Below are 121896 nucleotides of genomic sequence, written 5' to 3' on the forward strand. Positions count from 1 at the left end.
TGCAGCACGGCCGCGTGCAGGCAGTCCACAGCGCTGCAGGCAGCTGGCTGTGATCGTACCCAGCGTTCAGCACCACAGCGCCGGACAGCGCCAAGCGCGGGGGCGTGGCGGCGCGCGGGGACGGAGCTCCTCGGTGAACCCCACCCAGTGAGATGGTCAGGAGGGTCTCCGCCTCAAACCTATCCACGGCCGGCTGATTGAGCCTGTGCGCACGCAGCAAGAGGCTCTGACACCGTCTGCTACAAATCCGCTCTCAGCGTGAAGAAGTGTTGACGGTGAGGAAGTCACTCATCCTTCTGTCCAGAGAAATAACACATGTGCTCCTGTGCCCATCTGTCAGGAGTCAAACACGCCTGTCTCCCGCTGCTGAGAAGCAGACAAGGCTGCCTTGCTCAAGAACATCTTCTCCCTGCTGATTCAACAACCTCCTTTCTGCTCACAGTCCTCTGGAAACTTCAGTTTACAGTTCCTATATTGCTCTGCATCCCCGAAGCCTCGTGCCCACACAATCATTCTGTCATATGTAGCTTGACGAAAGTACAAAACAGTGGAAAATGGTTCAATATAAATGCAAATGATAGGATCTGGGCTGTTAAACTGTGTAAACATGATGATGTAAGACAGCCCGCTCTGCACAGCTCCATACGTCTTTGCAGCAGTTGATATATGCACAGCAGAGTTCAAATTAACATTGTCACCCTGATTGCTCCTCCTTTCTCTTTTCTCTCTGCCAGCATCCTGAGCACCCAGAGTACTTTAAACCTAATCTGTAGGTGGCTTTTGCTAATTCCCACAGCCTGCACACTTCCCATTTCCCTCACCTCTGCCTACGTGTGGAGTCAGGAGACTAAATATTACACAGGCGGACGGCTGTGAACTGTCACAGAGATAAGGAAATAATGGACTGGAGAGCAGGGCTGCACGCTCCATTGAGTTTGTCTCTCATGTCATGTCAACCTTTCCTTTGCATGTGCATGGATCAATATTCATATGCATCGGTTGTGATGTTCTGCCGGACCAGTAATTCAATGCCATGGGATGTTCCTCCGCTCATACATAGGATACATCTGCAGGCTATTCAGTTTGAAAATTCATCAAAGCTCCCTCTGAAAGATCCTTATCAATTTGAAACTACAATCCATCACCGCAATTTTAGCCGAACCCACTCTCTGCAGCAAACTGTTCTTTTTCAGGCAATAACTCTGGTAACTGGCAGTGAGCCCCGAGACAATTTTAAATCACAGCCTGCCTGCAGCTGTAGCACACAGCTCATATTGGCTGATCTCTGTGGTCTTTAACGTAGCAAAAACTGTGGGAGGTGTCACCAGGACACACGAGCAATCCCACTCTCACTGGTGTTCCTACAATTTCTGACCTGAGGAGGGAAAGCCACTTAAAAAACACACAAGCAAGCATGCACCAAAACAACCTCAAACAAGAATGTGTCAGGGAGCCAATGATGGGGACTTGACCTCACATAGCACCACAGGTATTGTCGTTTAAGGTGAAATATCTAAAATAGAAACTGTCTGAGGACCCTGAGAACTCAATCTGCTCTGTAACTTCTCCTCTTTGAACTTCCTAAGTGCCTCATGAATGCAAATCAAATTCTGTCCTTTATCATGTTGTCTCACATGCTGAAATTCACTGTGACTGCCAGCACAGGAGATAGCTGCAGCAAAGGCTAATTCAATCACAGGGCCAGGCCAGAGTGTGCAGAGAGTTTACTTGAGGGTTGCAGCAGTTATCTACTGAGATGAAACGGCAACTTGCACCACATAAAAACAACAAAGCTGTAATGAATAAAAAAAAAATCATGAAACCGTCTCATCATCCCTCTTTTCCAGCAGATAACTGAGAGCTGCAGGGCATTATAGGAAAAAGTATCTGACTGAAGAGAGCAGTCGACCAACATTAGAAAGCTTCATGCTTACTTAATGAATAATTGACTGAATCCATTCCCTTTACTCAAACACGGGCAGACGTAGCTTCTGAAGGCAAAGGTTATAGCCTTGTAGCATAAAAAACATCTACCTTTGCTTCTGTGCTCCTCAGAGACAAGGCATGATGGGATGTGAGGGGGCAGGAGGTCCCATAATGTAACCTGTTCTGTAAGTTGCCTGTTGTCTGTTGTTCTTCCTGGAATGGTGGAGTAAAGAGAAACAGTCAGCGGTTACCTGACTTTGCAACCCACAGAGTTCATTTTAAACTGCAATAATAACGAACATATTTTGTGTTTTGTGCTGTTATTCTACACCAAAATAACTACACAAAGTTTATCAGGAGGCTTCAGTTTTTAAAAGAAGATGAATAAAAGAGAGTACTATGAAAGCCCATTTACATCAATAAAGCAATAAAAGAGGAGACTTAACCATCATGGAATCAAATCCCAAAGTTACATCATTATTATAGAACAAGAAGTTGAAATACTAAGATAACATATCATGATTATGAGATTTAAAGTCAGGGTTATAAAATAGAATTATCTCATAATTTTGACATGAAATGCCTACATTTGACTTTTTATCTCATCATTATGATTTTTTCATACAAGTTTGACTTTTCTCTAATCTATATGACTCTATCTCATTACCATGATGTTTTATCTCATAATTATGAAATCTCATCATTTCAACTTTTAAACCAAATAATGATTTTGTGTATCTTAAGTATGACCCCTATCTCATGATGACTTTTTATGTCACTTGTATGACTTATTATTCCATCTTTTTATCCAACCATCAGAACTTTTTCTCATCAAAATGACTTTTTTTCATCTTTATGACTTCTTTTCTCATCTCATCATATTTTATCTCATCAAAATGCATTTTGATCTCATGACCTTTTAACTCATCTTTATGAATTTGTATCTCATCATATTGACTTCTTACCTCATCTTTATAACTATTCATCTCATCATATTTTTATCTCATGACATTTTATCTCAACATTTTGACATTATCTCATGATAATTACTTTTTTCTCATCTTCATGAATTCAGCTCATCATTATAACTTTTATTCTAATTCAAAATACTTTTTTCATCTCATTCTATTTACTTTCATTTAATCAAAATTACTATTTTTTTGTCATTAGGATGACCTTTGATCTCAATACTATTACTTCTCATCTCATCATGATGACTTTTTGACTTATCTCATAATCATGACCAACTTTCTTATAACCAAGATTTTATCGCATCAGTCAGACCATCTCATAATTATGACATTATAATCCCATAATTGTACCTTTTGATGTAATAATTAAAGCTAACATTCTCAAAATTCCTCAAAATTATGTCTACAGTTACCGGTTATCAGTCAGCTGATCGATCCGGCCAATTAATGGCATACTGAAACAAGTGGCAGCCATACCTACAATGTCACGTTTGAAAAAAAATCAGAAGAGGACCTAAGTACAGATAACAAGTTTCAATTAACAAAAGTAATAAACAAAAACGTATTTGTTTTCAAACAAATCCAAAGGGAAACACTGAGAACACGCGGAACACACAGACATACTCATGCTGGGAAAGACAAAGAACAGACACAGCAGAGGGGACACAGAGAAACTAAATACACAGAGAGATAAGCAACAGGTGTGGAACACAGAACACAGGTGAAACAAATGAGTGCAATCAAAAATGGAGGGAAAAACACAAGGGCAGGAAGTAAAGCTAAACCAGACAGGCAGGGATCTGGAATGACAAAATAAAACAGGAAATAAGATAGACTACAAAACACATGATGATACAACACAAGACAAGCTACCACAAGACACAAAGAGGACCAAAGAAACTTACAAAATAAACTAGAACTCTAAGAAGGATAACAACAAAGGAAGACAACACAAAAACAAAGGCAACTCATTACATATACTAAAGAGGTGTCACCTTTGTGTTTTCTAAATGATAACAGGTTGATTCATCCTCAATGACCGAATACAAAATCTACAACAGTTACTGGCTGGTGTTTAACATGTATTCTGTTATGATGAATGGAATAATATTTTTTAATATTGTTACTGTTAAAATTTGTAATATCTACAGCTTAACACATTTTTATTTTCTGTTTTATAAATTATTCAAAAAACAATCTAAAACACGTGACTGGCTAAGATGACCATGTTTATTAGATTGTTAATGGAATAGTGGAATTATACATTTTTTTCACTTCAACTAAAAGGTATGACTTAATCTTTTTAATCTAATACTTAATGGTCTATTAGCTCATAATTTTGACTTCTTCATTCTAATGTATGACTGATTTATCTCATAAGTTCGACTCTGATTTTAATATTGTAATCTTTTATTCCATCATTTTGACTCACTATATCTCAAAAGTTCAACTTCTATCAAGTCAATTCAACTGTTTATCTTTAATGATAAAGACCGACTATCATCTATCAATGACTCAACATTTAGATATTTACTTTCATCCAGATTAATCCACACTTACTTGATTTCTATTTCAGGCCTAAATGGGCTTCCATATGTTCATGTGTTGCAGGTAGTGCTGAGAGGATTGTGAGAATGAGGTCAGAGCGCACTCAGCTGGACAAACCTTGTGATGACACCATGACTAAATCACCATATGCACTGTTTACTTCATTGCATGTTCTACAAACGCAGGTTACATGTAGGCACAAATGAAAACCTGAGATGATATATCTCTGTTATTTGTCTATATCAGGTGACACTACTGGTGAAAGTGTTTACATATTATAATAAGGCTCTATTAAAATGTCTAGTTAGCAGAAGCAACTGACTTAATTAGCTGACACATTTTTGTTTATGAATGGACAGCACAATTAAAACTGAGCCCCCAAGCTTTGTTCTCTTTTTCTTCTCTGTGCATGTTTATAGACATCGATTGTGTATTCTGTACTCGTCCAAAGGTTATCACAACACATCCACTTCAAGCAACAAGCAAAGAAATGAAAGGATTTTAAGACTGTAGCAGTTCTAGTAAACACCAGAGGCTACTAGGTTGTGATGCCCAGCTTTATGTGTTGCAGACAGTGCTGAGAGGATCAAAACTAAGGAGACAGAGCAAACTCTGCTGGACTAACTTTGTAATGACACCTTAATCACCACATGCATTGTTTTTCTAAACACTATGCTTTGCAAATATCAGTAAACCTATACCCGATGGTTATATAACTGATATCATCTTGTAAAGTCTGTCAAACAACATCATACATTTCAGACGGGGTCTTTTAAAGTCGATGACTTAATTAGCTGATGGGAAAAGTTTCTTAATGAAAGGCAGGGAAAGCCATCTCTCTGCATACAGCATTCACCTGTGCATGTTTGTAGTGAACATTTTTAGCAGCCCAACATGTTCCCCTGGCAGAGCAGCACAGATCCATTTCTGGAAACACTGTGACACCGACAGCAGCAGCCGCTCTGTAGTGCTGTTCTTGTACTGTTCCTGTGTAGATGGCCCCTTTAGGACATTTTCCCTCATCACAACCTGAAGGTGAAAAGCAGTTAGAGGAGCTGGATAAACATAAAGGCATTTCCCTCATGTATTAGGTACAGCTAATTAGATTTGATCTGTGATCCCCTTAAGGCTCCTACCACCTACTGTAGTATTTAAGCTGTGCCGTAGAAAGTATTAATAGAGGTATTAATTATGAAGCAACGTGCGCAAACAGGTTCAGAATTTACACTCAAGAATAATTATGCAGCGGAGGTAACTTCACATCACAATCAGGTCTTGGAAATGTCAGTTGTGCAGCAAAACAGCAACAAAACCAAACCATCTCATTACCCAGCGTCTCTTTAGCCTTTCACTGAGAATGCCACAGCTCATAAAAGCTGACTGAAGACTCAGGAAGTCAGATAAAATGAGAACAACAAATTCCACTTTGAAGGGAAAGCCAAAAATAATTTAATGAGTAATGCATGGCCTGTTTTGTTAGAAACAAACTGCACATCTTCAGGGCCACAGCTCGTTGTGGGAGCACTTTCATTATATCTACATTGTGATTAGCAGAGCCCGGGGTTTCTTCACTGATTAGCACACTTAGAAATGATCACTGATTTGAACAGTATCTCGTTTTAGCCTCCAACAATCACGACTTTGCATTAACACATTAAAAGATTTCTTACATCATCACAAAGACGCGGGAGACAGGCAGTCGAAAAATAAAAGAAATGAAATTAGCACAGCGCGCTCTGCCTGACGGAGAAGTGAGCTTTGAGAGACAGGCAGGGAGGATGTTCTTCTGGAACACGGCAAAGAGTGTGAGCATTACCTCACACACAATCAGACTCCCTCATTCTGTTCTCAGTTAATTATCCCAGCAGCCCCAGACATTAGGCAGGTTTCCATTACTCGACCAGTTCAAGGCTGCGAACTAATAGAGTCAATTCAATAATGTGCTATTTATGAGGCTGCCTGGATTATGAGAGACCTGTTTGGGGAGAATATGAACAATCCTTAAGCCGAGAGGGCCAATCATTTCGAACACGTGGTGGTCCTATATGATTTACTCATGGGGCCTGAATAAAAACCCCAACCCCCCATCCTACCCTCCTCCTACCCCACTCATCATCCATTTATATACACTGAACCAACCAGATTAAAGCACCTGTTCTCCATTGTAAGGTGCTGTTCTATGGAAGCCCTCAGCAGACTTTCATCTATACCGTATTTCAGGACATTTCATGGACCAAGTTGTTCCTTTTCTGAACCTTTTTATGAGAATGATCTGCTCTTTGTCTTCTTTTGTGTCTCCTTTTCAAACATTAATCCTGTACCTTATCAGATCCATGTTACATGCATTCATTTCCATACATGTAAAACAGGTGGAGATAAATAGTTCTTGTGTTTCTGCTCTATTCTAGCCCTGTACAGTTTCCAACACCGTGGTAGTGAAGATGCAGCCTATGTATAGTTTGCAGGTCTATTTGACATTAATAAACTCACTTTAGGTTTGTTTACACAAGTATCACACTGGAAGATTGATGGTACTACAGTGAAGGTGGTGACCTATACTTTTATACTGGAATCTTGATTTTGATTGGCAGAGAGGTCTAAGCAAAGCTGTAATGACACAATTGTCAACACAACCATGGAAACTTGCTTGCAGCCGGGTTATACTGTACAGTAATGCTGGTTATTTATTCTCCTGTTTCTGTCTGCGTATGTGCATCTGCTCCTCTGACGGTCATCATCAGCACTATGTTTTATAGAAAACTAAGAAGCAGCAGAGTGAAATCTGCAGCAACAAGCTGAAGAAAACAATTAAAACAACATCATTAGGCGTTCATAATTAACATGACGTCACACTGTAATCTAGAGAATCGAATCATCTACAGAGCATACAGACGAGAGTCATGCACATGAGGGTTAACAGAGCCAGTGTAGATCAAACACTATTTATTGATTTTAGATGCCGATCTTATTAGGATTAAAAATAGATGAATGTGTCAATGGTCAGGTATCATTTATGTGTGGGAAACACTACATATATTTCATTGAATTTTCACTTGATAAGTTAATTAGGTTTGATTTTTCAAGTATTTTCCTTCATTGTAAGATGACACCACTGGTTCTCCTGTGATGAACAAGCGGCAGCCTCCAGTCTCAAACTATGAAGCCCATGAGAAAGTGTTATAAACTGCAATTCATCGAGAATCCCCTTGAGGCTGGCTGCAGAAACACCGGAAACCACATAGACACCAATTCCAAAAAGACGATTTTTGCAGCTTTAATAAACATGTTTACAGCCTGGTTCAAGAAACGGCTTGGCTCTACTTAGCTTTCTTATATCGGCACACACTGTTCGGGGGGTGACTTTTTGTCTAACGCGACGGTTCAGAAGATATTAAGATTACGAGCTTTTGCCCAAATAAGGACATGACTGACTTGACTCCTGGATGGGAACACATAGCTGTTGGCTAGGAGGATCAAACTCCCCCTCTTTACATCACACTGTGCCTGGTTGAGTTTCACATTTCCAATATGGCTGCCGCCATCGATTGGCTTCAAAACAGTGCTCAGGAGCAGATAGGATGATGTCACGGATCCTACGTCCATTATTTATACAGTCTATGGTGATGACTAGTTATTTCAGTCGACTCATCTCATGCTGTCAGCATGTCCTGCTGGTTTTTCCACTACAACAGATTCATGTATCGTGTTATCCTGAGGTAATGGGTCATGTTTTTCAGAGACAACAGGAGATAGTTTCAGTTGTTTCCTCAGCATCTTGACTGATTTATCTTGTTATCTCCAGATAACAGATCTTGTTTGCTCAGGACAATCAGAGTCCATTTGACTTCTCAATATAACAGTGCTAAATGAAGACAGTGCAGAGGTACTTAAAACTGCAGTTCTTAGAGTGTCCACTTGAGGCTTGCTGCAAAAGCCCTCACATCCACATACACACCCATTAAACAAAGCCGATCTTTACAGCAGAAATAAACACGTTTACAGCCAGGCTCAAAAATGTCTTTGGTCTGAAGGGCTAATTTCTCTATCGGCACACACTGTTAGCGAGGAGGCTAAAAGCCCGTCTTAACTCAATCTCATTGCCTCTTGTTCGGTCACTGTAAAGATAGCTTGAGTCAGCATTTTTAATATGGTGACTGCCGAGGATGGGCTTCAAAACTCTGCTTCAGAAACCAATGGGTGACATCACAGAGACTATGTCCATGTTTATACAGTCTGTGAATTGTCCATCATAACTAGTTATCCTTCCGTATCTAGCTCAGAATAACAAAGATGTTTCTTCCAATACTAAAGACTCACTAATCTCTATCTCAAGATAACAAACCTTGCTTTTTGTGATGCTGATGGGATTCTGTTTACACAAGAAAACAAGCTTTGATTTCCGAATACTAAGAAAAATCAGTCTAGATCTTGATAAAATGTTAAAAACGACTCGTTATCATAAAACCATTAGCGCCGTTATCTCTGATATCAAGATAAATAAGCTGAGATCTGGAGAATTATCCAGAAATTGCTTGTTATGAAACAAATTTGAAACATTATGACCTGTGTTGTCATCTCAAGATAACGAGATAAATAAGTCCAGATCCAAGAAAAGTGAGTTCAAGAAATGTATTTATAAAGCACCTTTCAAGAGCGGATGTCACAAAGTGCTTCACAGTAAAGATTAAAAGAGAAAAACACATTAAATACAGACAAACACAAAAAAAAGACAAAGATTAAACAAAGGAGCGCCTAAACAAATGCCTCTTTAACACGTTTTATAAATGTTCTCAGTGGGACTCAGTTCCAGAGGGAGACATTTCCAAAGTTTAGGAGCAACAATCCTAAACACACAGTCTCTTTTAGTTCTGAGTCCAGTCCAAAGAAAACCATAACACAGATCAGTTTCCACTGCAGGAGTTATACAGCTTCAGCAGCTCTTCTTGACAATGCAACACTCTACACACAATAACAAGGGTCCAATATTGGATTCAGAAACTGATCATAAGCCAAGACATGAGGATGGGTGTTACGTGAGGCCCTTTAGTGGACCAGCATTTTGGACCATGGTTCAGGGCTACATCACTCAGACATGAAAACAGAGTTACAGTTTTTTTTAGCAGAGACAAAAAAAACATGAACAATCATCTCCAGCTCAGCCCTGGACACAACAGATCAGTCTTGCTTTGTTTCCGAAATGTTAAAAAGAAGAACTAAGTGAACCATTAATATGCAGGTCCAGGCTCACAGCCTGGTCCACTTGGACACCAAGATTACACAGGGCAGGTTTGACAGGAGAGGAAAGCAACTGGAAACAACTCGTTATCACGGGAGAACCAGCTCTGTTACCTCGAGTTAAACATATGTCAGGATCGCCAGAAAACAGTGGAAAATACTTAAAATTGTTATAAAAAAAGCTTTGTTTTTGCAAGGTGATGCAGTTAATTATCTGAAATTTCAAGAGTAGAGAAATATGATGAGATAACAATAAGGGCTGTGAGTGTTAATACATTCATTTTGGACTCTAACAACAATACGTGTACATTCTTTAAAATCATGTACTGTTGTATTTTCTTTTCAACATACTGTAGTTAAGCTGCTGCAGCTTCTCCCTGCTCTTGCAGCAGCTGTGATGGAACATAAAGACACCACTGTGCTTGTGATCGGCACATTTCACTTTAAACACTCTCTGTCGGTTCAGCTGGCAGGTCAAAGTAATTGCACTTTGTGTCAAACTGAATTAAAACATCATGGAGTACTTTTAGTTTGAGCTACCACCTACGAGCTAAGCATAAAGGTGCAGCTAATCAGACTGATGTCAGCGGGCGACCACATCACAGAAGCTGACAGAGCGCTATTAAGAGAGAGAGAATCACCATAGACCTGAGGAAAAGACTCAATCAACGAAGTTTAACAACAACACTGATAAATGGAGACTGACTGCAGGTCATTCAGCACTGAGAAGGACTCTGGTCTGAGAGACAGCTTCAGGTTGACATGTTGTGAATGATGTGCCTTAACATTTTGAGGGACATTAGTTTCACACATACAGGACCTGTATGAAACAGAGCAAGCAAACTGGAACACCTGAACAGTGTAAATGCTGTCACATTATCCAGGGATCACTGGACATCAGCAAGTAATTAGAATTATCTCAGAATAACTGAACACCATATTGACGCCGACTGGACATTTTGTACATGTACTCCTGTATATTTCTTAATATGTAACAGTCTTATCTTTAAAATAATACACTCTGTATCTGACAGAATAAACTCTCTGAAGCTGTCTCTTCCTTCTGAGTCATGGTTCCAGACCACGCATTCATTTGATCTCTAAATCATCACACCGGAAAAAATAGCTTTACATTGTTAATATAGACTTGAAATGCAAAATAATGGCATTTTAAAAGTGCAATTAATTGCAGTTGACAGTTGAAATTCTGAGATTAATCACAATTTTAAAAACGTTGACAGTCCTGACAATAACCATAAACTGCTTTACAATGAGAAAACTGAGTTGATGAAATGTAAGGATGCTTGTCCACTTCAGGCTTCCGTACGATTCAGACCTCCTAAACCTCTTTTTTTGTGCAGATCAGTGAGAGCTGTCGGTGATGAGTCAGTGTCAGAGATTAAAATAGATCCGTTTTATTCCTCAGTCTCAGAAACACACTCAGCCCTGCCTCAGTCCTCCATTTCTTCTCTTTCTCTGGACTCCACTGTTCATTTTCTCCACCCTGCCCTGTTAAGTGGCCTCTTAATAATAAGAGCAGCTCCAAATGGACGTTATGCTCATATATCATGAGTGGTACCCTCTAGTAGAGGTCCCTTATCCAGGCGCAGAGCTGTGGTTCATCATCTCTGCTGAGGAAAAGCTTTAAACAGCCAGTTTACAGGCAGGACCATTTATTTAAAGAATAATGAGGAGGGGTTAACAAGCTCCCTGGAACATCAATTTCACACAGCCTGCTGCAAAATCTGAGTTTGTTTTGCCAAAATAATACTCAAGACACATTTCTACACCCTCAGTGAGTGCAACATCTATAACATTAGTATATTTAATTGGAAATGTAATTTCACCAGTTATGTAAGCTACATCTTTTCTTTTGTATCCTTTTTGTCATTTAACATGAAGCAAACGAATCCAGTTTAGACCTCTTATGTTTCTTTATACATGTGAGTAATGTTCTTTTTTCACCTTCTCAGGCAGTGAAACGTCCTTACCTCCCTCTCTTTGTCTTCATCCCACTTATCATTCATGTCTCCAGCCTGTCAAAATATCTTTACAGCAGCAGTAATGTCGATAAATGTCCCCCATTACAGCTCACTTTGGAGCCTGAGTGTGAGAAGGCTCTCTGGCGCCCTCACCTGTCTGTTCATGGTACTGCAGTGATTCACAAAGAACAACTGAGGGCAGAGATACTGACGACCGAAGCTTAAAGGTTCCAGGAAGAAAAGACATAAAGATAAAAGTTTGAAATTAGGTTTGGGATAAAATCACAGAGCCCAGACTGCTGAATAATTAAGTTGACTGTACCAAACGATTTATAAAATATGAAATGGTTTAACTGTGGTGTACAATCTGAAGAGGGGAAATAAAGCGAGGGAATGAAACTACAGTTTCAGAATTCTTCAGTGGAGAGGGTTATGAAGATATAAAACTTCATAAAATCTCATTTCAGATGTAGTGAATATATAAAAACTATCTGTGCATGCAGAAACACGCTCTGCAGTCTCCTCCCAACCAACACTGATACCAAACTTTATATTTTCAATGAAGACACGACATTATTTGACAAAGACAGTCACAGCGTTTAACAGTAAAAAGCCTGTTTAATTGCAGAATATATTGACAGTACAGTACAGCAATAAAAACACTGCCATATTGCTCCTATTTTACATGACTTACACAGCTGCTTTCCAGCTCATGAAACAAAACAGTAATACAGTAAAGATGAGAACAACACACAGACAGGCTCACAGAGCACCGCACCCATCACTCTGCACCCACAGGAGGCCGTGCTAACTGGGAAACACACAATATTTTTATAATCATAAGAGCAAGAACAAAGATATGGAGCATTCAAACCTGATGGCAGTGACGACACCAGGGCTAACGGGACAAACTGGGCTGAAGCGACAGGTCACAGTGGGAGCAGAGATAAAGAGACAAAAACTAAACAGAAGAATCAAAACCAAAAATATGGATTACTTAATACGTACGCAATACATACATGACATGACATGATTCAACATTGTCCATGGTCACTCTGTGAACTGGCCTTCATTCATCACGTTACGCCCTCTTTGTACCTCAGTTCATGAGTGCTGCTGTATTTCACTACAAAGCTTCAGTCTGTCAATAAGGGCATAACAGCTTCCTCACAGCCCTCCTCTCCCTCAGCTACCGCAGGATCCTGGGAGCAGACCTGTCGTCAGTCACCGTCTTGCGGAGCTTCACCCCGAGGCGTATCCTCACTAGCATATCCAAGTCCTCCTGAGTCTCAGAGGACGTCTCCTGGGGGGCACACTGAGCCGCCTCCCCCAGCAGAGAGCTGCTGAAGGGGAAATGACCCTCACCCAGGGCATGGGCGCTGGCTGCCAGCTCCCCTATCTTCTCCACCAGGCTGTGGCGGTTTGCAGCGAGCAGAGGGTCCTCCTCAGCACAGAGGGGGCCCATGCCGGGGACCTGCTGGGCGTAACCAGTCCTGTCAGGCCCCCCTCCTCCACACCCCCATGAGGTATCAGGCAGGCTCATCCTCTTTGGAGACGCCCTCATGTAATCTCCAGCTGCAGGGTCGTCACTGTAGAGAAACTCTTCGCTGCCTGCACGCTGCTGGGACGGGCTGCCGTACCCTGGAGAATCTGGCACAGTGGGGGTCTTCACCGGTACAATGGGGGGCCGGATTGGGATGGGTCCAGACGTAGATGGCGTGCGTCTCACTCCAGTTTTGGAGGAAGGTGTGCGGCGGATGGTGGCGGTCCCTGAGGTGATGGCTCCAGAGCTGCTCCCCCCTGAGCCATTAGGGGTTCCCTGAGGATTCTTTCCTGCGGGCAGACCTGCTGTGCTGGCGGGCCTCTTGGTTTGGATCATGCGGCGGTAGCTTTGAGCGATGTTACTGTGCCGTGGGATGGTGGAGGACTTGTCAAAGTCTGCCTGTCCTTCACTGTCAGCGTCCCCGTTGAGAGAGTAGCACTCGTAGTCAGAACCTAGAGGAGACAGCGGCTTGTGAGAAGATTTTTCCGCTACATAAAGTACTTAAACTATCCTTTGAGTGTTTATTTTTCAGCTAATAAGCTTTCTTGCATAATAAATTATGGTCATCACACAAGCACTGAAGGCTGATATTGCTATGCTCTCCCAATTACAGTTTGGAGGAGCAGAGATTTCTATCAAAATTAAATGAAACAACAGCTGAGAGAATGAGAAGTAATGTGTCTGAGCTGTATCGTGTGTGTGTGTGTGTGTGTGTGTGTGTGTGTGTGTGTGTGTGTGTGTGTGTGTGTGTGTGTGTCTGAGCTGTATCATGTGTGTGTGAGAGTTTTTAAGAATGAGGGTTACCCTGAGAGGGGATGGTGTCCTCTGAGCAGGATGGGGTGTTGGTCTGGGTGCTGTAACCACTGGAGTACTGCAGGGAGTCTCTGCTGCTCTTCTGCTGCTCCATACTCAAACCTCGGGTCAGAACCATCGCAAGAGTGCTGGCTGCTGGAGAGAGTGGCTCGCCGTGCTGAGAACACACACACACACACACACACACACACACACACACACACACACACACACACACACACACACACACACACACACACACACACACACACAGGTAGGAAATATAAATAAAGATACATAAATATCAGCATACATTTACATATGCAATTCATGCACTACAACTCCCCAGGCACAGAAATGTTTACACTGACATTTACATTTTTACTCATACCTTGGCTGCAATAGTTCCTGCGCCAATCCTCCCTCGGTGTAGATCATCTGGATGCATCCCAGAATACCCCAGTGGACTGGGCGGAGCTTCAAGTTCTCTCATCTTTTCCATCGACTCTCTCCTGCGATGCAGAGTGCTCACCAAAGACGGCTCACAAGAACTCGATTTGGCCCAGTCCTGCAGTGACAGACAGAACAATGAGACCCTCCTCACAGCGTGCATCTCCAGTGTTTGCCATCCAACAGTCATGCAGTGGACTAAACACAGAAGCTGCTCATTTGGCTCATGGACTGGTTAGATGCAGAGGTAGATATGGGCGGAAATCATTATCTCAGGGTTATTAAATGATAAAGCAGTCTCAGTTTGTCTTTGTGAGCAGACTGAGCGTGATGAGCAACAGAAAACAGTGACTGTTAGGTCAATCTTTTACGCGAAGCAAAGAAGCAACAGGGTTTCAGAAGAGAGAGAGAGATAGAAAGCCAAAGTAAAATTGCAAATGAAAAAACAAACCTTCCAGCTAGGAACCTTTGATGTGGGTGAGGGGGTGTTGGATCCAGGGGAGTGGTTAAATGTGGGGGACGCAGGAAGTATGACAGAGAGAGGCCTGATGGTGCCAGTGTGAGAGAAAGCAGGGCGAAAGGTACCGAAGGATGAGCATGAGCCAAACTGCGGAACGGACAGACAAGTCTGAGTCAGAGTGCTCAACATCATTGAAGAGCTCACGTCACAGCGAGCTGAGGCTGTCGAGTGGAGCCCACAGGCCTCTTTAGGCTATAGATAACAATGAGGACAATGCACAGCTCTCTGTATGTGTGTGTGAGAGTGTGAGAGTGTGTGTGAGTGTGTGTGTGTCCATTACAGCAGGTAGATTGTTAAGATGCATGCAGTACTAACCGCTGTGGGAGAGCTGCACTCGCTGACAGACTGGCAGGTTTCTGAAGCCTCAGAGGAGGCAGAGCTTGTTGATTTCTGGGAGAGGGAAGATGGAGCAAAAAACACAGGGTTGGAGGAGGAAATGGAAAGTGAGAGAGAGAGAGAGGGAGAGAGAGAGAGAGAGAGAGAGAGAGAGAGGGAGGGAGAGAGAGAGAGAGAGAGAGAGAGGTGTGTGTATGTGTGAGAGAGAGATGCAGAGGTGATAGAGATGTAGCGGGTGAGAGTTGGAGAGAAGTGTTGATGAGCTTATGGAGGAGGGGGTTATTTTCAGCTCTGAGGGGATCTATATACCATAGCCCGGATCGAAAATAAAGTAGCCAGTAAGATCTTTTATTCAGAGAGGAACATTGCATCAGTTGGTGTGCTGTGGTGTGCACAGTGTGTTCTGTACGCTGCAATATGTTCAGACCGTGAGAGCCTGAATAACTTTATCAGCCCAGCGGGATCAAAAAATCCAACATTCGCAACTGGTAAAGCTTATTGCAGTAAAAATACAGAGCTCTGTCTGGTTATTGTGAACAAGTTTTATGACTGAAATGCAAATGAGGAAATATTAAAAGTGCCAGATGGAGAGGTGTTGTTGTTAAACAGAGAGATTTATGTGTTTTCTTTTCTGTGATAAGTTGTCTCGTTTCCTCCAGACTGCTGAATAGACTCTGTGTGGTCGTGGCTCATACCTGGCTGGTGATGTCAGAGGGCATGGGTGACGGGGGCTTGGAGTGGGTGTTGGCGTCTTGGGACACAAAGCCTGAGTCGTGGGAGGAGACGCTGCTGAGCCGATGGGCTCCTGCTGAGGGCATCTGAAGGAGACTAAAAACAGAAAATCTCATCAGTCCTACACTCTGTGTATTTCAAAAAAGCCTCAATAAAACATACGACATGAGAAAATAATGTAACCCGAGGTTTTTAGTATCTTTTTATGTGACTATTTATTTTCTTTACAGCTCCTATGAGGAGCTTTTAACTGGATATGAAACAGACCAAAATTCATACAGATGTCTCATAATGAGCTATGAATGCAAACGGGACCATCAGCATAAAGATTGATTATCTTTACAAGGTAGATGTCAGACGAGGAGACTGCTGTAACAGCTTTTTATCTCCATCTTTAATCCACAAGAAGTGATTTAATAACCATTTAAAGAAACAGGAGATTTATTTGTCTGGAGAAAAACAAGATCAGATACGAGAAGCTCAGCTTTGTCCACAGGGGGCGCCAAAGTCGACATATGGTCAAAAGTTCCTCATGAGAGCTTTAACCTAAAAGATAACTATGATGCATTGTTTCATGCTTTGCGTCAGGGTCTTGACTCACCCTGACAGGATTCTAATTGCATAAGCACCTAATCCCTTTCGTATTTCAACCGTCCACTTTCATGTGCAAAAGCAATCTGCCATACGTGGCAACAAAGTCATCTGCAAAAAGACACCTGGGATACAGTAAACTTTTAAGTAACAAAATCTGGTTGTACTGAACAAAGGCATTGTCTCTGATAAAGGTTTCTGCCTATTAAAGGAAGTTTGTCCTTGCCACTGTAACTTGCTAAATGCTGCAAAGTGCTCTGCTCATGGTGGATTAAGATGAGATCAGACTGAGTCCTGTCTGTAAAATGGGACTGGATCTTATCCTGTCTTGATGTTGGGTCTTTGTTAATAATATAACATAGAGTACGGTCTAAACCTGCTACATTTGTGAAGAGTCTTGAGATAACATCTTTTGCTCTATATAAATAAAGATTGAGTGATTGATGTATCTCCCAGTTGTAATAAACACATAAATAAAATAAATAAATGAAATAGATAAAGACTCTTAAATTCAAGTTAAAAATGGAGCAGTGGAGGAGGGCAGCACCACTTTAGGCTAATTGTCAGTGAGCACACTGTTTGACTGAACATGGGACCAACTCTGACCTGAGACCTGAGTTAATAATCTCTTTAACAAGAGTGTCCTGGCCAAGATCAACAGCTGCACGTTCCAACAAAGTTACAGTTAAACAACACATGATTAAAAGACATGTCAACATATCCTGATCACAGAACAAGAAGTCATCAGTCAAAGCATCTACAAGCTGATGCATCTTCCTCTCAAGCCTTCCCTCTGCTTTTAGAGAGACCAGCTCACTCAAAGCCAAATCCTCCAGCAGCAGAGTCCAGGCTGCAGGAGCAGAGGATCTAAAACTCTTTATCCCCTGTTCAAGAAAATGTCCTTTGTTTGACTGATAAATATTGGGATGATATCATTACCATGAATTATTTTGGCCTTGATAATCATGAAGTAAAAATCTGAAAGTGTGACAGCCCTATTCAGAGGCTTTCTTGCAGTTGGCTGCCCGCAGTGAAAGGCTAGGTGTCATGGCTGCCATCAGTCTGTGTTTACAGCAGTGATGTCAGTCCATTATTTCTCCAGGTTAGGATTAATTTGTCCTTTGCATTTCATTCTCATGGTGCATCTTCTAAATACCCGCATAGCTATTCATAAAACAGCTAATACCAGTGTTTAGCCTTCCTTCATTGACTCCACTCCAGCTAAATTTGCAGTTTGCATGTCAAACATGATCGTGATCTAGATTCTCTCCCTCTGTTTTGTTCTGAAACTTGTTTTGGGGGGATTTAAGTGAAGGCCATGGCGAAAACAGAAAAACAGAATGAAAAATAGATCACAGATGCTGAAAACATGAGGGCTTTGTGTGTGAAGATTGTAAATGATGCCATTCTTCTAAATTTGGTGTTTCAAAGAGCATTAAGAAGTTATCCCTTCTTTGATTATTCTTTCCCTCTGAACAGCTGTCTCTGGGCTTTTTGTCATTCTTACTCAGCACCGCTTCTCTTTGTCACCCACGCACTGAATACGAGTTTCTCACCCCCTCCATCCTCTCTCCCTCTTGAGTATATATCTGAAGTTATCGTCCCTCCTTAATCTCCGTCCTCTGGGGCCAGGCTTAAGGAGGATTTCCAAATTAAATATGACAAATTAAATAACCTTAAATCATTCATAAGCAGACACTGTTCTCATGTCCTCTGTGTCTCTCCTCTGTGCATGTAAGAAACTCTCAGTCCTCTTGTTTTTCTCCATCGCGCTGCTGAATCTTTGTCTCTCCATCACAGCTTCTTATTATTTTGGAACAGAGTGCTGTTGTACGAGAAAAATCCTGTAATCTTTTGGTTTTATTTTTTATTTTCACTCACAACAGACTCTCTCTGCATGCTCTCTGTAAGTAGAGATATGTCTATGAACTTCAGCTTATTAAAAACTTTTTCAGGCTTGGTGGATAAACTGAAGAATGTACAACGGTCCGCCGAAACCAAGGACGACAGGGAGAAATAAGCCTCACTGATTTTACATCTTAAAAGCATCATTTTGCTGTGATTTACAGCTGTAATGAGCTTTAAAATGAGAACGTGTCAGTGTCTACACTGTGAATGAACTATTTTAGCAAACCTCTAATATAGGCTGCAGTGTTAATTGGTCTATACATGAACTGTTTTCACACTTAAACGAAGCAATGAGCTGTTATCACATGGTTTGATATGCCCTCACCACATCACTAAAAAGGTTAATTTCTACAGAAAAGCTTCTTTCATGTCCTTGAACGCACCTTTAATACAGGCCTATAAATAAATAAATAAATAGTTGAACCACCATTATCAGACTATAAATACGTTCATTCTTGTTCTTGTGCAAGCTCACGGCTGTCTGGCTGTGATGTTTCACAGCTTTGGACCTAATCTGGTCGTAAGAAGCTTGAGAACTGCAAATCTGCCAGGAGCTAGAGCCGAGACGCTGGCAAGATACAAGGAGCGCCACACAATGACAGCACCTGATAATGTGTTTGTGTGTGTATGCTGAGCGACAGGAGTTGATCTTGCCTTCATAACAACATGTTATACTTGAATCTGTTTCCATCTTGTGAATAACACAGCTTTGAATCAACACTTTGCAAAGATTCTTAAACTCAAATTATGGATTAATTAAACCATAACCAAACAAAACATGTTATAGCAAAGTGTGCAAACAACACATTACAAAAACACTGCACAAGAAATAACATAATGCATGTATACAGGCATGAGTGTGTGCCAGTGGATCTGCATTTTTTTTGTGTGTGCAACTAACGACTATTTTGAAAGTCAATAAGTCATTGGTTATTGGAACAATAAACAGCTCTTATTACCAGGCTTTCTCACTGATCTTCCGGCTGTGTAACATGCTTGATTCTAATTGGTCAAACCCCTTTGACAACCCCTTGATAACTGTTATTAACTCTCACTAACATGAGCAAGACTAGAGGCAAACTTATCACACGTCATGTCAAATCAATCAAGAGTTCTGGCACATTTTGCTTCTGTTCGTTGACACCATAGACCATAAGGTGAGGTGAAACCATTAGCTTCCGTTCATCATACATTATACCATACATTAACCCTGACACATTACTTTAATAAACTCAAAATTGCCATTTGAAGCCACATTCTCATTGGGTTTTTTTAAGTAGAGAGTGTGGCGTGACATGGGGTCTGCCCACTTTGAAGACTATAGCCGCTGTACATGGGACGTATGACTTAACCACAAGGCCAAACAGGCAACACTTTTTTTCTAGGTGAGAAGAAAAGATGAGGTGTTTCATGGGAAAGGTTTTAGGGTGATTAGCTGAATTTCACAGTTTGGGCGTCCAACGTGCCTTCAGACGCTCGCACTTTACTATTATTCTCCTGCAATCAGCAAGGTCCGCTTTGCAATCCTTCTTTTAACAACTTAAAAAGTTAAAGGCTCTCTGACTTTACACGTATCAGGCCGTGATGGTGCTAGATCGGCTGCATATGTTTTGTTTGCCTGTGTATGTCACTTCCTGGTCACTGTTTTGCATGCACAACTCTCTGCAGAGAAAAAAAGGATGCAAGATGGCTCACTCCTCAACAACTGATCAAAATTTAAAAAAATGTGATGCCTGCTGACTGCATTAAAAATGTGCGTAATAACTGACTTGTTACTGATAATTGAATTTGTGCACAAAAATCTTTGTCATCAATCTGTTGTCAACAACATTGACTGAAATTTAGTTTGAACATACCTGCACATGCTGCTCTTCCTGGAGCCGGTGCTGCTGGGGGAGGATGGGGGGGTCTGGTAGGACCAATTGAAGTCAGAGCCCTTCAGGTCCCGGATCACCTGCAGGCAAAAACAACACACATGGACGCGTTTGATTGTTAAAACAGACAATCATTAAGATGTATTCAAATAAATTAAGCCATATTAAAGTTATTGATCAAGCTGTGATGTCGGGACACAGCCTGATCAATACTTTAGTATTTAATCACTCAGGTATTGAGCATGTAATCACTTTGTGGTGAAACTGTGTGATGAAAGAGTCTGAGGGGACACGACTCAGAGGTAGAATGAGTGTTAGCCTCTTTCACACATGCACTTCTGGAAAATGTCTCTGCCCCCCTAAAATCTGATGTCTTCCCTGTGGCAGGATGCTGCAAAAGTCACATTGTAATGTTTTCAAAATGGTTAAAAGCAAAAGCAGCAGAGGCCGATGCTGTGATGACAGTTTTATACTACATTAATGATAAATGGAAATAGACGGATTTGCAGACATCTTCCCAGTTCTCATCTCGACAATGATTCTCCTTCTTCAACCTCTGAGGATTTTATTCATCCTGACACATATCGCTCACATCAGATCACCCTGACTTCACAGAAACTTTACCAGGAGCGCTGGCAGAAAATATCCAGATGAAGTCAGGGTGAAATTTTGGATCGTGCAGCTCAGTCTGAAAATTCCCAGAAGATTCAGCGGTTTGGTTTAAGTGTTGCATAGCACTTAATTAGTGTCTGAGAGTGTGTTTGTAGTAGTGTGGAGAGCCTTGACTGATACAAGGACAAGTAAGGTGCTACAGAAGTTCTGTCGTTACCACTCCAGAGATGTTATAAGAAGTCATCTTATTGTATCAAACCTTTTAAAATTTGCTTTCGAGTATCAGACAAATTCCGTTGGCAGTGATATATTTGCACACCGACCTCTAACTTTCATGATAAGGTTTGTATTGTTCATCGAATTTAAATCAAAGTTTCATTCCATTTTCCTTCTGTCAACTTTTGCCATAAAACGCAACATGTATAAACTCCCCCAGGCCATCTGTTGCTTTAAGTCCTGTAAACTTTAAGGTAAGTCAGTTATGTGTAGTTCTATTTTTAGAAATTGGTCTCTTCCTTCTTTAAACAGAGACTCTGTGTGAAAAATCATTACTCAAACAGGAGTAAATGGTGCGTATGTTTAGGAGTATTTGAAGCAGATGGTGTGGATTCAAGTTAAAATGAAGAACTGTGGAAATCCTTGGTAATAGTTTCAGGATAGGACTTTAGGTTTTGCAGAGAGAATTGTATCAGACTCTAAAAGAGCAGAAAATACTTGCTGGAAAATCAAATAATTGCCTGTCAGTGAGAAGATACACAGAGAAAATCCCCCAGACCGAGCATTTAGCAGCCGAGGACAGATAGAAGTATTTGCCTGTAATGCTAAAACATGATCAATATAAGTTAAACCAGTAGTGTTACAGGTGTGTTACCTGCTCACTGGCTGGCGGTAGCTTGTGCGGGTCTTCAGTCAGCACAGTGAGGTCATCAACGATCGCCTGTAAGTGTGTGATCTCCCCCAGCATGGCGATCTCTACGTTCTGGAAGAAAACACAGACAGACTGAGTTTAATATTTTCCACATCAACAGAAACATGGGCTGTTTTCGAAAACCACCTACTATACTAGCAGTACGTACTGATTTGGCTAAAATTCAGTATGTAGTATGTAGGATGTGAAAAAGAGCAAAATCTTCAGTATGCCAAAACTCCCCAGATGTCTACTGATTCGGGAAAATTTCACAGTATGCATCGGACCAGTCTGCCTCGCGTACTGTTTCCCACAATGCACAGAGCACTATCCTTTTTTTCTTTTTTCTTCTTTTTTGACGGGGGGAACTCCGTTTTTATGTGCTGTGAAAATTATTAAATTCCGTATAAACCACTTCTTAACTTTTTAAATCATAAGTGATGCTAAAGAAGCAGTTTATCTATCGGCTCGGCCATTGTTTACTTCTGCTTTCCGAAACTGGAAATCCAGTGACGTCTGGCCCAGCATACTGCAACACAGATCGAACAGAACAGTCACACTACATACTAAATTCAAATGCAGTATGTAGTAGGCAGTAGGTACGGTAGGTACTGCCTACTACATTCGTAGATAGTATGTAGCAGGCCGTTTCAAAAACAGCCAAAGGGTTTTTTCTCAGGTGCTCAAAGGTATAAAAAAACACTCACCACCACAGGCTGCAGCAGGTTGATGAATGAACAGTAGCGCCCCCTCTCTTCTAGGAGAGCTCTGCGCACCGACTGCTTCTCCGTCTCCTCCATCAGCAGGTACAAGTCAGTCACATCCTGCATGGCACTGTCCAGCTGGGGGCGCAAGTTACCCCGGCCTGTGGGAGGAAGGCAAGGGGGAGAGAGAGGAGGAGAGAGACGGAGGTCAGAGGGGAGACAGACAAGAGAGGAGGAGGAATGAAGGAGATGATTAGAGAAGAGAAGTGTGCAGAGAGCAGGGAGGATTGGAGAGAATGAAGAATGAGAGATGATTAGGACACATCACGATAAACTGTTTGTGTACTAGAGGTCACTGACAAACACGACACTGATTCATGAGCGTGGGAATGAAAAGATGCTGAAACATTTAACTCATTATGAGCTGATGGAGAACAACTGGTGGAGACTCGGAGGTCCTGAAACTAAAATGATAAGACTCACGACAAATAAACAAAATGTTATTATATTCACGACAGCACACCAACAGGAGGTTAAATTATACACTGTGAATATGAACACAATGAAAATGATCATGGAGATGGAGAATTCTTCTTCTCTGTGAATGCATGACCCAACCTGCCAGTTCAAAGTCCTGACCCTGCAGAATATCTTCACATTTAGGGTTATTTACTCACCGCAACTACCTTTAACATCTGCAGAAATAAGTTCAGAGTTTGGTTTTTCGTGATAAATTATTTTTGTGTTGATGATTTTTTCAGCTGCCTGAATGATGATCACTTCAACTCCAATTAATTAATTAATCAACCCTGTAGCTCAGACAGCTAATCTAGGATCGACAGCACAACGCAGCACTATGCACAGGAAGAGACGAGAAACTTTTAGGATTGAGAAGAAAATAGAAACAAAAGAGAGGGCTCAAAAGAAAACCCACTCCCGCCTAATAATCCTGAAACAACTCAGACCTTTTAACTTCCACACATGTAACTTTTAACTAACTCTTTGGGAAATACACTTTTTTTAGATATCATAGAGACCATCATATAGCCAAGATTGTGTGAGTTGTTGTGAAGTGTGTAAAGCTGAGTGTGATCTACTATTAAACAAGACTCATACCATCAAGCCAGACTCTGTTTGTTTGAGAATATGATTCAACAGAGAAAACCAGCCCAACTTAAACATTATGTGTCTTTCTGAGTCAAGGGTCTGTTATTATTCTTATTCTTATTATTGTTCTTATTCTTATTCTTATTATTATCATTAATATCAGTATTACTATTAGTAGTATTATTTTTTCCTTTTTTTTCCCTCTGTGTTTTAAGGGAGGGTTTGACATCTTTGTCTAAAATCTTTTTTGTACACACTGTGAGTCTGCATTTTGTTTTGTTTTGTTCTGAAAATGATAAAATAAAATAATATACATAAATAAATAAATAAATAAATAAAAACGTATATTTTTTAAAGAACACCGGTCCAGCTCTCCATGAAGCTCCCAGACGCAGCCAGTTAGCTTAGCTTAGAATAAAGAGTGGAAGTATGACAAAACAAAGTGCCAAAATAGCCGTGTTCCTTTTTCGACATAATTTTTTCATGCTGATAACAAACCAGATGCATCACTTTATTTAGTGAATAATACAGAGGAGCTGTTAGCATGAGCTGCAATCTTTTGACAGAGCTAGGCTAGCTGAGCCCTCCAGTTTCCAGCTTGCGCAAAGTTAAGCTAACTGGCAACTGATTGTAGCTTCATATGACACTTCCTCTTTTAACCAGAAATGCTGGGACAACCCTGGGTTTTCTTTGACTGGCAGATTGATTTGAGATGGTTATGATGTTTTTAAAAACTATCTCATGAGGCTCTCATACGGGCTGAAGTACGGCAAACATACCTAGCAGCTCTACAGCCATGAGGAACAGGCAGATATGAACAGAGGAGGGGGAGAGACAGAGGGACAGGCAGAGTTAGCTGCATTCAAATTAGGGCACATTGTATGTTAATAACCAACCCGTACCTCTACTTTACAATAAAATAATAGAACAATATGAGTTTGATTTCAAACAGCAGTAGAGAAAAAAAGCAAGCACAGCCAGGAAGGAAAATCATTAGTTTGATTTATGAGAGAGGCTGATAAATCATCAGAGCTGGAGCCAAGCCTCTGAAACTGTGCCAGGCTCTTTGATTCACTGGAGCGGTTCTGACTCTTTCCTCTAGATGGCACCAGTTCAATCTGAACCACGGGTACAAGAAGCCAAGGAGGCTTCATTAATGTTCACCCTACGATCTCAATAAAGTCAGGAGAGGGTCTTTTATCACAGGTTTTAAAGATCTGTCAGGATTTCTCACCTTTTCTTGCTTTTTTCTGGAGTTTTATCGTATCCAAAGACTTCCTTTTGATTTCCTGACGAGACCGCTTGTATTCTGTGGAGAGCACAACAATATAATTACCTCTCCGTCCAACATACAATTCTTTTAAAGGATTATTTACTGTTTGCGTTTCATGGTTGGTCACCTTTGGCATGGTCTTTGTCCAGCTGGTTGGCTGTCTTCTTCCACTCCTCAATGCGGTCCTGGAGCGGCGTCACCAGGCCTTCCATGAGAACACTGAAGCAACACAGAGACAAAACATGATGACACTGAGTCAGAAAATGAGAGGGAAGACATGTAACTTTATTTCCACACCACAAAAACACTCAGTGGAGATTGTAGGATGAGAGGAAAGTCAGCTGAGAGGAGATAGGACGTGGGAACACAAATAATCCCCTCCAGGCAGGAGAGTAGAGGAAATTGCAGTGGAGGGGTAAAACATGGAGGCACAGGCGGCACGTACTTGGTGAAGTGGCGTAATTTTGCCTCAATGCTTCGGTGGCGCATGCACATCCTCGTCAGAGCTGAGCCGACGTCCCTGGTGGCACCTTGGAGGAGATAAGAGGAACAAATTGTCACCTTTGATACGAGAGGTTGACACTGCAAACACAAGATGAGCCTCTCTGCATCGAAATATCTCATATTTAGAGGAGAGTGTTTTCAAAAGTCTAATTCTCTCCTGACACGTGGAGTTATTCTAAGAGGTGTTTCCAGCTGCTGCCACAAGGGGGAAGAGGAGCTGATGGTAAAAGCAGAGAGCTGAAACTTCACGTTTGTTTGGGGGAGAGCAATGTGACAGGGCCTGAAATTAAAAACCCTAAACCCCCTCCTCCCCTTCACTAAAACATGCATTTTTCCTTTACCACTTGAATATAGCGTGCATGTTCCCAGCAGTGTAAACAACAGCTTGTGTGAATTGGTACTGTACTTTTCCTCTCTGCTCAAGTGTAATTAAAAATGTGGATTTCAGCCCCTAAAGCCCAGACAGTCCCACCGCCTCACTGATGGCTGTAATATGTGGCAGCACTGATCCTGCTGTAATCTGGGCCACATAAGGCTAATCTGAGGGTCTCTGGACACACACACACACACACACACACACACACACACACACACACACACAGGGACGCAGACACAACGGTAAAAGCGAGAACGTCTCTCAGCAGCAGACAGGCCTCATAGCGACAGTATTTGTGTTCATGAATAGTTATAAAAGCATGCACATCAGTTCATCTGTGTGTGTTTTGCTGTGTGTGTGGACAGGTGGTGTGATTTACCAACCCCCCACCCTTTCCGAGGTTCTCACCCCCTCTATCCTGGAGGAAAAAGGAGGGAACACTGAAAGGGGATATCCCTCTATTCTTCCCTGCCTGCTCTGCCTTTCCTGTTCTCTCTGTTTCCTAAACACCGTGCATGCAGGGCCGACCGGCTGACTGACATACAGACAGACAGACGGCCAGACAGAGAAACCGGCTCTGACCTGCTCGGCAAAAACAGGCCCAAAAAGAGGGATACACAGGCTGAAACATAAAAAAACAGACTCATACAGCAGGAAGCAGAAACTAAGAGAGGAATGCTCCAGATGTTTGTCCGCTGAGATCTGTGCTCCATTTGTCAGATAAAGAAACTAGGTTAGCCTCTCCAGTCAACATCACATCACTCTGTGAGTTAAAGAAACTCACTTCACTCCACAACTCTGCTGTCAGCTTCAGTGATTGTTACACGAGTTCAAACAGAGCAGCAGACCTGGACTCAATCACACAGGGACTCTCCGGTCGGGCAGATGTGGAACAATTTGAGAGGGTTTGTGTGCTGGGGGTGAGGAGGGGAGCGTTGTTCTGTCACTCCTCTGGATGACAGAAAGCAAGGGGAGGGTGAGGGGTTAAAGGTCATCCAGCTGTATCACATGAAGGCCTTACACACACATCAGGAAGTGATGGAGCGAACATGTGGAATCTATACACTGAGCTCTGGATAAAAATAGAAGAGAGGTATCCTTCCTTCAAGGAGACTGTGGCCTCTTTCACTCGTGAACTCCTGACTTTCCCCTGATCATTCTCAGGACCTGAGATATCCAAGAACGTGTTGCTCACACATGCTACTATCACGAAAAGGTTTCCTCTGCCTGATGCACTCTCACATCCACTCACCCGACTTCTGACAGAGGTCTCTCACAGGGGCTGGCAGGAAAAAATATGAGTGAGTCAGGATGAAAAACAGTCTGTTTGTGCTCCCACATGCAGCCCAACACAGCTAAAGTCATGAAATATCCAGGAGTGCAGAGCAGGTATTGATAGGAGAGAGGCAAACAGAGGACACTCATGTTCAGCTTCGGCATCTCTCCTCTTAAAAGCATTACACGCAGCATCCACAGCTGCTAATCAGCTCATGCAGGATGGAGCGAGACAGAAGCAGAGAAGCAGGGAATGAGGGGAGGGGTGATGTCCGTGACCCTTTTATCTCTTTAACAGACCTTCCCAATGTCAGAGCCCCCCAACCCCCACCACTCTCCTGTCCTGTCCCATCCACACCTGCCAATTTCACTTCCTCTCTCCTCCTGTCTCCTCCTCTTCCCAGAGGGGGGATCAGCTGACAGCTACTTCCTGGGGAGGTCCAGAGGCTTCCTGCCCACGTCAAAAAGCGCTGCTGGCCTCTGGCCTCCACCGGACGAACGGGGACGGGTTGATTCACTTCCACTTCACACTGCATGCACACGCCACGCAGACATGTGACAAACACACAGCTGAGAGGAGGGCTTCATGGAGCGCACTTACAAGATTCCTCTTTATTTAAGATTTACTTTTTTATGCCTCTACTTGACAGCTGAAGAGGAACAGGAAACGAGGGAGCAGGGAGCGGGGGCAGACGTGCATCAAAGGGTCCTGGCCCAGATTCGAACCAGTGTCTGCTGCATCAAGGAGTACAGCCTCTGTATACAGGACGCCCACACTGACTGGCTGAGCCAAACCAGCAGCCCACAGGTTTTCTGCAAGTTTGTAGTTTGGAAACTGAAATAAAGAACGTCTATCAATCCAGAATAGATCCATCCACGCATGAAGAGGAACTCCCCTCTGATTCTCTCCAGAGGTTTCTTTTTACCCAAATTTACAGTTTTTGTTCTTTGTTAAAAGGATGTTTCCTCTGATTTGAGTACTTTATGTGTTTGGATCATAAAAATAAATTGTACTGGAATCTTCTCGATCTAGATTGGTGCTCAACTTTGTATCAGCTTGAAACCTGGCTAAAAGTGCGTAGGAGCTGGGAAAGTGATCATTTAGCAGACGTGGACCCCTGGGGCTTTAGGGGGAGAAGTGTTGGCCTCATAGCAGACACCCACACGTGCATGAATGAAGCAAAACACAGACAACGACAGAGCAGAGCAGTTATGCAACGCAGCAATATATCTTAAGATATGAAGCAACAACTGTGGGTTCAGAGAAGTTCTGTTGATTGCAGGCTGAGGGCGCCTGGTTTATTACATCTCTCCTGAAACAGTCACAGATCTGTGTGCATGCCGAGCACTACATGTGACTTTACGTGGGAAGGTCAAGCCCCCTCGGTTGGGTTAAACTGGGAATCTTAAGCTCCAGTATCCAGGATCATCTGGCTGTGGTCTGGGCGTTTAGAGAGCGGTTCTATCCAGAGCTCTGGTTCTGATTAACTCCCCTGACTCTTCGGGGAAGGAGCGGTGGTTTAATAGCCTGCTTTATGAGGGCTCTCCTGCCAGGAGCCGGGAGCCGGGAGCTAAACATCCACGGGCCTCGTTCCCTGATGTCTTCAACATGGGAGTAAGCTTAACTATCCCCTTCTTTCAGCATCTGAACCCCGCTGTTCAGCTCACGTTTCATTTGCACTCAAGACTACCGAGCTGGACTGAGTATCTGCTGCGGCGTACGTACTCGGTGCTGTACGACCGGTTGCTCCCTCTCTCTCTTCTTCCTGTGTCAATAAAGCATGTTTATGTGGGCTGTAGGGCCTGACGGTACAGAACATCCTCACAGTAACACTTCCAGAAATACGAAGTCTCTTTTTTTCCTCAGTGATTGAAATACCATCGTCTGTGAGACAACAGTGATTCGTCACGTTGGCACCTTGGCAGCAGAGCTGACTGCGGCTGGCACTGGCAGTTCAGACTTTCGCCTTTACCCTCCTCCCTCCTTTAAGTGCTGCAGAATGTGAACTGCCAGGTACACAGCAAAGGCCAGTGATGGATGAAAAGGGGCAGAGGGAAGAAGGGTGTAGAAGAAAGGATGAAAGAAGGTACACAGTGTGGAGGTGCCTGTTGGGTCGGTCAGTTATGGGGCAGAGGAAGCGTCTGCACGCTGCTGCAGGTGCAACATGCGCTGCCAGCGAAACCTCTCCCGTAAACAGCTCTAACGGAAAGTAGACGAACTTTTTAACATGAAGTTTTCTGATATTTAATGTTTTTCTTGTTTAGCAAAGAAAACATCATGCAAATATTATTTTTCAATAAAGAAAAAGGAAAAAAAGAGGATGCGCTGCTTTGATTTTAACAGCTTGACTGCTCTCGTTTAATAACCAGTTGAGCAAATACACATCAGAGAATTCAGAATTCAAACCCTGACGAAACATCACACATTCAGATCATCAAACATTCACTTCAAAGCACAGCTGGAGCTCTGCTGCTGTGTCTCAGAGGGAGCAGTCAGCATTAAAAAATAAAGCAGCATCCTTTGTGTCTGCTGTTAGGGAGAAACATCTTCTGACGGAGGGAAGAGGGGAGGATGAAGCTGCTGTTAATAGACATCGGTTATAGATGGAGAGTTCAAGTCTGCAGACCTGCTGCATTAAAGTTAAAGATCTGACCAGAGGACTTTCAACTGTGGATCACAGGTGCAGTGTGCGGCCCTGCAGATGCTCTCCTATTTAAGATGGAGCTCATGAGAGTCTGAAAACACGACATTCAAAAGATTCTTTGGTCTTGATTAACAAAGCTGCAGTCTGTTTCATTCAGCATTCATCTGTGCTTCATCAGCGTGACACACATTGAAAAAGACAGACGGGGGTGAAAGTGTATTTGATTTAGTAAACAGTCTGATATACGCTGACAGTGTTTGAGACGTTTCATGTTGGTGTTACTTTGTTGGGAAAAACTAGGCCAGGGTAGTTTGTGTTCCTTCTCTTCAATGAGACTTTAAACCAAAGCAGAGATTCTGTTAAATACATTTAGTGGCTCTCTGCAAGTTTCATAGAGTAACACATTTCTAAATCTCCTCTCTATAATAAAAAAACTAAAATATTAAAAAGTGTCCAACTTCTAGTCAGAATATCTACTGCTCCCAAGAAAATAATGCTGTACCTGTGGAGGTGGTGAGAGGAGGGAATAATTGGAAACACTGACTCAAACCTTTAGTCAACCTAGCAAGAAGAGACGTAGAGTTGAGGCGGGCCTTATGCCTCCTCGCTAACAGCTACAGTCTGCCCGCCTGTCAGTGAAATCAGCCATGCCCTAAATTAAGTAAACACGTAACCTTAATATCTTAAAAAATAAGTTAAGTTATAGATAAATCCACTCCCAGTACAGTGTGTGCGGATAGAGAAATTAGCTATTCAGACCAAAACTCATTTTTTAAAACAGGTTGTAAACATGTATATTACTGCTGTTAAGTTCAGCTTTTTTGAATTGGTGTGTGTGTGGTTTTTGGTGCTTCCGCAGCCAGCCTCAAGTGGATGCTTGAGGAACTGCAGTTTGTAACAATTCTACATTTGCTTTGTGGACGAGGCTTGATGTAGTGTTTCGTAACTTTCTAAAACCAAGAGTGCAAAATGACACTGGCACCAGTTAGCAGCCCATAAGTTCAGAAACAGAGGTTCATATTGAACATGAGCTGTCAAACCTTAGCCCATGCATCAACAGGAGGGATGTACTGAAGGAGCTCTCTCTCTGGTGTCCTGCAGAGTAAGTGTCAGTCACCACACACTATGCATGTAAGGGTACAGAGCGAGGGGAGATTATCTACTAGTTCAGTGATCACAGATTGAACCTTGTACAGATGAAAAAAGGAAAATGTAAAATTGGTCGGGAAAACCTTGGCGGTAAATTTCACTGTTAGAGCTCCTGTGAGGAGTTTTTAACCAGCTGTGAAACATCTTGAATTTGATGCCTTTTCATGATCTGAACAGCGACCTCCCTGGTAATGTGTAATCAAATCACTGTGAGGGGGGAGGTGTCAGACCAGATGATTGAGCACCCTGAGGAAACAGCCTTTCTTTACATTTTCCACAACATGTATTCACAGCGAGGGACACGTATGACTGTTAGAGGGAAACAGGATGAGGTTTTCTTCGTCTGAAAATCAGTAATTGTAAGATGTTCCTGTTTTCCCACAAGAGGTTCCATCAACAACACAAACTGAGAGTCCCTCACGGCAGCTTTAAGTGTTTAAAAATGAGATGTAGTTTCTTATTTTGTAAAACTAACCAGTACATTTAACGATCTGCACTGGCAGCCATTGCTCAGTGGCGGTTCTAGACCAATTTTACTGGGGGGGCAGGCTGGGGCCAAGGGTGTTGTCCGAGGGACTCATTCAACCCTGACAAAAAAGACTGAGAAGGGCGAGGACCGGCTGAGAACAAAATGCATCCCATCATGAGTGCATCCCTATATACTAGACATATAGACTACTGTGTACTATATCAAAATGCAGACTGACAGCAGCTGTTTGGCTGTTTACACTCAACATGAGTCTCTTAGCGCTCTAAGGGACTGGAACCAAGTGCCACACGCATGTGTTCCGCCTGTAACATCAGCACAATACCGAAGCTTTTTTTATTGTATAATATTCGTTTGGTGTGGAGGGGGGGCCACAGGGGGGGTCCAGGTTCAGTTTTACAGGGGCACTTGCTCTTCCCCAGAACCACCACTGCCATTGCTTCAATTATTCAGTCCAAGTTTTCTACTTTTTGCCAATCAATCAATCCAAAAACAATAAATATGTTTAAAACAGAATAACAGCGCGTCCTCATATGTTCAGCTCTTAAAATCATAAAAAAAACCTCAAACTTCAAAAAATGTGAGTGTAATTTTTGAGGGAACGTTTGTGCTCCATGTTCTGTGTGTCTGCCTTTGAGTCACTTCCAACAGTTCTAATAAAAGACAGAGGAAACAGCCTCAAGATCAATTGTTTTGGTCAAACACACAGAGAGAGAGAGAGAGAGAGAGAGAGAGAGAGAGAGAGAGACACACACACACACACACTCAGTCCATTGTTGTCTGGCCGGTGCACACAGTAAGTTTTACCTCAGAGCCAGAAACACACAGACAGACACATACACACACACACACACACACACACACACACACACACACACACACACACACACACACACACACACACACACACACACACAGACGGGCCTCGGTGTGTCCTGATGTGGTGTAAACATGATCTGGAGAGCATTAGGACGAGACTGAGGAGGAGGAGGAAGGAGAGGAGGAGGAGAACAAGAGGAGGTGGTGTTTTCTGTTGGAGCAGCTTCCTGTTCAGAGACATAAACGCTGCTAAAAATAAACGTCCAGATGTGCTTTTTATCTGAGTTGAGAACATGAGAAAATGTTCTGTACAAGAGAGAAAAGTACTTCACTGTGTCTGAAAACTAAAGAACAAAATGTAACCCTTCTCTTAAGCTGGAGGGGACACCGGAGGAGCCATATGTGCAGCACAAAGGTGCAAATAATCAAAAGTCAGCTATAAACAGAGACAGACGGTGAGACAGCAGTCTGTGAATGACTCATGAGTAATAGAGCAAACCCTGAAGCCAGACCAATCAGATGACTCAAGCTGTGCAGCTTTACACCCTCTGCAGTCAGGATGTCTTTATCTCTGCCCACATCACCCTGCCCACCGCTTTGCTCTGCCAACGTGGCTTCACTGCTGCTCGTTTGGAAAACAATCCTCCAAACAATGCTGACGACATCACCAACACCACCGCCGCTGCTGCTGCTCACGTTTCCTCCACTCCACCTCCCACCTGTAGCCTCCGAGCCTGAAGCTGCCCTGAGGGGAAGTCTTACTGTGACATCCTGCTCTCCTCTGGTTTCTGCTCACACCAGCAGACTCCAGCACAGCATGAGCCCAAGCAGCAACCCCCAAGTGTTTAGAAATGAAACCATTAAAGGAGGGCTAAAATCTGAAGTTCCTCTAGTGGGCTGACTTTAACGTTGAACAGCTTATAGATAGACAGATTACGCAAAACTGTCATGCTGTCTCCTGTCTCCTGCTTATTTCAACATTGAACTACTATTTTTAACTAGCAGGACTTGCTACTACGTTTGGTAGTGATCTCCACGACTGCTTTGAGTGTAGGAGGAGGACTCTCCTTAAGCAGCAGCTGGAGTTAACTGAGTTGTGAAAGGAAGGTGCTGCATTTTGATTTAATCTGATGCACAGAGCTGATGTGCCTGTCTATGAAGGGTTTGCAAGAAATGATTTTGTAACATACACTACAATTCTCTTCCTCCATATCTTTTGCATTTTTGGTCAAATTTAGCCAAACTCCAGACCTCTTGACACGTGCCCTCATAAGTTCTTCTTCTTGTAGTTTAATACCTGTTGGCTGAAAATTCAAGTGTATTCAGAAACTGTCAGGCAATCGATGCCTGTTTGTGCACAAGTGATTGGATTTCAATGGCGTGACTTGACTTAAGTTATGACGGCACATTATAGGACCTATGAGACTAAATAGCAGAATTGATAATCTCAAATGTTATCTATTCAAAAGGTTTTTGAAAATGGGAAACCAGGTCTTTGATAGAACCAGGTTTGATCCTTATAGGTTCATGAAAAAGTCTTCCCTGCAAAATATCAGATACCTTTAAAATCATATTCAAGAACAAGTTCAACACAAGCGATCCATCTTGCAGGGTTATACGTAGTGTTGGTGATAAACACAGTTTGACTGATATCACAGGCTCTGCTGGCACCAGGCTGCCGTTGCTTGTTATAATAACATGAAAACGGACTTAGCTAACTTTATTTAAAGTTACTTTTGTGAGCTTTTTGCCATTATTGAGAGGAAAGGCAAAGAGAAACAGCACAAGTGAGGAGTCAAGAGTGAAGGAAGGCTCTCAGCCAGCAGTGGAACCACTGGGCCAACCAGCACCTCAAAACTGTTGATGAGCTAACTAGCTACTGCACCACATTTCAGGCTGGTTGGATCCACAGATATATCAGTTTCAGAATAACTCTACCAACTTTTACTGCAACCATCCAATCTTTGTTAAAAAATCTCCTAAACTATATGAATACCATCCTCATGATGGTTCCACGAGAGAGGGCACATTCACCAGAGTCCAGAGATACATCCTCTTGGGATTATGACCCTCTGTCAGCTGACCAGCGACTCTTTATTCTCAGTAAAGTCCCCCGCCTATCTTCAATCAGCCACCTCAGCTGATCAAACCGTGCACGAATCCCTTTCATTCCCTCTTTTCAGTCCTCCCTCACATTCCTCTGTCATGCTCCCTCTCTCCGGTGTTTTCCCTCCCCTCTCTGGCTCCCTTCCTCTCAGGGTTCATGTTCAGGATAGAACTGAACACAGTGTTCCCCCCAAAGTCTCATGTTTGTCTTCTTAGCTTGGTATTCAGCCTCAGAAATGAAAGTTATGCAGAGTAGAAGATTTGTTTTCCTTAACATTATTATTATTCCCCCTTTTCTCGTCTGTTCTTCACATCATCGTTCCAGCCACATCAACATCCAGTATCTGCGTGTAGCTGGAAAACATTCATTTTTTCAGCCTGAGTTTGAGGTTTGAGCCCCTAATCTCCAGGGTGAGCAAAGCAGAACTGTGCTGGGATTGTTCTTTGTGGAAAGGTAGACGGCTAAAGGATCAAATGAGAGATGTGATTTTACGACTGGTGAGGATTCACACAGAGAAAAGGCACAGCAAGGACGTTCTGTGACTGTGTGTACATGTACACTCAATCTAAAAACTCAAAATCCATAAGCTCCTGTTACTAAGTCAAGCCCACATAACGTGCAGATCAAAACCTTGTCCTTGCACACTAAGTACAATACACATCACGCTCAAACATGAAATGCCAGGCTTGATGGATGTCAGCGCCGGTCACATGGACACACTCTCATTATTTGACATGTCCGTAAAAATAGCTGTGCTGCCGGGGAAGCAGCAGAGGACAGTAATCCCCTGATCTCGCCCTGCACTAGGCCAGAGCTGCATCTCGTCCATGCCAGGCCGTCCAGATGGCGGGTAGGGATATCCGTCCCATCTGCCAACCCCGAGAAGCGCAGGGGCCAAGCAGATTACTGCCTCGCTGAGACACTGATCTACTAACACAACTCCATTCCTGCACAAAGCGAGAGAAAGAGCGGCGGACAGAGAGAGCACGCACTGACCGACAGGGACATTTGTCCGCTTGTGTGTGTGTATGTGTGATGTTGTGTGCCGCCTGCAGCCTCCAGCACACACTCAAGACAGAGAGGTTGAAAACAAACTTCAGTGTATCTCAGTCTGATCCCAAAGTGTGACTTTTTAAATCTGGGGAGGCTGATCAGGAGGAGAGGAGAAGGCAGTCTGTGTCTGTGTGTTACAGAGTGGGGCTAAGAGGATTAGCTAAACGCCTCTGCCTAGCCTGGATACCCAGAGCTGTGGAAATCCCACTGCAACCACATCCCCCACCCAGGCCAACCCACCGCCCACTACACTCACCTCACCCTCCCAAAATACAGAGCCTGTATCTCATACCCTGATGGACCATTAGCCCTGAACTCTCCCGTACTCTTTAACCTCAATCTAATCCCAGCATGTCCAAAAAAGGAAAAAATGAAGTCCGCTAAAACACATGTCATCCAGCCTAGCAACAACAAAAAACCAAACACGGGGCCCACCAAAGTCCGGTCCTCTTAAATCCACAGAAAACAATTTAATATGAAGGAAAAAAACGGTCCAGACAACACACCAGAACTATAAAGCTGACCAATCTGACAGTAAAGCTGCAGAGAGCCGCGTGTTGAAAAGTTAAACATTTACCTCTAAAATCTCAAAATCCTCCACATACATTCATCCAACATAGATTTTGTGGTTGGCGGGACTTTATTAAACCCAGATGCAAGCTGCTGGTTCACAGAGACGGCCATGCCTTTGGACATAGATCTATTAACAGAGCTTAGAGAAACAGCGCTGTCAGACACGCTGCCAAAACGCCTGGCAGCCGACTCCTCCAGCTGCTTCATAAAACACAGACACTGACGCCATGACCGTGACCATAAAGTCTAAAAAAGGACAACGAGGCGAGAGGAAACCCGAACGTGAAGAGGACAGCAGTTTGACACACCAACATGCACGGACAGAGAGGAGAGCAGGAACATAACACAGCTGTTAGAAGCAGAAATAAAAATAACCTCACATATGAAAGAGTACAAAACAAAACATTAGAAGAAGTCATAAACTCCTCCTTCAATCATCCCTCTCTGTGGATCCATTAAGAAACCCTGATGAGATGATGTGTTGCTCTCCTTGGCAGTGAAACGAGTTTGTTCTGTGTGTCAAGGTTAAAAGACAAGACGGGTGAGTGTGTCAAAGGTAGATTAAAGGAAGCAGAAGAAGAAACCTCCAGCTGTGTCGGCAGCTGCAGCCGGTCCCCCGACACCAGAGGGGAATCCGGGTGACAGGGCCAAGGGTCTGCCCCCTGTGGTGCAATCAGCTCTGTGTGGCGGTGCAGACACTGAGGCCGACTGCAGACACACATGCACTGAGGAGGCTGAGAGACTTATGAAAACTTGTGAAATAGTGATCAGGAAGCAAGTAAGCGAGTGATGAGTCATTTTTCAGCAGTCTCCTGATCAGTCCTGAGTTTTAAAAAGACATGAACAGAGTGGGGAATCTGGTCATTAGTGCTTTATAGGATAACAAACAACACCGCAGCTGCTACAAGGGCACATTTGCTCAAACTATGTCAATGGAGCCTGCAGCCAGGAGTTCAAAGGTTATCCCAGTCCTCCATGAGCCAGCTCAGTAAATATCGACATTCCTCTCCTCTAATTAATTGCTGAGGTTCAGAGCATGCAAAGACGAGCAGCTCTCACAGGAGAGCAAGGACTGAAATACAGCCCTGCTGGTTAACATCAAACTGCAGCGTCTCTTTCAGATCGGTTATAATCACTGAGTTACAAATGTGTTTAACAATATTCACCCGACAAAGACCTAAGTGGTACTGAAACATTGTGCTGATTAAATATTTTTGTGGCATGGAGTTGGTGTGCAGGTTGATGCTGTAGTTCTGATTTCTCCGAACTTACACATTGTTATGAAGAATATAACCCTCAGTGTATACTATCAAAAGCAACAGAGATCAAAATGTTAAGCTTACAACCTGCGATAAGTTTAATGCACAGTTGACAATGAGGCATCATTGTGATGCTGCAGGAGTGGTACAAAATATCAACACAGCAATATATCAATATCCCTGGTGTAATGTATCAATATCTTAATTAACTTCCTGCTTAACCCACCACATCACTACTTCAATTCAAGGTGACACCAATGACATCATCCTACCTTACTCTTTAAGGGCATTTTGTATCCCTCAGTTAATCAGATATCGTGACCTATCGTTACATGATTGACCTGCAATGTATCACTTACAGCAGACTCCCTGTACCATGATATTAACATTATCATGGACGATGTATCAAGTATAGTACGAGCAGCCACTGCCGGTGTTGAAAACTGAAGCCACTATAGAAGTGCTAAAAACTGCAGACCCTTGAGTGTCCACTTGAGGCTGACTTTAAAAACCTGCTAATTTTTGCAGCAGAGTAAACATGTTTACAGCCTTGTCTAAATAGCTTATTTCCTCATTCATACGCAGTACACACAGGGGGAATTTTTTGCAAATGGGTTTCTGGTCCTGCTTCATTCTCTGCTTGTTCATGCCCAGGAAACTGAACAGACTGAATGTGATCATGTTATGTTGGAGTTGGAGCTGATAAATGTTGAGCATCAGTTGATCATACTTCAAACCTTGCAAACAAGCAAAGAAAGGAGACTTTGGAGGAGAGGGAGAGTACAGCCGATTTATGGCGATACTGGATATCCAATGCTACATTAGGGTCTGTTGTTTAGACGCCTAGTTAAATCTTTGAGTAGGTGCATATCAGGCGACACATAGGCTTCTGAGAAAGTCTACATGAACCTGCAATGTATGCTACAGTGTTAATTTGATGCATAGGTATTAGGCCAAAGGCGTTGTTAGGGGCGCGGCTGACTTGACTGACAAGCTGTCACATTGTAGCTGTTAGCAAGGACGCTAAAAGCCTGCTTATACTCCACATCCATTTCCAATAGGGGGACTGCTGCAGGCTTGAAAATACCTCTTGGATGATCACAATATGTGACATCACAGAATATACATTCATGTTTGATACAGTCTTCATATAATAACACAAGTTATTCTCACCTTAATGTTGTTGCTACTGCTACTATTGTTTTTTGTCAGACGTCCTGACTTGCATAAATATTAGAAATGATTAAATTCCGCACCCACTTTCTTTTTACATACTGCTCCTTTAAAATCTAGTATTTCAGTTCAGTATTAACTAGCCTTCAAAACTTCCCATTGCATTCACAGTTAAGCCTCAACTTCTCCTCAAGCTTTAATCTAACCACTACACACCGTACATCCAAAATTATTACTTTAAAAAACAAATGTTGTATCACCAACATTCAAACAAGGCAAACTAGGAGGACAGTGATGGCTTTAATTCCAACACTAGAACAGGAAGCTCATGTGAATCGTGTTTGTTTTGCAGAATTGTCTTTTAGCTGTGCTGCCATCCTTGGATCCTACCCAGCGTGTCTGAAAGCAGACACATTTGGCTTCACATCATGAAAAATACATACATTTTAAAAAAAAAAAAACTCTCCACATTTGAGAAGCTGAATCCATCAAATATTGGAAGATTTTATGTGACACCAGTAAGAAGTGTAAAGTTTCCTCAGTAAGCTCATGGGCTGCGGTCTAAACCCTGCTTCATTAGTTTCTCATCAGTTGTGACGAACTCTCATCAGCACATGGCGTCCCAGCGTCCCTCTCTCAGCTTGTCCTGAGAAGGATGACACTAATCCTGAAGTTAATGTGGCTGCAGAGCCCTGAAGAGTGAGTGGGCGTATGAGTGACACACTTACAGGGATTTTATGCATGTATAGCTGTAAAACTCAATACGGCCTCCTCTCTCTCTCTCTCTCTCTCTCTCTCTCTCTCTCTCTCTCTCTCTCTCTCTCTCTCTCTCTCTCTCTCTTTTCTTTGAAGTCCTCCCTGTCAGAGTCGGTGCCTCTGTTTTACTGCGGCAGGCTGCCAACAGCAAGCACGCTGACCCTAGTCTACCTCGCCTCATCTTAAAGAACTTGTGTGCACTCACATCAGGAATCACTCAAGGTAAACCTGAAGTATCGCCATGGTGATAAGCTCCACGGTTACAGAGCAGCCTATAGGAGTGAAGCAGGTGAGAATGTGTGAACACTGCTGAACAAACGCCTCCTCTGATATTTTCTCCAGCAGCAAGTGGTCAGTGAAGGGCTGTACGAGTTCAAACTGTTTAAAGCATGTTGGCATGTGACCCACAGAGTCAGGTGACCGGCTACCAGCTGTCACTCTCTGAATATCTGAGTGTGTGTGTGTGTGAGGGGAGGTGTATAGTGTGTGTCTCAGGAGTCTTTGCGCTCTGCTCCGGGCTCAAAGAGATTTTTTGACCTACATTCTGCTCTCGACGATCGACTCCAAAGAAATCTGTTAATCAGCCGCCTCGCTGGTCGGCCTGTCTGCTGCTACTCGCAGGGTGACAAAGCAGATCAGCAGACCTCATTAAGACCCGAGAAACAATAAGATCAGATTTTCACTTCTCTGAGCCACCTCCCCCCCCCCGAGAGCTGCCCCCTTTTTTGCCTTCTTAAAATAGGTCTTATTGGAGGCGTGCTGTGCAGGAAATATATTTCTTAAAGCCAAGAATCCACTAGTGATAATATTTTCTCCCTGCGTTATAATTGACATCTGATCTAGAAAGACTTTGGATGTGAAAAATACATATTTCTAATAAAGAAATTGAAACGTTCGAGGAATTTAATTCAGATACAGATGCTGCGAGGAACTAAAACATAAAAAGAGAGAAAATGATCAGCCAAAGTGAAGCTTTTTCTGTGAAGGTAAACAAAGGAGCTTTAATTCTATGTGCAAAACATCCCTTCATTTCACTTGGACAAAGTGGCGGAGGATTACGGCCTTAAAAACAACCAAACATGAACACTCTTGATCCCGATGGTCTTGATTGTTTTTGTACAACGTACAGCGGTATCTGGATTAGTTTAAGTTTGTTTCATCTTCACAGAACATCTCACTCTTCCAACTCCACACAAACTGCGAGGGCAGGCAACACTGTGTTACTTAAAGCCTCTGGGATGCCCTCAGGAAAATTCAGGAAAATATCAGCTTCCAAAGTGTGAACTTTTCCTTTACAGACGAGAGGGGGTGTTGGGCATAAAGGGAGATGAGTCTTTAGAGGCAAAGCATGACTTCAAAATCAGTCTGGTAAAGCCAGAGTGTAATGTTTACAGCATGATGGAGGACAAAGCAACAGAGACCAACACTATGTTGACAGTTTTTAGATTTTTTATAAAAGAGACAGATGTGAAAACACACCTTCTCCATTCTCTTATGGAGGATGATTCTCCTTCCTCAACCTCAGATGTTTTTATTCACCCTTTTACGCACCCCTCTTTGCAGTTGGACCGGTCATGTGATATAAACATCACCATCACATCTCTTATGGTGAATTCTCCTGAACTTTTCCTGCTTTTGGTCTCACACCAGCTCACCCTGACTTATCATACATTTTACCAGAGGGCTTGTAGAGAAAAGTCAGAGTAAAATCAACATATGCAGCTCATCCTGAAAATGTCAACAACACGACGACCATACACAACTTTTGTGTATGGTCACAGCTTCACTTCAGTCACTTCAATGCACATTCACAGCGTATAAGCAAACTAATAATGAGTGCAAAAGTCCTCACGACAGCAGTTAATGTGTCAAAGCAGTTTTGGATGGTGCATTTTTTTTGTTTTTGTCATTATCTTTTAACCCCTCTATCGTGTGAGTGAACTTGAACACAACAAAGAGAAACTTCATCTCACCTCTCGAGTTGGTCGCCATGTCCGCCACCTTCTGAAAGGCGTCTAAAAAGGCCACAGATGCCAGAATGGTGGTCCTGTAAAAGCATCGACACGTTGACTGTGACTGCGTAAAGACTATAAATACAATGTTTTTTTTCCGTTGAGTTTCTCCGTGGCTGGATCGACTCTTACCTGAGCTGAGAGTGCAGCTTTGTGGCCTTGGCACTGAAGTCTTCCCACACAGGGTAAGAGCTCTGGAAAGAGAAGGGGAAAGAATCAGTCATATAAACATCTTGGCAAGGACATTTAATGTGCACACACTTAGTTTAAGAAGACAAAACGTTCTCTGCAACAGGACTGGATCTGCTACAGCTTAATAAAGTTGTAATGTCGGCTTTATGAAGTCTTTGAAGTCTTAGAATGCTTTATTTCTTTTAATACACGATGATGACAGGTCACAACCGCTCATAGAGAGCTTGGCCTCTCCCCCTGGGTTACAAATGGGGATGGTGTATCATCTCTCTGCTCTGACTTGTCTCTCTAAAGGTCAGCTGGATTTTTCAGCACACACTTATGTTATTATTGTCCTCGATCAGCCTCAGCTTCCTCCTCTCTCGGTCTTTGCCCTCAGCCGGTATGTGTGTCTACATGTCTGCTGCACATGCATGATCCTTATAAGCGCTCATATGAGGAGTGTTTGTGTGCGGTGGGGGGCAGGTAGCGTGGCCGATGTTTGAATGATCTGGATTAGATTTAGCCCGGGATCATCACACGCTGCCTTGAGCTATGAGAGCAGAAGCCAAACATAAAACACATTCAAGGCCAGATCCCATTAGAGCCGGAGTCTGAGCCCCGCAGAGAGGAGAGGGAGGCCATAACCCCTGTGTGCCTCAGTGAGCGAGAGCAGGCCACACATCCTGCCCAAGTATATAGTCAGTTTGCTCTTCATCATTTCTGCAGCAACCTCCAAAGGTGGCAATGACAGCGTTTAAATCCCAGCCTCTCTTGGACGAAGCCTGGAGCCCTAAAAGTGATTTAGGAGCCATCATTCCTTACAAAAATGTTCCTCCCTGCTTCGCTGTCTGCACTTGACTCCAACAGGTGTCTAATTAGCTTGTGTGGCGTGTGACTCCCAGAGCCTGCAGGAGTACGCTGCCAAGACAGCTGAGGGAGGAGGGTGAAGGAGCGGGCAAACAGGGCGACATGCAGAGGCTCACACCCAGACGCTCCCAGGGAGGAGAGAGGAGACAAACAGAGGGGGGGGAGGAAGGAAAGGAGGATCTTCCTGCCATGTTTTGTCACTCACAGGAGGGCGAGGTCGAGACTATCATCCTCGAGCAAGTAGACAGACTGGGACGTTCAAGGACATTTGTAAAGGTGGCTGTTTTCCTACAAACACTTGTGCACACTCTTTAAGCTAAGGTCATCAAATGTAAGGAAACTTATAATAACACAAGCTAAGAACAACACTCTCAGTTAAGTCTGCATATTGAATGCAGTGAAAGGTTCCAAAGTAATCAGCCATAACACCAAAATTCCCCCCATCATTCCTTCATTTCCTATCAACAGTAGGCCAGATGTTTTATAATGTTTTCAGCAACCTTCTCTGTATCAGCAAGGTGTGATTATTGATCACTAAAAAAACATACAACAAGTTTATAACGCCCATGGGCTTATTTTTGTTTACAAAGAATCCAAAGAAGAATCAATATATTATTTGACTAGCACCAAATTAAAGTTTAATCTATGGTTTGGTTTGAAGCTCTACTTAAAAACACACAGACTATTTTTAATTCCAACCCGAACCCCCCAAACGTATCTATTTCTTTCAGAGACTTCCAAAACGAATACAATTAAGAGTTAGGATTGGCGTCCAGCACTGCCTAAAATGTGGTATTGGGTATCAGTGAGTATGCCAGACAATGCAGAGAGGGGCCTTGAGTCATGACGGAGGGGCTGACCTCGATAACAACAATGCACACAGTTCTCTACTGCAACCAAAGCATGCACAGTTTTGTAAAGGACTGCAGGTCAATATAAGACTGACAATGAATCTGCACCAAACATCACAACTACATTCAGATACAGGTCAAAAGGGGGACAGTTTATTATGTTTGATGCAACCTGCATGGAACAAAAATAAAGTGACACCTGTGGTTCAATAGCTTCATGCACCAAGTTTATCAAGCAATGTGGAGGCTATGTTGCAATATCTGAACTTTGGCAGAGGGACCAAGCAGCAAAGTTTTGTAAGGTGGCAGTGTGGGAGCATTTCAGGTACACCAAGAACGAACGAGGAGTTATTCAAGTAGATGGATCACCTGTCTGCAAACACTGCTGCAAGAAAGTTGCAGGTGAAGGGGTCAAACATCAACATGTATTCAGCATCTTTGGGATTACCTCGCAGCACTACACACCCAGGTAAAGGTGATGCATACAAACTGAGTGATGATGAGTTACTTAATGAAACACTGAGTGAGCTAGTAGGGAATTAGATATATAAACAAGTCAGTTATAATCAATGGTGCAGCGGGAAAGTGGAGCTTTCACTGCCAAGTAAACAACACAGCAGCAAAGAGGATTCAAGTTTATGGAGCAGAAAATAACTCAATGACTTTTACACTTCCAGTATGATACCATGGGGTTTAATTAACTGTGGTTAAAATGTGATTTTACTCATCAGTAGTGTTGTGAAATAAATTAATGCATAATAAATCGAGATAACCATGATTATTAATCAGGCTATAATTGTATCATTAAAATCTCTGATCGATGCATCCCCAGCCAGCTTTACGGAAACAAAGACAACAGATTATGAAGAGTCACACTTCGTCTTCGACTCCTCCACAAACATGGCGACCGCCCAGAGGTTAAACATTCAGAAGTGGCATGATGCTTAATCACTTTTACTTACTTCCTTCATAAAGATGCTTCTTGATTTTCTAGTCTGATGTTGCAATTTTTTACAATGTTCCAAATAATTAAACTTTACAGGAATTTGTCAGCAAAGGACACTTCTGATGGTGTGTGTTTTTATCAGTGGATGGAGAGGGTGAGGGAGGGGTGAAAATATTTGCATCTACTTAAGGAGAACCTTACAGAGAAGAAGTTTGGGAACACCAGCTATAACTGGTAATAACAGAATGTCAGTAATCAGTGTTTTTTATACAAATTGTGTACATTTTTAATTGCAAAAGTATCCAAAAAGTGGTTAACATCCATGAACACTTCATCCCAGTCATCAGATTTCCAATTTAAGCACAGAGTGGCTATAGTCTGACTTTGGCACAGCCTCTGGGAATGTTGGATAACCTTTTGGGGCATCTGGTAGTCAGAATGAAGGACCAGTGATGACTTTCTTTCCTTTTCACTGCATTTGTTTACAGAGCAAGTTGAAAAGCGAGAACAGAGTTGGTTTTATGAGAAACTATACGTCCAAGAGATGATCGTTAGCTGCATCTGTATAGATCTGTTTCTAGACATTCACAAAAGTAAAATCACCTTAAAATGACCCTGATGGGTTCCTGGATTACATTATGTCATTTGTTTCTCTCTAAAAGCCAAAGCCTGATGATTCACTGGTGCATGACACTGCTTCCACTTAAAATAGGAGACTTGAGATACCTACATCCCCTCTTGCACCTACAAAATTTGACCCTGAATCCGTAAACTGAGATTATTGGAATCTGTTTCAGAAAAGAAAGCTGATATCAAAAGTTCTCTAACTAACTCTCCATCACCTGCTGAAGCTTCATCAGTCAACACTGTATTATTACAGGTGTCTGCTCAGTCTATAAACTGCTGTTTAAGTTCACTGAGCTGCCAGTGTGTGCATCATGTCGGTAATTGTACACTGTACTGTAACATTGTTCACAATCAGCGTGATCAGCACAGGAAGGCCAGCCTGAGGGGAGGAGGGGGGGTAAAGCTGCTCTGACGGGCCAGCGAGGCGGCAGGAATGAGGTCAGATCTCAGACAGTGGACACGGACACTGTGCTGACTCAGGGCTTCAGTCTCATTCATCAGTGCTGCTTATCAATACATGGCTGCCTCTCTCTGACACCACCTCTCTGTCTCTGTCTCTGTCTCTGTCTGAGCGCAGCACAGAAAGAAAAGAACACAAATCAAAGCAGCAAATATGGTAGAAAGCTGATCTCACTCAGGGATCCATGAATCTCTGAGAGAGGCAGCGATCAATAAGGAATCAGCTGCTGCCTGATGCTCGACTTGTTCTCTCTTATTAACACTTTGCAGCATGATCGAGCTCCACGCTGAGGAGGAGGGAGCTGATGAATAGGTTCACACTTTCCATCTGTTGTCGTGAACAACAACAGACCACCCTGATTCAACTTCCTTCACTTGACCCCTCCCCCAACACACACACACACACACACACACACACACACACACACACACTTTTTCATGTGTGTTAAAGATAATGAGAGACTTCCAGTTCCTGCAGGAGAAATCATTTTTCACCAAGCGGAGGAGAAAAACTTGTATTTCTAAATAAATAAAGTGTAATCTCTTGAGTTAGGTCTAAATGTAAATGTGGCTTTAACTACATTTAACTGAAGTAGAGATTTCAGCATGGGGCAAAACATCAGGGAGCATAATCTGTGACCTTTCATGCTTTCTGTTGAGGAGGATGAGATGGTTTTTATCTTACATTTAATCTGGAAAATAAAAAAAACATGCTCTCTGGGAGGAGGGAAGAACAGTTGTTTGGGGTCAAAGAGCACCTCACAACATTTGTGCTGAAATAACAGCAGCAAATTCACACCATCCTCCAGCTTTGACAGCTTGTTCCTCCTCTTTGCCTCAATGTTTCTCTCTGTAAGATACAATTTCTGCCTGCTTCAGTTCTTATAAAGAGGTCCGAGTTTGACCCTTGAATCAAACACATGAAACAACAGCTCAGAGACTAAATAAACCATGCCCTGCTATTAAAAGCGGTCCCTGTGTGGTGCTGAGATTGACACAGTAAAGTATTGTGAAATGAAAGCTGGCTGACAGACCTGCTGCACATTATGCAAATAACACAAAGGGAAACATGTTTCATCCCTCAGTTTGTCCCGCAGCGGTGTTTCCAGTGGGGGAGGACCCGGTGAAAGAGACAAAGGCAGTAAAAATATGCGTCTGATCAGCTACAGAGCTACACAAAGGTCACATATGACTGTTTTCCACTTTGATTCAAATGTGTGTTACCTTCATGTCATTCACGATGGCCTGGAATAATCCACCCAGCGCTCCACACTCCTTCTCCACCGACTCCATGGTGTCCAAAACAAACACAAAGCTCACAAAAAGAGAAAATCAGAGTAGAAATCCGGTTATGGAAGCGTTCTCAAACATCGGACTTGGAGATCTTTGTGTTCCGTCCTTCCTCTCCAGTAACACCGTCAGGTAAGCAGCGGACAGGATGCGAAGGTTCAGCCCGCAGCCTGCAGCCCGCGGAGCGCACAGACAAAAAGAAGTGTGCCGCTCGGTGGCACCGGGAGCCGCTGCTCGCTCGCTCCGCCGCCGCTACTCGCCGCTCGGACGCACGGGACGGATGAAGCAGACGCGCGCTTCTGCCGGGTCAACTACAGCCGGAAAACGTGGAGGGCACATGCACCGTGGCTCCTCATGATCACTGAGTTAGCACGAATAACGGAGAGAGCACAACTGTGGGTTAGAGGGCAGCAGGAGGAGGAGGACGAGGAGGAGGAGGGGGCACCAAGGGAGTATGGATCGGTCGCAGGTCTGGGACGCGGGGACGCGCTCCGTTGTTAGCGGAGCAGATGTCTCGGGACTGGAGTCTCCCGTAACACGATCCATGGGAATGGAAAAGGGGCTGGTCAAGTTTTTTTTCTTCACATAAAGAGGGTGAGGAGGAGGGGACAAGGAGGAACACCCCCTCCGCTCACCCCCTCACCCCTGCTTCCTCCCCCCATGCAAACAAAAGTGAATCCCGTGTTTCACTGAACAATGAGGGAGACGTAAAGGAGGATTTCCTCAGGCTCTGATGTGTATTCACACACGCGTCCCTTAAAGATCATTTGTCCCTCTCTGAGTGGCTGTTAGCTGTTTTCAACCATCATCATCATCTTCACCACACTTTGCATCAGTTAATCTGTTAAATCAACATCACAAAAGACAGACTGTCAATCCAGTTTAAAATAACGCCCTGTGGTTTGAAGGAGATGGTTTAACAGTTCAGGAAGCATTTACTTTATTGTCCAAAGTTATACAACACAATGCTACTACCACACTGAAATTTGTAGGCTTGTAAGTAGACTAAGACTTCCGCTAAAAGGTTAGCTTAGCCTAGCATAAATGATTGGAACTGCAAACATTTAGCCTAACCCAGTCGAATAAAATAAAAGCTATTCTACATGCAAACACACACAATCCTATTTCCAATAAAAAAAAGTGAAGAGTAAGGGAGAACATTTAAAGTGTGCTTAAATGTGCTCCTAACTATTTCCTGTAGCTATGTTTTTTTGGGTTGCAGAGCATTTAACCCATTACACCAAAAATGTGTAATGTCTGGTACAAAAAAGTAGTGAAAAAGTGATATTATCTTGCATTTGTGGTCTCGACTTCTAAATTCCTTTTCTGTTTACTACGGTAGATGATGCCACTTATCTGTGAGGAGAGTTTGTCCCTCATGACCAAAGAGGCACCCTTTGGTCCCATAATATGAAGCCCATGTGGAAGTGTAATAAACTGCAGTTCATCGAGTATCCGCTTGAGGCTGGCTGTAGAAACACCGAAATCCACATACACACCAATTCAAAAAAGACGATCTTTACAGCAGAAATAAACATGTTACCAGCCTGGGTAAAAAAAAACTGGCTAACTTCTCTATCGGCACACACTGTACAGCGGGTGTATTTTTTTTATAACGCAACAGTTCAGAAGATATTAAGATTATGAGTTTTGCCAATTTAAGTACATGACTGACTCGACTGACAGGTGGGAACACTGTAGCTGTTGGCGAGGAAGCTCAAAGCCTGCCTCACACTCGACAGAAGTTTGGTTGAGTTCAGCATTTCCAATATGGCTCCTGCCGACGATTGGCTTCAAAACAGCGCTTCAGGAACAGATGGGTGAAGTCATGGATACTACTTCCATTGTTTATACAGTTGATGCTCATGACTGAGGCCAGCAGCCACTCTCAACCACAGCTCCAGGAGGATGAAAGATGGAGAGACACAGTGATCGTCCAGAACAAAGTGACTCAAAAGAAGGCAAAGTTATTTATCAGCTATGATGCTGATTTTAAGATAAGGCAACAGAGACATGAAACAGCTGTCACTGAGCTGAAGTATAGAGTCACAGAGTATGATGTTTTAAGATGTAGAGACCAAAAATAGAGTCTGAAACATGCTAAAAGTCAGAGAAAAACTTAGGGGGGTCCTCAGAGTGTCCACTTAAAGACACTGACAGGAGAGTGTGAAAAACAGATTGAAGGTATGCCCATTACAAGAGCCGTCACTCAGCTGACAGCCCTGTGGATCACCAAAGAGGCTGTATGGTTGTTTATCAACCAAGAGAGACAACCTTACTACAGGTTATTTGACTCTTTAAGATATGAATGGTAAATACAGGCACCAAAAGTGCTTCATTTATACATGTGGTGACTTTTGCTTTAATTGAAATGTAAAGAAGTTGAAAGCAGTTTTATTTAAAAGTTGTTATAAACAATATGTATACCTTGTTTTGTTCAATGTTTTTATGTTATCACTGTGTTCATATCAAATAGTTTTCTTTATAAAAATCAGGATTTGATCATCAAAAAGTATGTTTCCAAAAAATTGGTCTTGAAAAGAAGGGGTCTACGTATAACCAGGGTCGTTTATATTCAGATCAATAGGTTATGTTGGAGTTCGTGTGCTTTGCAGTGAATGTCTTCTAAAGGTTGGCTTAAAAAAAAGCTTCTTGTGTCTCTGTCCACAGTTAGAAGGGAATTGCTGAATCATGTGTCCACTGGGACTTGCCCTGTGTCACTAAATTGCATTTCACTCCCAGCCCAGGCAGTATTGATTCACAGCTTAGCTTCCATGTTGGAATAAAAAGCAGCATCTCCAAACAGGGCGATGCTTACTGTCATTCACTGTAGGTATAACACTAACTATTAATAAACACCTCACACAGCCACTCTTCTAAAAATCTAAACTATCCTTTGAAGCAGTTGTCCAAAGCCCTCACCCTGATCCTCCTGACAGGGTGTGATGTATTTTAGCACATCATCACTGCTCTGTTACAGAGCGTCTGAGGGGCACAGGGGTCACCACACAGCATTCTTGCTCAACATCCTGTCAATTTATTATCCTGCACATCTGCCACACACACAAACACCCACACCCTTTCCTCTCACATCTGTCAGCTTTTTTTCTCCATAGGGGGGATCCAATCCATCAGGCAGAGCTTTTTGTGATACACGGCTCAGCCCGGCCAGAAACTGCTGCATACGTGAGCAGACAGGAGATCGTACTATCTTTTATGTGGAAGTCCTACGTATACAAAAGTCTGTGAAAATAGTCAGAATCCCAACTTTAATCTCAGAATTTGACTTTTTTCTGCAAGAAGTCAGAATGTGATGATGTGTGAACAGGACAGGAAAACATTCACTGAATTTCATCGCCAGCGAGTGACCGGTGTGTGATGAGTGCAACCTTTGCTCATGTATGAAGCTGCTCCATCCTCTTTCTGCTCAGCGAATACTGTGAATACGTCCAATCACGCAAAGTGTTGATATGAAGGCAAGGAGTCAGACTCTGCTTCACCATCCGTCTTATCTTGTAAACATTACATGGTGACTACCGCAGCGTCTCTTTGTCATCACGTTGTTTCAGGGTCAGGCTGTCCAGAAACTTTCAATACATTTTCAGAGATACATGTGTGAAAATAGCTAAAGATATAAACTTAAATGCTGTCATAAGTGTGGGCATGGCAGGTTGTGCTCTGGCTCATCTCAGTGACCTGACTGTGGTTTCAATTTCTACATGGGCAGAAAATTATTCAGTTATCACAAGAAAACCAGTGATTTCATCCTGAGGTAATGAGAACTATAAGTTGAAATCTCCCTAGAACAGTTAGAGCTAACTCTTTATCATCAGGAAAGCTAACACCATGAGATAACAAGATAACAGAAAACAGTACGAAGCAGTCGCATTGTGTTCACCAAGATCGGACCAGTCACACACCATTTTTATGATATAAACATCGTCTTCCCCTTCCACTTCCTGGCTGTTAATTTTCTGGACTTGTACCTCACCCGACTTTGCTCTGACATTTTCCTGCCAGTCCCCTCGTAAAACTCCCGCAAGATGTCAGGGGAAAATTCTGCCTTTTGTGCTCACACATACAACTCACCCTGAACATTTGGGAAACTAAGGAATTCATTGTATGTGTGGATCAAGCAGCAACCTCCGGTCTCAAAACATGAAGCCCATGCGCAAGTGTTATAAACTGCAATTCACTGAGAATCCGCTTGAGGCTGGCTGCAGAAACACTGGAAACCACAAACACACCAATTCAAAAAAGATGATCTTTGCAGCATCAATAAACATGTTTACAGCCTGGTTCAAAAACGGCTTGGCTCTACGTAGCTAATTTATCTATCAGCACACACTGTACGGGGGGTGAATTTTTGTCTAACACAATGGTTCAGAAGATATTAAGATTACGAGTTTTTGCCCAAATAAGGACATGACTGACTTGACTGACAGACAGGAGCACATAGCTGTTGGCTAGGAGGCTCAAACCTCTTTACCTCACACTTTGACTGGTTGAGTTCAGCATTACCAATATGGCTGCCACTGACGATTGGCTTCAAAACAGCGTTCAGGAACAGATGGTTGACGTCACGGATACTACGTCCATTATTTATACAGTCTATGGTGTGGATACAGCTTAGGTTTTATGCTTTTGTGAGGATCACAGGAAGTTTGGAGCTCTCAGGAAAGTGGCTGAAATGACCTATTATCATGAACAGAGTAAACAAAATGCATGGATCCATGCCTGGTTTGGGTTTATGTACTCATATAAAAAAAAAACAATAACTTTTTGTACAGTACTTTGTTAAACTTTAAAAATCAACATTAGAAGAAAAAAAGAAAGAAACAAATGAGGGTTATACAACATTAAGCGTATTATTTGTCCTTTGTTTTTTCTCCCTTTGGGCTCGTCAGCAGACTTAGCTAATAAAATAATTACATGATCCGTGTTGTACTATATAAAAACATCCTTCACAGCTCCAACCAAGTAGAAAAACATGACTTCTTCTTTGGATTTTATAGAGCAACCAGATAGCAGCATCCTGTCAGGAGAGCAGAGTCGAGCTCTGCAGGAGCAGAAAGCAAGAAAAAACAAAATCACTGGATTTTTATGAAGTTGTGGTGGCTGGATGAGGAACTATGTTTGGTTTGGTATCTTCTGCTGGTTTGGACAGACAGACAGACAGACAGACAGACAGACAGACAGACAGACAGACAGACAGACAGACAGACAGACAGACAGACAGATAGACAGACAGACAGACAGACAGACAGACAGGAGGTAGAGAGGCTGGGACAGCAGCCCAGCTCACCACAGCGCTCACTGGCATCTCTGAGAAAACAGCCATAAAACAGAAAATATCCCCAACACACACGCTGACATTCCTCCCCCACCAGCATCCACCATCCACCCCCCCTCTGCTCTGTTCCCTGCCATACCGCTGATGCATGTGTGTTTGGAAAAATGTGACGCTTTCTGTCTCTCTCTCTCTCTCTCCCTGTAAGACCTAACAACTGAAAGCAATCATCAGGCCTAAACGCATCAAGCTGGGGGGACTCAGAAGATTTTGAAGGCTTATATAACCGACTTTAGGGGCTTTCACATTTTCATCCACCATTGTGCGATAATGCCTGTTTATTTTTCAGCCTGCACCGCCGACTTTTACCTCATTCATATATGAGAGAGACCGGAGGGGAAGCAGTTTATCATTTCATTAACAGGAAACATAATATGTAGCTGCAATTTGGCGTTGAGCTCGGAGATAAGAAATATAAAACTGGATAACATCAGGTGTTGCGTTCTAACACACAGTTACGTAAGTTTATAAAAGGTGGGAACTTTAAAGAAAATGTTTATCTTTCTAATCTCTCCATATTTTCTGCTCCGCTCTCTTCCTGCTCCTTCTGGTCTTTATTTCATGTTCCCTCTAACCTTGACCCGGCCAGAAGCAGCTCTCTACGTTACAAAAAGAGAAACACAGGCTCTGTGATGTACTGTGACCTCTGACCCCACAGCCAGCTCCTACCCATGATTCAGTGGGAGCCTTGCCTGGCCCGGTTTATCACCCGTATGAAGGATAACATTCAGGAAGCTGTGACCCCCCAGTGGAGTCCCAGCTGAGGTCAGCCTTGAGGTCCTGTGTCCACTTGACCATGAAATTTATCAAGATTTATTATCTGAGGTCGAGTCTGGTCAGAATGTTGCGTAAGACCGTTTGTAATGTTTGAGGCATTACCCACCTGCAGGCGTGATAAACAATACAACGATAAGCAGCAGAGGCTTCTGGTTGTCCTGAAATTAAGACAAGATCATCTTCACTGATCCTACACAGGAGGCGAGGAGAAGCTGATGGTATCAGGCTTAAGGACAAACAGCAGAGAAGAGCAGATTACACAGTGTGTTGAGAAATTCCTGTGGCTGTTTTGATACTTTATTTTCCTCTGTGAAATCTTGTCACTGTTGGAATCCATTTATACAGGATGAGTTCAAGCTGCCGCTCTCCATCTGTGAGGAGAAAAAAAACATTTAACAGCCAACACTTCACGTCTGAGAGGAGAGAGAGTAATACACAAATAATGGATTCAAGGTGGAGCACCACTTTCAGAGCATTTGCAGCCCTTTAAAGTGTACATACTATTTCTATTAAGAGGATTTGTTCATGCCTTTATTGAGAGAATAGGACAGTGTGCCGAGTAAATTGAGAAGGGAGGGAGGGGAATGACAGGCCATATAGTTCCCAAAGCAGGCAGTGTTAGTGCGCTGCAGGTGGAAGAACACACGTACTGCATGTTGCAAGATAATTTAGCTTTCTGGTGGCAAAGTAAAGAGCTGGAAATGTACTAAATATAGATGTGGAGGGCAGGAAATTCTTCATCATCAAAGCAAAGGTGGGTGATATCGTTTCAACTTACCTAAAACCACAACTTACCTAAAACCACTTCATCACCAGAACATCAGGATAAAAGTGTCCAGTTTTCTGGCCACAATACTACTGAGCTACCGTTAGCTGGTTTGCTATCGATGTCAACAAGTTATTGCTGGCACACTAGCCATGTCAAAACGAGTATATAAACTGACTAAACATAGGCCTACATTAACTGAATGAACTTTCATTGTTGCCGTTATTTTGTTCCCTCAGCAGGGACAGTAAAGTGTCTAATAACATTAATGTACAATCTCCTCCTCTCTGGATTTTCTTTCTCAGATGGGATTATTTAGAGGCACAACCTGGGCTTGTCTCCTCGTAGTTCAGTGCATCAAATTATAAACACTGCCAGGGATTTCCAAACATTTTTTTAAGGACATAGTTGGCAGCAGAGTCTGGTTATTTTCCCAATAGCATACATCAGTAGGAAGCCTTTCTTGCCCACCAGGGGGCGGTTCCATAAGTGTGTGATGTCAGGTGAAAATTAGATTAGATATACTTTATCGATTCCCTGTTGGGGGAAAATTCTTTTGTTCCAGCTCCTTATAGAAATGTGCTTACATAGTTTAAATAGAATATTGATATAATAATAAAGGTAAAAATAAAGTATAGCAAATATTACAGATATATACACAATGTAAACTTCTATTTTATGAATAGACAGTGAGGTAAGTTGTTGCACAAATAAAATTGCATCAGCTTTTTATAAACACTCAGTATGAAAAAAACAGTGCAATTCAAATATGTGATGTTTACATTCAGTTTGTAGGTGTGAATCATAAATATTGACCGGGTAAGACAGAGACATAGTGCAAAATCACAAAGTAGCTGCCACGGAGTGAAAATAGAGATGGTGATGGATGACAGATGACTAATGGGACATTGCACTGCTGGTGTTAACAGTCTGATTGCAGATGGGATGAGTGACCCGCAGTTGAATTATGAATTAATAAGTACCTCACATAACAACACCTCAGAAAAACACAACAGTCCCTTTAAGCATGATTCAGGTATGATAGAAAATGTTCTTTTTTTGCTGCTGCTTTCATAATTAAAGTATTGTAACACAGTTAGTAATTCATCACTGCTTTCCTTTAGACCAGGACCTTGGTACCTGAACCTGTTTCCTTTCATGCTCTGGACTGACAATAACCTCCTTGAATCCTTGAATCCTTGAATTTGGAAGACTAAAATGCCGTTTGAGACTGCAAGAAAGGGCATGCTTTGTTATTAAAGATAATTTCACTTTAAAGGTATAACAGGCTGCCAGACTGTGATTCAATTTAAGATTACCCTCTAAAGAATCCAATCAAACTACAAGCTCTACGTTTCTCCCAGCAGCACCTGAATGCACTAACACAGTAAACATTTAAAAGCAGGTTCTTCTCGAGCAAAGAGATGATCATTCAGAAGTATGAAGACAGTTTTAATAAAGAAGGTGACTTCTTCAGGCTCGGTCTCTCTTTGACCCCTCAGCCTAAAAACAACCTAAAGTAATGTACTGTGGTTCAACAGCTGGCTCCCATCACTCCTCAGGGTCAGAGAGGTTTAAGTGCTCCTCAACACTGTAGTGCCTCTGAACGTTACACGCCACAGCCCCGTACATCAACACATCACAGATGGACAGAGAGCTGTCCTGGGAGCAGGATCAGACTAAAGCATGGACTCTATACGTCTCCTCAGAGGTCTGAATGGCTGAACGATGAGCTCATATAAACTAACTGCCCATCCTGGCACAGATAGACCCTCCCTTGAGTCCTTACTGTCTCCCCCTTCATCCTCCTTTCCTTTCCTTTCATCCACCCATCTCCTCTTGCCTGTCTTCTATATCAAATTTTTACTTTTTTCTCATAGAAACTCTGAAATCCGACTTCCCTGTCTTACAGCTTCTGGTGCCCGCTCAGAGTTTTGGAGAATCCCCCTCAGCATTAACACCGGGCTCCATGTGAGCCAGTGGAATTTCCTCCATAGTCCTCCCTGCCGGCAGGTCCCACAGACACGTGCGCTTCTGTATACATCTCTGAGATCAGGCAGAGATAGAGGCAGAGGCACGTGTAAAGACAGCAGAAGGTTTGAGGGGAGAAGGTCTGAGGGGTGAGACACAAATGAAGACAGAAAAGCCTCAGCTGCAGAGTGCTCGAGACACGTGACTCTTTTTATTGGGAGAACTCGACCTCCACACACATGCTTCCACCCTAACAAACACAAACAAACAGGGAGCCAGGCACACAAACAAAATAATACTCACACTGGAAAGCTATAAACACAAGTATTCATCGGCTAATAAAAACAAACATTTTGACATGCAAAGCCTGGGAAATGATAAGCAGCAAGTCCCCTCATTCAGAATGTGAACTGGACTCATTCAGCAGCTGTCAGTGTGTGCAAAGCCAGAGGCATGTCCAGAGGGTGTCCAGGCCAGGGGATGTAGAGACCCCCTTGAAATCTGGTTGGCCACAGAAACATTTCAAAACCATGAACAAAAACAGATAAATCATTAACCCCATCCTGACACTGCTAGCTGAGTTTTTATGAGAAGTCAGAGTTAGCTGATGTGAGACTGCAGGAGGTAGAATTCCACCGCTACTGAGTAGGAGGGGAGAATGGTTTTTATACCATGCAACTAGTACATGTGTGGTGCAATCTTCCTGTGCTTGATGAAACTGCTTCTTACTCTTTTCTTCTTTGTCCGTTATGCTGTGAATCACATTGCTATAAAGGCAAGGCGGCACTGCTTCATCCACCTTCTTAGATATGTTTTAAAGTATAGAGATGTTCTGGAGGAAATCATTTCCCAGTCAGAAATGGAAGTTTTAACTCTGACTTACCGACTTGTATAAACGTTAGAAATCACCCAGAAAAAGTCAGAATTGAGCATTATTTATTTACGCTAAACACATAGTCTGCGGGTAAACAATGTCAGATAGGTCTGCAGAGTGTGTCTAACACTAGCAGAGCTAGCACCACCAGTCTTCAGTCCTCCTGGCAGGTTAACATCCATGTCACATCATGTCAGTGCTCATTGGTTATGTCAATTTAATCAGACACAGGAAAATGTCATGCTTTGAGAGACGCGTGTGAATAACAACTCTGAGTATGTATAAGAAAAGGACACCTTCATGAAGAGTTTTTATTTGAATACCAGACTGAAATCAATACAGATTTTTCTAAACAAGCCACAAAAGCAAACATGACTATCAGCATTAAGACAGATCATCTTTATCTTAATATTTTGAATGCCTGTAGCTGCTGTCTCTGTGTAGGTGTCAGACGAGGAGGTTGCCAAACAGCCTTTATTTACATTTTCCACTGCAAAAAAAATGTAAGTAATGTTCCTTTTGTCAGAAAACACTCCTCACACATGTGCAGAACTAAATCAGCAAAAAGATAAGACTTACAGCTTTGTCCACAGGGGGTGCCAAAAGCAACAGAAACTGAAAGTTCCTGAGAGGAGCTTTAATAGTGTCAGTTAAAGTAGATATGATTCATGAAGACAGGAAGGGTACATACATGCTCTCTGCACAAGTCAGTCAGGCCATCCCATCAACAAAGTCCAGACACGGCCCTGAAGAAAACCTTAAAATAGGGCATAAGTAAAATTTGGTGCAGAATTAAACAGCTGTTTCTCACTCTGTCTAAAATGTTTCTGCTCTCATCCAGAGTATCTGTCTTCCTGAAACACACAGTCATGTATGAGGAAACACAGACCTCTCTGAAGCAGCCAAAGAGCAGCAGCAACAGCAGCACAAATCCAATCTGACATCTGGAACCAAGCAAACAGTCACATGCTGAACATCAGGGACAGTAAAACACTACAATGTAAAAATGGAAATCTGTGCACAGGCGGCAAACAGACAAGGACATTCAGAGAGTTGTCATATTTTCTCTTCCCCTCCTGGTTAAACTCATTTTATCTCCTCTGAGTCCTTGATTCTGTTTATTTGATCTCCAGCAAGGACATGACAGCGCAAATTATGAGGAGAATAAACACTGTCACCGAGGACGCTGTGAGGATCTGATTTATCTCTATTAACACTGATGGGAATAAAGAGCTGATCTGGCGCGTACAGTGACAGTGTTTGCTCTTATTCGTTGAACATCAGAGCTCTCACTGTGAGACAGATGAGACAAACTGAAGAGTTTCAGGCTCAGAGCTGTTAAAGAGTTCAATCTGTTGTAAACAGAGGCTAAAATTAACTCAGAGGACAGTCAGGATGATGAATCTGAGCAGAGACCCTGCTGTAATGTGCCTCCCACAGACACTCTACATAAGTACAGCTATTACTGGAATTCCACCTTAAGACAGGCGAGGGAGTGACCCGGGTCGGATCAGTGTTAGGCATCGCTGCCATTCCTCGCATCCTCTCTCCTGACTCACACTGCAAACACTCAGATCTTCACCAAGAGAATTTGGTATGGTATGAATTTTATTTCAAGATATAACAAGCCAAAGATAAGTTTCTGGTTCAGCTTTTTGAAAGGAGAAATTGTATCAGATATTTTTACTCATTTAAAGCCAGTCAAGCCTTAGTTTTTTCTTGTCATATGAAAGGATGATATACTGTATATAGTGTGCATGTGTTGTTTTTTATTCAACCTTTATATTTAGGGCTTTTTTGCTTTTATTCTAAATAATAGGACACTGAATAGAGAAGGAAACTGGGACAGAGAGTGAGGAGTGTGATGCAGTAAAGGAGCTGCAGGTTGGAATCAAAGTCTGGCTGCCCTCTCGAGGACGCACGACTTAACCATGAGGCCTAAGCGGCGCCGCAGGGTTTGGTTATGTGGTTTAGAATCATGACAAGGTGAGCAAGACCCTGATGCACAGTGGCTACCAACTAAAGACATAAACAGGTTGACACAAAATACTGATTCAAAGGTGATTTTACTGATTTAAGAATGATTTATTTAGAGGCTTAGAGATGTTGGCTTCGAAGTCACATCAAAGATGCTACGGAGCTTGAAGAGGGTGGCCAGGATTTGAGTCTAACCCAAGGCCCTTTGCCACATGTCATTCTTCTTCCCCTCTCCCCAGTTTCCCACTGGCAATCTCTCTCATTAAAGGCATAAAAAAAAACCTAAAGTTAATTTCTAAAAGTACTCCCTCAAATCCACCGCCTATAATGCTTCCATGGCTTCTCATGGTTGCTTCTCAGAGCTTTGACGTTGAAACACCTTTAAACATAAATGAGGCAAATGTCTCAGTTTTGAACATTGTTGCTGTTATCTCTACCTCTTATACTTCTTATATACTCTTATCTAACATATACTGTTTTGCACTGTCTACTTTGCTGCTGTAAAACTTAAATTTCCCCGTTGTGGTACGAATAAAATATATCTTATCTTATCTTATCTTGTTTAAGTGACTTTGTAGAGATCAGCAGCTTAGAGATGCTCTCACCAGTTGTCTTGCCGTTGTCTGGATTTCAGGAAAGGATGTTGCTCCATGTTTCCCTCTCAGAGATGGTTGAGGTCCAGTGGCTCCTCAGGCTGCTCTCACACCTGTGCCCTCTAACTGTCATTATTTCCCCACTCTCAAGACCAGCCTGAGACCACACTAATGTTTCACCACAGTGTCAACAAGCAGAGGGGGAATGTGCAGTGATTTGATATGACGTATGTAATGTTGCATCCGTACTTGTCAGCTGAATGTTCCTTGTATTTAGTCAAATTAGATATTTTTACTCAAGATTAGACAAAAACACTATTAGATTTTAGATTTTTTTTTGGAGTGCTGTGTCAGTCAGTCAGTGTGAGTGTGTGAATGTGTTCAACTATGCATGCCAGGAGTATCTGTGCAAACGGGTGCACACACGTGAACTCTGTGTGTGTGTGTCTGAGGAAATATGCTGCTTGAATCCAGCAAGCTCTGAAAATAAACCGCAGGGTCAACAAGCAAGACAGAGAGAGAGAGAGAGAGAGAGAGAGAGAGAGAGAGAGAGAGAGAGAGAGAGAGAGAGAGAGAGAGAGAGAGAGAGAGAGAGAGAGCATGGAGTCCTTCCATGTGTGTGAAAGGAAAGGAGAGGAGAGAAGAGAAGGGGTTTGTGGGGTAAAAAATGTGCTCTCCCGTCTGCTTTCCTGTCTGCTGCGGGAACAGAACTCTCTGACTCCTTCATGAACTGTCGGCTGCTTGAGGACACAACATGCACCCATGCAGGGTTTTCTTTGGAGGAGCTCAGGTCCAGGAAGGAAGCTCGTCCTCGGGAGAGTTGCCCTCAGGAGTCAAGGATCTAGAGGTCACTGGAGTCAGTCCGTTAAATTCAACAGCCACCAACAGAGAGGGCGAGTGCAGGAATGAGCAGAATCTGAGAGCAAACATGGTATCTGCAGGAATGTTTGACCACTGTCACTTTAAGTCATCAATCACAAAACGTGCAAAAATAAGGATGCAAGAGTTGACACAATAAGTCTCTGCAACAGCTGCTTCGAGAGGCTTCTTTACTAAAAGAACGATCAGACGGTGGTTCTTAATGTCAGAGGGCTAAAAATGAGAAGGCTGACATGCTGAGGTTTTGGATGCAGTGTTGATCATGTTCTTAGTCATCATCATGTTCTGAGGCTGATGTCATTTTCCTTCCACTGAAAATTAAAGTTGGGTAAACATGATTGGGAGAAGTCTGGGGGCACTCAAGGTTTGGATCCATTGGACAGAACCCCTAAATGTCTGTGCCAAATGTACAAATCCATCCAGTCAGATTTGAAAATATCAAACCAAACAGGCCAATTAAAAACTTTTATCAGCTGCTGTTTCAAAATGAGAAGTCAGGGGTTCACTAAAGTCAAAATAACTCTTCCTCTGAGGCCTCTGAATGTCTGGAGCACATTTCATGTAAGTCTATCCAAAATTTACCAAAGTGGTGGAACAACCCGATTATCATCTCTGCACACTGGTCATGGCTTGTTTATATACTGCCATCTAGTGTTAGTTTGAGGAACAACAGATGACTGAACAGCCTCATCTGAGAACTACTATATTTTGATGTCAATGTGAAGAATGCAATATTGCCTGCCAAAGAGGAACTCTGTCACAATCTTACAAACATGTTTAAACATTCAAATCAAATATGAGCGACCGAGTAGAGCCATTCGTGGAATACTGGCTTGAGATTTGTGTGATATTTATCCAAACTCCTATAAGTAATGCACACAGGCTTTTTTGTTTCCCATCACTAATTGGTTTTTAGAAGTATTCTTAAAACATTTTCAGAAGTAAGCGGCACAAAGATCAACCCCTGCCCTTCCATTGCATCATTTAGAGCTCCTCAGTCAGCATTACAGCAAAGAAACATTACGACTTTAACAGACTTTGTGAATCTGTTGGCAAGACCATTCATTTCAATTTTAAGGTTTTAATCATCCCCCCTTCTTTCTCATGCTCACTGGATTTAGTCTGTCTTTTTTTAACCAAGTAAAGCAAAAAGTAGAAAAGTAATTATACCCTAACAGAGTCTCTAACAAATTTTAAGCCATATTGTCCCCCTTCTACTCTTGTGTGCAGACTACATTTCCCTGCAGTTCCAGAGGTTACTCTGGCATGTTCAAAGTTTAATTATTCTACATTCACAAACAGTTTGAATTCCATATTAACAATGTATAGCAATTCTCACAGTGTCTTGACTTGTGAATTTAATGAATGTAATGAAATGAACTTTATGATGTTGACTTTTAGATTTATTATTAGATAAACGCTGCACCAGTGTGCTCTGAAATCATTCAGAGGGAGGAGACAGCTTCAGAGAGTTTATTCTGTCAGATACAGGGTTTATTATTTTAAAGGATAACATTGTTACACATTAATAAATATGCAATGAGTGTCAATAGGGTGTGCAGTTATTCTGGGATAACATTGATCAATCTCTGACATCCAGTGATTTCTGGTTTGCACTTTTCAGGGTTGCTCTGTTTCAAACAGGTCCAGTATGCATGAAGCTATTGTTCCCTGTGATGTAAAGGCACATCACAACATGCCAACCTGAGGACGTCTCTTAGACCAGAGTCCTCCTCAGTATTTCACGGTCTATGGATGCAACATGGCAAATGTAGGAAAAAGTATGGTGGCAAAACACAACAACATTTGAGAAAACACAACAACATTTGAGAGCTGTGCTTTTAAACAACTACAACAAACTGGTGGAATGAAAAGACTTAAATAGGAAATCCTTGACAGGCAGCTCTGTGGTGTTGTGGATATGGCCACTGATTTTCCATGCAAGGATCCTGGGTTCAAATTCTCTACATGAACTGCCCATGGGAGATGGAATTAAAACACTTTCCTCACACGGTAATAAGAAATGCTCCTTTGAAGTACAATATCCAAATGGTGGAATCAAGAGATCTACAAAAGTAAGTTCATCCAAGTAGCCCTGTGGTGTTGAGGATAGGTCTGCTTCCTTTCAATCAGATGGTTTGGGGTTCAAACCCCACTTTGGGCTTCCAATGTGAGATGGAAATGAAACCTGCTCATGTCCATGAGCTGTGCTTTTAAACTACTACAAGAAATTGTGAAATGAAATGACCTAAAGAGGCAAGTGCTGCAAAGTTGCCCTGTGGTGTGGTGGACAGGGCTGCTGCCTTTCAATGCAAGGGTCCTGGGTTTGAATCCTGGTGGGACTGTCCATGGGAGATGGAAATGAAACACTTTCCTCACACTGGAGTTTGAACTGTGCTTTTGAAGTACAATAAGCAAATGGTGGACTGAAAATACTTCCAGAAGAAGCCCTGTGGTGATTAGGATAGTCATTATGTTGTTGTGTTTTGTTAAATTTTGTGTTTTGTGAAATGTTGTTGTGTTTTCTGGTAAAAGTCAGGATGTCTCTGCCTCTTTTTCAAATCTTTATCAAATAACACCCCTGGTCTAAAGTTTAAAAAGTGTAAAAGTCTAAAATTTGATCGGGGTTTTTGCTTGTTTGGTCACATTTTCCTGTTCAATCTTCTAGCTTTTGAAAAGTTTTTATAGTAAAATAAATACTCAAGTAAATATAGCAACAAAGCAGTAAAGCTTTAATTGAGAATACTAAATGTGGTCAGCCAAAATGTAGCGTAGTAGTAGGTTAGGAGTAAATAAATAAACAAAGGAGCATTTTTCAAAGACAATCTTTAATGACCAAAACACGAGTGGTAATCAAAAATCCATTCACAACAGAGACAGAAGTGTGCGACTTAGTGTTTAAAAAAACAAAGCTTGAAAAAGTAACTGTGATTTTCTATTTCTGTATAAAATTAAAATGTGAGCAAGTAAAAAATCTTTATCCTGTGTGCAGTCAGCGGCTCTGCAGTGTTTGTGTTTTGTCGTTATCTTAAGGCCACTGAGAGGAATGACGAGGTCAGAGCAGACATGTAGACTACACACACACATGCACTCAGATGCATACACACACCAAACTCTCAGATGCATACACACGCACACACATGCACAACGCTGAAGGACGTCTCAGTAAATCCAATCACATGTCTTCCAAGGACAAACAGTCTTATTACATACAGCTACTTTACAAAAACAATACAGCGCAAAAGATCAAATTAACTCTCAATATTTTACACTGCGTCAGGTTTGCACCATGATGCACGCTCCTGGATCTGTTACCTTTAAATCAGAATTTTTTCACTGCTAAATCTGACTCAAATCAAACTTAGAGAGTTCAACGGGATCTGACCAAAAACTGGACTTTACTTTGTCCACAACTGTTTCTGAAGGTGTGCTTTCTGTCAGTGGGCAGGGACGAAGAGTATTTGTACCGTTATAACTGATGAGGACCTGAATTTGAATGCTTATTACAGTAATAAAAGAGTATGATTACCTTACCTACAGGCAGCAAAGAAAGCTACCAGACCAACGTGGTGCGTGAAGATTAATCCAGCAGTTTGCACCTTTCACTGAGTCGTGAGACGGATCTGTTTGCTTTCATTAACACTTGTGATTAAAGAGTTTTGGCCCAGTTGGCATCGATATAAAAAGACGTGTGTTTGTTCTGGTTCTCCGTGCAGCACAGTCATCTCTGCGTGTCTCACAGTGAGGTTTCCTTTGATTCTGGCACAACGGGTTTGAAGGTCAAGATCTCTGTGAAAGTGTGACCTGAAGAGAGAGGAAGAGTGAGACACGGATCAATAAAACACAACAGCTCATATTGTCTTTCCCCTCCGACCTCCATCCTCCTGACATCACATCCTCCATCCTTTACTGATCTTTCTATGTGTGGCTGCTCCTTCCCTGAATCCCAAAGATATCTTGGTATTTCAATCGATGAATCTCAGCAGTTGGTAAAAGGTTAAAACTGAAACTGTGTTTTGATTTTTCAATAAAATCCTTCCTCTTTGAGGCCAAAAAGAGACTGGTTGCTGTCCCTTTTATATCTCTGCTGGATTATAGTGATATCTTTACAGGAGGGTTTATGCTCTGAACACTGTGGGCCGGATTCACAGAAGGATTGCATGACTTTTCACCTGCTAAATCTGTGCTAATGAGACACAAAGACACCTCGCTCAGAGAACACAAACAAAGGGTTAAATGATTCCTAAACTGTTCTCCAGAACAAAGAGCAGCTCTGTGTCCTTTTTCCATCCAAATTAACCTTATCACAAAAAACATAAAAATCCACAAACAACAGCGCTAACAGTTGCACATAGTTAGAGTGAAATTGGTAGTTTGCTGAGAGTTGGTGGTAACTGGACTGCAGTGTTTCTAATGATGTCATGTTCAGACTCTCCAGTGTTCATGACAAAAGTTAAACCTCCGAGTGACCAAAAATGATATGTTTATTGCAGCATCAGAACATCGCTTGTGTTTGGCATCTCGGCTTCGACTACACACAGAAGTTGGAGGAGGGATGAGATAATGTCTGAAGCCAGCTGAAGCCTGCTGGTAGATGCTGGGGCTGCAGTATGAATGCAGTGCAGTGCAGGGCAGCTTTGGTAAAAAAGCAGAGGGAAAGAACGTAAATCCGCTTTAACACTAGAAGGGCCAGAAATCCATTTCTACTAGCAAGGTCACGAGAGGTCATTTTGACTGCCAGATTCCGATAAATACCCAATATAGAGTGATAGAATGATGTGTTTAATGTTTAAGGATATTATAGTATATATTTATGAAAATTATGAAATTTTCCTTGGCAAGTCACATCCATCAGCTTCTTATTCATATAGATAGCCAGTCTGCGCTTTCCCATTCCTGGAACAACTGTCAGGCTTCCTCAGCAGTCATCTCTCTCATTGAGCTTATTTCTGCCATAATTGGTAAAATAGAGTCGTCAAATGTTCTCAGTTTTAATCCAAAACTGTTCAAACTGCTTTATACACTGCTGAGATAGTTGCCAGAAACCAAGCGGCATATAACAAGTGTGAAAATGTATCAATCTAATCATGGCAGTCATTATAACTGCCTGTGGCCGAAGAGTAAAATAAATATAAATAAAAAAATATTAAAGTAATCATATAATCATTGCCTTTTGTGCAATTTGTATAAATTACATTTTAAATACGCAAACACACAACTTTAGGAAAAGTCAGTAGCCTGCAGCACTGTGATCTTTAATTTCACAAAGTTATAAAACATATAAGTGTGAAAACAGTCAAAATGACCCCCTTGATCTTTCTAGTTTTCATAGTCAGCCAAATTGCGAGGATAAGTTTGTCAGGTGTCAGGTGTGAAATTAGTGCAGCTCCAGTTGCCTGCCTGAACCTTGACACAGGCTTCACTCCAGATCTCTACATCAATTCTGTTAGTTTTACTTTAAAGTAGGAATTATTATAAAATCAGGGAGTTAAATCAGCTTGCGCTCATAGAGCACACTATGTCCACATTTTTGGAAACAGTGTTTTATTTTGCATTGAATCTGGACAAGCTGCTCTCGCTGGCTCACTCCTAGGAAGAAGCTTTGTTATGACTGCTGGTCTTTGTATCACATCTGCAATGAATCGACTTCACAGTACTCTATTAAAAGTGTCCCCTCCCCATTCAGCTCAACTGCGAGTGGAAAGATTTAGGGCCTGTTTCCACTGACAGTGTTTTTCTGTCATTTTCTGAGCATAGTTTGGGTGAAATTGCATCACTCTGTCTCTCTTAAACGCATCACACTTCTTCCGTTTTTGTAAACCCCCAAAATTAAAGTCCAAACTACATCTATGATTATAATGTGATTTTGAATAAACTCAAGGCAGACACATCAGGCTGAAGATGTTCTGATGCGTGTGGTCAATCTGACATATATTTGCTGTTTTTCTTTATATTTGATGTCTCTTTGACACATTATAATCTTGTATCTTGTATTTGTATGTAAAGCTTCTCAGTGTTGCTCAGAAGCTCAGGGAGCTATGTTGCTGCCTGTCTCAGCCAGTACACTCTGAAAAAATTACTTTGTGAATGAGCTTTTTGTGATTAAATCAACAAAATCAATAAATCCTTACGTTTCCACTGACTCAGCGGTAGCTCTGTGTTGTCTATCGAGTGGTCGTACAGCTGAGCGTCAGTCTCCTCCTCTGGTTCTCTGAACTCTTTGAAATACGGCAGCTTCAGGGCCTCTGCAGCAGTCACCCTCTCCTCTGGATCCAGCAGTAACATGTGCTCCAGCACAGACACGGCTGAGGGGAAATCAGAGAATGAAATGGGACTTGAGTATCAAAGTGTTAAGGTATCAGACTGAGAGGCTGAGCAGGTTTTACCTTGTGGATTAGCCATGGATAACATCTTCTGGACGTCTTTCTTCTCCACTTTAGGGAGACTTCGGACGTAGCCTTTGGCCTGAGAGAATAAATTCATAGATCATTATAACGCTGACAGAACTGTGTTTGAATTGTGATTAAATCCCTGAATGCTGAGCATTTAGGTGCTTTAACTACATCAGAGGGTTAATCTGCAAGATCAGCTCTGAACTCACGTCTTCAGATTCTAGTTTTGATATAAATTCCTGAGTCGGGGTTCCTGTGATCTTCATGATCTCTGACAGCTGGTCTAGGTCTGAGATGCAGGGGTCAAGGGTCATACAGAGAAAACATTCACATGTCACATGTGAGGTCATTCTTATAAATAACATAAGAGAGAAAAGTTGTGTAAAAACTCTCTTTCCTTCTTTCAGCAGCTCTGAGTGTCTGTGAGGTTTGTGTGGATGAGGGTCAGTGATGTCGCTTGGCCTCTCTCAAACTGCCTCTTACACCCTCTCCCTACACACTCTGTTTGGGTGCTCTTGTGGAGAGTCCACCATTCTGAGTGCCATCCAAAACCTCTGAGTTTGGAGTGGGAGTGGGCTGTTAGACCCTCAAACAGACAGTCTGAAGCGATGCTGACTCACTGACCAAACATCATGTTGTTTACTGTTCCTGATGGAAGTCGATACACGGCCCACATGAAAGTTTCACATGATCACATCTGAAGATGTAACCACAAGATAAAAAGGAATAGTTTCATCACACAGTTTTCATTATGATCAGGTTTCATTTAAGCATTTTATGGTCCTGAAGACAGTACGAGTGTTTTTCTTTTTTTATATACAGAAACTTGCAAAAATGTGATGAGTCTGTCATAAAGTTATTTATGTAAACTAGACACCTAACCATGGTTAAATAGAGTTCCATCTTCAGTCAGAGTTCAATCTATGAAGGTGTGTGAGAGGGGAGAGTAAGGTGGCATTAGAAACTTTTATTGCACAATTTTTACTTTCCTGAAATTCAAGGCGCTTAACGGATAGAGACTGATTGCCATTTGATCCAGGCTCTTGCCGTACAGACTGCTCTACCACAAAATCTAAAATATATAACTATAAATAAATAAATTAAAATGTATACACATATGTGTGAAGATAAATAGATGTAGGCTGATTAAGGATGTTTTCTACATTTACACTTAAAGGCAAATTTTTGTAACGCCAACATTGGTTGCACCTTTCATGCTCTGATGTATCGTCTCTCTTTTATTTCATGTTATTGCGTTCGTTTACCCTTCCATGCTCGTGAGCTTCCCCTGGGAATCCCGTGTTTAACGTCACAATGCTATGAACTATGGGTAATTCCCTTACGACAAGTTTGCAAAAATGTCCACTTTTGGAAAGGGGGAATAAAGGGCTCAAAAAGTCTGAGAGAGATCTCTCCCACACTTGAAGATTGGACAGTGGGACAGCCCTGAGCCCTCATGGACTTAGTGGGAATGCACCTCAAAGTCAGTGAGTGTTTGAGTGTGGACACTGAGATCAGGCCTATTGTTTAAAGCTCTCTGTGGTGACTCCACCTAGAGAGCCAGAGCACCTGGCCGGTCTCCCAGGTTTAACACCTGTCTGTTTCAGTGCTCTCTCTTGTGTTCTCCATATAACAGGCTCCATAGTTTTTGTTTGGTTGAATTTGGCTGTATTTCTTGCACATAGAGGCTTTCCTGATTCTACTTCATTTTTTAAAATATTTTACATTACACATTTAAGTGTATAAGGGATAATTTAAATAAATTCTGTGTCTTAATCTTGCTTTAACTTGTGATTTAATGACCTCCCTTCTTACCGTTGCTTCTCCTGTGCTCTATAAACAAAGGTTATCATCATAATTAATGTGTCCGAGACTATAAAACACTCTCCAAACATCATCCAACCCTCCAGCTGCTGAAGCCCTGATAACACTGATTAACACAGCCACTACTCTTAGATTTTATTGGCTTTTATATCTGTGGTAATAAACTTTAACACCATTCAGCTTAAAAACACTGTGTGTCTCTTGTGTTTGTCATGATAAAGGATACGGTCGCTGCCTTTAAAGAGAGGTTTCCCCTGCAGCATCTCTGCCATGATGCAGCCCACAGACCAGATATCCACTGAGGAAGAAGCAGAACATAAACAACATCTCATTCATTTTAAATTCACAATTACAAGATGTTATGAGCATGTGATGAGTGGCTGAAGATGGATGTATTTGCTGTCAGAGCACCTGCTTTGTAAAGACAGATGTTATGAGATCATCACCTAGTGGATAAATTAAAGTATTACATCTTCATCGATGAAAAAATATTTTTTTAACACCACATATGAGCACTCTGTCACAAAAGCAAAGCTTGATAATGTTTAAAAACACGTCTCTGGGCCTCTTTAATTGAGTGTTTCTGTCATAGAGGTTCAGTGGATTCCTTTCAGCTGCGGTCTCAAGCTTCTTTTCACAATCACACCCCAGAAATCCTCAATTAAAGGAGATAAACTCTATCGGCTGCTGGCTGAATGAAGCAGAGAAAGAAGTCTAACAAGAGGAGAAAAGCTGTGGGTTGTAAAGGTCATCCTGAGAAATGTTGTAATCACAAGCTGAAGCTGAAACCCTGAGTCTGGGGGCAAGTGAGTACATTAAACATCTAATTCATGCCACATCACAGAAAGAAACCAGAGCCCAGTGCTAATGGGGAGCACCCAACGTGACACAGAGATGAAAGATGACAACATAAGAGCGGGTTTCTCCTTTAATGAGTGCTTCATTACCGGTCTGAGTGTAGCGCATCCAGCTCAGGATGACCTCCGGGGCTCTGTACCAGCGAGTCACCACGTAGCCCGTCATCTCGCTGTCCGCCTGCCGAGCCAGACCGAAGTCCAAGATCTGACGGAACATGAGATGAAACAGAGTCAGACGCAGCTAATTCACATCTGCTCACAGCCAGTTAACGGCTCTGCTAATAAGACTGCAGGGACCTGAGGAAGAGACAGAGCTGGCAGAGAGAGTCCAGTTAATACATGAGTGATTCTAACGTAGAAGTGTGTCTTTTTATATTTTAAATCCATGAATGAAACATGATGTAATGGTAAAGCATGACAGGTCGTGTTTGTTTGGGTCATCAGTGACCGTAGATCTGTACCTTGAGCTCACAGTCTTGGTTGACAGCGAGGTTTCCTGGTTTCAGGTCCTGCAGAGTCGACATGAAAAAATTAAATGTTATGCAGCAACAGGAAAAATAAAATGAAGTTATAACAAAACATTTAGGTAGCAACAACTTCCTTTTAAACAGGATAACAATTAATCAGTCTTGTTCTTCTTACTAATACATGATGGAAAGTCAACTTACCCTGTGAATTATCCCAGCAGAATGAATATACTGTAAAAAAGAGAAAGAATAAAATCAACGAATGATTCAACGTTAGCAGCAAAGAAATGAAATGTCCACACTCTGTGATGACAGTAGATTTCTCTACCTTCAGCCCTTTGAGCGTCTGATAAACCAAATACTGAATTTTTTCCTCTGACAGCCGCTGTAGCTTCATCAGCTTCCCCAGATCTGTCCCCATGAACGGCATCACCAGATAGCTGCAGGTAAGACAATAAACAATATAAACAACTTCTTTATATATCCTGATAAACAACCTCTAGAGAAGAGTTCATTTTCCGTGTGCTGCATTGTTTACAATCCATTCAGCAACATGAGTTAGTAATTAAATTACACCTCCAAGAGGAGCAACTGTTCATCTGTTTGTTGTGAGTCACAGTTTCACTGTAAACAGTAAGTTCCACAAAGGCTTCACTCTGGCTGAAACTGATATTTGTGTGATTTTCTTGTAATTAACGGGTCTCAAGTTTGCTGAAATAACATCATCATGATACAGGTTAGTCAAGAGTCAAGCTTTGTCAGGTCTATCCTCAAGAGGAGAAGAAAACACCATTTCAAATGTTTGTTGAATGGAGGTGAGATCCATAATGTCTGATACAGTCCAGGAGGTCAGGAAATCTAAACACTGATTGTCTTCAGTGAAGCAGCATCAAGCAGGTTTGTGTCTCAGTGTAAGTGTTTGATCTAGAACAGCTTGTTCGCTGCTTTTCATGCAGATATCTGTTTAAAGAGAGAAATAAATCCTCCTCAAATTACCAACCATCCGGGAGCCGGGATGTCAATATGCTGGATTGTGTTCCTCCTGTTTTTGCTCTCTACATACAGAGTTTTTCCTGCAGACACCAATGCCTGCTGATATCTCAGACTTGGACAGGTTACAAACACAAAACAAGAACACTTTCCATGCTGGAAATCAAGACCCCTGAGTCTAGGTTCCACATTTTTATGCAGAATCTGTTGAGATTAGTGCATAGGAGAAGAAAGACTACACTTCCTGCTGCAAGAGCAAAAATATGATGAAGTGCACTTACAAGTCGTTCAACATATCCACAGAGAGGTCAGCAGTAAACACGTCTAACAGGCCGATCACCTGAAACAGAGAGATTTTTAACCCTTTATTAGTGACATAACATGACATGAGAAAAGGTCACTCAATATGTGTTTAATATGTGTTTTAAAGGGCGAGGGGATATCTGTCTGTTCTGAGATCTGGAGCAGATTGTGTCTAGAATAAGAGTATGGCATTTGAAGGAGAGAGCAAGGAGAGTAAAAATGACAACAAGCCAAATGCATAAGTGCTAATAAAATGAAATAAAAACAAATAAGTGGTCAGAGTATACGCAGTGTCTCACATTTTCATGTTTCATGTGTTTGAGCAGCTTCAGCTCTCTGAAGGCTCGCTTGGCAAACAGCTCGGACTGAAAAGGTCTGTACAGCTTCTTGATGGCCACTTTGCTTCCTGATCTGACGTCCACAGCCGAACTGAGGACAGAAAACAAACATGAGGGAGGATGTGAGACAAATACATGTCTGACAAAGAACATCAGCTGATCTGCTAAATGACCAGAGGAGGAAATAATACACCGGATTATAATCTAATCTGGGAGTGTATCTGAGATCAGGGAAATGATGCTATCTCTCTTCTCTGAGTGAGAAACTGAAGAATATTTCAACATACACATTGCAAAAACCAAATCTTATCAAGTGAAAAAAGCTAAGAGAGTAAAATGTTAATTACTAAAAAGTACCTTTTTAGTTTGTCGGGATAAGAGCTTACGTTTTATTTTGAAGAAAATTAACAAGTTTTACTACCTGGCAGCTCATTTTAGCTGTTACAGGCAAACCAGGCCTTATTTCTGTTTTAATATCTTGTAATGAGATGTTAAATCATGACTTGTCAGGTGAATGTGACTTCGATTCACTGTAACAGGATCTTTTAACAAGAAATTAGACAAATACACTCGTTTGGATTTTAGTTTTTACAGTTAGGGAAGGAATGCTATTTCTCTACACTGCTAAACTAAGCAGAGTGTTTATGTCTAATTTCTAGAAAAAACTGTTCTGTCAGACTTAATAGAAGCCACATTCACCTGACATGTCCAGCTATAATATCTGATTCAAAGTTATTAAAACAGAAGTAAGGCCTGAATTGCTTGTAATGACCAAAATTGCTTGTAATGACCAAAAGAAGTTGGTGACTTGTTCATATTCAAGAAACTTGACAAGTAAATTTTCCTTTACCATTTGCAGATTATTCTTTACACATTAAAAGCAAATCAGCTCCTAAATTTGGCTTGTACGATCTCAAAATAAGACTTTAGTCTGGACTGCTCAGGTAAGTGGGTTTTATTAAATCTATTAAGAGATTATTTATTAGAAATAAGATGAAAACATGCTTAGTTTGAGTTGTTGTTGTGATCTGAGTGTGCAACTGAAAATCCTACCTTCTAACACTAACACGGAAAAGCTTTTACCGGATGCATTTGTATCATTTCTACTCAGAATATCCAATGTTACCTTATATAAGCCGCACTGACTCGACAATTTCAAATCTTAGCTCCTATTTCAAGATATTACAAGCCAGAAATTAAACATGAGTTGCTTGAAATCAGTTCAAATCAGCTTCTTTCCTGAATGAGACATTACATCTTAAATGTACTTGACAGAATGCACATTTTGAAGTGATATCTGCCATCTCATGTCATAAAACAAGATGTTATATCTGGTCTTGTCAGCTGAATGTGGCTAATATTAGGTAACTAGATATTTTGACTGAACATAACCTCCCTTCCTCTCTCCCCCCCACACACACTATCCCACTCCCTGCTCCTCTCTCTGCAGTGTTTGGTTCTGTAGCAGGCGGCTCCATCTCCAGCTTGTATTCCGCGTTCTGTTCTCAGGCAGGCTTGTTCATGTGTTATTAAGTTGCTTTGAGTCACTCCGAGCAGTTTCGTCTCCGCCCACAGAGTTAATCATTGATAACAAAGGCGCCGCGTGCTGTGAGACGCACAGAGGTGCCTGAAAAGCTGCTTTTCGTTGCTGTGTCTGTAAACTTGGCTGAGCGCACCATGTCAACCTGAAACACCCGCGCGCTCTTCACAATGTTAGATGAGAATAAAGGTGTCAGGAGAGCTGTGAAGAGGTGAAGGTGTGGAAGTCTCCATCCTATCAGGAAGTGAAGCGCAGCTTGTGTGTATGTGTGTGTGATCAGCGGAGCGCACTCACTTTTTCTTTTGTTCGCCTAGCACACATGGCTTTCTCTGTGACACCATCTGTTCCGTGTCTTCTATTGTTAAAAAGCTTTACATACACACACTCACAGCAGCAGCGCGATCGGTGCTAACAGCTGCTACAGTGTCGCGGGATTCACTTACCAGACCGTCCCGTACGCTCCGGTCCCCACCTGCCTCAGGTCCCGGTACCGCTCCGGTACCTCCCATGCGGTTTTGTTCACTTCTTGGCGGTAGTACCCGGGTCTGACTCGCTTACTCATGTTTATTACGTCAGATGAAATAGAAAAAAAGAGTCCTGTATAGGTTCTTCTTTGGTTGTTTTGGCTCCTCTGTCGCTACACACCCATTGTTCCAGATCCACCTATGCGCGCAGCCTCGATCATTGCGCAGCAGCTGTGTGTGTGTGTGTGTGTGTGTGTGTGTGTGTGTGTGTGTGTGTGTGTGTGTGTGTGTGTGTGTGTGTAAGCGGCTCAGGGCGCACCCTGAGGTCACCAAAAGCCACTCCCGAGTCTCGCTGTAGGCCGACAATTAAAGGTGAGGAGACTGGAATGTGAGTAACACGAGACTTGGTGCTGCTGGTGCGAACACTAAACGCTCTGGCCTGTTTTTCTAACACTCCCTGTGAGATATGTCTCGGGGTATTGTGCAGCAGTGTAGGGTTGGAAATGTTTGAGACTTGCTGGGACATGAACGTTACTGAAGCCCCGGGGTGCAGACAGAGCTGCGTAAAGAAACCCCCACACTGCAACACGCATCCATGAAACACAACAAGGAAACCATAGGGAAATACAAACAGTGGCGCTGACTGTGCGTGGAGTTTATATGAGCTGTAAAAGTTCAGGTTGTATTAGTGTGGAGCAATATAATGAGGACATGACTTCAGTGTTATGCAACTTAGAAATGTAGAGGTGGAGTTCAGATATGACAGGTAAGCATCTGACACAAAATAAAGGCACTCAGTGATGTTTGCTCAGTTTATTTAGTTACATTAAGGCTAAAACTGAGGAAGGGCTCAACATAGGGATCCATATGTATTCTTTAAAAATAAAACCTTGCTACATGACCAAATTTTGTAATTTTCCTTCTTTCTTTGTGTGAAAAACTCAGCCGTAAAATCCTCATTTTAATAATAAAACCAACCAATCAATCCAGGTTTAAACAAATCAAATGATCAATGCTTCAACTCATTCATGGATTACAGTTCATCTCTTTTTCCCTTTCTCTAAATATAAAGCTCGACAGCATCACATCTGTGGCACAAAGCACGATAAACTTCCCCTCGTAAACCTGCGACCTGAATAAAATAACCAAAAAAAACCCAATACTTCCCCTTATTCCTCTGCTTCTCTCAGAATCTATCTCAGTTCTTTTTTCATTCGTGATCAACTTTTATCAGGTAAAAACATGAGTAAGTCCTGTACTGTGACAATAACATGGAGCTATGACGGTGCAAAAGTTACTACTACAGGAGTGAATGTTGTGCGTGTTACTACTGCGGCTCACTGTATCAAGTGCAATCACAAAAACAATCCTCTCTCTCTCTCACACACTATTATTTGGTATATGTTGAGGTGGACACCCTGCTGTGTGTCAGAGTCAGACAGGTCACTTTATGACTTGTTGTCTGAGTCTTCATTGAAAGCCAATCACAGAACAAACAGGGAACAAGCTGAGCGGCTCCTTCCTAAAAATACATATTCCTCTGAACAAAATCCATTAGTCTTTTTTTACTTTCTCTCATTGCATCGTGCACAGGATGACATCACCATACTCGCGGCATCATCCTGTTCTTTGCAGGATTGTCGAGTCATGGCAGAAAATATCAAATCAAAGCTCTGCTTGGTCTTTTTCATGCATCTTAAAAAGCGTTTAGCCTCATATTTGTTGTCAGTGGAGCCAATCATCTCCTTCCCCATCTGTTTTGTAGCAGCTTGTTAACTTCAGGGTGTCCTGCCTCGCGTTAACTTCCCTGACGCTGCCTGCCAAAGTTTCAGAGAGATGTTCAGAGACATAAAAAGTACAAAAATGAATCAAAATATGAACAAACTCTCTTTTCTTTTAGGCAGGAGACAGTCAGGGAAGTTATTACGAAGATCATGTGACACAGATCTGAGTGGCCCAGGTGGGGGGCTTGCTGTCGTAAGGGACAGGATCTCTGGCTGTGGATGAAGATGCAGCATCCTGCTGCGCTTCCTCTCCTTCATCCCTCTCTCCCTGCACGCTTGCCCCGCCTCCGCCCGTCCAGGAGGGGAGCTCCAGGCCTGGCTGTGCAGAGAAGGGTTTTTCCAGGACCTTGAGGACCCTCTGGACCTGCAGAGAGGACGCAAGGGAGGGTAAAATACATCCAATTAAAATCTTTAATCTGACGAGCAGCTTGAATTTAAAACGCATAAAACACAGAGACGAGCAGACAGCAACACAGAGGAGCTAAATACAGAAACTGGTTTATTAACAAAGGATTCTGATTAAAGGATACACACTGTCAAAAACATGAAACCACAGCGCTCAGGAGGATTTGGTTATCTTATAGCAGAGTGGATGAAGGAGTTTAAAGAACTGTTAGGTCTTTGAAGCGTACAGAAGTCCTGTTGGCAACAGATTAAACTCATGTATAAGAACAGAACCAAAAGAAGCTGAAAAGAAGAAACTACTGATTCATCTTTTGACACCCCGGACAAAACAAAAGTTCTGAGCACATGAACTGGGTAACTTTCTTGCATTTAGTTACCTAATTTGCACCCCGTCCTGCTATGGATGAAGTCACAGGTGAGTACGTTTATACCCCCCCCTCCTCAAAATAGGGTAACGTTGCATTTTAAAAATGTAATTTCAGACATCACTCATGACTCAGAAGTCATGTGGGGGTGTACATCTACAGAGATCTGCTCTCTGGATGTATTTATGGATTTGGTTCTTATGTTGCTGTGTTGGGAAGTTTGTGCATGTCAGTCCTTGTGCAGTGTTGTGCAGCTCACAACCCGCAGTTTGCAGGTCAGAAACTTAGCACCCAAGTAACACCAGCCTCCTCTGCTCTCATCTGTTTGCAGCAGACATTAACGCCTCTTGTGCACATTTGATGATTTGAAGTGACGCCAAAGGGACCTGACAAAACGTCTGCATCTTCAGAACTGTACATGAGAACTGTGTGCTGTGTTGTGGCTGCGTCAGAGATGCAGGTGTGACAAAGAGCAGAGCAGAGCAAATAGACACACACACAAAAACACAAACACACACACACACACACACACACACACACACACACACACACACACACACACACACACACACACACACACACACACACACACACACACACACACACACACACACACACACACATACACACACACAGCAGGCAGGCAGGATCTATTTCTATTTCATGTTTGCAGCATTTCCAGTTTTTCTTTTTTTTGTTTGTTGCATTTTCAGTTGTTGTATTTCCTGTTTGGGGAATGTTCAGTTTTTGTATTTCATGTTTGTACTATTTTCTGTTTTTGTATTTCATGTATATATATTGTATATTATGTTTGTTTTATGTGGACCCCAGGAAGAGTAGCTGCTGCATTAGTGGCAGCTAATGGGTATCTGAATAAAGGAATAGAGGATGGCACATAGTTTTCTACTACTTCTAAACTAAATCCAGCTCCTTGCTGCACATCTGTGCAGAGGTGTGAACGTGTCTCTCAGATCTTTAGAGTTAAACCATGGTGAAACAATAACATTCAATTTCTGTTTCACCACTTTGTTTTCATGAGTGACGCTCACTCTATTCACTGTCTCTCTCTGTCACTTTACCACAGCTGCTCTCTCTATGTCACGGCAGCTCTTAGTGGAAAATATGATCTGATTTCTGTGTTTTCTTTATGAGCTTCAGTACTTTCTGATACTATCGAACATTTAATACTTCTCTATATCACTTTTCTACAAGTGGCATAGAAAAGTGTGGAAGTATCAAACAATTTGACAACCTTTCTGCAGACAACATGAAGTGAGAGCTCTTTGTTTTGTGCCTCTGAGCTCATAAATAATGTAAAAACATAAATAAAGAACAGATTTTCAAATGCTGCTGGATGGTTGTGAGCCGAGGAGAGAAAAACCTCACAGTGGATTCAAGGCTCACCTCAGAGAAGTCTCCGCTTTCTGCAGCCTCAATTGCATTTTGGGCGATGTAGTTCCTGAGCACCACCCGAGGGTTGGTGCCGTCCATCACCTTCACTCTCTCCTCCTGCACCGCCTGCACATCACTCTGTCCCTCCAGCTCCCGGGCCAGACGCTTCCTGTCGCAGAGATAACAGCAAACATTCAGAGAGTTACAGTAAAAGAGCAACGTCAGAATCTACACCCACGCTTCCTTCTCTTTCCTCCTGCTGCCCCTTTTATCAGTCACACTTCCACCCAAAAACCCTCTCATCCACTGCACGCAGTCCCTCCACCTTCTTTCTCTCTTAATCCTTCCTTTCTCTCTCAATAGGATTTACTTTCTCTACAAGTCCATAGAGGACTCACTGCAGAGGCATACATTGAGAAATAAGGCAAACTCAAAAACAGAAAATACTCAGAAACAAATCTAACCGAAAAATTGACAGAAAACTGACCGCACATACAAGAAGGTGTTAAAGTCAGAACACCTGAAAGCCTCTCTGCCCTCTTTCAGCAGCCGCTCAACTCTCACCTGTACCGCGTGATCCAGCGGCTCCACTCCTCTGAGTGTTTGCTTTTCAGCTCCTCCTCGCTCGTCTCCATCAGGTCTTTCAGTTTGCTGAGTTTTTCTAGCTGCCTCGCTATCGTGGCCCGGTCTGAGATCATCTGGAACAGCGAGGGGTTGCTCTGAGCCATTGAGAGCAGCATGGCCAGCTCTCTGTAAGTGGACACAAAACAGAACAGAGAGAAGTTTGACCGGCATGTTGGAGAGGGCTGAAGATATGTGCTGCCAGTGCAGTCAGTCAAGGTTTGAGACCTCTTAGAGAATATGAATGAATGAGATGGCAGATTTATCTTTCAGTCAACTCAAATTACAACATTTACAGAGACAAAATAAAGATGAGGTCTGGAAGAGAGTCAGATATCACGCTTAAATTTGTAAGTCCCATTTTTATAAAGCTAATTTGTATTTCTAGTTTGATCCAAATTTCCCTCTGTAGCTTCTAAAGAAGGGAAACTTTGATGTCAGCGTTGGTAATCCTGCTCACACTTTATATTCTGTCACAGATTGATCAGAAAAAACTAAACTAATGTTGCTTGGACACATCTTAAAAGAAGTGCTATGACACATGGACCTTCCTGCAGGGTTTTCCAACGCGTGCATGTCTCTTTGTGCAAGATTTGAACAAGATTAAAATAAAATAACCTCCCACAAGCACCACCTGGAGGCTGCAGCATGCATCACACCAAACAAGACGTGAACATAAGAGGGGTAGACCCAATCTCAATGTCCTCCCTGAACCCTGAGCCCTGTACCCTTCTTGACTTAATTGACGTCACCTGGAAAGTGGCTGAGGCCAGGAGAGGGCTCAAAACTGTATAACTGGGAATGGGACAGCACTTTGGGACTTCTCATATAACCTGCATGACGTCATGTAAGCTCACCTTAGCGACGTTAGGAATTTTTATTGCACAATTTTTACTTTCCTCAAATTCAAAGCTTAAGAGACTGATTGCCATGTGATCCAGGCTCTTACTGTACAGACTGCTTAACCACACAATTTAAAATTTATAAATAGGCTATATAACTATAAAGCTCTATATAAATTATACTGTATAAACACATGTGTAAAGATAAATAGATGAAGGCTGATTAAGGCTGTTCTATATTTATACCTACAGGCAAACTTTTTTGTAACACCAACATTGGTTGGTGTTACTTCTTGATGCTTCTTCTTCATCAACACACTTTTTTTATTTCATGTTGCGGTGTTTGTTTTTTCTTCCATACTTGTGGGCTTCTCCTGACAGTTACAATGCTATGAACTATGGGTAATTCCCTTATGCTAAGTCTGCAAAAATGCCCACATACTGAAAGGGGACATAAAGGGCTCAAAAAGTTTGAGAGAGATACCTCACACACTTGAAGATTTGACAGTGGGACAGCCCTGAGAGTGGACACTGAGAACGGGCTGTAGTTTTCTGGTGATTTGCCATGAAGGGAAACAAAAATACTCATTTAGCCCACAGGATGGCGCTAAAAGACAAGCCGTCGTCACACATGGGGACTATTTATGTGCAGTTATATTACAGTTATCGTAATGTTCATCTTCTGTGCATCCTGTGGGTTTGATCCCAGGATAAACTACTCTGTGACCGTGACCAACACTTCAGTCCTGACACTGACTTAAAAAAAAAGAGTATTTTAAATGAAGATGAACTGTATGAATCATGCTCTTTATAATATCACTGTTTGAATCTGGCCTGTAGCTGCAGCTCTGGACTTCAGTACTAGCTGCAGATTGCTCATCCTAGCCTTGCCTCTCCTTGCTGTTATCATTCTCTCCAGGCTCCTGCTACATTTCATTCTGTGACGTATGGAGGAGACAAACACAGCTCGGCTTCCTCACCTTGGATCCATGGTGGGTTTGTTTGCAGCCTTGAGCTCCTCTAAGGAGGCGCACTGCTGCAGTAGGAGCTCTGTGGCTTTCTTCACCAGGTCCCCCTCTTCATCACCAGCCCCCTCTGTGGGACAGGAAATCTGACTCAGGCTGCGGAAAGCGTTGGTGAAGTCAGCACCTGCAGGAGAAGAGAGAGAGAGGAGGTTACAGTGACAGCAGAACAGGTCATGTTGAACCAGAGATCATCTTCACCTGATGTTTCCTGACTCGTACATTTAGTCCTCAAACTTTTTGTTATCTTATTTAATCATGACTCTAGACTACGACAGACAAAATGGGCCACATTAAATATAAAAAATATATTTATAACAATAAAGTCATGATATTACAACAGAAAAGTCCTAACTATGATAAAATAAACGAGTTCAAAAATGCGCCACGGTACTACAGACGAGCAGGCCGGCTTACTTCACCTTTAAAATAAAACACATACCGACCACAAAGTTTATTCTTAATTTATAGTTTATTCTTGTAATGTTATGGCTTTTGTTGTTGTTGAAAACTAAGGACTTAATACTCTTGAATACCAGTAATATTATGACCTCATTCTCAAAATATTAAATCTTTATTCCCATAAAGTTACAACATTTAAAAAAAAAAAAACTCCGACTTTCTTTTTGCAATATTGTGATCTTATTTCCTTTTGACCTTATTCTTAACATCTCATGACTTAAGTTTAAAAAATGTATGAATTCATGCTTGTTATGTCCACTTTTTATTGCCTCTAATGTGGCCCTTAAACTCTGTTGTACCCTCAGTATAATTCAACGGTTTGTAACTTGACCAATGTGGTTTCCTTTTTCTCGGAACATGTTTCGACCACAAACTTCCTGTATTCTTCCTCAGAAGAGTCACGTGATGTTGTTGTGACTTGACTGGCAGCTGATTTATAGATGTTGTGTCGTCCTAACTGAATCAGGACAACCACGCCCCCTGTTGTCCAACTGTTGTTCAGGTAGGACGACTCAATAAATCAGCTGACAGACAAGTCACAACATCACGTGACTCTTCTGGGGAAGACTGCAGGACATTTGTTGTAGAATCATGTCAATGAAAAAAAGAAACACACTGGATAGTTACTTGAACTCTTGAACTGTGAAATCCAGTCAGACCAAATGAGACTCTTTGGGCTTTAACCATTAGTGCTCCAGAGCTCCTGTCATTTTAAATCCCTCCCAGTGTTTTAAAAATACGACATGATGCACTTTATTCCCCCTTTGGAGAACTTTCTCACCTAAAACAACAACTTAAGACAGAATTAAAAAGCAGCAATAAGCTCCATACAATAACTACAATACAATGACGCCGAGCGGACCAATCACAGGGCTTGCGGTCCGCATCAATTTGACGTGTGGTTACATAGGGGCTGCGTAGACTAATGCGCATAGGATATGCCGTTGACTTTAAGCAGAAGTATAAACCAGGCTTTAGACTAGACCAGTTCAGAACCCCGGTTCTATAGAGTCACTTGCTCTCACAGTGTGCAGTATTCCTCACCTGTGTTGTGCATGGTCTGCAGCAGCTCTGTGATCAAGAGCTCATCCTCAGGCTCGTCCGTCTTCAACAGGCCCAGCTTTTTCCTCATGTTCTGCAGGTAGAAGCCGTTGTACAGATCCAGATACTCATCCATCACCGCCTCAGCTCTGTCAGGCAGCAGCTCTGGAGCGAGGGCCTCCGCCAGCTTCAGCAGGTTCCACCTGCAGATGGCCGGCTGGGCCTGGTATGAGTAGCGGCCTGAGTTATCGGAGGCGTTGCAGATGAAGTCGGGGTCGAACCTGAGAGGAGGAGAAAAGTCAGATATGACGTGTGTTCACTAAAATCGAACCTATACTTGAGAGATGATGTTGATCGGGGACTCTGCAGGATGGTGATTAGTTTAGGGATGTTTTTCATTGAAGAATATAGACATAAGTTATCTCTGGAAGTTAATGACAGGAAGAGGCAGTGCACACAATGCTCATCATATGAGGACGTGAGTCAGGCTTTTTTTTTATGCAACTATGAAATTAGAGGTTGGTACATCTTCCCTAAAAAAGGTCAAACAACAAGAACTGAACTCTTATTCATGTTCTCTTCTCACTCATTAAACTTTCATCAGCTCAAGCCTTCGTGCACATGGAAACACTGTGTGTGTTGTTCCTTGATCTCGCTCTTTCCTTAGTAAAAAGAGCGTTCATTGATTTGCTCCCTCGTTCTGATCTGAGCTACTGAGTGACCTGAAACTAGATTATTTGTGATGCATGGAGAATCATAAGATAACAGACATGGGCGGATGATGCAGAAGTTTCAAAGCTTGTTTTACTCGAGTGAACCGCACTCTTCTGATACAGCGTGTCGGAGCTTTCCAACCGGAACTCTAAAGATACAGTGATTTTTGGATCAGTCAGACCCGTGCTGTCTGACCTGTCCATGAAGCCATAAGGACCGTAGTCCAGTGTGAGTCCCAGGATGCTCATGTTGTCCGTGTTCAGGACTCCATGACAAAAGCCGACACACTGCCACTGAGCCACAAGCCGAGCCGTACGCAGCACCACCTGCAGACACAGAGGAGACAGTAGTCTGACATCAGAGGGTAGTAGTTCCTCAGTAATTAGAAGATGACAACGTTAAAGTCTCAATCTGAAGTTTAATGCCTTGTTGATATCTTAATCTTGTGTAAAGCAAAGGGCACAGTGACTCAGCATACGCAGGCACTGAAGCATCAGCAGCTTAACAGGATTAAGAGGATCCAGATGTCCCCGGCTTGGAACTGTAATGTCAGGCCTTGAGTTGACTACCTGCTGACTCAAGAAAACCTCTGAGCTCAGTTTTTAAATGATTATCAGGGACAGAGAGATCTGGATCTGGAAAGTATATATTTGTATCCAGGATCAGGTAATCCAGCTCACTTTAGACCTGTGAAGAGAAACTGGATTACATCAACTTGATCTAGATAAAGATTTAAAGAAAACTAAATCTGGATAACCTGTGCCTCTATACTACACACTTTGTCCACAGGGGGTGCTTGAATCCACAAACTGAAAGATCCTCACAGCTGCTGAGGATATAATATTGTTGTCTGATATCTACAGAAGTTCTAATCTAAGTTATAACGTGTTGATTTCAATTCTCTTGAAATCTTGACCCATGTTTCTAGATATCTCAGGGTAACAAAGCTGTTTTTTTCTAGTTAAAGGGATTCTTTTCTGGTGATCTTGAGAACAAACAGGCTGGTCACTGTGATAATCTTGATCACCTAATGCCACACTGCCATTAAACAAACTACAGAGGTGAGTTAACACTGTTTCTGTTTGTTTTGAGCTTTAAATCTCTGGGAATCGGAGTTATGATGATGTGAAGTTAAGCCTTGAGAAATAACTGGAATTATCTGTTTATCGTGGAAAAACAGTAAATCAAACGTATGGATGCTTGTCCGCAGACACTGGTACTTTTAAGGCTAAAGATTTGATCTGTTTGTTTTGATTTAATCAGATTACTTTAAAAAAAACTGAGCCCTGGACACACATGAGTCTGATCATCTTGTGTTTGGACAGGTATCACATCTGTACTCTGACCTCTCTGAAGAAAGCCACGTTCCTCTCCACCCGGTCCGAGTAATTCTGCTGGATCTCTGGGTAAAACGTCTCGATGACATAATCCATCATCTGACCTCTGATCTCATCCCGCCCGTAGCTTGGACCCTGACGGCCCGTGTACTCATCGGCCTGCTTGAAGATCTCAAAGGATCCAAACCTGTTTGGACACAAAAAACTTCACTATGAACAACTGAAGAACATGAGACATCCATGAAAAGTAAAAAGTGACAGCCTGCACTCACCTGAGGAAGGTGGGGGCGATACGGAGAACCACAGAGCACCTCTCGTGGCGAGGATGCCCGCTGTAGTACACGTCACGTATGACCCGGCTGTCAGAGGTGACCACAGAGCCGGCTCGGGTGGTGGGGATGCCGAGGAAGAACATGACCTCACTGCAGAGGAACTCTCTGATACTGGAGCGCAGAACCTTACGCCCATCAGCTTGTCTAGAGAAAACAAATTAAAACATTTACTCTCTCAACGCACGGTGGTGCAGTGGGTAGCACTGGTGCCTCACAGCTAGAAGGTTCCTGGTTCGAATCCCCGGCCAAGCAGGTGCCTTTCTGTGTGGAGTTTGCATGTTCTCCCCGTGCATGCGTGGGTTCTCTCCGGGTACTCCGGCTTCCTCCCACAGTCCAAAAACATGCTCACCAGGTTGATTGATCACTCTAAATTGCCCGTAGATGTGAGTGTGTGTGTGAATGGCTGTCTGTCTCTCTGTGTTAGCCCTGTGATGGGTTGGCGACCTGTCCAAGGTGTACCCTGCCTTCCGCCCGACGCCAGCTGGGATAGGCTCCAGCCCCCCGAGACCCCTAATGGGATAAGCGATCAAGATAATGGATGGACTCTCTCAACCTTTATTCAAATAGTACTCTCATTGTCTATGAGAAGAGTAAAAGAAAGGATAAATTCACACACAAGAAACAAAAAGTAAGTGCATAGCATTTCATAATTATGGTTTAATACAGCATCAGTTTTGTTAAGTTTTAATAAGAAACAAAAGTTTTAATTTGTTTATCTGAGGCAAAAGGACTTGGAGTTTTAGCCAACTATTTGAGTAAGTCATAAAATGACTATTGGACCAGTTTAATAGGAAGTAATGATAAGATGTCACCTGAAAGGACTTGTAAATAAAGATAAGTTCTAAGAAGCCAATCTAACATGTTAATAAAAGGTAAACATAAATATTAGGGAGTGATAATGTAATCTGTTTCAGGAAACACCTCCATGTACCTGGAATAAGGAGTCAGCCCAGCTCCTTTCACCTGGATCTCCCACCGGCCGCTCGGGTTCTCCACCAGCAGTTCTGGATCTTGCCCGGGCGGGACCTTCACCTCCCCGAGGTAGCAGGCCGCTCCGTCGCCCAGCTGCCCGGCGAACTGTCCGAACTGGTGTCCGCAGTAGCAGTGTGCAGCGGACTCGGATCCGGGCATGACTTTGGACCCGCTCAGATACTCCGGTCCGAGCGGGTCGTTCATGATCTCCTCCCCGCTGAGCCCCAGCAGAGCCAGGGCGTCATGAGACACCGCCACGAACCGAGGCTTGGTCAGCGGATCTGGCTTCACCCGGGAGAAACACGCTCCCTTCACCTGCCGCACCCCCAGCTCCTCGGAGGGGTCCAGGGGGAGTTTCCTCAGGGCGAGGTTGTCGAAGTCGAGCCGCTCCAGTGGGGACCGACTCACTGCCAGACCCATGTCATCCATACCAGCCGCGTGTATGAGCCTGAACGTGGACACACCTCGGAGGAGGAAGCGGGTGGATGCAAACCGAGGAGCTAGATAAGCCATCCAACCAGAGCCATCTGTCTGCTGTGAGCCGCTGGCGCAGTTACAAGGTGAGGAACCGAATCATGCTTTCATAATCCCACAGTCTACAGCGGATGTTTGTGAGACAGACCGTGCAACATTATTGTTTGTCCGGCAAGAAACAAAGAGGAAAGGCGGAACTATTCAGGCCGAAACCCCTATATACCCCTACAGTTTTATATATTTTATATTTTGGATGATCTTGTTTTAGTATCTAATTCTTTTTTTTTACTTCAGTCTTATTTTGCTATCATAAATTTTAGCATTTTATCCCTCCTGTTTTTAATGACAGTGTTTCGTTAGTACTCCAGTTTGTTTTTCCTCCATAATATGTTATTACATTTTTGTCTTGTGTATGGATTTTGGTGTGGGCCGCTTTAGGTTATTGATTTTATGTTTATGTAAAGCACTTTGTGTCACATTATTGTTGTGCAAAAGTTGCCATAAAAGCAAAGTCTATACAGCAATAATATGAACCTGATGGTATAAAACCTCTCCAGCTAAAGTCATGCAGCATGGACAAGAAAAGATGAAACATATCTGATGCAAATAAAGTTTATTTTTATTTAAAACGTTTTAATGATTCATTAATTCATAGACGATGGGCTTTAATGTTTGGTTTGTTAACAATGGCGTAACCCCACAGGCGTGTGGGAAATTGATTTAAAACTAGATACAGGCATTCTTGCTGTTCCCTCTTGGCATTTCTCAAACACACAGCAGATGTTATCTTTCAAAATGTGGTGGGAAAAAAGAGCGTCATATTTGTCTTTATTAGAGGGGATGTGAGGCATTACTGCATGGGCCCTGCTTTTTAAAATATTCTCATGTTACTTATGTAACACTTATTCTATCAAATGGAAGACAGGTTGTCTGAGTTCATTGAGTATGTGGATCAACAGATATGATTGAAGATAAAATGGCACTGCTTTGTTCATTCAAGTCCCATATTAGTACAATTTACAAATTAAAGACGGTAAAAAATATTCCCTCCATATTGCATACATAAAAACAATTAAATACAAATTAAGAATACCTGCAAATTTCTCATGGCTTACAGCCTTGCATCATGTAAATACTCGATCAGACCGTTGGGTCTTCAGGAAGTATGTCGATCCAAATTTAACATGTGCATTAACAACATCTGCTCTATGGATACAGGTCGGGTCAAAGGCAGCAGTGATAGCAGTGTAAGGCTTTACCTCCAAACTCTGACCAATCTGCACTCTCCATTTCCATCATAGTAGTCAAAACAAGTCCATTACACATTTCAAAAGACTGAGTTATTACAGTCAAGTTACACCTTAAATTGAGAGAAACAGAAAAATGTCATACTTCTTAAACTCACACTGGCTGTAATGATGCATATATAATAAATGTACAAACAGCTGCTGTGCTGAATGACATACTTTTTTTTTTTTTTAAGATTGCTTTTCATACAAGAGATGCATATTTTTTATGTCAAGTATTAACCAATACACTGAGAGATGGAGCAATTTAAAGCCAGCATGAGAAGGTGCCTCGTATTGGAGGTACAATCAACACAATGAACGAGATTATGAATGAATCTTGAGGCACATTTAAGCCCACTCTCTGTCTCTCACTCATCTGAGTGACCATAAAATGACTGGACTGTGGTATCGTCTCATTAAAGACCCATGCAAACGACATGTTCTGTATTTAGGGTAACCATATATTTAAAACATGCCCATCACGAACCTATAGGAAGTCAGATTATTTCACACTTGAGTGAGGGTGGTACATCTGTGAAGATGGATGCAACACATTTTCACCATTCCATTTAGTTCACCTTGAGCCCTTACTGCTGCAATATGAGGCACTTGTCTGTTGATGTGGCCAGGTTTATGAACATGCAGTCATTATTTTAATCTTCTGGCTGAAGTTTGTCGTCCGTCACGTTCATCTGAATGTTTGTGATGAAGAATGAACTCCTAATACAGTTGATCATTCCTAACTTCAGATTCAGACATTGTTTGAACTCACAACCATGGGGTCCACTCCATGCACACACATAAATACTGTCTTTAAGTGTTTCCAAGCTATATATATAAGCTATATATATATATATATATATATATATATATATATATATATATATATATATATATATATATATATATATATATATATATATATATATATATAATTATTATTATTATAATAATCTGTTTATATTGTCCTGTCTGACTTGATGCTTTAGGGCCTGTGTCCACTCAGCTTTTTTTGCAGTGGCAGCACCTGCCTTTTATAGAAAATGTCTGCACCAGATTATCGGTGACAGGAAACATAACAAACACTAACACAATAGTCACTGAACTTTGCATAACTGTGTCTGCTTCACACCCAAACAAGAATCTCTTCTGCTGTGGACTTGACCCACCTGAGGGAGCTCTGATGTTTTATCAGTAAGTTAAAGGTGTCTTCTGGTTAGAGGAAGGGGTGTGACATCAAACCCCACCTCCATTTTGAACGTCTTGGCTTCAAAATACGTCACTAACTAAAAATGTGTGGCTGTATTTCAGCTTCACTTTTTTTTCCAATTGAAGAAGATGGAGGCGTGTGGCTCATATTCATATACAGTTACTGGCCACTGCACTCACAGCACTCTCAGCTGGAAAAAGTTCAACTTTCGAAACACTGTACTCATCCCTCATCAACCAATCACAAATAAGAAGGGGCGTGACTTTGGATATCTACTTTGTCTACAATAATGCTAGAGAAGAAACTAGGCACAGTTTATTTGATGTACCCAGACTCATTATTTCAAGGGGACACTTTTCAGGTGTGGTTGCAGTGCCAGTGCAAAAAAAAAATAAAGCTGTTAGTGGACACAGGCCCTTACACTCTCTCCCCTTCTGTAGACTGCAGTACAGAAAAAGACTCCCAACAGTCTCTTATAAAGTGCTGGACTCGAAATGGGCCATTTACCAAAATTGCTGGTTGGCACCAGAGGAGGAAGGAATCAGGATACGGCGTTAGAAAAGTGTATCTCTGAAAATGGCTCCGTCATGTCGGGGCAGGTGACTGAAGATGAGTCCGAAATCTACTTGTCAAATGACTTCTGTGTGTGAGTTATTCAAAGGAATGGTGGGGCAAATGTAAATCTATTCAAAGGGAATCATTGGCATTTGTAAACTTTACAAATTGCAGGATTTAAATATGAAAGAATCAAAGAGTACTGTCGTGGTTTCTTTGGCAGTACAGCCCTGCAGCGTCTACAGGGACATGAAGACGAGGTGGGAGGCTTCTGTCCCCCTGAGGTCCTTGTAAGTTCATCATGTGGGCTGGTGAAACCTTCCCTCCAGCCTCACTTCCTGTTTTTAAGGCAATTGGTGAAAGATGCATTGTTTGAATAGGTCAAAGGTCATGTCACTGATGGCTTCAGGGGTCAAGCAGGAGGGGGCCGCAGAGTCTTAAGTAAGGACTTGACAGTAGGTGAAGACAGCAGGACTCGACCAAGACTCCCTCCGGCTCGATAGCAGGCGTATCCCATCATTCCCATCATGACACCCTTAAAGACCGTGCGCAGCACCCAGCCGAAACGTGACGGGGGCGCAACACTGAAGAGGAGACAAACACCAAGATGCTGCAGTCAGACAGGATACTTCTGTTAAAGATGATCTGTAATGTTAATAGGAGACAAACATACCTCATGATTTCACTGATGTTGAGCTGCTTCTCCCAGTTTCTTTCTATCCCGGGAACGTGACCCATCCCTACAACTCCTACTACCACAGCAGGCACTTCTACGAGAGATAGAGGGGAACATTAAAAAAATCTTTACATTTTTCATACTTCTATCACTATTTATGAAACCACAGCTTATCTATCATGACATTAACACAAACAAGCTCACAAAGTCCTAATCTTCCCTTTGTGTGGTAAAGTTATGAAGCATGTTGTGTATCCAGAATGACGCCCCGCTGAAAACACTCATATGGTCTTACTTTAATTTACTTTGGAATTAACAAGACCATAAAGAGAAAACACTCTGTTTTTGTGAACTGCAGGTCAAAGTGTGACTCTTTTTTTAAGAAGAAGCATGACTCAGCATTTCCATGAAGTCTGTGGTATTCACACTGCACTGTTGTCTGTTTGGTTTATTACGCAACTCATTTGTAAATTGATAAAGGTTCACAGGAAGCTGACTTGTTTTGCTGTTCTCTAATTTCTCTTCAGTAAAATTCTTTGTTGATTCATTTACCTTTCTAATCATTTTTCTTATAATTTTCATCCGTTATGGGGAAGCTTTACATTTAAGTCTTCTTTCTGGGGCGGTCGGTTGTTATGTCTTTACATCTGCACACAAAATGTTTCTATGTAGTCATGACAAAGCAATCAAACAAGTTTGAAATGGTATTTTTTAAAAGTACTTTTTCAGGGCGCAGTTTTGCAAGCTATTTAAGCATGCGCAACATATACAGAGGCTATAGTCCTACTGCAGCGGTCGCGGGTTCAACTCCCGGCCTCAACTATTTGCTGCATGTCTTCCTCCACTCTCTGCTCCCCACATGTCCTGTCTCTCTCCAGCTGTCCTGTCAGGTAAAGGCAAAAATGCCTCAAAAATATAAAAAATAAAATAAAAACTACAATTTCAGACCACAGGTGTACAACTAGCTGAATATAAATGCAGTATTTTATGCATGTGAATATAAATAAAAGCATTTTTAACCTATAGATATAATGTACAGTTGTGCTCATAAGTTTACATACCCTGGCATCATTTATGGTTTCTTGGGTAGTTTCTGTTGTCTTTATCATATAAAAAGAGTAAACACAGTTGTTTGATAAAAAATTTGCTTCACCCAACCACTAACCATGGGTGAAAAAAAAGTTTTTCTCTTATCATTCATATTTTCTGTAAAATGGCAAAAAAAAAAAAAAATTCTGCCAGAGTATGTAAACTTATGAGCACATATTTGGACCCACATGTACATATTAAAGAGCAGAGAACAGGAGATCGAAGCTTAGAATCTACTTCAAAGGATTAACAGTGGCTTCACACAGGAAGCATTTTGGCGTGCATGTTCACAGATTAGAGTATTCAGACCACCTGTGTGGGCAGGGTGTCTAATGCACGACTCACGTCTGACGCACCCAGAATCTACAGAATACAAGGTTTGCCTATTTCGTGTGGCCCTTGCTCAAAATGAGGAGTTGAGGTCCGTACTGGCTTTACATTTGAGTCACTGCTGTCATACATCACAGCTAACCACATGTAAGCTCTTTCAATTTTTAAATAACATCAGATCACAGGAAAATAAATGTGTTTTGGGATCACCCTCTCGTGCCTCCAACTCTCTGCCCCTCACTCTGCTCATACAGCTGTTTAGATCACCTGTTACTAATATTAACAAAAATGAATGCAGGCTTTGTGAGACATCTTCCAAAACATTATCTCTCTTTCTTCATCTCCCTCTATCAATCCTCCCCTCTCAGTCTCTCTGTTCAACGCAGCTGTTTTTGCACCTGAATGTAAATTAAGGACCCATTTTTAATGTAAATAAGGTCATTTTTTAAAGCTTAACCCCTGAAACCATCCCTATAACAGTATGACTGACAGCCGGTTAAGTAAAGAATGATTAATATGTATATTTCAACAAGCACTGATTCAAATGTACAGTAGATCACACACCTCTTCACCCTGTCCTGTGAAGAATTGATCCTTATGACATTTTAATAAGAGATCGTTCATGACCTTGTTTTGAGTGAAACTTATAAAGACAGGGCTGACAGCAGACAACACATGGTGTGATCAGCAGCTCATTGTACAGCCATACGTACTCTGGGCATGAGGAGGGGCCTCCACACAGCGTGTAGCCTGGCGGAGCGTGTGTGTGAGGTAGATATCTCGTTCAGCCACGATGGTCTGATGGAGAGCGGGAAACTCTCCGATCATCTCTGACATGGTCTGCTCCAGCAGGTCTTTCTGTTTGCACTTCTCCACGTCCTCTTTACTGAAACATGACACACAATCCAACACGGTCACTACTCTGTTCATCTCTGTTCACAGTATTTCACTTAAAGAAAGACAAACTACTAAATATGCAGTGCTTCATACAGTGAACGTTCTCTTGTTTTTGTTGAGCCACATGACAGTTAAATTTAGTTTTAGGCTTCTACTTTAAAAAGTTATCTCTCAACATGTACACCATGCTTTTCTTTTATTTGTATGCAAACAATAACAGTTTATTTGAACACTTTTAAATGTATTTCAGTTTAAATGAATTATTGAGCAAAGTCAGCATCTTAAGGAGACTTTAAGGTCTTTTTCTGCCTGCTCTCTTTTCACTCTCCTAATGCATAATGCAGAGGATTGACCCCCTGAATCAGGACTCAGCTATAGTAACTGCTGAGCTTTAAAAGATGCTTTTAGGCTGTGCCAATTGCCCAGAAAATAGGCTTTCAAAACATACTTTTGAGCCTTGACAGCCATTTGTGAGCTCAATGTAAGAGATGTCAGAGGATGAGTATTCAGTCACTTAAAGCAGAAAGCTTTCTGTCACACACACCACACACACACACACAGACACACACACACACACACACACACACACACACACACACACACACACACACACACACACACACACACACACACACACACACACACACACACACACACACACACACACACACACTGGCAGCTTAAAAAATTGGCAGAGTTGCATGTTCTCTGTAAAACGTGTGGGTGCATGTTCTCTACTTCTAAACAGAACTGCAGACAGCCGTGCTGCTCACACACACTATACGCAGTGACGGCATCTATTCACAGGCAAAAACCGCTCAGAGCAAAATGCTGCTGCTACCATCATGTCCCAATGTTTCATCATCCTTTATAACTCTCTTTTAATTAATATCTTTACTTTTTCCCACTATACACACCAAGCAGTGACCTCTAACAACAGAACACACCAAGATCTGAACCCATGCAAAAACAATACTCCTAGCTAACTGAGCTTCTTTGAACAACCCCTAATAATCATCAGATTATTACCCCAGATTGAGTCAAATCCATGTTTTGGTGTTAAAATTAGAAAGGCTTACCTCTGGACTCTGTATCTGCATTTTTTAAAAAGCTGCAGTGTCTAAAGTGAAATATTGTAAGTGATTGTCTCACGATACAATATGTGGGAAGACTAAAAATGTCAGCGATGAGCTTGTACCTGATTGGGTCTGATAGAAAGCAGAGACCCCATGCCAGACGGGCCTTCTGCCACAGGCTGAGAGCAGCGATGGCCCTTTTGAACGTCACAGGGATGGGCCTGTCCCCGAGGTGGAATTTACAGAACGGCACCTGTCCCGCCTGTTAGAGAAAGAGACAGAAAGAACTCACAGCAACTGAAGATTTGAAGACCTCTTCTTACGCTTCATGTGAGTACTTTACCTCTTTGAAGGCCTCCCTGAACTCTCCTCCTGGAGCCATGCCCAGCTGCTCTGTGATGTGAGCCGAAACTTTGAGCAGGAGAATCTGCATCAGGCCAGACATCAGCCCATTCTGTGAGCAGAAAGAAGCATTCAGTGGTCATTCTTTGTATCTAAATGGTGGTTTGCACTGACAGCACAAGGTTTTTTTTAGTTTCATGCTCTTTTCATCTCATAGATCTGAAAACCAGGAGGGCAAAACAAAGAGAACGGACCAAAAGCTCTTTACTGAACCTTAATCCTGTTTTGAATGATACATCAGGCATTTATGTCTCCATTACCAATGAGAGCATGCTGTAATCCTGTTCACTGTTTCTCTCTGTCATGATTGTATTACTGCCTGATCAGACTTGAGTACTCTTAATGTTTCACTGTAACCCTTCTCTGTTCCTCTTTTTCCCCATCATATGTGCTTTTGCCGTTTTGAACACTGCTGCCAGTGTTCATCCCCGTCCCTCTGTAATTCAGACCTGTTTGATGGCCTGCTGGACCTTCTCCAGGTTGATGTCTTTGGCTTCCCTCAGCAGTGTATTCTCGTCCATCTTTAGCATAGACACCCTGTACTGGCACAGCTCCACCACCACCACGTCTGGCTGCACGGCTTGGATCGTCTGTGTGAGGGAGAGAGAGAGCAGCAGGTTTGTAAGAAAGACACAGAGACGGGGGAAGAGAGCATCGGGTGGGGAAAAATGAGCAGCCGGAGAGGAAGTGAAGACGAAAGACAGAAAAATCAATGTGGAGAAGAAGTCACAATTAAGACCGGCAGAAGAGGGATGCCTCATCTCAGTAGAAACACTCTTTTGTCTTTCTCTGACAGCTTATCACATTTTAAAAAGAGGGTGAATCCGGCAAACTTTGCAGCACAAACTCTGTTTTCATTGGCTCACCATGGCCACGTCCTTTTTGCTGCTGTCGCTGAAGTGTGCCGTGCCCACCAGGTAGAGGAGGCTGCCATCAGCGGCGGTGAGACGGGTCACTGTCTCAGGGAGCTCAGGGGACGCCTGACGACGCTGCGCTCGCAGCTGCCAGAGCAGCTCCATCGTTTCTCCATCCGCTGGGACGACAAAACAGACGGACAGGAGCAAATATAGAGTCAGAGGTCTTACTGCATCTACTGGGAGGTATCTGAGGAAGGATTGATTCTCAGTTTCCAGACGTTCTGTATAGTTTTAAGGATCTCATTATGTTGATTTTAAAGTCATTTCTGTCTCAGTTGTTTACGCTGATAGTAAATTCAAACAGAAAACCACTCAGCTCATGATTGGGAAGCGTTTGGATGCAGCTGATTGGTAAACCACAGACAAGTCAAAACACTTAATGCACCAGAAGAAGTTTACAGAGCTTTGTATTTCAAGTACGGTGCAGATTCACTCATTTAATTATTGATAAAGAGTGTTGAGGTTGTCCCATTTGTAGAAAAAAAATAAGTCCATAATAAATAAAAGACATTTCAAAATTCATATAATTATGCAACACAGACAAGAAATGACATGAAAATCTATGACTTAAAGAAAAGTCATCCTCTCTGATGCAATAAAGCACACACACACTGTATGTAAATAAAACCGCTTACAGAGCCCTGGAGGTATACAAGGATGTTCCTCCTCTGAAGGGTCCTCTGATGGGCCGACCGACTCATTCTGTAAGACATAAACACATCATCAGAGGCATGTCGACGTCAGAGTAAGATTAAGAGATTATTCCTCTTAAGTGCAGGCAGTTTGAGAAAGTTTGGCTGATTGCACAAAATTAAGAAACTGCTGTGGGGAAACTCAGATTACAAAGGTGGAAGCCATCGAGTCAGTCAGGTTTGATTCTTCTTCTGCCTCAAAAAGTCTAAAGCTAAATATTTACAAGATTTTTCTTCTATTTTAGTGTTGATGATTATGGCCTGCAGCTCAAAACATAAAAATATACAGTAGATCTCAGAGAGTCACTGATGAAAGGGCTGGCTGTTCACAGGACACTGTATCGAAGAAGATCAATGGAAAGTTGACCGGAAGGGAAAGTGTGGTAAGAAAAGATGCAAAAGCAGCAGGGATGACAGTCTGGAGAGGACTGTCGGTGAAAGTCAAGTCAAAACCTTTGGAGAGCTTCACAAGGAGTGGACTGAGGCTGGTGTCAGAGCTTCAAGAGCCACCACACAGAAGTCTTCAGGAAAGAGGCTACACTCGACGCTCCTGAACCAGAGACAACGTCAGAAGAGTCTTACCTGGGCTCAGGAGAGAAAGAACTGGACTGTTGCTCAGTGGTCCAAAGTAAATCAAAGTCCTGGAGTCTGGGGGAAGAAAGGAGAGGCACAGAATCCAAGGTGTTTGAAGTCCAGAATGAGGTTGCAGCAGTCTGTGATGGTTTGAGGTGCCATGTCATCTGTTTGTGTTGGTCCAAAGCCAACACAGTGTCGACCAGGAGGTTTAAGAGCACTTCATGCTTCATCTGCTCACAAGCTTTATGGAGATGCTGATTTCCCTTCCAGCTGGACTCAGCACCTGCCCACAGCGCCAAAACTACCACCACATGATAGTGTTTCTCAGTAATTCATGGTAAAGGAGCCCCAAATAAGTATTGAGTGTAAATGTGTATTTGAAATAGTTTTCTTTTTATAAACTTAGAATAATCTGAGATACTGGATTTCCATGAGCCATAAGCCATAATCATCAACGTTCAGATACAAAAAAAAAGGCTTGCAATTTTCCAACAAGTCCTAGTTTGTTCAATCCTCGTGCTCAAATGTGAGGAAGTCATGAAACAAAAGCATCAATAATGAAAAATAAATCCCCTTTTCAATGGTAAAAAGTTTGTGACACACGTACAAACCTCTGAATTGTTGTCTTGGTCCATGTTTGAAGCACGGAAAGCTGCGTGTGAAGAAGGGCAGAATGAAGACATGAATTAGCATTGAATAGAGAGGCGTTCACTGACAATAATACATAGTACAGAGTCACTGACGGTGAGGCATTCACTGACAACAACACATAGTACATAGTCACTGGTTGAGGCGTTCACTGACAACAACACATAGTACAGAATCACTGACGTTGAGGCGTTCACTGACAATAACACATAGTACAGAGCCACTGACAGTGAGGCGTTCACTGACAATAACACATAGTACAGAGCCACTGACAGTGAGGCGTTCACTGACAACAACACATAGTACAGAATCACTGACGTTGAGGCGTTCACTGACAATAACACATAGTACAGAGCCACTGACGTTGAGGCGTTCACTGACAATAACACATAGTACAGAGCCACTGACAGTGAGGCGTTCACTGACAATAACACATAGTACAGAGCCACTGACAGTGAGGCGTTCACTGACAATAACACATAGTACAGAATCACTGACAGCTCGTTGCTGACGTAGCCTAACAGCAGAGATTGAAGCTATCAGTCAATGTGCCGTAACGTCCACTGGAAAAGTGGGGATTGTTCCTGGTCTGTTAATTTATATCAGAGAAGTAAATGGTATCTCACACGAAGCATTTAATACCACAGCAGATATCTACACAAGGGGCTTGCGCAGCGACAGAAAACGCGTCTTCAGGTGTACAGACCAGCTGACGTAACTTCCAGGTGAAGGGCTGCTGAGCCCTGAGCGGAGAGGGCTCACCGGCTAGGCTAGCTACAGGACGATGAAAACAGCTAACTCAAGCGAATACATGCTAGCAAGTACCGGTAACAATTTCGTCAAATCAAAACCGTCGAAAGGCAATAATCAAACGACACATGTGTCTGTTAAAAAGTACAAGATATTCAGTGGTATTTAGAGCTGTTGTCTCTAAACATTAATGATAGACTTACTGAGTTAGCCAGCCCGTTTGTCAGAAAGCTGCTCGTCAGTACAGCCGTGTCGGTGAGTGCATTCACGTGTTGTCAGAATAATCGGAAAAAAGACTTCCCCACTGGGAAAATTTCACGCGAACACCTCGAACAAGTGGAACAACTTTGGTATCCCACTGAGTTCTAAGAATCTTGTATTTTTCCTCACAGAGCCATTTAATGATAGGAAATAAACTTACATTTTTGTACATGAGTATGTGGGTGTGCGCTTTTACATGTACATTCTTAGAATAATGTTCTAGAAATGTAACGTGTATTCATAAGTTCACATAGATTTTTATATTTTTTTTTTTATTGCATAATTTATGTTTAGTAAGAAAATCCTGTAATTGGTGATAAATATGTTTTAAGACATCTGAGAAAACTAATCTTTTTAGTTTGTCAGTTTGACTTAAATTTAGAATTTCAAGTCAGCTTTAGAGTTTCACTGTTACGTAGGGTTAGGGTTAATTTTGAGAGATAAAATAACACAAATCTTCTCCAATATGCCACCAGATTGTGACCACATTTGACTTCCAGCTCCCGAATATAGCTAAAGCGGTATCACGAACTTTTGCTTTGGGAATTCCGAGCATCCGATGAGCACGTGAATGCAGAGAGAGCTATGATGAAACGGACAGCCGCGTTGCATTCTGGTACATGAAGTCATTTATTAGCGGGAGACGCATTTATATGGAAAGTAAGTGTTTCTTTATTATGTATTCATTTTGACATATCACACTACAACCAAAGTCGTCCAGGCCCCTTTCTCCACTTTTAAACTAACATTAGACTTCTGTGACTGACTCAATGTGAAAACAATAAACATTTTCATAAGCAGAGTTGTGTTGAAACATTACATGCCCTCACACACTCGTGCTACAAGTCTTAAAGTGCTTTTGGATGCATTTAGTGTGCTTGAGTAATCTAACATAAGACTATTGACCAACCCTGTACCATTACAATGAGATGAATCATTTCTTTCATCCCAAGGATGACTAGAAGCTGTTAAACTGCAGCCCCCCATTACAAGACATTATAAGTCTTAGTGTGTGTTTACTGAATGCCCCAGAAGAAGTGGTCTCTACAGTGGATGTCTTATTGGTGTGTGATGCAGTGCACACAGTTCCTTTATTCCTGTAATCGTGTTTAAAAATAACAGGTTATAATAATAAGCAGCCATCCCTTTGTGCAATCATTCAGTGAAAAGTGCTAGCACACCTTGATGCTTAAAACCAGACCTGCGATTAGACTACAGAGGCCCTAAGTGGACATGCTTCCATATATATCATTTACTTCATTTTCTCATGATAACAAGTACATTTCAGTTGTTTTCTTGAGATCTCGACTTGACGTCAGTTTATCAGAACTTGTATCCCCACAGTTTTAAGGCTAAATACCAGAAATAGGCTTCAAACGGCAGCATGGCATGTCATGGTCTGGTCTGTCATAGGGACCCGCCCATTGTTCTGTTTTATCAGATCAGAAAATCATCCTTTTATCATAAAATTAACAGCTTTTTTAACCCCAAGTTATGAATAGGAGAACAAGTCGAGATCTCCATAAAAAACTGCTGAGGATGCATGTCTGCTCAGGGCCTCAGATTTTTTTAGAACAAATGACAGCACAACATGAGACAGGTCATAGTTAATGAAAGAAGTTCCTCTTGTGTCAGAGACTAAATATGACAATTTAAATGTTGTTTCCTGTAATAAACCTTCCGTTATGGAAAGCTTTCACGTCTAATCATCACTTCACATCACAGCAAGAAGCCAGCAGAACACAAACGTCACACACTTTTCCAGTGAGTCCAGCTCAGTTCCTCATTTTAGAGCTGGCTTTAAGTCTTCAAGACACAGAAAACACCCACATCACTGCCTCTTTGCACCATATTTTAGGTATCTGGTACCTGTCAAACAAATCTGGCAGCTTCTCAGAGCTATACTTTACCAACAAGACTGCTCTCCATACCTGACATTTTTACCGAAGAGTCTTTTTGCTTTTTGTTTCTAAGATTCTCCAATTAACCTACGATTCATGGCGTGCAAATATGGCAGAGTCAGGTTCTGGTACACATTCCTGATCGGTGGTGAAATGGCAATGATGAAGCCATAAGAGGTCTTATTTTAAACACCCCACAGACAGTGACTCATATACAGTGTCTTAATATGTTCAGCGTTTTGTGAAAGATGATGCAGTAAGCGCAAACATTATTGCCACAAACATATTGTGATCTGTTGCATATAAATTGTGCAGATCTCAACAACTGTATTGCGTGAGCTACCTCTCTACTCAGCTAAGTGGGATAAAGGGACTAAGCATTATAATATGTGTTTAAAATACGTTAAGTTTGAAGAAGAAATGCTTTTTTTTTTTCTTTTGCAGATATGCATTGATAAGGTGTGTGTTACTTTTTAAGAAAGCTCACTCGGCCCTCAGTGCTGCTCTGTCTTTCATTAGACCTTTGAAATGTACCTGTAGCACCCTGTTGAAGTATATCACTGCTGGTTTCATCGGAGGGTGTTACCGTGCACAGTCATCCTGAGACATGAACGTGACATCACTTCCTTCAATAATACTCTGGTTAACATTTTCAAACACCCAAACCCTCTGTCTTATCCACCCTCAGTAGTTTTCACATCTTAAAGTTGAGTCACTTTGTTTTTACCACTCTAGTCTCCTCTCCGCTCATCACTCGTCTAATCCACCTGTCACAGAGGTGCATTGAAAGAGCAGAGGTGTAGATAGAAGGTGATTGACATGGTTGTGTGCCAAGTGCCAAGTGAAAAGAAACCTCCATCATCCTTCCTCTTTTTCTTCATCTTCAACATTCCCCAGCTGCAATAAGCTCCCCCGGTCTTTCAGCCAGCCTGGTTCGTCGGTGTTCTTCGTCCTCGTCTTCCTCGAACAGAGTGTGGTGTATACTCAGCAGCTGATGGGTGGGGGCTCTGGTCAGAGGTGGAGGCTGAGTCTCTGGGTTTTCTGTCTGGTGGAGAGGCTCTCCGGGAGGAGGAGAGGACTTGGGACTGAGGGCGTCTTCGCTGGAGGGAGGATTCGGGCTCACGCCATTAACGTAAGTGGTGGTGGGCAGGGTCATTGTAGAAAAGGCAGTGTTGGTCACTTCTGGAGAGCATACCTTTGTTTCTGAGGAGATGAGAAGAAGAGAGGGTAGAGGAAGAGAGGAGAAAGTTTGAGTCTCTTAGATGAATAGTTCATTTTTTTTTTTTGAAATGCGGTTGTATGAGGTTGTCTATAGTAAGTGTGTTACCAACAGCAGGATCCCAGTCAGCTTGGCCCCTTTACTGAGAAACCTGGTGGAGAACTGGACAGCAGCTAGGCTATTAGTTCTAACACAGGGTGGATTTGACCACACAAGTTAGCTAATTTGAAGACAGTAAGACCCAAACACTAATGCCATTCTTTGACAATTTTAAGCTCTTCACTTTGCCGTCAGAGAGCCTCTTTATTTCTGCACTATTCACAGACGCATCACATACGTCTTCTTCCTCCTCCTCCTCCGCTGTGGGCTTCAAAGAGACAAAAATACAACTAACTAAAACATGAGTGACGCAGACAGCGCAGTGACATGTTGTTTACTGTGGACATGAGAGGACACCTTTATGAATCAGAGTTTACAGAGGAGGAAAGAGACTCAGTGGAGAGAGAGGAGAAACTTCTCAAGAGGGGAGTTCCAGAGTTACCTGGTGGTACAGGTGTGTAAACTGTGAGTCGATGAACCCAGAGAGCTTCTGCTGTCAGGAGTGGGACTTGGTACCAACAGTATTTCAGGACCTTTCTGAATCTAAGGATAACAGCAGCTCACATACTGTTGCAGTATCGATAACTACATCATACAACCACACTTCAAAAAAACAAAATATCCTTTTTGGAAAACAGTGAAGTCAGCTTGTACCCTTAATATACCCCTGTCATACCCTTCTTCAAGGGTCAGCAACACCCACATAGGGAGTTCAATCGGTCATGGAATAGCTTGCAAAGAAGGGGGACTTACAAATAAACATACTCCCTGTTTGGACCAAGCTCAGGCTGCATGCCTTTAAAGGAAACAGCTAGATTAAAACGGATGCAATCTTGACTTAACTGTAGATAGACTTTTTAGGGGGGTTTAGTTTGAACATTTAGAGCACTGGAAACCTTACTGGGATTAGTTGTATAAAAAAGCTTCTGCTGAGTTCTTTATGCGACCTGTCTATTTGTGCCTCTTTTGATAGTCTTGATATCCAAGATTTTGATGTGCAGCTTTTGTTTAGTCAGGAATCCGTTGTAATCGCAGTATACGCTCTTTAATAATGAACACAATCAAGTCTGTGGGTTTTCGGGCGGGATGGCGGGTGGATCTCCTTTCTTTTCTCTCAGTTAATGTAAATTTTAAAGAGATGTATTGCCACAGCTGTGTGATTTGTGACTGTATTGAAAAGATGAAAAGCAAACATTTATATTTTTTGCATTACCCTTTTTCCTTGAGCCTCTTGAATGTGTATCAAAACTTGCACTATCGGAATCTTTGAATTTCGTACCCAAGAAATGAGGAATGACCAGAAGAGTAAGAGTGAAGGAAAGATCAGGCTCACCTGTGATTGCACCAGACACATGAACAATAGTGTGTGTGCCCTCAAGGTACACTGCACCCAGGTTGTGCTCTGATGGTAGAGGTTCTGTGGTTGTAGTCTCCACCTTTGGCTTACGGATGGTCAGCATGTACGGGTGGACGTCCAGAGAGAAGTTGCGAGTGTGCTTGCTGATGTCTTTGAATGGGATGAAAAGAAGGGAGAACATCAGAAAATGGCCAGCCATTTATCCAAAGTTTACTTAAACCTGTGCTTATTTAAACATTCTGCGAACACTGTTATCACTATTTTCACAATGTGCAGTTGTTATTGCAAAAATGTTAGCAAACTGTTCCTTATTTAAACAACCAGTAGACAGAGAAACAGTAGCTTTCTTTTAGCATCCTGTGAGGACCACCCTTATTACTGGTGGGTCAAACCAACCATGCTGTGTCTAAGCTGTAGCACTGCCACCGCCCACTAACTGGTGCTGTAGCTCTGGTTGATGTCTACTGCCATAAAGCTACAAAGTTCTACTACCTGGATGTAAACAAGCACGGATGACAGATGTCATCTGTTAGCACAGCGTGGTTTGTCTGTATGTTGATCTAATAAATGGAGATAAAGTTGTATGATGGCTGTCTGTTTAAACTGAGATATAACCACTTGACTAGAGCAATGAGAAACCAGCAAAGACATGTGGACATTAATTTAGTCTGTTTTCTGAGTGTTGTCTTACCTTTAGAATAGTCACTTAGCCAGAATTTACATTTCTGTTTAGACAACTAGGTACTTAAGCATTTCAGAGCATCCCCAGTGGAGGAATGTATGAGAGCTGATAGTTGCACATGGTTGCATATACCTCTTTAGAGATGTCAATTAAAGCTAAACTGTCTTCGGATGACTGCAGATGGGATCCAGGGTTGCATCATGATGGATGAGTACCACCTCTTTTATCATTCAAATGGGCTGTTTTTTTTTTCCTCTATTGCACGCAGACACTATAGTGTCCGATACTTGTACAACTACAATAGCAACCCAGAATACTTTATTTATTTATTTATTTATTTATATTTCTGGACATTTTTGCCTTCATTGATAGTTAAGCTGTGGAGAAACAGGAAATGTGGGGATTAGAGAGTGGCGGAAGACATGCAGCAAATAGCTGTGGCAGGGAGTCAAACCAGCGACCGCTGCGACAAGGACCACAGCCCCTGTATATTGCACACGTCACATGACAAAAGAATCCGGAACTCTTGAGATAACAAAATCAGGTCCGATATTCTCACTGAAAGGTTTTTTTTATTTTATGCAGAATTTGTAAATTGAGATAACTCTTTGACAACTAATACCAATTTATGAAAGTGAGGTCAATATTATTTGCTCTATTTTGGTCTCCACCAACTTTGGGAGCTTCAATTTATTTTCCATCTAGTGGCTAATTTTACCAATGTGCTGTTCTTAACTAGTAAAGTAATGTACAGAGTGTTAATCCAACCATTTTCACTGAAAACAGCCTCCATCTGCATTTTAAGTGTGAGCCAAAGTGGTGTGCTGGCGAACCAAAGCTGTAAGATAAAAGACGATGAAAAGTGCCTAAAAGCAAAGGGAAGCTGTAGATTGGGTGATTATTTGCGGTCGATTGGTCGAAGTTTAGAGTTTTTCTCAATATGTCACGGTCTTCCTTCCTACCTTTTGTTGCAGGGTGCTGTGTGCTTTTGGTGTCCAGCAGTGGTGCGATGAAGTTGTCAGCCGCTGTCTTCCTCCTGAGTTGTTTGGGTTTTTCAGGCTTGGTGTGATTTTCCAGACGAGTCAGAGTGAGAGGTTCCTTTAGAAATGAAAGTAACACATCGACAGGTCATTAAATCATAACTTTAAATTTAGACCAGGCAGTCCTAAAGGAAGACCATTCCTTGGAAGCATTGCTCTGTCTCTAGAAGTCACTTAGTTTAGTTTCTCTCTGATGTTGGGGATTAATAAAGACTTGGGAACTGTCCCTCCATGAGCTGCCTTACCTTGAACGACTGTGGGAGAGGATTCGATGATGGAATCCATTTCATCTTCTTGCGAGGCCGTTTGACGACTAGCGGCTCCCCGGCCATCTCGCCCACTCCAAGATCAGAGGGATCCATATTGGGATCAATTGTCTGTATCCCAGAATCCCTCACAGTGGGTGTGGCATCATGATTGGACTGTGCGAGCGCTGCCAGCAGCTGCCGGACCACGTTGTCGTACATGAGGTCACTCTCGTTGGTGATGAAGTCAAGCCGGTTCAGCGACTTGATGTGGTCTCTGTTCTCATTGCAAAACATGGCCAGGATGTTGATGTCACAGAATTGGGACTTCTGCCAGCGTCGCCGTGTCTTTATACCAACTTTATGCAGTTTGTCGAATACAAAGTTGGACTTGCGCACCACAAACAGGTGCAGCAAATTAATCAGGATGATGAGGTTCATGGTGCAGAGCATAACGATATCTACGGCTGCCATGATGCGCTGGAGCTGCACAGCAGGCAGCTTACAGTTCACCTTCAGCTTCAATTCTACGTAGCTGCTAATGTCAGGGGGCTCGCCCAGTGCACAGGTGAACTCATTCTGCCTCTGGCGGGCATAGTAGGCGCTCAGGTAGGAAATGGGGATGGAGCTGAGGCAGATGATGGCCAGGTGGCGTGCAAGGTAAAGCTTAGCCAGAAAGTTACTTTGGCCCCGCCTCTCTAAATATTTCTCAAACAGGTTCTGCTCGGGGCTCTTCTCCTTTTCTGCATTCTCTATGATCTCCCTCCTCTCTCTCTCAGTTATGCCAGGTCCTTTCGATTGGATCTGCTTCTCGATCTTTGGAGCTCGGCCCTCAGCGGCTCGATGATAGCAGTTATCAATCTCTTGAAGCAGGAAATTGAGCTCTGAAGTGAGCCGCGTGGAGGCCATGAACTCCCAGCCCAGAGCGGGAATGTACATGATTCCAGCGAAGGCCAGCAGGGCGTAGGGTAGGAACTTGTGTTCAAATAGTGAAGGCCAAAGGTGAAACTCTACTCCAGTTGTAGCATCCCGTAGCTCTGTCCAGCAGTAGCCTCGTGCATACAGCGCCTGATCTCTGGTGAAGTTGTGTGGTGTGTAACAGTATATGGACTCCTCTGAGGAAGATACAGACAGGAAGAGTCAACACAAATATTCTCAAACATGATCACAAGTAATCCAATGAGAAGACAGACTGAGTGTTTCTTTGTAATTTGACTCCCTCCTCACGAGGGATGATTTGCTTGACTCAACAAGCCAAACCATGGTACGATACGATATGATACAATTCAGGAAGTTGGGTTCATGTTTTTTCCACAATTTCTTCTGGTTGTAAGTAACCCAGTTTGTGTTGAACCTTTGGTCTTGTAAAACATTTATTTGTGATGCTTTTCTACTCTACCACCTTATGCTGAGTTAACTTTGTCTAATGTTAGGATAACAAATGCACTTTTATTTTGAAAAGATACCAAACGTGACTCTGCGAGATTGTACATTTTCAGGGGCAAATGAAAACAGCTAAAAGAAGGATCAACAGTAAAAATGTCAGATGTATTAGAGCCTCCTAAGGGGGGGGCAAAGCTTTCTCATTGTCTGTTACTTGCAGAGCGGGTGAGGAGAGAGAGCAGTTGTAGAGAAAGAGAGTGATTACTAGTTAATCGATAGCTTATATGGATAACATTTTTAAAATGGAGGTGAGATAACACCCAGTTATCATCATATGCCTCTATTCATCTACAGCCCAAAGACAAGTAATGATGTCCAACAAGAGACGTCAAAGGCAGATAGCGCCCTCTGCTGCTTTAAAAATGATATTACGTTTCCTTTTTCCTCTCACCAGTTTGAACCCTCACTTATACGAACCCATTTTCAACTGTCTCACAAGGTACTGTTACACCCATGCTCCTCACTCCTGTCGTTTTTTTAAAAATTTTGCTCTCACGTCTTGGTGAGATGCGGTGGAATAAAAGTTCTGCTGAGCATGAGAGGCTTCACAGTTTAACGCTTTTATCTAAACCATGTTTGGAAAAAGAGAAAAGGTAAATGCACCTGGAGTATTTGTTGAAATCATACTGCCCACAGCTACACTGAGTGTTCAGTCAGAATGTAACCACTTACCAGTTCTGCTTCATTCAAAACACTGTTACCAAAGACACTTTTACTTCAATGGCCGAGCAGCCTTCAACAATATTTCCAGAATTTCAAGGGAGTATCTTTCTTCTCTCAGATTGAGTTGTCCTTTCATTCATACCATATCTGTGAGAATCTTTCAGAATCACTCATCTGTGTGTCTCTGATAACATCCACACTGCTTTCTGAAGTGATACGAGGTGGTGCCTGGCTCAGACTGGGAAATTCTCTTCTGTGCACACAAGGTACACAGATTTTAATGGTTGAGGATTGCAGAAAGTCCACTTTTAACCTCTAGAACTAAGTGAAGGGATACAAGGGGTAGCTGTTTATCGGGCCGCCCCTAATAAAGCTCTGTTGATGATGATAATGAAAGGTCTTAAATTGTTTGGTTGCTTCATTGTAGATGTTACTTATTTAAAAAAAAAAAAAAAAATCCTTACTTACTTTTGTGCATTGCCTTTACACTGCTTGGCAGTACCTGCACCCAAATTGACTTGAAGCACTTTGTTACTCGTACTGATCTTGTTTCCTCTTGTCTAGATCTTTGCTTGTGTTGTTCTTGTTCTCATATGTACGTCGCTTTGGATAAAAGCGTCTGCTAAATGACATTGTAACATTGTAACATTGTAACATTGTAACATAAAGACTCTACATCTAGTTTTCTCTGGCTCCACTTTAAATCTGGAATAGAATTTAAAATCCTTCTTCCGACCTAAGAAACTCTTTATGGTCAGGCACCTTCATATCTCAAAGAGCTCATAGTTCCCTTTTACCCCTCTGGAAGACTAGGTTCCTCTCCTTTGGAATCATCTACCAGTCAGCGTCCAAGAGGCAGACACCCTCTCTACTTTTAAGAGTAGGCTTAAAACTTTCCTTTTTGATAAATTTTATAGTTAGGGCTGGCTCAGGCTTGGATTAGCCCTTAGTTATGCTGCTATAGGCTTGAGGCTGATTTTTAGTTCTGTGTCGACCCTATATATTAATGGTCGACGCAGACGTGAGCACTACATATTTTGTGACGATGTGTTCATGTCATGCAGCAATACTCCGCCGAGGGCAGTGTGGTCTCTCTGATAGTTGAGTCGCCTGTTTCCGGCCCCACTACGATCTCTGTTTACTTTTTCACAGCGATTCTGAGCGGATTTTGTTAATTAACAGCTGATACGTGTTGCAGGGAAGAATAGAGAGCAGACGTCAGAGGAGATGAAATACACGGCCGATGTAAGGCTGATGTGCGGGGATCCCAGTGCTGTAAATGCAGGAAATATAATGCTGCCGAGCAGACCAAACACAGGTTTGCAGTCCGCTGTGATTTGACGCATGTTTACATTTTGGAGGAGGCGGGAGTCGACTACGTGGGTAGGCTACGCTGTCGATTCGAAGCAGAAGCATCTCTCCCTCTTTCCAACCCCAACACGGTCTCAGCTCATGTCTGTTTAACGTGAGTCTGGTTCTGTTTCTGCCTGTTAAAGGAAGTTTGTCCTTGCCACTGTAACTTGCTAAAAGCTGCAGAGTGCTCTGCTCATGGTGGATTAAGATGAGACCAGATCATTTTATCTTGTTGTTGGTTTTGTAAATTATAAAACAGAGTAGAGTCTAGACCTGCTGTTTTGGAGATAACATTTGTTATGAATCAGCGCTATAAAAATAATGATTGATTTGATATCACAGATGTTTTAACTGCTGTCAGTTAGTCATTGGGTTTTTTCATTGTTACAGGTTATGAGGGCAGCATGATATTACCAACTGCTCAGAGGGCAAGACGCTGTAAGCTTTGAAGTCATCTGAGACTGTTCCCTAAATATTATTTTAAACCACAGCAGTGAGGGAATACCTGAGTACTTGTGTTAACACCCACATAATTTAGCTGCTGAATTTGAACCCTCAATCCCAGATGGTTCATGCTGCTCTGCAGTCTGACTCAGCAGTGAACTAACATCTTTCCCGTCCATCACTTCCAGTCTGTCCTCTAACCAAACACCTTCCTCTCTCTTTCCTCTCCCTACAACCCATCCCATCCTGTCTCCAGTCGCTCTTTAGCCTTACTGCCCTCTTTATAGCACTCTCTGTTTTGTCAGTGCTCCCTTCACAGCCATGCCTAATCACAGTACACTTCTTCTTATCAATGTCCGTCACAAGAGACACAAAGCTGTGCATGGCTCACTCTGAATGTTTGGCTCAGCCTGATCAGCTGCCTTTACCTGTTTCACATTCTTGCAGTGAGACCTTTTTGCTCTTAAAGAAACAAAGTACTCTGCTGTTTACTTTACAATCTGATAACGTTTTCTTGCACAAACTGTACCTGCTGAAAAGTTGTGTAAGGTTAAACAGCTGCTGATTAACTTTAATGTTTACTGTGGTGGTGTTTGCCCTCTAGTGGTGAAAGTCTCACCTGCAAAGTTCCTGGTGAAGACGAGTGTGACCAGCAGGATTGGGATGATGACCGTGCCGATGGTGACAACACGATCAAAGGGCAGCTCCAGCTTAAGCTGCACCATGAGCCCCGCCAACGCCCCACCTTTCTCATCCTGGGAGGAGCCAGGCAGGATCAGCTCCTTCAGCTTCTCGCCGGCGAGCAGAGCCGTGGCCATGTCTAAGTTCTGATCGAGGATGTTCTGCATCCGGAACACAAAGAGCGACCGCTACAACCTCACCCTGGGCCGGGGACAGACCAGACACTCCCTGTGGCTGTGCTCAAACACAAACACACACACACACACACAAACACACACACACACACACACAGAAATATTTGGGCAGCTTCAGCCCCTGCCACCACACGTGGGAAAGAAGCAGGTCATCCTGTGTGGTCTGAGTTCTTCAGAGCTTTGAGGTCTCTACAGTTTCCCACAGCTCTCCTCCTGTAGAAACATGGACATAATGTTCAGACACACACTCCTGGCTCGGTCTCCTCTGTGCTCTGCCCCATCATCACTGTGCCTGGCTTCTGTCCACACTCTGTGGCAGGTTAAGGAATGAGCTCAGGTGAGGAGGCGACCTGTGATCCTCAGAGAGACTGATCGCTGGCTGGAGACTCTTCAGTCAGGAGCAGCTCTGAAACATCCTCTCCTGAAAGACAGATACACATTATGGCAGTGCAGTTGTGCATATTTAACAAAAGTAAAGTATCTGTGTGTGCAGTAAACCTGTCTGCATTCAATGTAGTTTTGTCCAAAATTTTGTGGTGTGTCCTCCCCTTCAGACACATACACCCTTGACTGTATAACATCAGTGACAGCACAACAGCTGCCCAAGTGAAACCAAAACTTTGAGAGCTCCCCATGCTGACTGGCAGCAGTATAGGTCCTTGTCAAGCTGATTTATGTCACAGTGTTCATTTTTCTGACTAGTTCAGTTTGAATTACTTATTTGTTGACATAAAAAGAGAGAGTGTGACATCATGATTGACAGCTGTATTGACCAATTAGGCTCCTGCAGTGCCTTGCGCATCGGTTTATCAGAGTAAAGGAGGAACAGTGAGAGGAAACGTAACAAACATTAACACTAGGGTCATTGAACGTTACATAACCATCAGTGTCTGCTTCAAAACCACTCAAGAATCTGTTCTGCTGTGGACTGGACCCACCTGGGGGAGCTTTGATGCTTTAGTAGTGAATGGTTTGTTGTCTGAGGTGGGTTAGGTAAATCACTGTTGATCTCAGTTGTTGTTATCTCTTCATGAGCCAACCAAAACTACCTGACCAGCCACCAAGCTAACGTTACTCTTGTGAAAGGTCAAAGTCTGAACCTTCTGAGACTGAAGCCCCTGAGAACAGTGTCGATAAAAACACAGTAAAACCTCCGTTATGGTGGTAAGCTGCATCATTATTCTATCTTTTATACTATTTCATATTTGTTATTTATTTATTATGTTTCATTTAAAATGTTTTAAAACATAAATCTGAGCAGGCCTCTAAGCCTTTATGCTGCATTATGGACAACGTGTAAAAGGTTTTTAAGTTCCCAACAAAGGAAAATAAATCTTATGTGCCTTTGTTTCCTCACTGTGCCGAAAATGAACCGAACCGTGACTTCCAAGCCGAGGTGTATTTGTGTACCGTTACACCTCTGTCTCACACGCTCCTCAAGAAAGCTCTCTGTCCCTGAGAGGACTAATCCTCTCTGTGACCAGCGGAGTGTGTGAGAGTGTTTAGACCTGAGCGGGGCTTTCTTCTTTGATCCAGCAAGGACACTAAAGGGCACTTTTATTCTCTGGAGAGTATGCTAACCTAAAACTCATCAAAAACAGACACATTAACAAAGGTTCTGTTCACCTTCCAGAACGAACGACCACTTCTTTGACTCAGCTTTTCCCAAATTCCCTCCCTGCCCATGTCTGGACTCCTGGTGGTCTGAGGAACAGAGTGTTCACTCCAGAGAGTCAGGTGGACACACTCCTGAATATCGGTAGGATATGTATAGACGGAGTGTGTGCATGTGTCAGTGTGTTGGTGAGGATGTGTGCATGTTTGCATACATAAAGTAGTACAGGGTGGAATTATCTCTGCATGCTCATGTCATATGAAGGTTATGTGAATGTCCTTTGAGAGGGGTGAAAAAGAACATCACCCCGTACCATCTACGATCCTCACCCGCTCCTCCTTCCACTTTCTCTTCCTCTTTCTATTACTCCTCCATTTCTCCTCCCACTTTCTCTCTCACTAAAAGACACAGTTAATAAATGAAATCCTCAAAATCAAAGCCCCACACTCAAGAGTTTCAAAGAATACTCTACATTTTCGGAGAGGGAACATTGACGCCGTGGTTTCATGAACACAAGGGAAGATGAGTGCACTCTTTATTTCCTGCATTGAGAAAGATCATAGAAGGGATATGTTTGAAAAAATAAACAGAGAACCTTATTCAAGGCTGTGTATGCGGATGTCGATACCATACAGGGAGCTGAGGTGTCCCTCAAGGGATACCGTAACACACAGAACACATTAAACAGCCAGGGGACATCAGAGTAACTTTCATCCTTACACACTGTTTCAAAGAAGATGGGAAATAAACTTTGTATTGTTAAAATTTAAAGGAGCAGGACAACATTTAAGACGCTCAGTGAGAGGCTGCACTGCTGTCTGTGAGCTGCTGGCCCAGCTCCAGTCCGACAGATAATGCCCTTCAGCCCGGCTCTGCTACCAGTGTTCAGAGAGGGAATCCCACAGTCTTTGGCTGCCACAGCATCCCGCCGGCTTCGACCACAACAGACGGGTACAAAGAGACGGAACTGAGCTCCTGGACTCCAACAGAGGAAAATAATCCCTGCTCATTGATTGCAAATAAGACGCTTACTGAAGAGGGGAAAACTTTTAGATCTGACTCTTGTTCTCAGACAATCAGAGAACAAATCTGACCAGAGAACTATTGCAGAACAATATTATCTTGCAGAAAGAGAACCGTTTGACACAAATATTGTAATGAAAAAAATCGAGAAGTGTCCCGGATATCACTTTTCACTCTCAGCTGGTCCCTTTGGAAACACAGCAGGGGCATTTCATGAGGATGAGAAGATCTTTTGGTCCCATTTGGCTCCTGTTGAGCCCGGGTGCTCTCTGCTGACAGGTCTGGGGTGCAGGAGTCCGGGAGAACCGCCACCAGGAGGACCACTCTCCCAGCTGACACATTACATTGCAGTGAGCTGCAGATGACGAGACGTTTCAGCACCTGAGCGGCGGATAGCTCCCGAATAGCCAGCTGCTAAACATCAAGAGGATAGCGTCTGAGTGTGTAAGTGTGTGTGCTTCTGTGTCTCTCTGTGTGAGAGTCTCTAAGATGCTCTGTACCTGCAACAGCCGTCTACCCTACCTGTCCACACCCGAGGGAGAGTCACCGGTACATCCAAGCTCCCCCGAGACATGTGCATGCAGAGGAGAAATAATAAAAATTCACTCACCATGTCTGGCTGCTTCTCCCGGAGCGGTAAGGGTTAATCTGCAGTGCGGGCGAGCAGCTACAGCATGTATCTGAGCACACCGGTTTGTTCCGCCTTTACCCCCCCCAACTCCCTCCCCTCCTATACCCTCTTCTCCTCTCCCCTCCCCGCCCTGCCTCTTCCTCAGAAACAAGGGATGAGATAACACATTAAGATTCTCTTCCTCATCACATCACCTCGCTCCTGCTCTCCTCCGCGCGCTGCAACGGATCAACGCAGGATTGCGTTTCGCAGGGGCAGGCAGTTTCGCAGGGGCACGCAGATATTCGGAAAATGAACTGTGTTGTTGCAGAAATTGGCATCCTTTGACACTCTTATTATTTAAAGAGGTTTCAGATTGAAATTTGACAGATACCCTATCCTACATGAACGCTGGTGAGATGTAACAGTGTTAAAATCTGCGGATAAAACGGTCTTTGAGTGTAAGTCACATCTGAAGGTACGTGGACACTGCCTCTCAAGGACTGAGATTTGGCCAAATAGTTGAGGAACCACAGTCCTGATAACTCTACACTAATCCATCTGTTGGTTCAGCCTACAACCTAACAGCACTATACACAGACTTCCACTGTCAAACTGATAGGCTAACTCAGCCTGCCCATCATCTGCTGGTGGGATTGGCTCTGCACAAGCAATGGAAAACATGTCTGTCATTCAAATTCACTGGGTGTGGCGAACACTTTATTTTGGGTGAGTTGAACTGAGGGCAGCAGTTGGAGGTAAGCCTTAAACTCCAGTTTGATATGAAGTAGAGCCTCTGCAGGTGATAATGAAGCCCTGGCGTATTAACACGGCCTGTGTGAAGAGATGTCCCCAGAGAGCTTCTCAGGGGATGCTGTACAAATGGTTTTATTAAGGAGAGGCATTAATGGCTTCATTAAGACACATTTATTAGTAGTGCCATTTCCAAGTTGCCCTGCATTATACACCTTTTAATTTTCCCTCCATCCCTGCTGAGGTGACTCAGTTTTACTGCAGTTTATTAGTTTGTTTGTAGCCTCCGGCGGTCTTAGGTTCTGTGTTGGACTTTTTGTGACCACCAGGCGATGTAAGAGCGCGCGGAGGAGGCGCGAGCCACAAGTCAGTTCTCCTCAAGCCGGTTCCCACCGGTTAGGAGAGCCGCACCTCACTCAGCTCAGTCTGCCTCCTAATATGGTCTCTCTCTCTCTCTCTCTCTCTCTCTCTCTCTCTCTCTCTCTCTCTGATCTTCATGTCTGAGATGTGATGCAGCCTCCTGTGCCTGCAGAAGAAAGCAGCAGCCTGTGTTGTAGATAACAACAGTGCCCTTATATTTGGTTTTCCATTAATCTGTGCCTTAGTGTACCAATATGAAGTTAACCATGTTTTTTTGGTGTTATAAGTCATACCCATTAAAACTATTATTATCAATGAGGTCGTAGTCAAAGGAGTGCACAGATCTACACTGTGCTCAGAGCTGTTGCTGATTTGTGTCCTTATTTGCCCTCATGCATGCATACAAACAAAATATTTTTTTTAAAGGTGCCTCTGAATATAACGCAGACCAGCACAATGACATCACTAACCATGACCTCATAGCTTAACCTAATAATAAACATCTACATGACGTTGTCTATTCGACCTGGTGGGAGTTGTTACAGTTATTTCTTCACATCAGAACAGCTTTATTAGCATCAGACAATCAACTCTTGATCCTGCGCACATTCCCAGTCTGCTCCTTCGTGCATGCTGGCATTTATTCTTGTATTTCTGTGGGTCGTTTCTACATGAGAAGTCTATTTACTTCATCTTTTATTGTCTCCTAGTTACGGTGGCTTTAAAGTGCAAATCACAACTGCATATCAGAAAACACTACAGCAAATCAGAAAACACAACGGCAACTCAAAAAACACAACGGCAAATCAGAAAACACAACGGCATTAACCAAACTGGAAGAAGAAGGTACCCTCCGGGGAGATGACTGAGTGTACCTACTTCTTCTGGTGCCGTTGTGTTTTTTGATTTGCTGTTGTGTTTTCTGATTTGCTGTTGTGTTTTCTGATTTGCCGTTGTGTTTTCTGATTTTCCGTTGTGATTTGCACTTCAGGGCCACCGTACCTAGTCCCATATTCCGTTTTGTCACTACCATAATGGACACTTACTGCAAACAGAACATGGCTTTAACTGATATTACAGTGTTGTTATTTAGGCTGTGTGAGGTGTATTTTTATATGTACAATAGAGGGACATAACTGTTAAAAAAAAAAGGATGTTTTATGTGCTCTGTGGCGCAGAACGAAGCCAAGGAAAGAGAGTTCATTACCAAAGAAAGGAAGTGAAGGCAGTTCACAAAGTTACAAGTAAATTAGAGTACACTAATTATTAGAACACCCTTCTCATTTCCTAACAAGAGAGCAGAGCTGTGTGGGTGTTACAGCACAGCTTTAGTCTGCTGTCACACCTGTGGCCCGTTTGCTTTGTTCCTTTGCTTTGTTCAGTTGATGAAATTATCCATTCTTGATCGTGTATTTTTCACTTGGCGCTCTCTGTGCGCACACTGCATTGTTGTGAAGTGGGCCAAAGCTCACACCATCACAGACCTGTATATGTCATCATGTCATCCCATTTACCTGAAAGTCGGACGTCAGAGCTGGGAATGACGTCACATAGAGGTTGAACGCGTTAGAGTTACGACTTGCAGATTGTTTAGATGTTAGCTCCTGTTGTTGGGGATAACAACACACTACGTGATAGTCTGCACATAAACAGTATGTCTACAGATAGTATTTGCACAATACTATTGGTGTGATCAAATGTATTACACAAAAGACTAAGTTGCTAATGTATAGCTTTTAACAGTTAATGCAGGAAGCAGCCATCTTGGATTTTAAGCTTGGGGTGATTGAAGTTTCTCAGAGTTTCTGAGTTGAAATTCTGACTTCCAGGGCATTCTGGATGGCCGGCACCTTGGAACTTCTGATGCCTGATAAGATCAATGGAGTGCACCATTTTCTAAATGGAGAGGGGCTTTCAACGCTCTGCAGGGCAGTGTAACACAAATGACAAGAGCAGCTAGGTGAAAGTGGACACTCCAGTGATGAGAAGGACATAGAGAGGTGTTTGCATTCAATAAACCACTCCAGGGTTCAATTGGAAGGGTGCTGAGATCACTCTCGACTTGCTTGTTTGTTCTGCATCACAGTGTGATTGTCCGAATGATCCAGGCCAAGGAGAGACACACCCCCTTTTTCAGAACAACTTCAAATGATCCAGGTGTGAAAGCATGTGTAGTATACACCTCACAGTCTGATATCTTAAACAATAATCTGGTATTTATAGGACAATAGTTCCACTATGCAGGTGTGCTTTTGTTACCGTTAACTTTGTCATCTTATATATACACTATCTGCATTTTGATCAATGTGCTACATAAAGCTACAAGAACTACCTTAAAACATTATAAACAAACATCTTTAATTACAGAAGGTAACAAACATACACACAACAAACTCTTCATACTGTATCTACAAAGGTGGATCAGTTCTACTGTAACTGCATTAAAGTTCACAGAGTCCCACTACTGCACACACTGACAGGTACAAGAGTTAGAGGAAGTCACTGTTAGAGATATGGGGGGAAAAGTCTGCAGAAGTTAAACATTGATTGAAACATGATTCATTTGTTGTCTGGGATATTTTCACATTCTTGTTTTATAAATCGTATCTGAAGGGATGCATACATTTTAAAAAACTGCACAATAACATTCAGTGAGGTAAAACTTCTGGATGGGTTTTTGCAGCATCGTTTCATACATCTGCACAAACGTAATGATACAGATGAAAGTGCATCATCCATTAAACCGGAAAGAACTCGGGTTTGGGCATAATCTATGAATAGCAGAGTTAAACATTTCAGATATCAAAACACATGGTTTCAGTTGCTCTGACCTTATTTTACTGTACAGACTGATTCATATGACTGATACAGTACTTAAACACTGAATATAAAAAAAACAAATTATACCACATTATTCTACTGCAAATGGGCAACAAGGATAAAAAAAAAAGACAACAGATGTCAGAGAAAAGTGCATGACGCATTATTTAAGCAATATCTTCTTAGAAAACTAAAATAAAATATTTTTTTTCTCAGATTTCCTTCCTTCTCTCCCCTCCCTTTTCCTTAATACCCTTTCTTCTACATCAACATACTACAAAGCCCTAAGTGGACATGCATCCACACATTTTATCCGCTCTGTTATAACACAGTAATACTATATTTATTATGTTTCCTTAACTGATTTATTGCTGTATCCTGACACAACAATGCATGTCACTATCCAATCTTTAGAGATTAGGCCTTGAAATCCTGGACAAAAAAACAAATAAGGTATCAATAATGTATCTTCAGTACGATTTTCTGTTTAAAAGCTCTATTCATTTTCATTATGTTAAGCTTGTGTTTGGATGCTTAATCTGACTTTCTCCTCAGCCTTACTGAAAATATACAAATACTTCAGAGCTGCAGCAGATCCATCAGAGCAGTTCATGAAGTTTCATACATTTTTTTGCTCAGACAGCTTTTCTGTCACCACCTGAGCATTTGAAACTATGCAAACTTCCCTGCTTTCATGTCAGCTACAAAATCCAGTGGTGTACTCAGAAGGGGGAGTCTCCCCCGCTGGTACCCCTTTGTGTGAAAAAACGCAGCAAAAATGCCCCCTGAATGCCCTAACAACAGATCAAACCTAATAATGACGGATTAGATGAAGCTTAGTTGTGAGCTGCATGCAGAAAGTGCTTTTTTTTTCATTAATTATTTATGAATTACTTTTCTTTTCTTTTACAAAAATAAATTCCCATCACAAATTGTTGCAAAGACATTCACTAGAATGCAAGGAATACAGTGTTAGATGTTCCAAACTTTCTAGTGGAGGACCCCATCAATCCGTTTAGTGTCTATGAGCGTCTGTGTCTGCATGTATTCAAGAGGGCATACATGATGGAGATCTTGTGGCGTCTCAGGCTGCAGATTTTGGACTGTGCAGGGCTGAGGTGAAGCAGGTGTGTGAGGAGATAGCGATGAGGGTGTCCTGTACAGAGACTATGTTATAGGGAGACAGGGGAGGGACAATACTCCATACGCAATGTCATTGTATCAGAAGAAACACAGATATTTTCATTATGAGTGGGAGCATGACTGCACATCTCTGTATGTGTAACAAGCAGAAGACTGTACGTGTTGAACTCAATCATGCTCATCTTACTGTCCAAACATAAGGAAACCACATCATGGGTTTTTTTTTTAGGTCTAAGGGGCAGACGCTTTCTGCTTTCTCAAGATACCAACTCACCACATTTGTACCTGATGGAACCTCATGTTAGGACCAACACCCATTTGCATTATTGATAGCGCAAGTTTGCTCGCTATTATACATAGGCGCTTGGCATTTCAATGAGGAATGTATTGAGTGAAAAGTAACAACAACACTTGTGTTAACATGTTTGTTTTGTGCTTTAAAACTGCAGATACGAATCCACTTAGGGCTTCAGTAGATTACATATTAAGTGTTTTGTTTTCTTGTTCTGTGTCAGGATTGTTCTGGTTTTATTGCAGCTCACTGAGTTTTTAATAACCATCCTTTTCTCCTTCTCCCCTTCTCATCAAACTTAGCTCTGCACTGTATGAGTGTTCATTGGGCCATTTGGACCACAACTGCCTTCCAGGCTCTGTCTTTGTCAAAGTCCTGCAGCGCTCCATTGGCCGCCTGCTGCTGAGGGAGCAAAACAGAGAGAGGAAGGAGAGACAGAGAGAGGGGGGTGAAAACTCATGCAAGGGGAAAAGTAGCATGTGTGTCAGCGATTTAAATACCATTAACATGAGCTACACTAATGAGTTTATCATCCTGAACAGACCTTAATGGTTCATTCTGCACATATTTTGATGTTTGTGTTGGAAGCAGAGAGACAGACTAGTTTAAAACATCTCATGCTTTCACCCTGTCTTACCTCACAGTAGTGTGTCTGCATGTAGTCCTCACTCTCTGGAGCCCCCATGCGGAGCAGACTCTTGTACGAGGCACAGTGCACCACGGTGGCTGAAGTTAGAACTGCCTGCACCAGCAGCAGCACCATCAGAATCAGCAGCAGGATGTCGTAGGACTGCTGTTAACACACACCCACACACGCACACACACGCAAACACATATAGATGAAATGACATGATTATGAGAGCTTTCTCAACGAGTCAATTTCACACTTCCTTTAGAATCTGTTCCGGGGTGAGAGAGGCAACACTTACGAGAGAAACCTGCACATCGCATACTGCTGCTGCTGGGTTTCTGCTTCATTTCACTCACCTTGGCTGTGGGCACTTCATGCAGGAAAATTTCAATAAAGCTGATCACACTGCAAGAGAGGAAGCCAGAGGCTGAAAAGAGCAGCGGAGACGTCACGCTGCTGATGGCAATAAGAACCTCCACCTGAGACGACAGAGTGAGTGAAAACAGTGAGAATGGAGAGAGAGAGGGTTTAGATCTAAGAAAGTTTGAGTAACTGTGATAATAAGTTGTGAATATTAAAGATTATCCTTCCCCAAGAGGCACACAATTAACGTCCAGGATATAAACTGAGGGAATTGATTTAAAGCCGCTCCTGGCAGAAAAACCCTCAATGGAAAAGATTGATCAATATAGATGAACAAATACTTCAGTGACATTAAAACAAAGAATTAGGGAGGTGGCTTTTGAGCTGTTTTATGAAAAAAACCAGTGTCCACAAATCAATCAGCAACAATCCCTGATCAGAGGAATGCCAGTGTTGATATAAGCCTCTGATGCTACCTAAAATGTGCTTATTGTGTGTGTGAGCACGCAATCAGCACTATTGTCTGATACATTATTTTTTTATCCCCAAAATTCAGCAGGTTTCATGTAAATGATGGTGTGATGTGAGCAGTGTGGAGCTGCCAAATGTGAGTAAACAGTGTTTCCCTACCAATGTCCTGTATTTGTTAGCACTGTCTGCATTAACACATTACTCATAATGCAATTTAAGTCTGAAAGTAATGTTTTCTTTTTTAGTCACGGGCCATTTTGTTCCCTTTTGCATGCAGAGTTGAGCTGTAGTGTCTTCTTGCTTCCTGCTGCTGACTTGATGAAAATAATGACACCACTGTGCTTTTGAACGACACATTTCAGCTTCTCCTAGCTTGCAACCTGCATGCTGAAAACTGCAAGTCTGGACTAATACTTGGATCGTGCTGTACGGCCGCTCTATTGTTTCTGTAACTTTAAGAACTAAAGGATTTTAATGCCTTGGCTTACCTACCTGATACAAAATAAGATTTATCCTGTTCCTATTTTGCAAGGACTGTCAGGGGTTGATCTTGTTTGGGTTTGGATGTTTCCTTGTGTTAATGCCTTGGATCCTTCCTGTGTATATTCTGTGTTACAAGTTATCAAATGTCCTCCTTGTGTTTAGTGATCCATGTCTCTTGACGTAGTCCTATGTGTATATTCTTGTGTTTCTTGGTCCTGTCCTGTTTCCTGTTTTCTTTTGTAGTTTTTGATCCCTGTTTCAATTTTTGTGTACTTCCTCCCCTTGTGTGTTTCGCTCCTTTTTGATTAGCCTGATTAGTTTCACCTGTGTCCTGTGCTCCACACCTGCGTTGATTACTCTGTTTATTTAGTTTCTGTGTTTCCCCTGTCCTGTGTTGGATCATTGTAAGTCTTCCTCGTGTTCATCTTGTATTTCTTTTGTCCTAGTGTTTCCTTGTATTTCCAGTGTTTTCTTTTGGATTTACTTTCTTAGACATTCACTTCTTTTATTATTAAAATTGTTATTTTTCTGCACATTGCCCCCCCCTCATTTGCCCCCATTTTCCCCCATCGTGACAAGGACACTGTTTCTGCTAGAACTTAAGACAAATGTTCTTGATTTTGAGCACACAACCCAGAAACTTGGAGCAGCACACACTCTGGCTCAGTGCTGAAACAGTTTGTGCAGCTAGTTCTGTTTATGTGGGCCAACCCTGCAACAAGATACCATTTAAGACACTGAGGAAAGCTGGTCCTCCCTCTAATAAGAGGAAACAATCACATTTTAGTTTGCACAGTGGCTTACCTGTTGTAACTCCACGTGAGTGTGCTTTTCGTTTAGAGGACTGGATTACAGAGATTGCAGATTTTCTTGCACTCACCAGAAATTTGTTTGGATATTCTGATACCACATGGCTGGCGATGGCACTGGGGAAGCACTGCAAAGGGTTAAAGGTCAGACACAGTTAGATAAGGCCAGTTATGAACAGCATCCTGTCAATCTGAGCTGTATCATGAGTCGGTATGGATGACAAGATTTAGCTGGAAGGACTCACAGCCACAAGAATCCAGAAGAATGTGACGGACAGGTAGGGGCCGGGCAGCAGAGCGTCCATGTTGAGCGCGATGATTCCTCCAAAGACAGCCGATATTCCAACAATGACTTCGATCACCTGTTAGAGATGCGCTTCAGTGACTGATCAGCATTTCACAGACAGAAGTATTCTATGCAAAAGAGTGAGAATCACTCACTGAGTACGCTTTCAGGAGTCTAGTGGGGAACACTGCAGGTTTGATCACCATGGGTCTGTCGTATGTCGCCGGCTAATTAAAGGACGGAAAGATTGAGAGGAGTTAGGATGAGAGAAAGCTGAAGAGAAAGAGGAGAGGGACATCAGTTAGGGGAATGAAAATAATCAATCACACCACACACTCACACAAACACACTCACACACACACCTTCCTGTGGCAGCAGCAGTCCTCTGCAGAGCGTGCTGACAGGATGACAGTACTCGCCATCAACACTTCCAGCAGAATCATCAGGATGAGGTTAAAGTTGATCTGAACAGACGGAGAGAGAGAGAGGGAAAGAACGAACAGTGCTTTATTCTTAAGAACACCTGATCTGCTGACGTGAAACCAAAGGACAGATGTCTCATTCTGATGGATTTACGTTGACAGCAGACGGGTTCAGGACCAGTTTACATCCAAACCAAACCAGGCAGGTGGTCGTCACCGCAAACGTGGACACGTAGAGCACCTGGAAATCTGACACCTTGAAAAGAAGTAAGAAAACACAAGAGCTGGATTAGTGTCACGCTTGAAGTAAATCCAATTAAAAATGCATTCAGACATGATTATCTCTTAGGCTTCAGTGCACTCGTTGTTTACTCACTGCAACATGTCTGTTCTTGGCGATGGCAAAACTGGCCAATGCTGCAGGGAAGCCCTGAGAACAACAACAACAACATGAGCCCCTGGTTTGATCTAATGAGAAGATGCTGAATTAAATAATGTATTAATGCCTTTGATGAATGAGAGAGTAACAATCAGCCATGACGTTATGACCTCTGACAGGTGACGTGAAAAACACTGATTGTCTCTTTACAGAGTCACCTGTCAGTGGGTAGTGTCACCTGCCAGTGGATACAGAGTCAATTGTTAGTGGGTGGGGTCCATCAGGCAGCAGGTGAACATGTCGGTCTTGAGGTTGATGGGTCAAAGCAGAAAAATAGGCGAGTGTGAGGATGTGGACACTTTGACAAGAACCAATCTGTGATGGCTAGACGACCGGGTCAGAGCATCTCCCAAACTGCAGTTCCTGTGTGGTAATCCCTGTCTGCAGGGGTCAGGACCTACCAGAAGAGGCTCAGGGAATGAAAACCGGGGACAAGGTCGTGACTTGCTAATGCTCACTGATGTTCGTTGAGAGTGAAGGCTGGCCGTGTGGTCTGATCCAACAGAAAAGCTCCTGGAGCTCAGACTGCTGAAATATTGAATGCTGGTTCTGATAGAAAGGAGTCTGAATACACAATGATCAGTTTGTTGTCCATGGGGCTGTGAAGCTGCAGACGGGGTCGGGATGTCCATGCTGCCCCCTGTCCACCAGTGAAAGCTCCTAGAGTGGACATATGAGCATCAGAGCTGGACCACAGAGTGAAGGAAATAGGGTTTCCATATAAGGAGAAAAGTTATGATGATTCCAGGGGCCTATGACTGACAGCCACCCAAAACATTTTGCACTAGCTGAAGTGGTGGGGCCCCGTGTGGCATATTTCCATGGGGTTTTAATTACTGGCAGTGCTCCTAAATGAAGAAGGTCTGGAGGAAGTTCAAGGTGCTGAGTTGGTCACCAGATTCCCGAGATCTCCAGTCCAATCCAGCATCTGTGGGATGAGCTGGACCACCAAATCTGATCCATGAAGGCTCCACCTCACAACTCTAGGACTTACTGGATCTACTGCTAACGTCCTGGTGCCAGATATCATAGCACACCTTCAGAGGTCTCAAAGAGTCCAGTTCTCATCAGGTCAGATCTGTTTAGACCTGGGCTGATTGGGAAGTGGTCTACATAGTATTATAAGGTAGGTGGTCATAATGTGATGGCTGATGAGTGTATGACTGTGACTTTGACTGTGTGGGTCACTCACTGAGCCTGCAGCACAGCGCAGATAATCCATGGCAACAGGAAACACGTTCCCCAGGTACAGAGAGAAACCAGAGGTGATGAGCAGACTGCCCTGAGGACACACACATACGCACCCACACACTCATTTTATATTTTGAAACATGCCACATTAACATATGAAGTGTCCTGATTTAGTTCTTCATTTCATCTACACGTGGAAACACAAAACTACATTTCTAGTCATCTTCCTGCTCAAAATGTCTCGATTGGGATCCTCTCTTAAAAAGAAGAAAACACCCCTCAAACCTCTTAAATCTGTATTTGACGTTTGACCTTAATAAAAATCCTTGAAGCTCTGTGCCCCCCCTGCCTCTCGCCCCCCTCTCACCCCTATGAGGACGCTGTAGAGCCAGGCCCTGCAGCTAAAGCAGGGGTGCCTCAGAGGCTCTGGCTGAGCCAGCTGCAGGTCGCTGGCTCGGACGTCCACTGTGTAGCTGTCCCGCTCCGACCTGAACCGCTCCCCCCTCTCTATTCGTCTGTCCACTCGCCTTCCCAGCGACCCGCTGCCCCTCTCCAGCGTGGGCATGTGGCTGTAGGTGAACTCCTCTCTCGCTGAGAGCTCGTCGCACTGCATCATGTAGACAGCTGGAGGGATGAGAGACACAGACGGAGGGATTAATACATCACGTTTAAACTCTCAAACTTATCAAAATTAAGACAAAAGTAACACTGGAACCATGAGAAGATTTTTTTAAGAGGAATAAATTCTGCTTTTTCTAACCGTGTATCTCTCAGTCTAGTTCAGAGAAAGCTACCACAAGCATTGGGAAGACTGTTGACATGACAGTTGTTCTGAAGCCGATTATCGACATTACAGTAGGTCATTGCTGAAAAGCCTGGCTGTTCACAGAGTGCTGCATCAAAACAGATTAATGTAAAGTTGACTGGAAGGTAACGTATGGTAGGAAAAGGTGCACAA

At 42.5% G+C, this 121896-nt stretch overlaps 6 protein-coding genes and 2 long non-coding RNA genes across 12 annotated transcripts; 2 read left to right on the top strand and 6 right to left on the bottom strand.

Moving 5' to 3' along the window:
* Nucleotides 1-12256: 12256 nt before the first annotated feature.
* mtss1la (MTSS I-BAR domain containing 2a) lies at nt 12257-46956 on the bottom strand. 2 transcript variants are annotated; one of them, XM_034684862.1, is made up of 15 exons: nt 46348-46956; nt 41332-41393; nt 41161-41234; nt 25457-25541; nt 25139-25230; nt 24973-25047; nt 22635-22792; nt 21892-21999; nt 20391-20488; nt 15999-16131; nt 15283-15357; nt 14899-15054; nt 14389-14565; nt 14010-14175; nt 12257-13657 (listed from the first exon to the last, which is right to left on the bottom strand). In XM_034684862.1, exons 1-15 carry the CDS (start codon nt 46414-46416, stop codon nt 12852-12854), a joined length of 2334 nt encoding a protein of 777 aa, XP_034540753.1. In that variant the 5' UTR covers nt 46417-46956; the 3' UTR covers nt 12257-12851. The 2 variants fall into 2 exon arrangements, with proteins under 2 accessions (XP_034540753.1, XP_034540754.1); XM_034684863.1 differs by lacking the exon at nt 14899-15054.
* A 15828-nt stretch (nt 46957-62784) lies between these two features.
* mapk12a (mitogen-activated protein kinase 12a) lies at nt 62785-73581 on the bottom strand. The gene is made up of 12 exons (XM_034684869.1): nt 72755-73581; nt 70733-70862; nt 70412-70470; nt 69469-69580; nt 69342-69371; nt 69135-69182; nt 68764-68878; nt 68043-68114; nt 66202-66281; nt 65987-66065; nt 65732-65905; nt 62785-63404 (listed from the first exon to the last, which is right to left on the bottom strand). Exons 1-12 carry the CDS (start codon nt 72871-72873, stop codon nt 63337-63339), a joined length of 1086 nt encoding a protein of 361 aa, XP_034540760.1. The 5' UTR covers nt 72874-73581; the 3' UTR covers nt 62785-63336.
* A 66-nt stretch (nt 73582-73647) lies between these two features.
* Nucleotides 73648-84728, bottom strand: selenoo1 (selenoprotein O1). Its single transcript, XM_034684864.1, has 9 exons — nt 84024-84728; nt 83033-83236; nt 82770-82947; nt 81619-81749; nt 80713-80990; nt 79165-79333; nt 77286-77471; nt 76734-76890; nt 73648-74923 (listed from the first exon to the last, which is right to left on the bottom strand). The coding sequence occupies exons 1-9, from the start codon at nt 84575-84577 to the stop codon at nt 74699-74701; spliced, it is 2082 nt and encodes a 693-aa protein (XP_034540755.1). The 5' UTR covers nt 84578-84728; the 3' UTR covers nt 73648-74698.
* Nucleotides 84729-87701: 2973 nt separating this feature from the next.
* Nucleotides 87702-95966, bottom strand: trabd (TraB domain containing). 3 transcript variants are annotated; one of them, XM_034684866.1, is made up of 10 exons: nt 95849-95966; nt 94859-94899; nt 93615-93681; nt 92929-93095; nt 92512-92652; nt 92004-92114; nt 91783-91922; nt 90401-90573; nt 88266-88362; nt 87702-88176 (listed from the first exon to the last, which is right to left on the bottom strand). In XM_034684866.1, exons 2-10 carry the CDS (start codon nt 94880-94882, stop codon nt 88005-88007), a joined length of 1092 nt encoding a protein of 363 aa, XP_034540757.1. In that variant the 5' UTR covers nt 94883-94899; nt 95849-95966; the 3' UTR covers nt 87702-88004. The 3 variants fall into 3 exon arrangements, with proteins under 3 accessions (XP_034540757.1, XP_034540758.1, XP_034540759.1); XM_034684867.1 differs by lacking the exon at nt 95849-95966 and adding an exon at nt 95602-95829 and having other exon boundaries at nt 88005-88176; XM_034684868.1 differs by lacking the exon at nt 95849-95966 and adding an exon at nt 95522-95829 and having other exon boundaries at nt 88005-88176.
* Nucleotides 95626-108604, top strand: LOC117813830. 2 transcript variants are annotated; one of them, XR_004631465.1, is made up of 5 exons: nt 95626-95900; nt 96383-96566; nt 98252-98266; nt 98705-98939; nt 106957-108604. It is a non-coding gene; the product is annotated as an uncharacterized LOC117813830 (long non-coding RNA). The 2 variants fall into 2 exon arrangements; XR_004631466.1 differs by lacking the exon at nt 98252-98266.
* On the bottom strand, nt 96555-107825 carry panx2 (pannexin 2). The gene is made up of 5 exons (XM_034684870.1): nt 106972-107825; nt 102450-103564; nt 102127-102262; nt 100459-100632; nt 96555-99010 (listed from the first exon to the last, which is right to left on the bottom strand). The coding sequence occupies exons 1-5, from the start codon at nt 107198-107200 to the stop codon at nt 98691-98693; spliced, it is 1974 nt and encodes a 657-aa protein (XP_034540761.1). The 5' UTR covers nt 107201-107825; the 3' UTR covers nt 96555-98690.
* Nucleotides 108605-113925: 5321 nt separating the features above from the next.
* Nucleotides 113926-121551, bottom strand: mlc1 (modulator of VRAC current 1). The gene is made up of 11 exons (XM_034684865.1): nt 121306-121551; nt 120940-121029; nt 119685-119738; nt 119463-119564; nt 119249-119350; nt 119042-119113; nt 118846-118962; nt 118672-118728; nt 116831-116953; nt 116481-116636; nt 113926-116245 (listed from the first exon to the last, which is right to left on the bottom strand). Exons 1-11 carry the CDS (start codon nt 121549-121551, stop codon nt 116165-116167), a joined length of 1200 nt encoding a protein of 399 aa, XP_034540756.1. The 3' UTR covers nt 113926-116164.
* LOC117813831 lies at nt 116557-118238 on the top strand. Its single transcript, XR_004631467.1, has 3 exons — nt 116557-116966; nt 117394-117444; nt 117586-118238. It is a non-coding gene; the product is annotated as an uncharacterized LOC117813831 (long non-coding RNA).
* Nucleotides 121552-121896: the final 345 nt, after the last annotated feature.

Source organism: Notolabrus celidotus, chromosome 6 (assembly GCF_009762535.1).
Source record: "Notolabrus celidotus isolate fNotCel1 chromosome 6, fNotCel1.pri, whole genome shotgun sequence".
Taxonomy (NCBI): domain Eukaryota; kingdom Metazoa; phylum Chordata; class Actinopteri; order Labriformes; family Labridae; genus Notolabrus; species Notolabrus celidotus.

Coding starts and splice junctions, on each gene's coding strand:
- mtss1la (XM_034684862.1), bottom strand. CDS start 46,416: ATGGAGTCGGTGGAGAAGGAGTGTGGAGCGCTGGGTGGATTATTCCAG. Junction 16,132..20,390: donor AGGAAGAGCAGCATGTGCAG/GTATGTTCAAAC, acceptor TTCTGTTTTTAG/TCTCCTTCAGATGCCCTCAG. Junction 15,055..15,282: donor AGTGCAGCTCTCCCACAGCG/GTTAGTACTGCA, acceptor TCCGTTCCGCAG/TTTGGCTCATGCTCATCCTT.
- mapk12a (XM_034684869.1), bottom strand. CDS start 72,873: ATGAGTAAGCGAGTCAGACCCGGGTACTACCGCCAAGAAGTGAACAAA. Junction 68,115..68,763: donor GATGCGCTACACTCAGACCG/GTAATGAAGCAC, acceptor CTTCTTCCTCAG/TGGATATCTGGTCTGTGGGC. Junction 63,405..65,731: donor ACCGCTGAGTCAGTGGAAAC/GTAAGGATTTAT, acceptor CTCTCTCTTCAG/GTCACACTTTCACAGAGATC.
- trabd (XM_034684866.1), bottom strand. CDS start 94,882: ATGGACCAAGACAACAATTCAGAG. Junction 92,115..92,511: donor TCCAGCAGGCCATCAAACAG/GTCTGAATTACA, acceptor TTCTGCTCACAG/AATGGGCTGATGTCTGGCCT. Junction 88,363..90,400: donor GGCCCCTCCTCATGCCCAGA/GTACGTATGGCT, acceptor TATCTCTCGTAG/AAGTGCCTGCTGTGGTAGTA.
- panx2 (XM_034684870.1), bottom strand. CDS start 107,200: ATGCAGAACATCCTCGATCAGAACTTAGACATGGCCACGGCTCTGCTC. Junction 100,633..102,126: donor ACAGCACCCTGCAACAAAAG/GTAGGAAGGAAG, acceptor TCCCATTCAAAG/ACATCAGCAAGCACACTCGC. Junction 99,011..100,458: donor TGTGTCTGGTGCAATCACAG/GTGAGCCTGATC, acceptor TCATCTCCTCAG/AAACAAAGGTATGCTCTCCA.
- mlc1 (XM_034684865.1), bottom strand. CDS start 121,551: ATGCAGTGCGACGAGCTCTCAGCGAGAGAGGAGTTCACCTACAGCCAC. Junction 119,739..120,939: donor TGCGCTGTGCTGCAGGCTCA/GTGAGTGACCCA, acceptor TGTTGTTCTCAG/GGCTTCCCTGCAGCATTGGC. Junction 119,114..119,248: donor ACTGCTGCTGCCACAGGAAG/GTGTGTGTGTGA, acceptor TCCTTTAATTAG/CCGGCGACATACGACAGACC.